The 132,625-nt window shown below is 46.1% G+C and overlaps 4 protein-coding genes across 11 annotated transcripts in view; 2 read left to right on the top strand and 2 right to left on the bottom strand.

Annotated features, from left to right (window-relative positions):
* Positions 1-13,142: 13,142 nt before the first annotated feature.
* DDI2 (DNA damage inducible 1 homolog 2) lies at positions 13,143-58,047 on the bottom strand. 4 transcript variants are annotated; one of them, XM_059376246.1, is made up of 9 exons: positions 57,689-58,047; positions 49,975-50,104; positions 46,912-47,145; positions 44,860-44,986; positions 40,154-40,281; positions 36,831-36,959; positions 29,040-29,143; positions 26,906-27,095; positions 13,143-21,668 (listed from the first exon to the last, which is right to left on the bottom strand). In XM_059376246.1, exons 1-9 carry the CDS (start codon positions 57,824-57,826, stop codon positions 19,792-19,794), a joined length of 3,057 nt encoding a protein of 1,018 aa, XP_059232229.1. In that variant the 5' UTR covers positions 57,827-58,047; the 3' UTR covers positions 13,143-19,791. The 4 variants fall into 4 exon arrangements, with proteins under 4 accessions (XP_059232229.1, XP_059232230.1, XP_059232231.1 ...); XM_059376249.1 differs by lacking the exon at positions 13,143-21,668 and adding an exon at positions 24,163-24,225; XM_059376247.1 differs by lacking the exons at positions 49,975-50,104; positions 57,689-58,047 and adding an exon at positions 48,344-49,397.
* Positions 58,048-78,037: 19,990 nt separating this feature from the next.
* On the top strand, positions 78,038-88,717 carry AGMAT (agmatinase). 2 transcript variants are annotated; one of them, XM_059376251.1, is made up of 7 exons: positions 78,038-78,418; positions 79,935-80,137; positions 83,613-83,661; positions 84,855-85,050; positions 85,751-85,930; positions 87,283-87,367; positions 88,321-88,717. In XM_059376251.1, the coding sequence occupies exons 1-7, from the start codon at positions 78,147-78,149 to the stop codon at positions 88,359-88,361; spliced, it is 1,026 nt and encodes a 341-aa protein (XP_059232234.1). In that variant the 5' UTR covers positions 78,038-78,146; the 3' UTR covers positions 88,362-88,717. The 2 variants fall into 2 exon arrangements, with proteins under 2 accessions (XP_059232234.1, XP_059232233.1); XM_059376250.1 differs by having other exon boundaries at positions 78,042-78,418; positions 88,337-88,717.
* Positions 88,718-89,344: 627 nt separating this feature from the next.
* On the bottom strand, positions 89,345-124,571 carry DNAJC16 (DnaJ heat shock protein family (Hsp40) member C16). 3 transcript variants are annotated; one of them, XM_059376236.1, is made up of 15 exons: positions 124,467-124,571; positions 122,340-122,524; positions 118,560-118,626; positions 116,996-117,335; positions 109,758-109,942; positions 107,504-107,608; positions 106,658-106,816; positions 98,518-98,648; positions 96,961-97,144; positions 95,904-96,086; positions 95,681-95,757; positions 94,225-94,305; positions 94,021-94,119; positions 93,279-93,449; positions 89,345-92,811 (listed from the first exon to the last, which is right to left on the bottom strand). In XM_059376236.1, exons 2-15 carry the CDS (start codon positions 122,504-122,506, stop codon positions 92,412-92,414), a joined length of 2,349 nt encoding a protein of 782 aa, XP_059232219.1. In that variant the 5' UTR covers positions 122,507-122,524; positions 124,467-124,571; the 3' UTR covers positions 89,345-92,411. The 3 variants fall into 3 exon arrangements, with proteins under 3 accessions (XP_059232219.1, XP_059232221.1, XP_059232220.1); XM_059376238.1 differs by lacking the exon at positions 122,340-122,524; XM_059376237.1 differs by lacking the exons at positions 89,345-92,811; positions 93,279-93,449 and having other exon boundaries at positions 94,011-94,119.
* Positions 124,572-126,567: 1,996 nt separating this feature from the next.
* CASP9 (caspase 9) overlaps positions 126,568-132,625 on the top strand; it is a 17,875-nt gene continuing 11,817 nt past the window's right edge. For both annotated transcript variants that reach the window (XM_059376233.1, XM_059376234.1), the window contains exons 1-2: positions 126,568-126,795; positions 129,985-130,378. In XM_059376233.1, the coding sequence (XP_059232216.1) occupies positions 126,664-126,795; positions 129,985-130,378 (526 nt within the window). In that variant the 5' untranslated portion in view covers positions 126,568-126,663. The remainder of the gene's footprint in view (positions 126,796-129,984; positions 130,379-132,625) is intronic.

The raw sequence follows: 132,625 nt of genomic DNA, 5'->3' as shown, positions 1-132,625 counted from the left end.
CTTCAGCTCAGGTCATGATCTCAGGGTCCTGGGATTGAGCCCCGCATTGGACTCTCTGCTCAGCGGGGAGCCTGCTTCCCCCCCCCCTTCTCTCTCTGCCTGCCTCTGCCTATTTGTGATCTCTATCAAATAAATACATTTTTTTAAAATCTTAAAAAAAAGAAAAAACACTGACTCTACAGCTTATCCTAGGTGAAGCCCACCCCACACACAAGCAAAAGGTCCTTCTCCATCCCTCAGTTCCCCAGCAGAGACCCAAGATGGTGGTAGTTATTTGTTTTGTTTGTTTACGATTTTATTTTAAGTAATCTGTACACCCAGCGTGGGGCTCGAACTTACAACCCCAAGATGAAGCGTCGCACACTCCACTGACTGAGGCAGCTGGGCGCATATTGTTTTGTTTTTATGTGACTGGATAGGTGGACAACATTGTGTGTCAATAAAAGGCAAGAGAACAACTTGAGAAACTGCATTTTATTGGCACTTCCGGATCTGGGTCAGGAGTTTTCGATGCTGATGATGATGGTGATGCTAAGTGTTGCGGACTGACCACGTGCCGGGCGCTGAACTAAGAGCTCTACGGACATTTGTCTCACGTATTGGCACCAGCAGTTCCTCTACAGACGATGGGAGCCGTTTGCATCCTGAGTCCAAGATTCCTTTACATTTCTTCACACTATTCTAGCAGGTGACCCCGTAGAGGCTTGGGCTAACCCTTGAGGACAAGAAGCAAAATCTCTAAACCGAGGGCATTTCCTACTAGTACTGAGGGCAGGAAAACAAGAGGTAATAGGCTCCGTGGCATCGGGCAAGGACAGAATGACAGGGGGGAAGAGGCTCCAGTCACTGGGCGGGGAGAGAAAAGTCTAAGAACAGAGGACGCGCTACGATGAATGAGGAAAGAAAGAGTCACATGTCCAAGGGTGTTTGTGGCGAGGAGGAGGGAAGCTGCTCCTTCTGCGCTCCCTGCCCCACGGCACCCAGGCTAGGCTGCCTACAGGCCCTGACCTGTCGGATGCTACTCGGGCTCACGAGAATCCATTCGGCCCAGAGTGGAACCAACCAGCTTTGTGATTCTTCCTTGCTGTTAAACAGTAAGACATCTCCTGGGCAGCATCTCCCCTGGGTGCCACCTTCCTATAAATGGCCACTCCTGGCCTGGGCACATGACAGCTTCAGCGGACTGGATTGCTGGGCTGCATACCTGTGCTGTAAGGTGGTGGCATTTCTGTCATGCTGTTTTCATCTTCACACACTGGGGGACGGGCACAGCCAACTTTTTACAACATTCAGGAGGGACATACAGCCTTACTGCCTACTGGATTCCTCAGGTGAACGCCAGGGTGGCTGAGTGGGTTAAGCGTCTGCCTTTGGTTCAGTTCATGATCTCGGGGCCCTGGGATCGAGCCCTGCATCGGGCTCCCTGCCCAGTGGGAAGTCTGCTTCTCCCTCTCCCACTCCCCCTGCCCCTCAGCTCATGCTCTCTCTCTCTCTCTCAAACAAATAAACCTTTTTTAAAAATCCCTAAGGGGGCGGCTGGATGGCTCAGTGGGTTAAGCCACTGCCTTCGGCTCAGGTCCTGATCTCAGGGTCCTGGGATCGAGTCCCACATCGGGCTCTTTGCTCAGCGGGGAGCCTGCTTCCCTTCCTATCTCTCTGCCTGCCTCTCTGCCTACTTGTGATCTCTCTCTGAATAAATAAATAAAATCTTTAAAATAAATAAATAAATAATCCCTAAGGTTTGCGTGGGTAAATGGTTGGGAGAAGAGAGGCGTCACGAGACTTCCTGCAGGAAACAGGAGGGGGTCACGTGTGTGTTCATGTGCAGATAACTGCCCCATGCCCAGAGCTCAAATATGGAATTCATCCTTGCCTGCCCAAAACAAGGCAATTCAGGGGGCACCTGGTGGGCTCAGCTGATAGAGCATGTGACTCTTGATCTTGAGGTTGTGAGTTTGAGCTTCAGGTTGGGTGTAGAGATCACTTAAGAAAAAAAATAAATAAATAAGGAAGGGACACCTGGGCGGCTCAGTTAAGGAGCTGCCTTTGGCTCGGGCCGTGATCCCAGGGTCATGGGGTTGAGCCCTGCATGGGGCCTCCTGCTCAGCCGAGAGCCTGCTTCTCCCTCTCCCTCCTACTGCCACTCTGCCTGGTTGTGCACGCTCTCTCTCTGTCGAATAAATAAATAAAATCTTTTTTAAAAGAGGGGGGACAAACCAGAAAAGAACAAAACTAAGATGCCCCAGAATGCCTATCAGTCCAGTTACAGGGAGTCACCAAGGCTCAACCATTCATCTGTTGCACAAGACTTTGGGTCATGTGGCAAGTGCATGAGACTTTGAGGCATCAGGAGTCAAAAGCCTCAGTTGACTCATGCTACGGCCTCAGGCAAATCCCTGTCTTAGTTTCCAAATCAGTGATACAGGAAAAATGACTTCGCTCTTCTTCTTCCTTTAAATAGTATCTCGACCTGTCTCCCACCCCTCGACGCCATCAGGTGAGGGATGAGGTTGGGGACAAACCCATCACGGAGTCCACAGACCCCACCACCTACCAGGTCTTCTCACTCTTCCTTCCAAAGACGTGTGCTGCCTCAGAGGGAAAGGGGATAGGACAAAATTCTGGCACCTTTATCCTGCCACATCCTTAAAAGATCATTGGACAGGATAATTTTTTAAAAAGAGGGAGGGATGGGGCACCTGGGTGGCTTGGTTGGTTGGGCAACTGTCTTCGGCTCCTGGGATCGGGCTCCTTGCTCAATGGAGAGCTGGCTTCTCCCTCTCCCTTTGCCTGCCTGTGCGCTCTCTCTCTCTCTCTGTGTGTGTGTGTCAAATAAATAATAAAACCTTAAAAAAAAAAGGGTAAAAGGTGGAGGGAACAAGGGAATGGGTTAAATGGGTGATGGGTTAAGGAGGGCTTGTGAGGGGCGCCTGGGTGGCTCAGTGGGTTAAGCCACTGCCTTCGGCTCAGGTCATGATCTCAGGGTCCTGGGATCGAGTCCCGCGTCGGGCTCTCTGCTCAGCAGGGATCCTGCTTCCTCCTCTCTCTCTCTGCCTGCCTCTCTGCCTACTTGTAATCTCTCTCTGTCAAATAAATAAATAAAATCTTTAAAAAAAAAAAAAAAAAAAAAAAGGAGGGCTTGTGATAAGCACTGGTGTTGAATGTAAGTGAGGATCACTAAATTCTACACCTGAAACTAATATTACAGTCTGTTTACTAACTGGAATTTACATTAAAACTTGGTGGGGGGAAGGTGGAGGATAGTTTAAGAGACTGGTTCCTCCCTTGTCCCTTCATTCAAGGAACTCGAGGTAAATGCATTTGTGTTTCTAGAGGAGGGAGGAAATACTTCCTTGAACATCAGGCTTGTGAAGCTGAACCTCATCTGAGAAGGGGAGATAGCGGGTCTGGTTGTCCATCACAGCAGTGCTCGGGCTCCTATGGCCTCCGGCACCCACAAGTGCAGACAGTCTACAGCTCTAGGACTGGGTAAATCAAAGCAAGGCAGCTGTACTACTGGGTATTTACCCCAAAGATACAAATGTAGGGATCCAAAGGGGCAACTGTACCCCAGTGTTTACAGCAGCAGTGTCCACAACAGCCAAACAGTGGAAGGAGCCCAGATGTCCATCGACAGATGAATAGATAAAGAAAGTGTGGCATGTATATTTATATATTACTCAGCTATCAAAAAAAGAAATCTTCCCATTTACAACAACGTGAGCAACGTGGATGGAACTAGAAGTATTATGCTAAGCGAAATAAGTTGATCAGAGAGAACCAATTATCATATGATTTCACTCATGTGTGGAATTTTTTTTTAAAGATTTTATTTATTTATTTGACAGAGAGAGATAACAAGCAAGGAGAGAGGCAGGCAGAGAGAGAGAGGGGGAAACAGGCTCCCTGCTGAGCAGAGAGCCCGATGTGGGGCTCGATCCCAGGACCCTGAGACTATGACCTGAGCCGAAGGCAGAGGCTTTAACCCACTGAGCCACCGGGTGCCCTCATATGTGGAATTTAAGAAACAAAACAGAGTATCAGGGGTGCCAGGGTGGCGCAGTTGTTGGGCACTGCCTTTGGCTTGGGTCATGATCCCAGGGTCCTGGGATCAAGCCCTGCATGGGGCTCCCTGCTCGGTGGGAGGCCTGCTTCTCCCTCTCGCTCTGCTGCTCCCCCTGCTTTGCTCCCATTCTTTCTCTCTCTCTGTCAAAATTAATTAATTAATCAATTAATTAAATATTTAAACAAAACAAAACAAAATGAAACAGAAGATCATTGGTGAAGAGAGAGAAAAAATTAAACAAGATGAAACCAGAGAGGGAGACAAAGCATAAGAGACTAAATCTTAGGGAAAAAACTGAGGGCTGCTGGAGGCAAGGGAGAGGGTGGGGCATGGGATAACTGGATGATGGGCGTTGAGGAGGCCACGTGATATAATGAGCACTGGGTGTTACATAAGAAGGGTGAATCACTGACCTCTACCTCTGAAACCAGTGATACATTGTATCATTGTATGTTAATTCATTCAAAACATTCAAAACAAAAAACAAGGCAGCTTTAGTCAAGGTAATTTTACTTTATTATTATTTTTTAGAGATTTTTAAGTAATCTCCAACCCCAACATTGGGCTGGAACTCACAACTCCAAGCTCAAATTTGCACCCTCCACTGACTAAGGCATCCAGGTGTGCCTAAGTGATTTTATTTAAAAAAATGTTGAACATTCAGGGGCATCTGGATGGCTCAGTAAGAAGACCACATGCCTCTTGATTTCGGAGTTGTGAGTTCAAGCCCCATATCGGGTGAAGAGATGACTTAAAAAATCATAATAAGCTATTTTTAAAAAATAGTTCCTTCCTCATGACTGTCCAGTCAGCAAGATGGGTTGGTGAAAATTGGGAAGTCGTTCAACCTTCTAGTTTAAAAGCCTCTGACATCTTTTTTTTTTTTTTTAAGATTTTATTTATTTACTTGACAGACAGAGATCACAAGTAGGCAGAGAGAGAGGAGGAGGAGGCAGGCTCCCTGCTGAGCAGAGAGCTGGATGCGGGGCTTGATCCCAGGACCCTGGAATCATGACCTAGGCTGAAGGCAGAGGCTTTAACCCACTGAGCCACCCAGGCACTCCAGCCTCTGACAGCTTTGCATCGCAGCATTTGGAATACCATCCAGACTCTTCTCTGGCCTCCAAGGCCATAGCGGATCCGATCCAACCTCTCTCTCTGACTCATCTCCTGATCAGCCCCTCCAACCTTCCGTTTCTCAGACATGTTGGTGCGTTCACGTCTTGGCTGGGGCGCTCTTCCCTAGTGTGGCAGAGGCCCCCATCTGGTCACCCAAGTCTGCTCTCTCCACACTGACAGCATGATAGCCGGTCCCTGTGCAAGCCTCTGTGGTAGGCGTGGCTGCATCAAGCGCTCTCTAAGGGAACAGGAACAGAAACAGAGTGGTCCACTTCTGGGCTGGGCTTCGGAGCGAGTGGGGACTCCTTCTCCGTGCTGTTCCTTCTCCCGCCAGGTCAGATGAAGCCAGGGGATGTCCGACGGACAAGACGCAAAGAGCGTGGGTCCCCACGTCACTGCAGGGAGCAGAGCTGCCCATCAACCAGGAACACTTGTCTTGGACTGTAACATGATCAAGATGAAAAACTTCTTTTGTAACAAATTATTGGAATTTTTGGCCTCTTTTCCCCAGTCTAGCCTAATGTCATCTATCCCCAGCCCTCCCCTGGGAGGCCCCTTCTTGCCAATTAGGTCTCAGTTTATTTTTTTAATTTATTTTTAAAATTATTTATTTATTTATTTATTTGACAGGGAGAGAGGTCACACAAGTAGGCAAAGAGGCAGGCAGAGAGAGCGGGGGAAGCAGGCTCCCCACTGAGCAGAGAGCCCGATGCAGGGCTCGACCCCAGGACCCTGGGATCATGACCTGAGCCAAAGGCAGACACTTCACAGACTAAGCCACCCAGGCGCCCCACAACTACTAAATTTGTGTTGTAGAATTTATTACTACCTGTCATGTTGTTTGTGGTCATCTTCAAAGAGATTGCTACCATGTGATCTCCCGAAAGGACATACGTTTTTCTCTGTTCATGATGTTGACGTGCTGTGTTCACAGCACCAACTCAGGGCCTGGCACATGATACTCAATGTTTGTTGAATCAATATCTTCTTCTTCTTCTTCTTCTTAAAGATTTTATTTATTTATTTGACAGAGAGAGAGAGAGAGTGAGACACAGAGCACAAGCAGGGGAGTGGCAGGCAGGCGGGAGAGGGGTAGGGAGAAGCAGGCTGTCCACTGAGCAAGGACTCGATTCCAGGACTCTGGGATCATGACCCGAGCCGAAGGCAGACGCTTCACTGACTGAGCCACCCAAGTGCTCCTGAATCAATATCTTCTGATTAATTTTTAGTTCACTAGGGATGCAGAAAATCTTTGTAGCTGACCGTGGAAATAAAAGGACCGAAGAGAACTAGGACCCAATAGAAAGCTGCCTGCCTCTTTTTTTTTTAATTTTTAAAATTTTTCTTTATTTTTTTGACAGAGAGAGAGTGTAAGCAGGGGGAGAGCAGGCAGAGGGAGAGGGAGAAGGCAGCTGCCACCGAGCCAAGAGCCCAACGTGGGGCTCAATCCCATAACCTTGGGATCATGACCTGAGTGGAAGGCAGATGCTTAAGTGACTGAACCACCCAGGCGCCCCCAAAGCTGCCTCTCTTTACACCTGATTTGGGCCTTTCCATTCCGGAAGGTAAAGATTGAGGAAGTATAGTCAAAGTCCATATGACCATTAACTGAAGGGTGATGTTTGCCAACATCCCCAATTAATTGTATATGTGGGTATAATAAAAAGTACTACCTTGCAGGGAAGGCTGCAAACTTACTAACCCCAGAATATCATCTGTCTTTTAAAATCTTGGGTCCCCTGGGTGGCTCAGCGGGTTAAGCTTCTGCCTTCGGCTCAGGTCATAATCTCAGGGTCCTGGGATCAAGCCCCGCATTGGGCTCTCCGCTCAGGAGGGAGCCTGCTTCCCCTTCTCTCTCTGCCTACTTGTGATCTCTCTCTCTCTCCATTCAATAAATAAATAAAATCTTAAAAAAAAAACAAAAACTCTTTAAACTCGGGGCCCCTGGGTGGCTCAGAGGCTTAAGCATCTGCCTTCAGTTCAGGTCATGGTTCTAGGGTGCTGGGATCAAGCCCTGCACTGGGCTCCTTGCCCAGCGGGGAGCCTGCTTCTCCCCCTCCCTCTGCCGCTCCCACTGTTTGTACTTTCTCTGTGTCAAATAAATAGATAAAACCTTTTTTTTTTTTTTTTAGATTTTTTTCTTTATTTATCTGACAGAGATCACAAGTAGGCAGAGAGGCAGGCAGAGAGAGAGGAGGAAGCAGGCTACCTGCAGAGCAGAAAGCCCGATGTGGGGCTCAATCCCAGGACCCTGGGATCATGGCCTGAGCCGAAGGCAGAGGCTTAACCCACTGAGCCACCCAGGTGCCCCTAGATAAAACCTTTTAAAAAAAATTGGGCCACCCAGGTGCCCCTAGATAAAACCTTTTAAAAAAAAATTGGGGCACCTGGGTGGCTCAGTGGGTTAAAGCCTCTGCCTTCGGCTCAGGCCATGATCCCAGGGTCCTGGGATCGAGCCCCACATCGGGCTCTCTGCTCAGCAGGGAGCCTGCTTCCTCCTCTCTCTGTCTGCTTCTCTGCCTACTTGTGATCTCTGTCTGTCAAATAAATAAATAATCTTTAAAAAAAAAACAAACCTTGGGGCGCCTGGGTGGCTCAGTGGGTTACGCCGCTGCCTTCGGCTCGGGTCATGATCTCAGGGTCCTGGGATCGAGTCCCGCATCGGGCTCTCTGCTTGGCAGGGAGCCTGCTTCCCTCTCTCTCTCTCTCTGCCTGCCTCTCCATCTACTTGTGATTTCTCTCTGTCAAATAAATAAATAAAATCTTTAAAAAAAACAAAACAAAACAAAACAACAAAAAAAAAACAAACCTTTAAAAAAAAATCTATGTTAAGCTCAAACTCAGTAGGCCTCCTGGGCTGGAATCCCTGAGTCTAGGAATCGACCTCAGGGACCTTATTGGATTTCAGACACAGTTCTGCTAGGTCATTCCACTTACAGAACAACCCCTTGGGGCCTTGGAGATGGAAACGGACGCAGCATGATAGTGTTGATGGGTTTACGGACTCCCAACAGTGACTGCTATGCACCAGGCAGAGTTCTAGGCGCTGGGGGTATAGCACTGAGAAGGACGGGCACAAATCCTACCCTCCTGGGGCTTACCTGCTGGCATGGGGAGAAAGACCGTGAACAGAAGCGAATGCCGGTGCGCTGGGTAGTGCTCGGCGCTCCGGGGAGAGAGGAAGGGGAATGACGCAGAAGGGGTCGGAGGGTTTGAATTTTAGGTGGAGTCGCCAGGGAAGGCCTTTCCGGAGCTGGTATCTGCATACAAGGGACGTGAGAGAAAAAGCCAAGAAGGCGTCTGAGGACAGGGCCCTCCAGAGTAAGGAAATACCCAGGACGGAGGCCCCGCCCGGAAGGAGCAGGTGAGCTCCCGGGGCCTCGAGGCGGTGGGAGCATTTCTGCTTTTATTCGGACTGGGCTGGGGACCCCGTTGAAGGATGTTAAGGAGAGGTGTGGCCTGCTTCCACAGAATCCTGCTGGCGGTTGTGCTACGGAAGAGCAGAATGGAGGTAGAGGCGCCTGGGTGACAGGCAGTCGGTTGAGTGACCGACTCTTGACTTTCGGCTCAGGTGGTGATCTCAGGGTCCTGGGATCGAGCCCTATGTGGGGGCCCGTGCTCAGCAGGGAGTCCGCTTGATGAGTCTCCCTCTTCCTCTGCCCCTCTCCCCTCAAATAAATAAATCTTTAAAAAAAAAACCAAAGGGACTGTAGGTAGGCAGGAGCAGGAGTTGGGAGACCCAGGGGAGAGATGATGGGCCTGGGAACAGGGCCCTAGAAATGATTGAATTTTTAAAAATTGAATTTTATTCATTTATTTGAGAGAGAGAGAGAGAGCGAGCACGAGCAAGGAAGGAGCACAGGGAGAGGGACAAGCAGACTCCGCACAAAGCATGGGGCCTGATTCCTCCGCCCCAAGATCACGACTCCAGTCCAAAGATTTGGAGGCTTAACTGACTGAGGTGCCCCCCCCGGAATGATGGGGTTTTGAATCTCTTTCAAAGTGCAGCTAGTGAGCTTTCGGATGGACGTCCCGCAGGTGGTGAAGGATGAGTCAAGGTCTTAGAGCAGCAGGAAGGATGGGGCCGCCAGCTGCCACTGATTTCTCAGGGAGGTTGGAGAGGAGCAGGTTTTGGGGGCCGGGGGAGGGGGGGCAGTTCTGTTTCAGGCTCTGCAATTTCAGACACCTGGAGTCCAACAGGGAAAATGTTGACTTTGTGTAATTTTCTAGGAGGAAACAAACCACCCTCTCATTTTTTTTAAGGACAAAATCCATGGGTAAGAATTGGTATAGTTGGTTAATCCTATTAGTAACACTAATGGCCCTGAACAAGGAAGCAGGATCTCGTGACAATTTAGCCCTTTTATGTAAGATGGCAATAAGCTCTACTTACCATGTATTTTGAAATTTAGAACTATGTTCTATTTTTTTTTTTTAAGAATTTTACTTATTTATTTGGTAGAGAGACAACGAGAGAGGGAACACAAGCAGGAGGAGTGGGAGAGGGGGAAGCAGGGTTCCCAGCAGTGCAGGGAGTCTGATGTGGGGCTCGATCCCAGGACCCTGGGATCATGACCCAAGCTGAAGGCAGATGCTTAACGATTGAGCCACCCAGGTGCCCCTAGAACTATGTTCTTTTTTAAATTCTTATTTTTCTTCTATTTCTTTGTATTTCTACTTTTAAATGAATATCCTACCCTTTTTTAACATGTTCCTCCCTCAAGCTATAGAGTACTGTCATAAACTCACAATGCATTTACTTCTCTGATACTTTTTTTTTTAAGTTTAATTTTTCTTAGTAATCTCTCCATCCAACATGGGGCTTGAACCCATAATCCCAAGATTGAGAATCACAGACTCTTCCAACTGAGCCAGGCAGACACCCCAATTCCCTGATACTTTCAAAGTTTTGCTTTGTTCTGTTTTTAATAAAAATGCAATGAATTCCCCTTTCTTTGTGTCAAGGACCCATAATTCTCTCCACTAATGATTCTCTCCACTAATGAATGTCTCACAATTTCCATCACTCTATCAAGTACTAGGATTTCATTTCAAATGAAATGATTACCAAAGGATTGAGATCTGGAAAAGGGCAACATAACTCCTGCCTCCAGCTAGACGTAGCCTCTGCTCTCATCATTCTTATTAGATAGGCAAGGGACCCTAACAGAACAAGGGGCGATATGTCTAAGGTCCTCCTATATATGCCAGCTTTTCCAGGTACACTGAAGTCTTCTCAAGTAAATCCCCTCCAATATAAACCACACACAAGGCAATGACTCCACATTGTAACGCCTAAGGTGTTTCCAACTTACTCATTAATCTCAAAATGGTTAATTTTAAGTCACTTAAAATTTTTTTAAGCTTAAGATTGAGAGAGAGAGAGAGAGCATGTGCTCAGAGGCAGAGGGAGAGGGAGGAGAGAAGCAGATGCCCTGCTGAGCTTGGAGCCCAACATGGAGCTCCATCCCATGAGATCATGACCTGACCCGAAATCAAGAGTCAGACACTCAAAAGACTGAGCCACCCAGGTGCTCCAAGTCACTTAAATTAAAAAAAAAAAAAAAAAAAAAAAAAAATTTTTTTAAATGGAACACAGTATTTCCAAGCTTTAGGATAGAAAAGAGATAGTCTTGCTACCCTCAACAAGAAACCCACTCTCAGGAGTTCAGAACGAGGGGTCTCAATTTGTGAACAGGTATGAACTGGGAGTCAACACAAGGCTCCGTCTCCACTAGACATTAGAAAACAGACATTTTGTCTCTTTCTGAGACAAAAACTGGGTTACTTGATCTCCTCTTACTGAGCACAGAGCTAGTCTACATTTCTCCGCCTCTCCTTTGGCTAGGTGTGGCCCATTGTTCTGATTTTCATTGATTTTATGTGGGAAGTGAAAGGTACTATTTCCAGGTCTGGCCTGTAAGAACCCCTTGAGTTTGATTCTCTCTTCCATTGTTTTCTAGTTGAATGTTGAAGGCCAGAGCAAGTTTGGAAGCCGGGGAAGAATGACAGGGCTGTATCCAAGCCTGTTTCCTGAATGACAGACCAAACAGGCCTCCTACCTCCACGGACTTGGACACACAGCAGGCTGTTAAGAGAAGGAGAACTAAGGTTCTGTTAAGCAAACCTCAAAGAAGGCCCTGTCTTGGTGGTCAGGAGGGGAACTGGTATGTAGAGGCTGGAAAAATGGAGGTGCCTCTCACCCAGGGGTACGAACTCTCCTGTGGCTCCTTCCATCTTTGACTACATTAACTACATAGCCTAAAACTCGGGTCTACAAGGAAAGCCTGAAAAGTCAGGTTAGTGTGTTGACTTTCACATTATGAGAAAGACCCAAGATTAGGAAGGAACTGGCTTGTTCCAAGCAGAAGTGAAAAGGAATGGGGCCAAGGAACTTGGGGCTTTGCGTTTGGGGTTGTTCAAGTAAAGTTCCTTGTTCTGGACTTCAGATAGTGAGAGCTAAGCTTGAAATAGGCTTTGAATACCAAGGCCCAGTAAGAATCAGCCCGGTAGTAAAAGCCATACTAAGTTTTTCTCATTCAAACCTATGTCGGAGAAACTGTAGATGCCCCCAGGGCAGACCGGGAGTGGGAAAGGAGCAATGAATCATGCTCGAGGACTGTGTACATGAGGGAACTCGAGAGCGGTTACTGGCAGCAAATAATCAGAAGCCCCTTAAGTGTTAAGCAAATTGTTTTGCCAGAGAAACTACAAAGCCAGAGTTCAAACGCCTTTCCACACCTTTAGACAACCCCCAGTTCTCAGACCTGTGCCAGCGACAAGTTAAGAGAGCTGCGCGACTCCCGAAGAAGGCACACGCAACACCTGCTTCAGCTGTCGACCCAGTTCTTCCACAGAAGGTGATTAGGATTTTAAGCAGAGGAACTTCCCAACCCCTTCACAATGGTGGCATTTCCCCACTCTTTTTTCTGGATGGGATTTGCTGTTGTGGCTATTTTCCCCGCGTCGACCCCGTGTATGGGACAGGAGCACAGAACTGATCTCTGTGAAGAGCCACAACCAAGACCTGAAGGACAGGGCATCCCAGGAGCTTCTGGACTGGTCAGCCGAGTGCCGGGATGGGGTATGGGGCCATCTCCTTGGGCGGGGGCGGCTGAAGCACTGCTAGGTGACACGTCACTGCACCACTCACCCCGAGCACATGGGGAGACGAGGTTTCCCAGCCTCCCTTGCACTTCGGTCTGGCCGTGTGATTGAGTGCAGCCAGGGGAACGTGGGTAGGAAAGCGACATACACCACTTCCAGGCCTGGTAGAGAAACTTCCAGGAACAGCCCTCATTCCCTTCGGGTATGTCAATGGGATGCTGGTGTCCAGGGTCATGTTGGAAGCCCCGTGTGGAAGTGAGCAGAGCCCTGGCAGCCTAGGACCCCGAATGACTGCACGGGGCAGAGTCATATCTGACGGCCGGGATTGCCCAACTTCCAGAACAACCGCATTCGGCATTCTCAAATCCTTTGCGTGTCAACGATGATACTAAAGTCTAATGAGCACTTAGCATGGTGCCAGGTACTGTGCTAAACACTTTCCATGTATTATCTTGTTAACTGACATCCCTACAACCAGCCAGACGGTCCCCATTTTGTAGGTGAGACGGAGGCCCAGAAAGGTTAGGAAACTTACCCAGTCACATAGCCAGCAAGTGGCAAAGCGGCCCACCTCCATAGGCTGGTCTAACCACAACACCCAACCACAACGTCTGTCACTGGGCACCAGCTGCCCACACGGTCACGGACGGGCATCTCTGACAGGAGCGGGTGGCCATGCCCCTGCATCGGTCGTCTGGATGTCAACTTTCATGGCTTAGAGATACCCATTTCTCGTGAGGTGCAGGCAGATGACGACAGATCACAGTGCCTGGGTACAGGTGACTTAAAGGGGCAGGAAGACAGCCAAGGACTAAAGTAACCATCTCAAAAGAAACTGATCAAACGAGAGTCTTATGATAAAAACTTTATTGTCTTAAATATCAAATGTTTTACACATCACTTTTTTCTTCAGAAAGTTCCTATTAAAAAAAGAAAAATAAAGTGTTTCGATTATTTAGGGCTGACTTAACATTTCAGTATGTGACAAAAACTCAAACCCAAATGCATCTAGTTCACTCAGCTGCAGACAGGTCCTATGTCCGGCGCCTAAACCAAGGGCACAGTGCAGCCAACAGTGGGATTCCTGAGTTTGGTTCTCTTAAGTTCTCAGAGTTTTCCCAACTCTCAAAACCAAAGCACTATGGGAGTGACTAAGCTACTGGCAAGCCTATTTTGCCAATCTGCCTAGTTTCTTAAAGATGCAGTAGTCTCAAAGCTTAAAGAAAAGTCAGAAAAGCAATACATGAGCAATTCCCAGAACAAAGGGGGGAAAAGAAAGGTTTCTATTTGCTAAGATTTGCCAAATATGGCTACAAAACTGGTAAACAAACCTTACTCGAGAGCGAAGGTCATTAGCCCAACTTGCCAGGACGACGAGATTTTGAATAAAAATGAGCAAATCAATGTTCACTGCAGGTACGCAGTGAAGAAAGCAGTATGATCGGTACGCTGAACTGCTCTGAGTGCATCACTATTTCAAAAGGATGATGGAGAGAACAGAGAACGGAATATAGGTGTTCAGAGAGACAGAGATCTCAGACAGGAGGCAGAAACTCAGAAAGCTGCGGGGCCTTCGGGGAAAAGAAAAGAAGTCCGGACAGCATCAGGTCATCTCAGGCTGAAGGAATCTGGAAACCAACGGGCTGATCTGCCTGCCTGGGGTAGGAGAGTGAGAGAGGTCTCCTCCTTTAAGCCACAGACGCATTCCCTCAAGGTTGTGTGTAAAGCAAGCCCCTGGTAAATACGATCTTTTCCCAACAGACAACGATTTTCCCAGGGGAAAAAACATCCAGCACACCCCTTCCCCAAGTCGGCTAATGAAAACCTTCGTCCGGCACACATTTAAAGAAACACGGTTCTGCAGAAGTTCTAATTTTGTGTTCTACACACACACACCCCTCGCCCCGCCTTCTGTCATCTGCCTTTTTTCGGTAAAAGAAACATTCTCTAACTCCTACACCCTTGAACCATTTTCTCCGTAGATTTCATTCCTTAAGATTGTGCCCTGAAGCTTACCAGCTAGATCCCTCTCGCCTTTTACAGCCCGCAGGGTCTCGATTACCAATCACCAATATGGAGCTGATAAACTTGTGCATTCTCTAATTGTAAGCCTCAGAAGTCACTAGTAGGCAGGCCCAGAACTTCTACCTGTATGCCTCAAGATTACGACATATGTGGTGACATTTTAAATAATGGGTTGAAGAACATCCTTTTAATGGAGCTAGCCTGTCAAAGATTTAGTCGAGCCTGGAATCCTCTTGTCAACAATCCTGCCCACCCTCAGGTCCTACCGCTCACTACATCTTCTGCTCTGGATTCCTACCGCCACACCTTGCACTCAGCTGCTTTAAAACAGCAAATCCTACAGGATCCTCTGCTAAGTTCTGTTGGTCCAGATGGTCAGCATCCCAGGGCAGCCGTGCTCAAAGGGGGAGCGGGGATTCTGCATTTCTAGCCTGCGTGGAAGGATGTCCTGACGGGAAGCAAAGCTGACTGTCAAGGTGCGTACTTGGGGATCACCTCCCATTTACTTGCACATGTCTCCTAACCCTGTCCCCCCGCAGCATTTATGCTCATCTCTTCCAATATTTCTATCAAACGTTAGAACATTTTTTGGTTGGATTCTGATATTAATAAAAAATAATAATAATAAATTTTAGAGCAGTTTTAGGATCACAGCATCTAATTCCATTTTGAGCCCGATTTTCCCAATCTCGGACTTTGAACCCAATCACTTTAATATGACTTTGAAAATAGGCAAAAACATGCTAATAGGCAAAAACAGATCTTGCTCTTAGAGCTAAAATTTGTTTCGTGTCTCCTTACTACACATAGCTTCACGAGGGCAGGCTTCCAATCGGACTCAGTCACCCCTGTATCCCCATGCTCCCCAGTACTGGGCACACAGGCACTTAATGTTTGATGAATAATCAATATACTTTTTTTTTTTTTAATGTAAACTCTACCCCCAACATGGGGCTCAAACTCACAATTCCAAGATCAAGAGTTGCATGTTCTAACGAATGAGCCAGCCAGGCACCCCATGAATCAATGAAGTCGTATTCAAAGACTGATACTGTATAGCCTTCAAGAGTACCAGCTAGATTTTCTCGAACTCTGTCTTAACCACCCCAAAACAGACAGTGCAACAAAGAACATGATAAACATCTAGAAACCATTTTTTGGTACTCCCGATGCAAAAAAGCCCTAATATCATTCTTCTATATAGGGAAGTCTGTAAAGATTTGGTGCAGGGTAATTCTGAATTAACAATGAGGGTGAATCTTAGGACCCCTCCATGCATGGCCTCTACCTCTAGGAAGGCCATCTGCAAATGTTCCCCCCAATACTTTCACTTTTACTTCCCACCAAAATGTGATGCTTCTGCTATTTGGAGAAACTAAGGCACAAGAGAAAATCAAGTACATCAAAGGCTTACCCCTAAATTGTTTATTCACTGAACTCCTAGGAACACCAAACACTGAGAGGCCTCTAATGTATAGAACTGAAGCCATGATTTTACATTTCTAGTTCTCAAGGACACACTTCGAATTTACTTTGTTGTTAAAGAGGAACTGGAGTTTTTAATTCTTTCAGGAAAAAAAGCTATTTTTATTTTATGGAACATCTAACACAAAAGGTTAACATTCCATCTTCTGGGAAGGGAAACTCCTAATAACTTGTTTCTTTCTAGTTCAGCCGCAGACTATACTAAGTCACCAAATTCAAAGGAGAAATTTGGCTTTTTGGTATTTGTGCTAAGAGAATGGAAGAATGCATAATCTAATCAGCTTTTCTTAGGGTAAGTCACCAGTGATAACAAGTTTGAAATACACTGCAGTTCAATTATCCTGCTTGCGCTCATTAAAAGTGGCAAACAGGTAGGAAAAAGAAGTCAGAATGCACTGTAACTTTCCTGGCCAGTTATTTGCAAGGCTGTTTTTATATACATGGTGGGATAAAAGCCACCGTAAGTGGAAAACAGAGCTGCAGATACAAAAATTGTTTGCTTTTCAGTCTATGTAAAATTAACTGTAGAATATTTGTCAGTCACACATGTCTATATACACATGAGCTGCTGGTTAAACCAACCAAGTTTTTATGGCTTTAACTAGAGATAGAAAGCTGTGCTAAGGAGGAACAGGCAGGTTCCATTTTAACTAGTTATCATAAAATCGGTGACACAGAGTCTCATGTACCTTTCCATTTTTACGCAACCTTCTCTTGCTGGAGACAGGCTTTGGGGGAAAAAACACATGGGTTGTGTCTTCCTTTAGTACATATGGAGACAAGGAGCTCTGGGAGGTTTCAGAGGCTCCGAGGCAGAGCCATTTTAACACCCACCCGCCCACCATCTATCCAGTTCTCTTTGCCAAGCAACTGGTTATCTTTTTACGTTAATGGCTAAGGCCCTACATGTAGGATGAAGGCAACTGGCTGATGTCAGGAGGCCTACACAGGTACAAGTTTGGAAATCATTTTCATCAGCTCCAGTGGGCAAAACCTACAAGCTAGCCATTAGCTGTCTGGTTACCAAGCACACTGCTACACGCCCGAATCGACGGAGGGTAAACCACAGAAAGTCATAAAGGACAATCATCTTCTCTCTTTGGTGAATAAACAGAGACCACCGTTGAAGGTGAGCGCTGACCACAGAAGCGTCCATGACTGGTCATGGCAAAGCAGCTGTCCAGTAAAGTGGCCCATTACTGTCTAGGGCTGACCAGTATCAGTTTTGTTGGCAACCAGAGGAGCTCACGATGATTTTATCTTATTTTAAGAGAAGTTAATCTTGAATTTATTCACTTTTTAAAATAACTCTAACTTTTTTTTTTTTTTTTTTAAAGTCATCTCTACACCCAACGTGAGGCTCTAAGTCACGACCGTGAGATCGAGAGTTGCACATTCTTCCGACCGAGCCAGCCGGGCACCCTGAATTTCTGCACTTTCAGTAAATCTGACCATGAAGGTTCACTAGTGTCATGTTCCTTAATTCCCTTTGTGTTTTAAGAACTGCAAAATTTAAAAATGATTCAAAATCCTAACAATGTCGATGACTTCACTTTCACACAAATGATGGAGCAGGAAATACGGTTTTGAAAAATCAAAAGCAATTATACGTTGAAAAATAAACGATGACAAAGGACAAGGATATTTGGCAAGTGGGTTCAGCTCATTCATTCAAAGGACTCCTAACAAGAATACGTGTACAACTATAGGCCTATTCAATTTTCTCCTAAAAATAAATATACATATGTAAAAAGCTATTATAATAAAACCTTTTCTGGGCTGATATTCTATATCCCACCCAAATCTCTGCACTGTAAAAATGGAGTGGCCTTACCTCTGAGCAGCACGCCACTGCCCAGACAGAAGACTAGGAGGCCCAGCTTCACGTAGAGGCCTTTTAGGAGTCTGTTGTCACCGAGAACTTCTCCGACCTCTCACCAATCCCACTTAAAGATTTATAAGCTTAGAGTAAATTCCCAATTTCCACCCATAAAGCAAATACAGGGGCTGTTGCATTGCTACTAGATTTTGCTTCAATCATAGCACCAACTCCTTAATTACAATCACAGCTCTAAGAGTCGGTTGACAGAAATCCTATATGCGGTTTCCTAGTGCATCTTAAGTCTTTGGTGTGGGGCAGGCAAAAGGGTCTGCAACATGTAATTGTCTACAAGAACACGTCAAGACCACCTGGCTGACCCCCTGTTCTAAGCGCCCTCTGGAAAACAGTAAAACCACAACTCCTTCTGTCAACCATCTCAACTCAGAGGGTCATGATGAATCTGCGTGACTTTCCCTCACATCACTCAAGTCTCCTCACACACACACACACACATTGCAGCAAAGGAAAAGAAGAGGGAATGGGGTAGGAGAGAAACGTCTCTAAGCGCCCCCCCCCAAATGAACATGTCAAAAACTCCTGAGATATGAGCCTCCACTCTGATTGTGCTCAATGACTCGAATTTTGAGGGAAAGAATAAACTTCCAGAGAGAGTAAGACTTTAGACAAAATCATTTAACACTGAGTTCACGAATCACCCTTTCAAAACACCTGTTTTGAACACATTACGAACTACAACTTGGAATCGGGAGTCGTTCTCAAAGTTCTTTTCAGTAAAACCAAGATTTCAGATTCCTGCTAGGTACATAAAAGAGTTTATTTTCCAGGAAAAACTACCTAAAATCTATCCAGTAGGATTATTGCACAGTGGGGCCCACAGGACAATGGTTTCCGAGGGCTAGTCCTCATATAAAAAAAGGCCACAATAAATACATCTATATACTATGCCCCACTCTACCTTGACATGGTAAACACAAATATGACACGTCTTGCTTTAAAAAAGAAACTCCTGAGGAAAGAAAGGGATGGAAATCTCTACCAAGGCCACTTCAGTCAGAAACTGCAGTTGCTATTTCCGGTGCCATGAAGGACATTAACACAGAGACTGACCATTCCAAGCACCAAGGTGAACCAGTGACAAGGTTATCCCGCTTCGCAACAGTCCATTCAGATCACAGCTCAACCTGAGCTTTAGAAGAAGTTCCTAGTTAGATGAGCTTCGAAAGGAAATCAACTGCTGGCGATCAACCCACTAGTGATCTTTAAGTTCATCATCATCACTAAGGGTTGAGGGGTGATCAGTAACATGCTAACAAACCCTCCCTCTCGTCAATTCCAGTGTTTCTCGGCCATTTTTCACTCGTGATTCTTGAAGCCTCACCAAGACATTAGCAAATGGAATTACAGACTCTTCCCTTTCCTGTCTGGGTAGCACCATGTTTCACTCCGATGCGGACTTCCCCACCCCCCGCAGAGTCCCACCCCGAACACTTGGCAATCCATGCAGCAGCCTATGATGCACAAAGCAGCCCAAGCTCCAAACCCTCCCACGTCATTCCATAAAAAGGTCAAATCCTAATCACACGAATAAAAACATACCACTCTAGGAAATATCATTCCATTATCCCTCAATTTCCTGTCGTAACTGATGAATCAATACACAGAGCACTAAGTGTAATTCCAAACACCAAACCGTGTGATCCAGTTTGGAAATGGACAACTGAGACAAGCCATACCTTACCTACAGCACAGACACAGCCAAAATGGGAAGTTGATCTGCTTTTAGCTGCACGGGTGGTGGGATTTCTCATGGCTTCTGCTTTTTAAAGCATTCACTCTCATTCTAAAATGGTATGCTATACACAAAACCATCAATTTTATTCCAGAATACATCATCTTAATGATAATAAAAAGCTTTTGTATGCACATACTGCCAATACATTTAAAAAGGCCCAAATTTTAACAAAGAGAATAGACAAATTCATCAGACAAGAGATAAGTTACTTTGGCCGAAAAAAATCTTTAAAAAAAATCTGGCTCAACATTCTGCTTGCAGGTTTCTACATATACTGTATATGTGGCGAGAGTGTACGTGTGTGTATAGCCTTTTTGAAGGGAATGGAGTACGGTCTAGCCTCCTGCTCCATGGTTATGTAGGAACTACAATGTTCTTTGCTAGCAAAACAAGAAGTGCAAGGTCTGCATTTCCACCAACTCGATGCAAAGCCCCAAGAGCTTCCTGCAAAGTGAAGCCGGAACGGAGAATGCGGTCAATGTCTGCGGCGGGAAAAGTTAATGGTGAAAGAGCGGAGGGACTTGCTGACAGCTGGCCGGGAGGTGGTTCGAATTCAAGACGTGGCTCTGCAGCTTCGGGACAGACATCTTCTCTGGTCTCTGGCCTGTCTGGCACTGGCTTCTGTGTGCCCTGACCCAAATCTTCAACCAGTATGAAACTGGTTTCATACTTCGTTTGCTCGCAAGTGTGACTGACTGCATCCTCCTCGCCTGCTACGAGTTTGGGGGTAATGTCCACACCTAAGGTGCAGCATGACTGATCAGACGTTTTAGTGGAGGCCAGAGTGGCAGAGCTGCTCTCCATTCTGGATTCCCTAGACTCGGGGTCACGTTCCTTACCGGTTACTAGGCCATCGCCCGGAACCCCAACGGTACTACTTTCAACTGCATCTACTCCAGCACCATCTGAAGCATCTGGTAACTTCTCTGCCCTCACCGATACAGATATGGTCTGATGAAAGGTGACTTGTGAACTCTCTTCATTCTGGGTAACTGTAAGATGCTCACTTTGGGTCCATCTTTCAGAAAGGTCCTTAATAACTGTTTGGCCCTCGGTTACCATTTCAGACTGACAGATAACTTCCCCAGATGTATTTTCTGAAGCTGGTTTATTACTAATGACCAGAAGTTCATGGAGTTCCTTCAAGGCTACTGTTAGAGATGAGCAGGGTCCCTCCGCGGACTCCACAGAGGGCTGACAACTGCCACAGAGACTTAAAGAGGGGGAGCAATCCCCATCTTCTTTACCTGTTCCAGACATTTCAGTGTTACTGTCTGGGAGCTGTAAATCCTGAGTGCAAATGGAATTACTCAAAATTTCAGACGAAGGGTTACATTTTGATGGTTCCACTTCCATCAAGGGATTATCTAAGCTGAGAGCAGATGCCCCGATGTCCCTGACACTGGCCTGCTGACCGTGTGCGGAATTACACAGAGCAATGAGGGATTCTTCAACCGTATCTACTTCCATAAGTGTTTCTGAATTCGAGCAGCCAAAGCACCCTGAAGGTAGAGTATTTTCTTCTGTTCTCGGAAGGTCCACATTCTGTTGTAGCCCGTCTCCTTCCACTGCTGTTTCCAAATCAACACTTCTTTGCTGATTCTGTTGCCTTTCTCCAACAAGCTCAGAGTCCTCTGTGTTACAGAGATGCTCTTGGTCATTTAGAGCATTCTGTTGTCCAGCCCCGTGCTGTTCATTCCCTGGTTCCTTGTGCCGCCGAAGGCCACTCACCTGAGGCAGGTTCTGATTTTCTGGATGCCGACCCTTCCCACCTAGAAGCCCCCGTGGTTCTTGCACCCTAGTGGTTGTGACAGGTACACTACCTTGCTGTCTTGTGTGGAGATGAGATCTCAGGCCCTGGGTGCTTCTTTCAGCAGATTTCTCTGTGTTATCAGCAACGATGGCTTCTTCGGAGGAATTCTGCAAAGGCAGGGCTGGACTGTGGTCTGCTGAAGAAGCACTATCAGGAAGATCCTGGAGAGGAAGATGTTCTTTCTTTTCAGAGGTTATCTGGAATTCAGCTGAAGCCTTCAAAGCCTTCACAGCTTTAGGTTCGATGCTGTCGGGGTCACTGGGCTTGATAGGGCAGACTGAAGCAGAGACAGAGTGAGCAAGACTCATAGGATTACCAATCTCAGGACTCTGTCCTAAAGGATGGGCTGGATGGTTGCATCCATCTGAAGTTGGTAATGATGACATTCCCAGTGAGGTAGTTTCTTTACCGCTTTTCTCTATATGGAACAAAAAGGAAAGGAGATGAATCAGCCAGTTACAAAGGCCACTGAATTATCGGATGATACAAATCTAAACAGGACAGAACAAAATCAGGTCCTTAAAGCTGGGTCTGCCTTATATTCACAGACTTATACAAAAATCATTCTCACTGCGGTAGACAATTGAACATCACAGCATCAGAGTAAGAGGTAGGTACGTTTTTAATAAAACGTGCACTTGAATTCAGTATTTTTCTTTAAGTACCATTAATAAACGTTCACATAGTAGCTGGGTTAGTGCAAGACTGAGGGATATTGATACGTCTTTATTCTTGGAGAGTTCAGAACTCTAGAACTTCTAGAGTTTTTCCAAGTGTGTTCTATCACTTGCCCTGGAATCACCTGGGCAGTCTGCTAAGTGTGCACATTCTGGGGTACCCATCCTTGCGAGTAAACCCAAGGTTTACTGCATTCTCATGAATCTGCATTTTCAATAAGCTTCTCAGGTGATTCTTAAGCATATTATGAATTTTGAGGATCTCTACACTGGGACGATTCTCATGTCAATGCACTTCCGGTGTTCCCAATATGAACAGGAAGGTTCTAAATGACAAGTCTAAGTCCAGGTGTATCTGGAACAGAGCAGGAATTGTAACGAGAAAGGAGAATATGCTTGGGAATCTCCAAAAGAAAGAGGAACATTCTATTTAATTCATTTCTATCCAAACTTCCTGAAAATCAGGTACAACTATGTCAGCGTGGAGGCAAAGAACAAAAATAAAACTAAAGTCAAACATACGAAGTCCGATCATCACCTTACCAAATAGGGCAACTTTAGAAAGGATGATCAGTTACTTTGTCAGGTTAGCAAAGTACAACTAAGTGAGAACATGTAAGTAGTTTAAGGGCATGGTAGGGGTGGGCCTGGCAGCAGAGGGAGATAGTTGGGAACAGCTTTTCACCATTTTCACCAGGCAAGGACAATTTAGACAGACTGCAACGGACCGAGTGCTCCCAGGAAGGCAGGCTCAAGCACCTCATGACACCGTTAATCATGAACTCTAACCGCCTTCGCCACCAATCCAGTTAAACATCGACCTCCACGCAATTACTGTAGGATCTTTAATTAAATGTGAGAGGTTGGTAACAAAAATTACTTCCACAATATAATCTATCAAGGCAGATGTGACTCAAATGCTTCATGCTGATTAACATCCAATGTGGGGGGGCCTGATCTTCGGAGGTCATGAAGCAATCCAGTTAGGATTCGAAAAGCTCTCAATCATGACAATGGTTCACAGCACGAGCAGATAAAACACTCACTATGTCAGAAGTTACTGACTTCTTGCAAAACAATCTTCTAGCTTAAAGGTGAATGGCGATTAGTTTTCTTTCTCAATCTCTAAGGCTGACTGAAGGAGGTTCAACTGTGAATTAATGCTGACAGAGAAGATGCGTTACTGCCCAGAGTCCGTGTGAGTGGCCTGGGGGATATGATACCAGCCTCCGGGCACCGGCATGCCACTGAGGACAACTGCACGAGGTCAGGAGAACGTGGCCTCCAGGTGTCTGGTACTCACTAGGAAAGCAGCACACGGTCCTCCTGTAGCCGAGATGGTCGGTCTCACTGGCCTAAGTCCTCTAACTGTAGGGGAGCACTGGGTCAGTACTCAAGGGCAGAAGGGGATGAGGACAATGGATATTAAGACGAATTTAAACCGTGCCTACTTTACCCCACCTTTGTAAGGAAAAAGGAAAAAAAAGAAGAAACTGAGTGCTAGGTATCTAATTACAACCAGCCTGCAAAGCCCTATGAAGTCCCAGGTTGGGAGTTTAAAGAAAGACTGTCTTTCTTCCTCTTGAGAAATCAGCCGGGGTGCCCAGGCTGCCGCCTCCCAGATTTACTCTCCAGGGAGATGGGGGGGCGCAGCGCCTCCGGGAGAGAATCTGTCAGGCTAGGGAAAGAAAGAAGAGCCAAATGTCAGCTCTTCTTTCTGGGAGAATAAAACCTCAATCCTGCCCGCATCAGTGAACTTGTGTCGCTAGACAAGTCAGCTGGTCTAGGCTTCCATTTCTTCCACAGTGGACTGGCAGTTTCTACCTGTCTCTACCTCTAGGTGGCTGTGTGCAGTGCTAGGAAAAAAGAACTTTTCAGGTTTTCCCAAGACACGGACTCACGAAACCCGATGGTGTAGTCATCCCCAATGACAATATGCTACGGTGTTGACATTCTTGATCTGATATATTCACCATGGCCAGATGGGCCCTGTTTTTCCTGGGATCTCCCTCCCCTCCCTGGGCTGTTCCAATGGCTGAGAAGACTTTGCATAGGAAATTGTGCTCAGATATGTACGTGTGCCAACACACAGATGCATATACAGGCTAGTTGTAACCAGATTAAACAAGGTGAAATGGATGGCAGAAGCTAAATTCCAAAACTGCTGCAGATACAGAGACTTTCAGACCACAGACGATAACTGGATGGAAGGCTTAACGTGGTGTCTATAAATACCTGGTCTGGGGCCCACTCCAGCTGCAGTACACACACACTACATGCATCATGGCTTCTGACGCTCTGTTTGAATTAGGAAACAGACAAGCAAACTTGGGTTAACAATGCAAACCACACAGCATGCAGGGTTTTGTCTCCATTCCTCTGCCACCTTTACAATCAGGAACTGGTAGAGTCAAGCTTGGGGAAGGTTTCCGTAGTCTGGCTGGTTTAATTCTCTCACAATACATAAAGCAATGTGTCAACTTCAACAGATTTTTCAATAGAACTTGGAAAGAAATGAACTTCACACACCCACACACATGGAATTCATGGGTAGACATGTGGGACGGGGGGAGCACACACTCCGAGACGGGATCACACGGCATGGAAACCTCCAAAGGTGAGAGAACATGTGTAACTGTCACTTCCCAAATTTTCTTCTCAGATGAGATTTTTAGAAGAAAAACAACTCAAAATGGATTATCCTGGGCTCTCTTGCAGCCAGTTTTTAGAAGATGTATTAGATACAGCTCCTATCCAGGTTTATTGCCCCATTGATAGAAAAGATAAAGACACTCTGGTGTAAGTACCCACGAAAGAAATAGTTTTTAACAAAAATACTTTCACCTACTATGTCCAGAGTTTTGATTTTGAGGATACTGGCAAGTCGGTGTTCTAAACAAACAGGATCTGATGTACAATTATTTCACTATTTAAACATTACAAAAATTAGGACGAGCCACATATCGTAACAAAAACAGCACACGGGCACAAAACCCATTTTTAAAATCCTTTTAAAAAATGTTTTTATTTTTTAATTTTGCTTTTAATATCCTTAAAGTAATCTCTAAGCCCAACATGGGTCTCAAACTCATGACCCCGAGATCAGGAATTTCACAGTCTACTGACTGAGCCAGCCAGGCGCTCCTCCTTTTAGTCTCTTCAGTTGGCACATTCCCTTCACTATGCCTGAAAATACCCATGGTTTTTATTTTAATTTCCTAAACTTTTTATTTTAAGAAGTAATTACCCAAAGAGGGTAACTGTTAGTAGGTTAGAAAGCATCGCTATCATAAGCTAGTGCTTCTCAAATAGAAACACCAAACTGTGGGGGAAAAACAGAGATTTCACAATATGATAATACACCTTCATTTTATGAATACCCAGTATTATGACTAAGCTGACAAGTTACTGGAACAGGTAAAACCTTCTAAGTGGGTATGTCAAACTCAGTCAAGCTTGCCTTGCAGGGAAGACTGAAACTATTAATTTAGTCTCTGTCTTGTTCACAATTCTCCCCTTCCTGCAAAAGTTAAGTCACAACCAGAGCTGTACTTTACATATAAAACTCAAAGGTGCCAGAAGGTGTAGTGGAGTGTATGTATTAAGAACAAGGCCAGCTTGGAAAACTGTCTGCAAGCCACACCCATTTTAAAGAGGCTCAGGTCTAGACCCCTGGGTGTTCTCTAAGTGAAAACACTGGCAAAATCTGGTTGTTTATTTTGTAAAGATCCTATCTTTGTTGTTGTTAGAGGAGAGCTATTTCCCCGACTTGTAGCTCTAATATACCAGAAAACACGGCACATGGTATTAGTCACTGATGAATGATTACAGCTCAAGACTTTAAAATAACCCCACCTTGAAAGTTAATTCTCTTCAGCTTCTAGAAAATGTATTCCAGAGTCACTGTTTTATAACAGATGGGGAACAATTATGCCATGAAGGTAGATTTCAGCAAAAATGTGTTCTTCCATTTAGCGCAGAAAACTTGACTTGGTCTTTAGATTTAAACAAGCCACGACAATTGAGACTTATGAAAACATGATTAGGTATCCCCCCCATGTCAACAGCTGACCCACTGTTCTAATTTGGCCCAAGAACGCACTATGCAATCTCATTAATGGTATAAACACTGTAGTTTGATTAGTGCTCAATTATGCGTCTTTGTCGTCAGTTCCTCTATGGTGGCAGCACTTTCAGTAGATATTAAAGAGGTCAGGACTGCTCAGTCACCACGACAATGCTACAGTTCAAAGGACATGGGCCCAAGAAAAGGAAAAATAATTTTCAGGGAAACTGTAAAACTCGAAAGGAAATGTCTGATTACTGTATTTTTTTTCTTTTTTAAAGTAGACTCCATACCCAGCATGAAGCCCAATGTGGGGCTTGAACTCACAACCCTGAGATCAAGACTTGCACTGAGATCAAGAGTCAGACATTCAACTGACTGAGCCAGCCAGGCGCCCCTGCAGTAATTTTTGTCAGGAAAAAACAAACAAGGGGCACCAGGGTGGCTCAGTTGTTAAGTGTCTGCCTTCGGCTCAGGGCACGATCCCAGGGTCCTGAGATTGAGCCCCGCATCGAGCTCCCTGCACAGGGGGAAGCCTGCTTCTCCCTCTCTTACTCCCCGCTGCTTGTGTTTCCTCTTCTGCTGTGTCTCTATCACATAAATAAAATCTTAAAAAAAAAAAAAAAAAGAAACAAGATTTTTTAGGAAGCCTACCAAAATGTGCCTAAACAAGTAACTCCCTGATGCACCTACCTAGTGACATAGCAATGGGTCTGTCTAAACACCGAGGTTTCCTTTCCTGGATTCAGAGATAGGAGGAGGTGGTGAGAGAACAAGGAACACATCCATGACAGCATGATGACACGGATTAGAAACGGGAAAGGCCCCCATCCCTCTGAAGCTCCACCCTCCCCTGCCCACAGACCAGTAGTAACAAGAAAAGCCATTCAAGAGCTTGGCCGCTGCAGATACCTGCGTCCTCTACGGACTTTTGAAGAGCTTCTGCTAGTTCCTGGTCTGCAATCTCCTCCGGCCGCACGTCCTCTCGCCCAGCCCCGTATGCCAACCGGGCACACTCCGGTAACTCTCCCTCGGGGAGGAAGGTGGTCTGAGAGCCAGTGGTGCCGATCACGAGCACATTTTTCTTGAGGTCAATGGAACACTTAGAAGGAAGAAACCAAAGACTGAGGACAGTGGATAAAATGCCATGCGGAAAAAATTTTCACGAATTTAAAAAAAATTTTTTTTTTTTTAAAGATTTTATTTATTTGACAGAGAGAAATCACAAGTAGATGGAGAGGCAGGCAGAGAGAGAGGGGGAAGCAGGCTCCCTGCTGAGCAGAGAGCCCAATGCGGGACTCGATCCCAAGACCCTGAGATCATGACCCGAGCCAAAGGCAGCGGCTTAACCCACTGAGCCACCCAGGCGCCACACGAATTTAAATATTTAAGTTTTATTTCATCTTGAAATATTTTAAGCATTTAAAAGTTTATAGCAGAATCCTCTTCATAGAACACAGTTTACTTACTCATTTAACCCGAGCTCTATTCATTTCTGAACTTAAATGTAATACATGTTCATTATAAAAATTTGGAAACATGCCAGGCATAATCAGCAGCCCCACTTCTTAGAAACACGAAAGTGATTTTCTTATAAAACTGAGACATACTATTTATACATTCACATTTACATTACTATTTACATTTTGCTTACTGCATAAAGTACAACTTATATTTAAACTCTACACCAATGGTCTCAAAAGTGGTATGACGGGCAAAGCCATCTCTACAAAAGTCTTCTTTTTATTTTTTTAAGATTATTTATTTATTTATTTGACAGACAGAGATCACAAGTAAATGGAGAGGCAGGCAGAGAGAGAGGTGGAAACAGGCCTCCTGCTGAGCAGAGACCCTGATGCGGGGCTCGATCCCAGGACCCTGAGATCATGACCTGAGCCAAAGGCAGAGGCTTTAACCCACTGAGCCACCCAAGTGCCCCAAGTGTTCTTTATTTCATACTTATGCTATCCTTTTTTTTTTTGGTCTGTATATCTGTGTATTTGACATAGCACAGTACACAATACATGTTTTATATCTATCAAGTTGGAGAATACTGGTCTATACCATGACTAACAAGCAGACAAGAACAGTGACAAGTTAAAAAACTGGGTTTTATTAATACATGCATTCACTCATCCCTTCCACTTAAAATTCTGCACCTTTATTAGACTATTAATGCAATGTTTTATAGGAATTTAGTAATAAAATTTTTTTTGAAGAGTATTAGTGACATAAAAATATTGACTAGATGGGAAATCCTGCTGTGAAAAATCTTATTACCCAGTGGACACTAACTGCCTCTTCAATCAGAAGAGGTTATGTTCAAACAAATTATTAGGCTTTAGAGTGGAAACACAAGTATCACTGCAAGCTAATGTATTTACACATCATTCTCCCTGTACTAAATAAGCATTTCCATTCCCAACATCTCACGTACACCTTCCTCAATCCCACAGCTCTTCTGCCTAGTGAGTAGGGACTAAATGTATATTTGCAGCAGAAACATCACCATCATGGTAGACTTTGTGGCTCAGTGAGTTAAGTGTCTCACTCTTGACTTTGGCTCAGGTCATGATCTCAGGGCTGTGAGATTAAGCCCTGCATCAGGCTCTGTGCTGGGCATCGGGTCGGCTTGAGTCCCTCCTCTTGTCCTTTGGCCCCTCCCCCACCGCTCAAAAAAAATTAACATCATATCTTGTCCAGATCCCTACAAACCCATCAAAAATTACCTGAGTTCCTATCAGAAACTAAAAATAACACACAAGAATAAAGTTGCCCAAATAATCTCAAACAGATGGCAAGATTAAAAAGATTCAGAGGGAAAAAAAAAAAAAGATTCAGAGAGATTTCACAAGAAGATATTCTATTTCCTCTGATACATAATTTCAAACCACGCATGATGACATCCTCCACTCAGGATCTTTCCAGGTTGGAGAAGCCATGGCTTTTCAGTTTTCCAGGATACACAACCGAGGCAGACAATGCACTGATAACCACGTAACACACGAAATGCCGACCCCAAGACAAAAGCAAAGCCCTTGATTACCTGATGCCGCTTTAGCATGTCCAGACCCAGAAGCATGTCCATGGGCTGCTCCTCAAGTATAGAGAACGAACACGCCAGGAAATCACCTTCAATCTGAACCTGAGCTAAAGCACATTAAGAAAAGAGATTATGGATTTTTATTTTAATCTTACTTATTTATTGTCACTGATTTTTGCTTCAAAAGCCTCACACAAGCTTTTGGAAATGTATCTACCATTCTGGGCCTTGTGTCCTGTAATCAGTCACAGTCAAGGCAAAGCATGAAACAGGTGAGTTAAGTATGAAGATCCAGTAAGTGCAACCATCAGTTTGAAAGCCAATGAAAGCACCAGCTTGTAAAGTGGATAGAGTGGAACCACCCGGAATATCTGGCTTGATAAAGGATACCATCAGGACACGTGTTCAGTTGGTAAGGAGAGCTGGCATTAAGGATGGTGATGGGAATCAGTTCTTCCAATACTAACCGCTTGCTTCCTACACACTTACAAAAGGCTTTCTAAAAGGGAAATAAGGGGCGCCTGGGTGGCTCAGTGGGTTAAGCCTCTGCCTTCAGTTCATGTCATGATCTCAGGGTCCTGGGATGGAGCCCCAAGTCGAGAATCCCTGCTCAGAGGGGAGTCTGTCTCCCCCTCCCTCTCTCTGCCTGCCTCTCTGCCTACTTGTGATCTCTGTCTGTCAAATAAATAAATTAAAAAAAAAAAAAAAGAATTAAAAGGGAAATAAAATCTGTACACAAGTTAACCTCCAAAAAGTAAAAGGTTTATTACTGCCTGTTATAATAAAGTCTATATTTGCAAAAGTTGAGACAAACCAATGCCTGTCTTTGCCTGGAGTCTCTTGCTTTTGCCTCTTTCCTTTATTAGTCCTCTTACTTTATATACAAATATATACAAATATATATATATATATAATTACTTTGTTATTAAGTGTATCTTTTTTTATTTTTTTTTAAAGATTTTATTTATTTATTTGACAGACAGAGATCACAAGTAGGCAGAGAGGCAGGCAGAGAGAGAGGAGGAAGCAGGCTCCCTGCTGAGCAGAGAGCCCGATGTGGGGCTCGATCCCAGGACACTGGGATCATGACCTGAGCTGAAGGCAGAGGCTTTAACCCACTGAGCCACCCAGGCGCCCCAAGTGTATCTTTTTTAAAAAGAAGGTCTATTGGGGCGCCTGGGTGGCTCAGTGGGTTGGGCCTCTGCCTTCGGCTCGGGTCGTGATCCCGGGGTGCTGGGATTGAGCCCCACCCATGTCAGGCTCTCTGCTCAGCGGGGAGCCTGCTTCCTCCTCTCTCTCTGCCTACTTGTGATCCCTCTGTCCAATAAATAAATAAAAATCTTAAAAAAAAAAAAAGAAGGTCTATTTATTTTTTGAGAGAGAGCGTGCCAGTATACATGCTGGGGGAGGGACAGAGGGAGAAGGAGGCACTCCACTGAGCAGGGAGCCAACTCAGGACTCGAACCTAGCACCTTGGGATCACCCTCGCAAACTCTCAACTGACTGAGCCATCCATGTGCCCTTGTTCTTTTTTTTTTTTTTTTTAAGATTTATTTATTTGACAGAGAGAGAGAGATCACAAGCAGGAAGAGAGGCAGGCAGAGAGAGAGAGAAGGAAGCAGGCTCCCAGCTGAGCAGAGAGCCCGATGCAGGGCTTGATCCCAGGACTCTGGGATCATGACCTGAGCCAAAGGCAGCGGCTTAACCCACTGAGCCACCCAGGCGCCCCTATGTGCCCTTGTTCTTAAGTGTATCTTACAAACAGAAGAGTATACGAAATGTGTCTAGTATAAAGCATAATAGAACAAAGATCGATGCATTTATTTCCCAGGTTAGGAAGCAGAAAGAGCAGAAGTCCCCTATATCTTCCACTGACACAACTAAGTGACTTCTCCAACCTTCACTACTATCCTGGTTTTTGTTTTCCTCATTCCCAGCTTTTTAAATAATCCTTACCAAGAAGGTATTTGCAAATGACGTATCAGATGAAGGGCTAGTATCCCAAATCTATAAAGAACTTATCAAACAAAACACCCAAAGAACAAATAATCCAATCAAGAAAAGGGCAGAGGACATGAACAGACATTTCTGCAAAGAAGACATCCAGATGGCCAACAGACACATGAAAAAATGCTCCACATCACTCAGCATCGGGGAAATACAAATCAAAACCACAATGAGATATCACCTCACACCAGTCAGAATGGCTAAAATCAACAAGTCAGGAAATGACAGATGCTGGCGAGGATGCGGAGAAAGGGGAACCCTCCTACACTGTTGGTGGGAATGCAAGCTGGTACAGCCTCTCTGGAAAAGAGCATGGAGGTTCCTCAAAAAGTTGAAAATAGAGCTATCCTACGACCCAGCAATCGCACTACTGGGTATTTAGATACAAATGTAGTGATCCGAAGGGGCACATGCACCCGAATATTTAGAGCAGCAATGTCCACAATAGCCAAACTACGGAAAGAGCCTAGATGCCCATCAACAAATGAATGGATAAAGAAGATGTGGTGTATATATACAATGGAATACTATGCAGCCATCAAAAGAAATGAAATATTGCCATTTGCAATGATACAGATCGAACTAGAATTATGCTGAGCGAAATAAGTCGATCAGAGAAAGACAATTATCATCTGATCTCCCTGATATGAGGAATCTGAGAGGCAACATAGGGGGTTTGGAGGGGTGGGGAAGGAAAAAATGAAATAAGATGGGATCGGGAGGGAGACAAACAGTAAGAGACGCTTAATCTCACAAAACAAACTGGGGGTTGATGGGTGGAGGGTAGGGAGAGGGTGGCTGGGTTATGGACATTGGGGAGGGCACGTGCTATGGTGAGTGCTGTGAAGTGTGTAAGCCTGATGATTCCCAGACCTGTACCCTAATACTACTAATAATATATTATATGTTAATAAAAAATTAAATGATAAATAAATAATCCTTACCAGTTCTGTATGATTTCTAAGCAGCATTACTGTTTAACTTTGTGTTTTTGAACTACTACTTGCTTCTTTACTCAGAAAGTATTTTGAGATCTATCCCTGTACATGTTGACTCTGTTTCTTTCTCTACAAATCACCCCTTCGAGTACTATAATGTCTAACAGACCACAACTGATTTATTGATTCTATTGCTCTGGGACTTTCTGGGTTGCTTTCAGGTTTATGCTGTGATAAGCAATGTCCCCTGAATATTCTGGTCCTTGTCTCCTGGTGTGTATTCAGTTTCTCTGCCAGTACATATACGTATCAAAGAAAATGGAATCAGAGAATTCTAGGGGACATTAGGCTCAACTTCGCTGGGTGATGCTGAATTATTTTCTACAATGTTTTTAGCAGTGTATGAAACTTCCACTGCCCCACATTCTTACCAACATTTGGTATTATCAAATTTAAAATCTTGCTAATCTGACAAGTAATTTTCTATTTCCCTGATTAATAATGAACAAATTTTCATATATTTAACCACTTGGGTTTCCTGTTCAATAGCGCCTGGGGCATCTGGGTGGCTCAGTCAGTTAAGCATCTGACTTTGACTCAGGTCATGATCCCAAGGTCCTCACATGGAGTCCCACAGCAGGCTCTGGCTTGGTGCGGAAGTCTGCTTCTCCCTCTGCCCCTCCCCTCGCTCCTGTTCACTTTCTAATTAGGAAAGAAAAAAAAAGTAGCGCCTGTTCGGTCCTTTCTGTAATTTTTTTGCAAACTTTTCTTTTTCTTTTTTCTTTTTTTTTTTTAAGTGGGCTCCATGCCTAGTGTGAAGCCCAAAGCAGGGCTTAAACTCACAACCCTGAGATAAGACCGGAGTTGAGATCAAGAGTTGGACACTTATAAATGAGCCACCCAGGCACCCCATACTGTCTTTTTCACTGAGATGAAGGACAGACAACACACACAGAATGTATATATTCTGAATCTAAATCCTTTATTAGTCCTATGTGCTATAAAAATTCTTTCCTACTTTATGTCTGTTCACTTTCTTTATGCCTTTTGATGAAAGTTCTTAATCTTAATATGGCCAAATCTGTCAATAATTTCCTTCTTAACCTTTAAGGAACCCCTTCCCCATGCAAGATATTCTCTTATATTTTCTTCTAAAAGCTCTGACTTTGCCTTTCACATCAAGGTCTTTCACCAACCCTGAACTGACATTTGTGTGTGAGAGAGACAGGGTCCAAGTTCCAATTCATTTTTTGCACATGGATACCCAGCTGTCTTAGCACCTTTCCTGAAAACTTCCCTCTGCTCTGTAAGACTGCCTCTCTCATTTATCAAGGTTCATGTAAACGTGGGTCTGTTTCTGTTCTAGTACTGTGGTCTTGACATCTAGAAGAGGAAATTACTCCAGAGTATCTCGCCTATTCCTACAATAAACAGTCCATAAAAAATTTTAAGTTAGCATCATGTCTCACAAAAAAACAAAAACACCTGCTGAGATCTTAAGGGTATTACAATGACTCTGCTCTTGACGAATGTGGGAGAATTACCACTTTGGACATCCTGAGTCCTCTTATCTGTGACATAGCCCCCCTTCACTTAGATTTCCTTTATAATTGTAGGCTTTCTTCCGATCACAGGCACAGCTTGCCCGTCCACAAGGAAGGAGGACACAAGGGACTGGTACTTACTTTACTTCCTCCTATCATCTTCCTACTTAAAACCACAGAAATTCTGAGAATTCAGACTTGGAAGCAACCATTGTGTGACAGTATAGGTCCACCGTGTGTAGGGAAGTATATGCAAGGAAGGTGTTTAAACTTTTCTTAGTCTATATAAATCAACAAAAGAAAACACAGAAACTCTAATAGACAAATACATTACAAAAGAGAGAAATGGGCAGAAACTACCACTTGCAATAAAAGAAAAGAAACTTACAATGAAAAAAAACCCAGCCTTTTTTAATCTTTACAGTAAGGGAGTAAAAACTAAGAATCCCTGATTATGTAAGCACCTCAAGATAAACACTGATTCAGCACTGGGAAAGCCACTCTGGTACGAGTTAGAAATATATCAAGGGCCTTTAAGGATTCATAACCTTTGATTCAACAGCTTCACTTACGGGAATCTTGACTAAGAAAAAATTAAAATGTGCATAAAACTACCACTGCCATATTACAATAATAAAATATTGGGGGAAAATTTTATCCTAAAAGTTGACCATTAAACCCATAGAAGAGAATGCTATGCATCTGAATGATGCTTATGAAATACACAGTAATAGTGAGAAAATGTTATTTTTTCATAAAATGGTTTAAGTTTCTATGTTATATGACCACTTTTTTTTTTTTAAAGATTTTTTTTATTTATTTGTCAGAGAGAGAGGGAGAGAGAGCGAGTATAGGCGGACAGAATGGCAGGCAGAGGCAGAGGGAGAAGCAGGCTCCCTGCTGAGCAAGGAGCCCGATGAGGGACTTGATCCCAGGATGCTGGGATCATGACCTGAGCTGAAGGCAGCTGCTTAACCAACTGAGCCACCCAGGCGTCCCGACCACTTCTTTTTTTTAAATGAACTCTTTTCTCAGCACAACTGTTATTGTAAGCTGAACTTTTTTTTTAAAGATTTTTATTTATCCATTTGACAGAGAGACAGAGATCATAAGTAGGCAGAGAGAAGGGCGGGAGGGGGAGAAGCAGGCTCCCTGTTGAACAGAGAGCCCGATGCAGGGCTCCATCCCAAGACCGAGATCATGACATGAGCCGAAAGCAGAGGCTTAAACCACTGAGCCACCCAGGTGCCCCATACGGCCACTTTTTTTTTTTTTTTTTTTTTTAAGATTTTTTATTTATTTGACATAGAGAGATTTCAAGTAGGCAAAGCAGCAGGCAGAGAGAGAGGGGGGAAGCAGGCTCCTCACTGAGCAGGGAGCCTGATGCGGGGCTGGATCCCAGGACCCTGAGATCATGACCCGAGCTGAAGGCAGAGGTTTTAAACCCACTGAGCCACCCACGTGCCCCATATATGACCACTTTTTTTGCAAGAACAAAATGCATGGAAAATAGGCCAGAAGGAGATTAAGTCCAAATGGTACCTAGTAGTTGAGTCTCACTCAAAAGGATTTAAAGTATTAAGAAAAAGAACAATTTTGGTTAGAGATGAAGGACTGAACCCATGGATTTACCTCCTTTACTCCTTAAAAATTTACAATAAAATTGTTTTTTTAAGGTATAAATCACTAAGGACAAAAATCATGGACACAAAACTGAAACATAATTTTGTAACAGAAAGCAGAGGACAGTAAGGAAAACAGGGAAGCAAGCCAGTTCGTGTCTCAGCACTCCCCAGAGGCGATGGTCCTGTGCAAACAGGGGTAGAGGTGGGTGCAGAGCAGGAAGACTGGTCAAAGTCTCTAGGGGAGGCACAGTTAGATCTCGGGGTTCTCTCTGCTCAGTCAGGCGACTTCCTTTCACCCCCACAGCAGACCAGGGGTTTATTTTCTCAAGAGGGCAATACAGAGGTGGGCACCGAACGAGACAGAGACACAGCAAGCAGGGAACTGAAACCCAGGGGGAGGAAGTATAAGTTTACTGAGCTCTACCCCTTTTCTCCCTTTCAACTTCCAGATCCCCCACAACCGCCATGACTGCCCACCCAAGTCATCTTCCAAATAGCCTTCTGGTGTCCCAGTTTCAATATGAGCAGATGCCAAGGATCACCAGACGTTTGAGAAAAGCATCTAACACAGAAGTCAAATAAATGCAAAACGTAACAGAAAGGTGGGAAGGCAAGTTTGAGGAAATCTGGCAAACAATGAACACACCCGGGACGCATGAGGAGAGAGAGAGGAAAGACAGGAAGCGAGAAGACCAGCCCCGGAGAGACGGGTCACTCCACCCGAGCAACAGGCATCCAGGAGGTGGGAGCGTGCAGGGAGTGAGAAGGACGCAGCACAGCGCGAGAGATCTACAGCTGAGCACAGCCCTGCGAAATTTCAGAACGCCGAGGTCACAGAAGAGTCTGCAAGCTTCAGAAATGGAAAGAAATCTTTCACATAAAGGATCAAGAATTGGGACAGCAGCCAGCTTCTCTACAGCAACACTGACAAAAACTGTGGAAAACAAAGATGATTTCCAACTTAGCCAGACTGGTAGAATACAAGGACAAAAAGACAAGCTCTGACATTTAAGGACTCAGTTTCCTCCCTTACTTTCTCTCGGGCAGCTACTGGATGCTGTCCTCTAATAGGCCGAGGAGCAAGAGTACAAGAGTAGAGAAGGGACGCGCGTGCTCCGATCTAACGGCAAGGGGAAAGCGGCCTTGGAGACCCAGGAAGGGAACTTCTGTGACAGCAGCTGTGGCGCAGTTCTGGACACCGTCCAGTCTCCAGAAGAACCGTCAACAGGAAGAAATGCATAAGGAAGATTTACACAACTAGGTAAGTGTTTGGGGATGGAGTAACACATAGAATCCCAAATGACTGAAACAAAAGAATTATTACAAGAAACATAATACTAGACACAAATGGAAAAACAATCCCTTTCAATTAGATGGCTCAGCTCTCTACAGTATTTACGTATCAGTAATAGCACAACACACACGTTATTTTGAAATATGGAGGCAGGCACCAAAAGAAATGAGCTCAAATAGTTGAAAAGGATTCTAAGGAGCAGGAACACGGAAGTACACAGTGACTGATCTTTTTATAACCAGCTAGAACATGTACATGTGTAATACAGACAGAACAGAGGATTTAACATTTCTGGGGATTAGGCTTGCCGGATCAGATAAACCTCTGAAGAATAAATTTTTAAGACTCTGCTACTCTGAAAAGACTCCCGCAGCGCCTCTGCTCACCGAGATGCACCCTTCCAATAATCTTCTGGGTGCCCACTCCCTTGGCGATCCCTGCCCACCGACGGTCCACCAGCCTCATTATGTTACACCTTTCTGCACAAGCTTGGCTCATAATAGTCATCTGGGCACCTGGAGGTGGAGGGAAACATCAGAGAATAAAAACAAAGCCCACACTTGTGTTAAGATTAAAACATGCAGCCTGAGAACAGGGCAGAGAGCAAATACACCCCCACGCTTTTGTCTGAGTACGATGACTCACACCGAGCTTAAGCTAGCCCTTAGCTGTTCCCACCACACTGAATTCAACTTTCAGTTCCTCGCTGGAATCTGAAACAGTGTAGAAACCTGGCAGGGAACGAAAGAATACTTTGTTGAAATGTAATAATTGGATGACATTTTAAAACGTTACAGACAGAAAGCAAAACCACCTGGAGGGGAACCCGTGTCTACAGATAGGGAACGCCAAGGTAAGCACCACTTCACACTCAGCTCCGTCTTCACCAAGTATCTCTAAACATCTTACTAGATTATTTTTACTTCAGACTCTGGGACAGTGTAATTTACCAGGTGAAACCTGCAGTCTCTCCAACAAGGAAGAGCTGAACTCCCCATCTCTGCACCAACAAGCATGCCCCAGGACAAGAGGGCAGTCAGGGTCCTTTCCTGCGTGTGTTCACCTGTACGGCCAGAGGGGCCTGGGCAGGAGACGGTCTCTGTTTCCCCTACATGTGGTCCTAGTCTCCCATGGACTCTAGTCTATCGCCGTGTGCTGGACATTTCCTTCTCGAAGCCAACAGGTATAAAGCCCTTTCTCCCCCAAGTAGTGCTCACCTCGGATTTCTCTTACCCATGAAATTACTTTCCTGCAACATAAAACTCGGCACTGTTCACGTGTGACTCCCTGTCTTTCAGCCTTCCCCCCACTCTCAGACTCTGCTCCAACCCTGTGAGTAAGTTTTATGCAATTTCTATTTCTGACCTACCTTCCTTCTAACTATAGCAACCAGTGTGGCTCACCCCCTATTCCCCTCACTAGTGGACAAGTTCTCTGGTTTCCAAACCACTCTGCAGAGGTATAATTTAAAGCAAGAGAAATAGTTCTGACTCTGACCCTGAGGGATACAGAATTTTCCAGATGTCACTGTTTTCAGTCTTAAAACATCCTCCACAGCTCCTCCTCTTTGTAAGATCAGCCTCACACCCCCTCGCCACAGCTGCACAGTCCACCTCACCCCGGCCGAAGTGCTTCCGGCTGCTACAGACCGATGTCTGTGTCCCCCCCAAAACTCCTACGTTGAAACCACCACGTTCCTAATGTGGCTGCATCAGCAGGTGGGGCGTGTGGGAGGGATCAGGTCATGGAGGTGAAACTCTTCGGAACGGGATGAGTGTTCTTGTACAAGAGACCCCAGAGAGCGCCCTCACTCTTTCTGCCATGTGAGGACACAGCGGGAAGACGAACGTCTGCGACCTTGAAGTGGGTCCTCAGAAGACACTGAACCTGCATGTACCTTGGTCCAGAACTCCCCAGCCTCCAGAACTAGGAGAAGGAAATCTGTTGTGTATGAGCCCCCCCGCCTCCGGTTGATGGTCTTCTTTTATAGCAGCCCGAACAGATGCAGCTATCAGCCTTTCACTCTGTTCTAAACCCCTCACTTCGACAGGAGCCAGTTGTTCCCTCTGCCTCTCACTCCCGCTGACCCTCCTGCAGAGAGAGTGCCCCCCCTTCTCTGAATCCTCGTGCTCAAGGCCCAGGTCAAACCGCGCCTCCTCTGCAGCTGACTGGCCTTGCCCAGGGCTCTCCCCTCTCATTCAATCCCATCACTGCCCATTCACTTTACTCACGAGGCACCTGACATTTTATGGGCACTAAAAGCTCTTGGCATTTAAGGAAGGTTAGAGTCAAGAAGGTCCAGCGAAAAGGAAGGGAAAAAAAAAAAAACCGGAGAAGGCGATCTCTCTTTTCTTCCTCTCTCCCATTTCTACTGCACAAAAGCTACTTATTGTTGTAAAGTAAGCGAGCCCAAGACAAGAAGGCCCCCTTTCAACACTCTCCCGCCTTTTCTCAAGACTCGGCTCCATGCCCCTTCCTCTGCCCGTGAAGACAGGGCAGTTCCGATGCCCGCTCTGGGGGGGAAGCCACGCCCGAGCAGCCCAGTCGGAGGAAGAATGTGGTCTCCACGGCTAGCCAACATGCATCTGATTTTTGCGGTCACTGAGCTGTGGTACCAAACAGATCTGGAGCTGAATCCGAAGTCCACGACTCATGGGCTCTGTCTACCTGAAGAGTGACATCACCTAAGTTTTCTCATCTACAAAACAGGGTTAATAGCTGAACACAGCTCCCTGGGGTAACCTGAAGGTTAAGTGAAATTAAGATGATCTATTTTAAGCACCGAGTGTGCTGCCTGGCATACAGTAAGGGCTCAGTAAACGTTGAATGTTACCCTTAGGGTCTCTTATGTACACTTCTGTCTCTCTCACTGATACGAGCCCCATGAAGCTCCAGTCGGTGAGTCTTCCTCCCAAACACTCCGCGCAAGTGCCCCGCCTAGGGCATTCAACACACACTTTTTTAAAACTGACTATCAGCAAATGTGCTTCTCTCAGGAACGTATCTCAAGACACAAACACTGAGCATGAGCTCAGATAGCTGTGGATGAACGAATGCAGGAAAGTCATACTTGAACAGGGCCTTTCACTACTCCAGGAGCTCATCCCACCATCTCACAGGCTGAGCGAGCTACCCAGGATTAAGACACACGAGACCAATGAGCCACACCCACACGGTGCTCTGTATGGTCTGACTGAAAAGCAGTTACTACTGCGAGAAAAGGTACCAGCTGGTATAGGCACTATTCACAATCTCAGGTGGGGAACTCCCTGTCTACTGACCTGGCGGTCAAGTTCTTTCAGGGCAAGAGCCCTGATTCATACATGCTTCGACTTCTCGCAGCTCCCGGCAAAGGGCTGCCATACAGACCATGATGAGGTAGTGGTCTGACCTACACCCCACACTGCTGCCTCTCATGGCTCCTTCTTCTAAACCCATGTACTCGCAAACTTTTTACAGAGGTATCCTAAAAATTCAGGCTCCCCAATCAGGGGGGTAGGAAGATAAAGGACATACTGCATGATACAAAACCAATGAAGAAACAATTAAGAAATAAACCTGTTACAAACAAAAGGTGGGCAAGTGAAGTGACTCCCAGGTTCGTTAGCAGTCCAGGCTTCTGCCCGCTTTCACGGACATCAGGCCCCCCCTTCTCCCCGTGTCAGGTCGGAATGTCCGACAGACAGAGAGACAAAGACCAAGACGTCACCTGAGTCAACGAAAGCTTTCACAGGGTGTCCGTTCACTTTGCAGTTAATATAAAGCATCACTACTTGGCCAAAACTTTCAGGAGCCTCTTCCATAGCTATCGTCATGTTTTCCTCAATGTTCTGTTGCCTGTAACACACCAAAACCAAGCACAGTAAGATCATTATTTCCAGGAAGGGGAATCTAATTCAAAGTCACAACATTCAAAACAGACTTGGCTTTCTCTTCAGCGAGCTGCTGAGTAGCAGACACAGAGATGCTGATCTTCGAGAAGACCCTGATGGGCAAGACCATCACTCTAGAGGTTGAGCCTAGTGATACCAGTGAGAGCATCAAAGCCAAAATCCAAGTCAATGGGAGCATCCCACCTGAGAGCAGGGTCTGATGTTGCGGGCAAAGCACTGACAGACGGACGCTCTGACGACAGCAGCCGCAGAGTCCAGCCTGCACCTGGTGTTCTGTCTGCGGGGAGGTGCCATCGAGCCGTCCCCCCGCCAGCTGGCCCGGACACACACCCGCGGCAAGATCATCGGCCACCAGAGCTTTGCCTGCCCACACCCCGACGCTGTCCACCGCCCCAAGAACTGTAGCCACACCAGCCCGTGTGCCCCAAGAAGGAGGTCAAATAAGGCCACTCCACCAGCTCTTCCTTTGCCTGCAGTGCAGCCTCCTGCCCGAGCCCCAAGGCCTTGGAACCTCCACAGTTTTCCTTTCACTCAACTGACTGGGGGAAAAACCAACCCAACATCTGTACACCTCTTGTGCCCCTATTACAGTAGCTGAGTCATGGAAATGGGAACGGGTGCTCTCTCCTGGAACAGGTGAGGTGGTGAGACGCAGCTGGCAGCAAATCTGCAAATCTGAAGGCCTGCACATGGCTTTCTCCCGCAAAACAGTTCTGCTTCCTTTATGAGCTCAGAAACAGGAATAAACCTCCGGAGTATAAGGGTCACGACATTTTAATTCTGTAGAATTTGAGAATTTCACGAATGCTTCAATTTTAACAGAGGATTTACTAGACATCTGGTACATTTCCTATGTCTGGTGCATTAGAAATAGTTGGCAAATATAATATATGGGTGTTAATGGTCTGCACTGTGTCTCTGCTTAATCCCCGAGACTGGGTTTTCTACCTTTAAGTGAGTGTAGCAGCTCCGATTATAGTGTGGCTAAGAGGTGGAGAGCATCTAGAACACAGTGTTGACAGAAGAGCAGATGCTCAGCAAATGCTGAGCAATGTCTCTCTAGTTACCTGCTATCGCTCAGAAAAACACACACACACACACAGTTCACTTGTCTGTCAAACCATTCCTCCAAACACCAGACATATTCTATTCCCACATATGAAAAGGATCTAAAAGGGGGTTCTACCTTTCTCCAACCTCCTGTACCTTCATTCCCAACCTCCTTTTAAAAACACCAAACACTACCAACATTAATGGGAACGAGGGCAGGGCTGGGCAACGTAATTAAAGACTGATGCACAAACAGGAGGGGGCCCCAGACTGGGGATAAGTTATACCAGTTTGGACCACCATCCGTTTGTGTGAACAAACGCCCATGGGACGGGATGCCTGGCTGGCTCAGCAGGTTAGGCCGCTGCCTTCAGCTCAGGTCAGGATCCCAGGGTCCTGGGATTGAGCCCCGCATCCAGCTCCCTGCTCAGCAGGAAGCCTGCTTCTCCCTCTCCCTCCACCTGTTGCTCTGTCTACTTGTACTCTCTCTCTGTCAAATAAATAAAAACCTTTAAAAAAAAGAAAAGAAAAGGGCGCCTGGGTGGCTCAGTGGGTTAAGCCGCTGCCTTCGGCTCAGGTCATGATCTCAGGGTCCTGGGATCGAGTCCCGCATCAGGCTCTCTGCTCAGCAGGGAGCCTGCTTCCTCCTCTCTCCCTCTGCCTGCCTCTCTGCCTACTTGTAATCTCTCTCTGTCAAATAAATAAATAAAATCTTAAAAAAAAAAAAAAGAAAGAAAGAAAAAAACAAAACACCCCCACAGGAGAGCAGCTGCACTGCCGGTCTCCAAGAGGTCGTATCAGGTAGGTCCACGCTGGCACCGCACTGGCACAAATGAGCCCTTGCGACAGAGACAGCAGGGCCTGCAAACCCTACAGTATTTACTGCCTGGCGATCCATGGGAAGCTTGCCAACCCCTGCTCTAACCTGCAGTGCCTGTCCTTTTCACAGTAATACTCCCCCTCAACTGAACTAATCATTTTATCAGCCATTCTGTAATAATACACGAAATTTTTCAGGAAATCGAAGGCACGTTTATTTAATCTAGGGAAATACGCAAGCTCGCATACCCCAGTGCAGTTGTGCCCTGGGTAATCACTGTGCAGCATACCAAAGCAAACTGCAGGAAGCGATTGACAGAATTACACGGCTCTTCTCTTATGCCACATTCTTAAATTTAGAAATGAACTAAAATTAGTTGTATACTCCTGACCTTGCATTGACTCCACCAAGTTAAGTTTCAGCAAAATCAGATTCTGAGATAATACCAGTCATTTTGGCTATTCTGGGCTCTATATGTGGAGAATCTCTTGAGAAGCACAAGGTATTCTTTAAAAGAGTGTACACGGGGCGCCTGGGTGGCTCAGTGGGCTAAGCCTCTGCCTTCAGCTCAGGTCATGATCTCAGGGTTCTGGGATTGAGTCCCGCATTGGGCTCTCTGCTCGGCAGGGAGCCTGCTTCCTCCTCTCTCTCTCTCTCTGCCTGCCTCTCTGCCTACTTGTGATCTCTCTGTCAAATAAATAAAATCTTAAAAAAAAATAAAATAAAAGACTGTACACATTGGGGCACCTGGGTGGCTCAGTGGGTTAAGGCCTCTGTCTTCAGCTCAGGTCATGATCTCAGGGTTCTGGGAACAAGCCTTACATTGGGCTCTCTGCTCAGCAGGGAGCCTGCTTCCCCACACCCCCCACCCCCACCTCTCTGCCTACTTGTGATCTCTGTCAAATAAATAAATAAAATTTTTTTAAAAAAAGAAAAAAAAGAGTGTACACATTACCCCAGTTCCTTAACCTCCCCCACCTCCCGCAAGACACACAAACATGCCCCCTCTAACTGCTACTCTGCCGACAGGGCAGTGTTAGGGTTTGGCTCTGATGCCTCCCCACTTTCCTTCCCACTGCTCCTGCTTCCTGGATTGAACATGTCTGTTCTTCAGAATTATGTCAAGTTCCCTTAGAGCTGCAATGGAGTCTAGTTCAGAGAACACAAATGTCTTTTTCTATTTCTCTGGGTAGATTTAACTAGTGAGATTTTTTTTTCAAAGATATTCATATACTAATATACTGATGCAATTAATGTGGGCACTTCATCAAAAAGAACAAGAACGGCTGGGGGCTGTCAACTGATTCGGACAAATAACTTAAATTTCCCTGATTTCAGATGTAGTCAGAGAAACAAAAAATAAAATAACCATTATTTGACTTCCAAGCTGACATTATAATGTAATGACCAAGTTGGGCTTCATTCAAGTAACAAAAGACTATGACTGCAAAGAACATAGTTCTTCCTATACGGCAAGGGATAGAGTCCATGACCCCCAGTGGACACCCGAAATCACAAAGAGTACCAAATCCTACACATATACTATATTTCTTCCTGTGTACGTATACCTAAGATAAAGCTTCATTTATCAGTGACATACAGTGAGAAGCAACAATAATAATAAAATAGAAAAACTGTAATATTCTGTAGTAAACATTCTATGAATGCGTCTCTCTCAAAATACCTTACTGTACTGTACTCACGCTTCTCACGATGATGTGGGATGATAAAATGCCTACGTGGTAAGAAGAAGTGAGATGAATGGCATAGGTTTTGCGACATGGTATGAAGCTACTACTGATCTTCTGATCTATCTGCTTGGAGACTATAGTTAGCCACAGAAAACCAAGAACACGGAAAAGACAGGGAAGACTATACTAAGGCCTTCACCATTTGCAACAAAAACGGAATGGGGGTGGGGGGGCGGCTGTCCTTCCATTCTAAGGGGCTGAAGAGCATCTAGCTCGTGACAGTAATGTGACCAAGGCTGTCATCAGCATCACTGTACCTGCTCTGGCCCTACCTCTGAAGATTCTGATCCATCAGATTTGAGGGGAGAGCACAAGCACCTACAGTTTTAAAGCCTCTTATGTGATTTTAATGTAGCCCCAGGTGAGGACCACAGCATTAGGGAAGCTAGAGCTGTCCACTGAGGCCAGTGCAAGAGCTGCAGGAGGCAAACAGCCCTAGGACCACAGAGTTCCATCTGTCCAGAGATCGCTCTCTGATCCAAGATTGCACCCAAGCCTGGGTTTAATTTAACTAGGGCTCACGCATTATGTCTACGGACGGAGACTGCAATCAGGCAGCCTGTGGAGCTGCCCGAACAGTCTCACCAAGCAGGGGCCGCTGCTCAGTCCTGTAGTCACCTACCTGCAGCTGCTCTGCTGATGCACTGTGGGCCAGTCCCGGAATCTTCACTCAACTTTTAGAAGAGAACGTCATTAAGTTAGGTACTTGTGCCACTGTCATACGTTGAATCAACGTGTGAGGAAAACGGAAGAGGAAAGAAGACCTAAAAGGCGGAACTGCTCTCTCAAATACAAAAACAAGGAGGTTGCTTCAGAGCAGATGCCCGACTGACACAGGGTCACCTGTCATTTGGGAACTCTGGATTCTCTAAAGTTCGCTCTTTAGGAAAAGGGTCATTACCTTATATCTTCTTCTATTTTTGCCTGAGCTTCAAGATCAAAAGGGTCAGCAGAAAAGAGACGAATCCTTTCTTGCTCTCTCCGGGCTCGGTCCTGCTGCTGCTCCACCAGGACCCTAGAAAATTTCTCTACAAAAATAAGGGAGAAAATCTTGAGTACCGCTCTATTTCCATTCTTCATTAGTACTCTTCCAGATCAAACAGTTTCTCAAGATACAACTGTAAAGAGATGCAGAAAGGATGCCTAAGAATTATTTTAAATGAACTTCTGGAGTGAGAAAAACGTTCTATATCTTGACTAGGGTGGTCACATTGAGTTTGCCAAAACTCAATGAAAGTATACTTACTTGCTATTTTCTGAGGCAAGACTACGTACGTCACCTAAATTTAATATGAAGAAATTAAGTCTTTGCAAAAATCATTTCTTCCTGTAAGAAGTTATCCATTGTAGTGTCTTTACCCAGAGATAACAATATTTCAATTGAAATGAATGGAAATGACTATCTGTGTGGCAGATAATGGCTGCGCTGCTTTCCTCCCTGGCCGCCCTTATGAACCTATTACCTAGAGATAAAACAGCATGACAACAGGGGATCTTATCCGTGGTATTGTAATAGTGTTTGTGTGGTGACAAGCAGTGTGTCTGCAGTGAGCACAACGTAAGGCACAGACCTGATGAATCACGGTGTTTGTTGTACACGTGAACTACGGTAACGTTGTGTGTCAACTATATTTCAATTAAAAAACAAAAAACCCACCAACGTCACCACCACCACTGAAAACCATGCACCACAACCCTGTTTTTCCTCTAGTTTCATTCCCTTTATAATAGCCTCTGCCTTAAGTCAGGTAAGTTAAGTGCAAACTACTGTTAGCCTACCTATCTGACCTGGTGAATAACAGGCAGGAAAATGAGTGAAAAGGAAATATTGCTTGCTAGAAAATGTGTTACAAGAACCACCTTAATTTTGCTATTTCTTAAATGAGGATGAATAAAAATGTATAAACTTCAACTTGCCATCCCCGTGGTCTTTGGTGACTAGATCTGCTACATAAGAAATCAAAGACACCAGAATAATGGTCATATGAACTATTAACACACACAACATGAATGAATCTGAAACACATTAAGCTGAGCAAAAGAAGTCTGCCATGAGAGAGGACACAGTGTACGATTCCATTTACATGAAGATCGAAACCACAATTATCAGAATGGCAGCAGCCCATCAGGGGAGGAAACTGACTTGCCGCAGAGAATATACTGGAACTTCTGGAGTGAGAAAAACGTTCTAGATCTTGACTAGGGTGGTCACATTGAGTTTGCCAAAACTCAATGAAAGTATACTTAAAAAAAAATCTGTGCGTTTCTGTTAGGTAAGTATTACCTCGATTTAAAAGATGGTCAACTGAAGAATGAGCTATTAAGTGTCTGTCATGTTTTAAAATTTAATCAGTACCGTTTCATAAGCCCAAGAATAAAACTAGAGAAATTTACAGAGAAAAACTTTATTCATGAAGCTAACTAAAAATAAATGTTCTATTTAATATAAGAATGGATCAAATACAGCTCCAAACAAGCTGTTGGCAACAACCCTGCTCCCATTAAACTTGGGGCGGGAGAAAATAAAAGGGTTCATTCCATTTTACCATACAGGCTGATGGCACCAGACATGTTTTCTGTAACTGAAAGCATTTCACCTGGCAGCAAGCTGGGTTACTGGTGTGCTCTCAAACTGAGGGTCTAACTGAACAGGTTAAAATAGGAGTACCCAGGTTATGCGCTGTGAAAACAATCTGAAAAAAAGGTCAATGGAGGAGGCTGGTCAAGCTGGATTTCAAAACTCCATGCAGATGTAGAATTCTCTCGCTACTGCCAGTAAACTCAGCCCTTGACACTAGCCCGGATCTACCTCTCAGAGAGCACCTGGTAGGTTCAAGCAATCGCATGATGCGGAGGCTCGAACACACCAGCTGCCTGAGTTTCTCCACACGTGCTGCGATGGAACCACTTCCCCTCGGGTCAGCTTGCCAGTCTTCCATATGAGTAAGCTTACCAAGGTCTCCACTGAGCAGAGCATCTGCCAAGGGCGGGTTGCGTTCCTTCAGCAAGGACAGCTCATGGGGGTTGGCCAGCAACATGTCTCGGAGCAAGGCCGGATTGTCCAAGCCCTGAGGAGATGAAGCTATGTCTCCAGGAGATGAGTGGGAATGCTGTGCTGGTGGCTGGCGCTGCCGGGAGCCTGACGTGCCGGGCACGGCTATACTACGGAAGTCTATGCGGGGTAAGTCTGTTGGGGAAAATCGGTTCAAAGTTTACTTCCAGTGACTCCATCAAAACAAGCATTTGAAGGGAACAGCACTTGCTGGTACATGGCATGTCGTAAATGGTTAACTGTAGACATCTGACCTTGGCCCTGCTCCCACTCTCAACTAACCGCAGTCTGGGTGAACCCACAGGCAAGAATAGAAAAGGGGGTGCCGACAGTGGTAGTAACCCTAGATTTTTGGCTTATACAGTATCCCAGGAGAGATGACAAGTTTTTACTTATTTGTGCTTTTAAAACATTAAAGCTAGTCTCAATAAATATAACCACATAATTCTGAATGTAATTCTTGAGAAAAATCCCAGTCCGCTTTGACATGTTTCAAAGAGCCTGCACACCCTGGGGAAAGAATACTATACAATCCAAGGGACCTGAATCCATTTTAGATGTAAAATTCTACAAGTTTCTGCTGAACACATTCGTCGTCGGAATTTATGCTTTCATCTGTGCATCACTGCTAACTCTTATGCCCTGGGGAGCTAGCAGGTAGAACTGTTCTACAGGAGAGACAAACAGAAGAAAAAGGAACATGTTCAGGTTCTCTCCCAGTGCTTAGGTCACCAAAAGATAGAACCGAGTTAAAGGATACAATTCCCAGGTTCTAAAATGCAGGCTGGGCTGACCCTATTAAAATGAAAGGAAAATAAAAGGGAGTCTTACACAAAGGACCCACATATTATATGATTCCATTTATATGAAATGTCCAGAATAGGAAAATACACAGAGACGGAAGGTAGACTGATGGTTGCCCGGGGCCAGGAGGCTTGGAGGCAGATGGGGAATGACTGCTAATGGGTACAGTTTATTTTTAAGGTGATGAGAATGTGCTACAGTTGATTGTAGTGACGGCTGCACAACTTGGAATATACTCAAAATCAATGAACTGTACCCTTTTTTTTTAAAGATTTTATTTATTTATTTGACAGAAATCACAAGTAGGTGGAGAGGCAGGCAGAGAGAGAGGGGGAAGCAGGCTCCCCGCTGAGCAGAGAGCCCGATGTGGGGCTCGATCCCAGGACCCCGAGATCATGACCCGAGCCAAAGGCAGAGGCTTTAACCCACTGAGCCACCCAGGCGCCCCAAACTGTACCCTTTAAATGAGTGAACTTATGGTATATGAATGGCATCTCAATATAGCTGTTACTTAAAAAGGAGTTTTTACCTTAGCAAAGAAAAAGCAGAGCAGAGCGAGAATGGGGCGCTAGAACTGAGTGGAGCTGCATCTCCTCAATCCCAAAAATGTATCTGAGGGTCACTCCTGTCCCAAGTCTGAGGCCGTCCTGAAGCGTATGGGACATCAACAGAAGGAGGGAATCCTTAAATTCCAGCGTCAGTTTCTGCCTCTTAGCACGGGTTCAACTAGACACTTTCTCCAAACAGACCTCAGCGGGCAGCTAGTAAATGTTTATGTGTGCGTGTACACGTTTGAGGGAGTTAATCTATACCAACAGGCAAAACACAGGGGCGGGCCTTCTCTGTGGGTCGAGAAATTTTATCTCTAACCCTGTTACACTTATCTTGAGAGTCCATTCACTTCAAAGTAATTCTGAGAAACCTGTTTACCTGATAGACCAAGATCCCCTCGCCACCCCCACCTACTGGCTGTCTGGTCCACATGGGACAGTGCCGGGGGGGGGGGGGGAACAAAAAACAAAAACCAGTCACTTTCTAGAACTAACCATCTCACCAAATTAACCAAAGGCAGACTTGGTTTTTGTTGACTGGCATGTTCGAATCCCAGCTCTTTCTAAAGTTTAACAGTAGCCCTGAGGGACTGCTGTAACCCCGATCCGGGAGAACAGCGCATCATGGTCACAGCCCCAGTTTCAGGCTGAATGGAAGCACTGTGTTCCGAGCTAGGGTTTGTCATCGTCACCCAGACACCCATCAGCTGTTACCACAAACCATAAAACCAGCCATCCTAATGACTAAACACTGTGGAAAGAAATCTATCCAAAGATAACAGGGAACGGAAAACACTATTACATTTCATCAAACAGTTCCCTCTCAAAACCCTGTCAACTTTCTACAGATCAGGAACCCCTCTGAGCATCTGAGGAAAGCTACAGACTCTTTCTCCATCAAATGCACACATGTGCGAAGCCACCCAATTCTGTGATTCTTTCAAGGACACAGAATCACTCTAAATCCCAATGCACAGATTCCAGATTATAAACCCCTAATCTGGACGGAACATCAAGACAGACAACAGCTGCCTTTCACAGGATTAACATGGCTGGCAGGGAAGGAACAGAATTTGGTGGTCTGGCGGCTTAATGCTCTTAAAGGTCAGTATAACGGGAAAAAATACCACATTTTGTTCCCATGTCTTCATTTATTAGCTACATAACACTGAAGACATTACTTAAAATAAGAGCTTCATCTATTAGTGATAACAAATTATAAAGAGGAATCTCTTCCCCCACAACAGTGATGAGACCACGTAACGGAGGGGCACGTGCCTGGCTGACTACCAGCAGCAGGCCAGGCACAAAGTAGCAAAAGTCAGTCAGGAATCACAGGCAGCGGTGGCCTCCTAAGTCCTTCCCAAGGATAAAGTTTAGAAGCGAACGTTTATCGCGGACACGCTGTGTGCCAGAGGTTGCGAGTGCACTATTCTCACAGCCTATCTCACAGCTGGTGATGAAACGGACGTAGGAAAGTTAACACATCCGAGGTTACACGGCAACCAACGGGCAGTCAGAGCCTGTACCCTGCACTCTGAACCCGCAGGCAGTCCACTGCTCCGGCCCACGTTACACTCTCCTGATGCTGGTGTCAGGGATGTCTTACTTGGAAACTGCACTGGAGGTCGAGGGTCGGCGTTCTCCTTCTGTCGTAAAATCACAACGTCCCCATCTTTCAAGCCGTAGGAAGCCAGCGATCTGTGGTTGTCTGTGAGAGGTCTTTCAGCATAGACAATCTATGACCAGAAAAGATTGTACAGTAGAAAGCACTGAGAAGTAACATGGCACAAAGCAGGAAGACTACGTCCAGCGTCCCTTTTCATCAGACGTCAGTCCCTGCTCAAAACCCCCCAGTGGTTTCCAATCACACCTGGAACAAAAAGCCCAAGTCCTTCCCGTTATGAAATAAGCCCAAACCATTTGGGTCCCTGGCTCTCCTTCTGACTTCATCTCATACTGTAATTGCTGTTCCCAAATAACATGATCAATTTCCCTCTGGGACTGTTTCTCTTGCTCTTCTACCTAAGGAATGTTCTTTTCCCAGTCATCTCCTTTTAGAAGTAGGCTCTATGCCCAATGTGGAAATTGAACTCACGACCCTGAGATCAAGAGTTGCATGCTCTGCCGACTGAGCCAGCCAGGTGCTCCCCAGTCATTCTCTCTTAAGGTCTCTGATCAAACATTACCTTTTCAGACCCCTTCATTCATCAGTCTATTTAAAAAGTACCCTCAGAGTGCCTGGGTGGCTCAGTGGTTAAGCCTTTGCCTTTGGCACAGGTCAAGATCTCAGGATCCTGGGACTGAGCCCCACATCAGGCTCTCCACTCGGTGGGGATCCTGCTTCCCCCCACCTCTGCCTACTTGTCATCTCTGTAAAATAAATAAATAAAATCTAAAAAAATAAAAATAAAATAAAATGTACCCTCACCTCTCATACTATAAATCTATTTCTTAAAGATTATTTATTTATTTATTTATTTGACAGAGATCCACAAGCAGGAAGAGAGGCAGGCAGAGAGAGAGGAAGGGAAGCAGGGTCCCCGCTGAGCAGAGAGCCCGATGCGGGGCTCAATCCCAAGACCCTGGAACCATGACCTGAGCCGAAGGCAGAGGCTTTAACCCAGTGAGCCACCCAGGCGCCCCTATAAATCTATTTATTGTCTTTCTGCCCCCACTAAAACGTAAGCTACTTGAGGGCAGGATTTTGTTTTGCTCGCCATATCTCAAATGCCGGGTGTGTGTGTGCATGCGCGCACGTGTGACATGAGAATTTCAAACATGGACTCTCCTAGCAGCTTTCAAGTACATGATACAGCACTGTTAATTACAGTCACCAAGCTGGACATGACACCCAGTGTGTCCACTTCTAAATGATCTTGCACACCAGCACGTCTGCGAGTTTTCCAAACACCACCTGCTCTGCATCCCTCCTACCATTCCCAAAGCTCGGTCACACTTACGACTGGAAGATGAAAGGGGAAGAAATTCAGAAAAGAACAACTAAACACAGACGGCAAAAAGGATCAGGGATGTACTACTAATAAAAACATTTTTACGAGGTGCGACCAACACTGAAGAAAACCTGAGAGCAGAAACGCAGACAAAGCACCGCGCTGCACGAAGCACGGGGTAGGAGGACACAGGGTGCTTTTACCACGAAGGCACACGAAACCTACCCCACACTGTCACATGCCCCCGAGGGGCATTCAGAGCAAACTCTGGCTTTGAAAGGCTTTCTCCCTAACGACTGGCTCTGCACCAGGCCACAGGCCAACGGAGGAGCCTGAGTCCTGTCCTGGCTCTGAGAGGGGCCACGTCCCTCAGCTGGTCCTCCCTCAGCTGGTCCAGGCTTCACAGTCCCCATTTGTCAAGCAAGCAGGTGGGGCTCGAGAATCACTACAGCTGTCCCTTCCAGGTCTTTCTGCCCCACTACCATTTTACAGCATTTCCTCTTGTGTCCTCAAAGCTTTCACAGTCAGACTGCCTGACACAGAACCTGAAAAGTACAGGATCTGTACATGGAAAAACGAGCTGTCCTATCTGCTTGCAGAATTTGCACTGACGTGAGGAACAGGACGAACAGGAAACCGAATTTCCAAAACCGAATACTTCTGAGGATGCACAAGAAACTGATTTCAGAGTTTGTAGGGATGCCGATACTTTATAAATTCTATACATGACTAGAAAAAGTAATGTTTGTTCTTACCCTCAACCTACAGAGTTCAAACATGTTACAAGAGACTGCAGGCATCATTCCATCAATCTGGTCACACTCTCTGCTTCTCCCTTATTTAAGCGCCACACGGTAAAGGTACAACAGAATCAACACAGACTGTTTGCAATACGACCTGAAAGTCCTACAGCAACGTGTGGGATTGCTGGGAAAACTACCGGAAATCGAAAGGGACAAGTGTCACAGGTCGGCGTATGCAGCAAGAAGAGGCTTGTCAAGAGAAACGCCACGCAGGCAGCTCTTACAAGGTGGCAGCAACACGGTGAAGCCACCACAAGGAAGGGACCAAGTGGTCCACAGCCCACTCCTTAATTTTCCGGGTACAAAAACTTAACTATCAGTATATTCAGAGATAGTCAGTGGACACATTCTAACTGGACTTATAAAAGAACATTTATCAACAACAGGAAATCAAACTCAGCAGCATCAGAATGCTCCGGGCCACTAGGTCACTGGCGTCTCTTCAGCCTGAGGAGCCACAATCAAACACCACTGCCATGTGCACTTCTATCAGAATGGCTTCTTGAGGTCTCCCACTTCCCAACGTCCTCTCATGAAAGTGTCAATCATTTTATGAGGTGGGCCTTGTTGTTCCCATTTTATGCACAGGGAAACGGATACAGAGTTCAGTGACCTGAGACTACACAGCTCTTAGAGAAGAGTGGAACCATGTCTGCCTGACTACAGAGCCCATAATCTTCCCTAAGGACCACATACAGCTTCCCCAAACCTAAGTCCAAAGTGGCCTGGGGCATCACCGGGTGACCTGAACAAGAGCTAGCAAGCCATCCACTAAGGGCCTATCCTCACCAAAGGGATCTAAACCCTGTCCACTGCTCACTGCATCCCCTGCCCTGGATGCAAGAAGAACGCTCGCAACTGCTCCCTCTGGTCTCCCACCTTGTAGACAGCGTACATCACTCCACAGTGTTCCTTTAACACAGTCTTTGCTCCGCAGACAATGTAATTTTTTTGCAAAGTAAGACAGCCTCATCTAACAATAAGATCCAGGTAATAACCAGCACCAAACACATATAGGAAGTGTGGAATATTGCTATCTGCCCCACTTCCTAAAAATACTCGACTGGAGAATGTGGCTGAGGAGCAAAGACCCTTCACACTGACAGAGCAGCAGGCATACTCCATTTGAGTCAAGGACACACATGAGATAAACAAAAGCTTAGCTGAAATTGTAACAAAGAACGGATTTCTTTTTGTTAAGACAGGTTTAAAAGTCTAAGAAAGACAATCTTTTTATAGCTTAAGTCCTAGAATAAGTCTGAATGATCTTCTAGCTTAACAGAATATCAGACCAATGGTTTCAAATTTCTACCAGTCAAAACAAACTGAGTGTCAGTAATGGCACTGGTGATGCTTCCTACCCAAACACTCAACTCAAAGGCCACAAAGCTAAAAATTCTAGTTTTGCCAGCGATGAGAACATCAAACAGGAAAACTGATCCTGCTGCGAGTCTCTAGCTGTGGAAGTGGCCCACCTGCGAGGACTTACTCCAGAGGGGTCACCCTCGAGATGGAATTCTCCTCTCAAAGAACATTCAACAACAGTATGATTAAAACAACTCCAGGACCTGTAAGCATGGTATCAAACATTTCCCGGTCTCTGAATGAGAGCCTTCAATCAGCAGAAATCGCAATATGTTTCTAGCAGTAAGGACCAGACACTGGCCACAAAATCTTTGGACTCACATCTGAATGGCTACATAATAGTATCTACCAGTAACAGAAAGCCCATTGTATGTCAAGTGGTCTACATGAACTATTTCATGCAACAGCTTGACTTTTACAGCCCTGCTGGAAAACAATTTGGCAACAGTTACCAAGAGCCTTTCAAAAGACCTGGCAATTCCGTATCTAAGAATATATCCTGAGAAAATAATCAGAAATGGGGACAAAGCCTTAGGTATATAGATATCCATGAAAATGATACTCATAACTGATTCCAATTTTCCCCAACTCAAATGCTCAGCAATAAGGAAATTGTTAAATAAATTGTAGTACATCGATAGGATGGTATATGATATAGCCATTAAAATGATAAATTTGAAGAATGTGATATGTAATGGGAAAATGGTGACAATGTAGTGTTGAGGGAACAAAGAAAGTTGAAACTGTTAGTGTAGTTCAGGCCATCGTGTTTAAAAGAAACATATGTAAAAGGAAGTAAGCACAGAAAAAAAAATCCACTAAAAAATAAACTGCAGGGGTGCCCAGGTGGCTCAGAGGGTAAACCCTCTGCCTTCAGCTCAGGTCATGATCCCAGGGTCCTGGGACTGAGTCCCATGTTGGGCTCTCTGCTCAGTGGACAGCTTGTTTCACCCTTTCCCCCATGTTCGTGGTCTCTCTCGCTCCCTCTCTCTCAAATAAATAAAATCTTAAGCAAACTGCAGTTATTCGGGAGTTATGAGGTAGTAACTTACTGTCCTTATCTTTTCCTGTAAGTTACATTGTTCATTCTCAACAATGAATATGTAGTATTTATGGGGGGGGGGGACATTACCTACGAACAAAAAAATTACCTGCGAAAATAAACATGTCTAAACCAGCTACAACAGAAGATTTCAGTTTCCACGGATTTAAAACAGTGCTTTACAAACCACAAGTCATGCTGTGTACAGAGCTGCTTTTCCAGGATCATACAGTCACTGCTATTATTTGGTATTTAAATATGCCTTTCATTTCAGAGTCCTTACACATTCTGCACACGTCTTTATCACATGCCACCTACAGGGGTAAATTATAATGATGTTTCAAAAATACAAAGACGTTAATTTAAAGTGAAGCTAAGTTCTGATAATTCTTTGAAGTTTGCCCAGCCAAGTCTGCATCAAAGTATCAAACAGAGCCATGACGGGCTTCCAAGCCCACACTTGTATTAAGAGATGGAACATGCCCAGCTTTAACAAGCAGAGATAGTTTCTAGTCTAAATTTGTTATCGTCACATTATAACTACTATAATCAGACCAGAGCTGTTAAAAATTAACACCTTTTCCAAGTGCATACTTAGGCACTACTGAGGCTGATGTGGAAGACTGAATTCAAAACCAGTGATCCTCAATGCAGGGAAGGCATGCAAAGCAATTCTTTAAGTATGAAGGAACAGAACAGTATTGGAATTTTCATTTCCATTTATTTGAGTTCATCCTTCCTTAAATTCTATCTTATGGTTGTTCATAATGGACACAAGGTATTCCTTCATGTGTATTACATAACTGATGTTTCCAGTTATATACATATATGTGCAAATATATATACAATGTGTATCACATTTGTTCATAATGTTCGTAACTTTTTATATATCACAAAGATGTATGTTCCCAAACATTTTACTCAGAGGGATACATAACCAAAAAAGTTTGGACATCAGTGGTGGAGATCTTGATGGGAAAGAATAGTCAGGAACATTAAAAAGAAAAAAAATCCCTTTAAAAATGGAGGAGAAGGAATGAGAATGGAGAAGGTAACTAAGAGGAGAGAGGTCAAGAGACCAAGAGAACTGTGAAAGGAAGAAAGGGAAAATGAGTAATAGGGGAGAATCTGGGAGGTAAAGGGGTGGGAGCGGGGCCTCGCGTAAGCGACATTTTTGTAGGTAAGAACTCTAACGATGCTTACTATTATGATTTGGTGAAGGGAAATGACTCAAGTGTCTGGGGTGGATCCTGTTCCTGCCCGATGGGCAAACAACTGAAAAGACAACCGACCACCAGACATCTTAAAATAGATCTGTGTTAGGTTACAATGGAGCCAACAGGAACGAACTTGAAACACAGGAGCTGTTTACCGCTCTGTAATACAAGGTTCACAGTACCAGGAGCCCAGGTTTGCATATGCTAATCTGGCTTGGGAAGGAAGTAAATGCCCAAAGGTGACCTAAGGAATAAGAAAGAAATCTGGAGTCAGCCTGACTGTTCAGTGACTGAGGTACTCCTCACACCCTGCGCTGTGCCAATCTGACACACTCTTCACTCAAAACCGGCAGGATCTGAGGCAGTGCCAACCTTCATCTTCTTCCAAGTCCTAATAACAACAAAATCAACTTACATCTTAATTTTTTATTTCCCCCACCAGCTGGTGAGTGTAACCAGCATAAGAGAAAAGCCACCTTCAAATATTTTAAGAGTTGAGTGTCCCTCCCTAATTAAGCTGTCCTTTCCTAGCTCTCCACTTGAGGGATTCACTAACAGGAACTGGTTCCTCAGTTTTTGTGGATTAGCTGTTTACAGAAAAAGGCTCAAAGAATCCCTTTTACCAAGTTCTTTGTAACTTTCATCAGTTGACCTATTTGAGTGACACTTTGCACCTTGAAACAAAATCTTTGATATTCAGCTTTATGCCAAGGTTCCAAAGTTCACATACTGTAAAGGAATCATACTCGCTTCTGAACAAAATATTGACGCATCTGTTTACTATAACACAGGGCAGAACACGCTGTAGTTAGGCAATAGTTTTTGGAACTATTTCATAACTGCAGTAGGAAATCAAGATTTATATTCTGGGGCCTTGCAGGACTTCTATAATTTTCTTAATGTTCAGACCATGTCCTCCAAGGTCCACTTATCAAGTTAAGATTTAAATGTTTTAGCGTGAAGGCCAGAGTTATCGTCACCAATTCTGTTTGGGGGCAGCCTCAAGGCATTTTGAGAATAAATTACTTTGCTTATTTGAAATGTTAGAGCAGATGAACTTCCTTCCAGCTGGGTAGGGAAATGAAACAGGTGAATCACACCCAGAATATACTAGGCCGTTTTCACAAAAATATCCTCATAAAGCAACGAACTTTGAACCCAGCCAAACTGAATTATGGCCTGAAATAAAGAGAGATTCTGGCCTGCTCCCAGCGAAGAAACCAGAGCAACAAACAACTTGAATTGAACTAATAACTGCCCTCCCTTTGGTGGGGGGAAGGGGGGAAATTGCCCTTTCTTTCTTTTTTTTTTTTTTAAAGAATTTAACCAGAAATGCCATGTGGTAGGGCAAAAAGAACAGGGAATTTCCAAATGCCTCAAAACAAGGTAATGGAAGTCTCAAAACTTTTTCCATCACTTAGAGTGCAAACCTCTACATTTAAAGGTAAATTACGTTTGCTTAAGCAGGAGCCCGCTCCAAAAAAGCAGATGCACAACAACCTACCACAGTGATCCAAACTGGTATTTCTGGTTGGGGAAGCAGGATGTACGAATTCCTGCAAACCTCGAGCTGCTGCTTCTATTCTACGGCTGCTCATAATGTACGTAGGTCCACACCACCCCAAACGAGGGATTATTAGGGGAGAAAGGGCCAGAGAGCCAGAAGGTGGGGCGGGCCGCCCAACTGTCCACGCGCCCCTCCCGCTGCAGTGGGTGCGTCTGCGGTCAGGTTCTCCGCTCCCTCCCATGGCACCCCACCCCACGCTCGGCGTGTGTGGGGGCAGCCAGCGTTTCCAGCTCCTTCCCGGACGCGGGGGCGGGCTGGGAGAGGCCATCCTGCTCCCGCCACCCCCAAATTCTCACCCATAGCAAAGGGAGGGCGTGAGACCCGGAGGCAGGAGGGTTAGCCCCGGAGGGAGACTCCGCTCGCTGCCCGGCATACCTGGCTCTCCGCGGCGGGGATGCCGGACTCGAGCTCGCACAGCGCGCGGAAGTTGTGCAGCTCGAAGTCTGCGTCGACCTGGAGGGAAAAGGTCACCTCGGAGAGGTCCCTCCGCACACAGTACACGGTGAGCAGCATGGCCCGGGCCCGACCCAGCTCGGCTCGGCCCGGCCTCGGCGCTGGGCTGCGGGGCGGCGGCGGGGCCTGGCTGGTGCTGCGGGCGAACGGCGCGAGCTGCTCGCTCGCCCGCTTGCTCCTTCCCTCCCTCACACACGCTCAGTGACTCACTCCCTCCCGCCCTCACTACCAAGCACGGCCTGCGACTCCGTCTGCCTGCTTGCCGGCCTGCCTCCCACCGCTGCCGCCAAGCGCGCCAGCCGCCGGCGCCCCGCCCCGCCGCAACGCGGCTGCCGTAAAGCCCGCCTCGCCCTCTCTGCCTTCGCGACGCAGAGAAGGGGCGGGCCGGGAAGAGGAAGCGGGAAGCTAGGAGAGGATTGGAGGGGAGGGAAGGCTTGGGAAACCAGCGAAAGGAAGGGCGAGAAAAGGGGCGGGAAGGAAGGGCAGGAGGGAAACCGGAGAGAGACTGAAGAGCTGAGGTCGGTGGTGGGGTCCGCGATCTCATTCACCCACATGAGACATTTATTTTTTTTTTTAAGATTTTTTATTTATTTATCAGAGAGAGAGAGGGGGAGAGAGCAAGCACAGATGAACCTCCATCTGTGGAGGTTCATCTGTGGCAGACAGAATGGCAGGCAGAGGCAGAGGGAGAAGCAGGCTCCCTGCCGAGCAAGGAGCCCGATGTGGGACTCGATCCCAGGACGCTGGGATCATGACCTGAGCCGAAGGCAGCTGCTTAACCAACTGAGCCACCCAGGTGTCCCACCACATGAGACATTTATTAAGCGCCGACCAGGTGGATACAAAAATGGGTAAAAACACCGGTGTTTCTTTGCCCTTGTGGAACTCTCACGCCACTAAGCAGAGTTCTAAAATGTATTTGTCCAAGTAGACATTGAGGCTTAGAAAGATTAATTTACTTCCTGTCCCAATGATTTAGAGTTAAAACCGAAATCATGACCCTGTCTAGTGTACACACCCGAGCTTACTCTGGCCCCTGCCTTCTTCTCCAGACCTGCCTCCTGAGTCCTTCCTGCACTCAGCCACACGGGGACCCTTGGTTCCTCCAAGGCTCCATTCCCCTATCTTGCAAAGTTTTCTCTCTACTCGGGACTGTCTCCTTCCTACACCTAGCACACACCACCCCACCCCACCCCAGCGCCAACTGCAGAGCCTTTATTGGGCACAGGTCAGAATCTACTTGATAAAGTATTTGCTACTTTACTGGCCTGTTCATGGCCACATGGCTGATGACTGGGTAGAGGCCCAGAACATGAGGATAAGGTCACAAACACCGATCCAACAGTGGCATCTCCCTACGTAACACCGCCCAATTCCCTATCTGTGAAGTAGGGACCCCTCTTCTGTTGTAACAGGAGGGAAGATGGAAACAGGATGGCTGTGGATGCAGGTTAAGTAGGTAGGTTTGGTGGCAAGAAAGTCAATGACCATTGGAAGACTTCCCTCTGTGAAGGATGGAGGTTCATCTGTGGAGAATAAAGAGAAAAACTGGAGGGGCAGGAGGTGAAGAGTGGTTGTATCAGCCGCAGAAAGCCTATCAGTGATTTAAGCAAATCAAGGTTTATTTTTCTCACAGGATAGGAAGCCAGGAGGTAGAAAACAGCATCTGTTCAGTGACACAATAATATTGGGGCCTCTATTTCTGTAAATATTTTGGCCTTTCCTGGAGCGTCATGATATGGCTGGCTGCCTCCACTCCATGCAGCATTTTCTTGTTTAAGGCAAGAACTTGGCCAGAAGTCCTGCAGCAAGTTTCTGCTTACACCTCACTGGCCACCATTATGCCACATAGATGCAAGCAAGGGTAGGAAAGTAGGTGTTTAGCTTCTCTCACCTCTTTAAAGGACATGGACAGGAGAAAAAAGTTTTCGGAACATGTGTTAGGTGACACCTACATAGTCTACTACTATCTATATAGACCTATGGCAGAGGATATTTGAAATATCCATTGCAAATTGGAGCAAGTTGAACAGAGAAATGATGTAGGATTGTCAGGTGGTATCAAGGATCCAACTGATGTTTTATTAATTTTTCCGTGTTACATCTTTTTTCTAGTGGTGCTCAGGTGCCTGGGTGTGACAGATTTTATTTTCCAAAGATGGCAACGATAATATCTCCCATCTTACATGTTCTTCTTACAATGTGACCATAACATTCCTCCTATTAAGAGATGGGGGGTATGTTCCTCCATTTGAATCATGGCTGACTGACTCTGGTATAAATGTCATCGTGTGCCTTCTGAGGCTAGGTTATAAATGGCAATATAGCTCCTGCCTGGTTCTCTGGGAACACTTGGTCTTAGAAACCAACAACCATGCTGTGAGGAAACCCAAACCACATGGAGAGAACATGTGTGGATGTTCCAGGCAACAACCCAGCTGAGATCAAAATCAATTCCTAGGAAAACCACCAAAGACACTTGCAGCTGGTTTCAACCAGACATTGAGCCATCTCCAGCATGTGGGTCTTTCCAGCAGAGGTCTCAGATGCCATGGGGCCATCTCCACTGTACTCTTTTTGAATCCCTGACCCACAAATCTGTGAGCATAATACAATGATTATTTTGCTTGACTAAGTTTGAGGTGGTTTGTTACAAAGCAACAATAAATGGTACACTGAATACACCTCTCTTTATATATATATATAAACATATATGTATACACACAAGTATATGTACACACACACACACATACCTGCCACATCTTCTTTATCCATTCATCTATCAATGGACACGTGGACTGCTTCCATAGTTTGGTTGTTATTTTTTTTAAAGATTTTATTTATGAGAAAGAGAGAGAGCATAAGCAGGAGGGGCAGGGGAAGAGGGAGAGCATCTCAAACAGATTCCCACTGAGTGTGGAGTCCACCATGGGGCTTGATCCCAGGAGATCATGACCTGCGATCATGACCTAAGCTAAAACCAAGAGTTAGTTGCTTAAGCGACTGTGCCACCCAAGTGCCCTCATTGTTTGGCTATTGTAAATAATGCTGCAACAAACACAGGGGTGTGTGTAGCCCTTTGAACTAGTGTTTTCGTATTTTGGGGGTAAACACCCAAGTGTGTGATTACTGGATTGTAGGGTTGTTCTTATTTTTCTTTTTGAGGAACCTTCTCACCATGTTCCACAGTGGCTGCACTGGTTTGCATTCCCACCAACAGTGCAAGGAGGTTCCTTTTTCTTCACATCCTTACTAACCCTTGTTTCTTGGGTTTTTGTTTCTAGCCATTCTGACAAGTATGAGGTTGTATCTCATTGTAGCTTTGACTTGTAATTCCTCAATGATGAACGACGTTGAGCCTCTTTTCATGTGTCTTATTGGCCATGTGTATGTCTTCTTTGGAGACTTGCTTTCTGCTCATTTTTTAACTGGGTTATTTGTTTTTTGAGTGTTGAGCTGTATCAGTCCTTTATATATTTTGGATACTAACCCTTTATCAGATATGTCATTTGCAGACATTACTTACATAAATTAAAAAAAAAAAAAGTGGTAAGAGAGAGGGGTGCCTGGGTGGCTCAGTTGGTTAAGTGTCTGCCTTCGGCTCAGGTTATAGTCTCCAGGTCCTGGGATCGGGGCCCGAGTCAGGCTCCCTGCTCAGCAAGGATCCTGCTTCTCGCTCTCCCTCCACATGCATTCTCTCAAATAAATAAATACATTACAAAAAAAGATTTCATTTATTTATTGGACACACAGAGAGAGAGAGAGATCATAAGTAGGCAGAGAGGCAGGTGGGGGGCAGGGGAAGCAGGCTCCCTGCTGAGCAGAGAGCCCAATGCTGGGCTCGATCCCAGGACCCTGGGATCATGACCTGAGCCAAAGGCAGAGGCTTAACGCACTAAGCCACCCAGGCGCCCCTAAATAAATAAAATCTTAAGGAAAAAAAGTGGTGAGAGTGGACATCCTTGTTTCGTTACTGACCTTAGGGGGAAAGCTCTTGGCTTTTCACCACTGAGTATGATGTTTGCTATAGGTTTTTCATATACAACTCTTATTATGTCAAGGTATGGGCCTTACCCCTCTTGGACTCTGCTCAAATGCTTCTTGAGATCTGGTTCAGAGTGTGGACTCTCACTTCTCTCATCACTCTATGAGGTAGACTTTGCATCTCCAACATGCAAGTAGTAAATGGCCGTTCTAGGATTCAAACCAGGCAATCTGACTTGAGTCCCCACTTTTTTTAAGTTTACTTATTTATTTAAGTAATCTGTACACCCATCATGGGGCTCAAACTCATGACCCAGAGATGGAAGGTTGCATGCTCTTCTCACTAAGCCAGCCAGGGACCCCACAAGTCCACAATCTTAACCACTACTTTACATGGCTACATGTAAGACCTCATTTCATGCTTCTAAAAGCCCACAGAGATAGGAACTTCAGGTTTCCCTTGCTATCTGAAAGTAGATGGCTCCTATGAAACCTTTTGTAAATTGAAATGGTGCAAAACAAAGAAGTGACTACCACTTTCAAATCAAATATCCTCTTTAGATTTCTTTTGGTTAGTGAAAACAAGTACTAATGAAGGTCTTTCATGAAACTGAAGTTTCATGAGCCAAACTTTTGGATGGCAGGGGAATCCTGTATTGTATTCATACCCATTTCATGCAAAAGGAAATTGAGGTGTGGGAATTTTAACCAACTTGCCCAGGTTCACACAGCTAATGAATAGAAGGTTCTCCAAGTTGTAAAAAAAAACAAAAACAAAAAAACACAAAACCACCAAAAAACCAAAAACCAAAAACAAAACAAAACAAAACAAAACAAAAAAACAAAAAACCCCAAACCTTTAAGAACAAAAAACATCTATTTTCAACCTTTAACTAGAGCACCAGCATTCTGCTGGCACAGTACACTTGAAGACACCTGGCTGTGTTCCAAAACCCTTTCAACACCATATGGTCACCACCAGCAAAGTTTCTGCCTACTTCTAGGTTCTTGCCTAATTCTTCTCTACTAGGAAGAACAGATTGGTTAAAGGCATTTACCCTATTTGATTTTTAAAACTCCTACAGTTGGTGGGTGCCTGGGTGTTTCAGTTAGTTAGGTGTCTGCCTTTGGCTTGGGTCGTGATCCCAGGGTCCTGGAATTGAGTCCCACGTTGGGCTCCCTGCTCAGCAGGGAATCTGCTTCTTCCTCTGCTCCTCCCTGCCCTTCTCATGCTCACTCTCTCTCTCACGCATGCAAAAATGAATAAATAAAACCTTAAAAAAAACCAACTTCTATAATAGGGACTAAATCCCCAAACACTCTAAGTACTCATTTTTCTTTTCTTTCCTTTTTTTAAGCAGGTGGATATTGTTCTTTGAATTTTTCCCTTATCATCAGTTCGCGGTTGCTCAAAGAAGTCTCTCTTACCTTGCTGTTCCTGGCATGTCAACTGATAGCAGACAGTGCTCCATTTTACTCATTTTACCTTAACACAAAAACGTTGGTTTCCTATTTCTTAGGCCAGGATCATGTGCAGATATATAATGCAATGCCTCTTCCCTTTCCTGCTTATCATTCCTAAAGTCTGGTAGCATTTCAGTTCCACTAAATTCTAGGTCAATTCCTCCTCTTCATTTCCAGTGTACCATGTACTCATTGGGTTATCAAAATATTGCAGGTAATTACGGTTGTAATTTCAAGCACCATAATTTGCCTACTCAGAAGTCTGTAGCTAGAGATCAAAATGTACCTTGATTACCAGAGTCAGCCTGGGCAAAAGTGCAAAACAGGCCAAAGTTTGTCCTTGGCAAACTCAATGTGATGCTCCTTCTTTGGCTCCCTTTCTCTCCACCTGTTCCTCTTCATTCTCATGGGTCCTACTCTCTTCACTTGCCTTTTTAAAACCTGCTCTCAAGAAAGGAGCTGGACCAACTCACACTAAGGTACTAATGACTGCTGAAACTCTGTCTGGTCTCTCTTTAGGTAGTTGCATGTTAATAGGGATAAAGGTATCAATCATCAGCTACAGATTTCTAGGCTTCAGCAGAGAATTTGGTAGGGAAGGCAAATTTTCCCAAGAACCTCTGGATTGACACAAGTCTAGTTCACTCTTCTGTTGACATCTCACCAGGATTTGATTGATCTACCCCGGATATACCTGGTTTAATACCCAACTTGATAGTTAAATTGCTTTCCTATTTTTTCCCTTCAGGAAGCTCCTGTTGTTTTTTGTTTTTTTGTTTTTTTCCATGAAAAACGTGTGTCTTTCTTCTTGAAACACCACATCATAGTTGTGGAGAAATCTCAGGTATCATGGCTGAGAGTACAGAGCCAGCTTTTAAAATATAAAGTGGAAACAAAACATTCTCATTGGGCACTGCCAATGTGAGAATCATTACAATAGCAGGGATATGTTCAAAGTCTTTTAACCTCTTGGAACAACTTTGGTCCACCCGCCATAATCAGAAATAGAACCATATTGGACATAGACCATTCATTAATTTCTTCAACCATTCTTTTTTTTTTTTTAAGATTTTATTTATTTATTTGACAGAGAGAGATCACAGGTAGGTAGAGAGACTGGCAGAGAGAGAGAGAGCGGGAAGCAGGCTCCCTGCCGAGCAGAGAGCCTGATGTGGGTCTCGATCCCAGGACCCTGAGATCATGACCTGAGCCGAAGGCAGCGGCTTAACCCACTGAGCCACCCAGGCGCCCCTCTTCAACCATTCTTAACATCTACTGAATGCCAGACATTGTTCTAGGCACAGCAGGGAACAAGACAAAAAGACTATCCACACTTGGCTTACATTCTAGTAAGAGCTTACATTCTAGTCAGAGGTCACAGAGAACATACAAAATTTGTCAGGGGGTGATAAATGCTTGACAGGGGAAAAGAGCAAGCAGATGACAGGGAGTGTTGGGAGAAGGGTGAGGAATTTGGGCATGCAGTGGTTGTTACTTCGCAGAGGGTGGTCAGGAAAAGTCTGTCTTACAAGGTGACATCTGAGCAGGATGAAGCAGAACAAAGGAGTAAATCATGCGGACATCCATGAATACTCAGCACAGGTAACAGCAGGTCCATAGACCTAAATATGGAACTATACCTGCCTTGTTCCAGAAACACAATGAAGAACAGCATTTCCAGAAATCAGTGAATGAGGAGGACAGTAGTTAGGAACCCATGGGACAAGTGATCCTAAGGACTTGGCTTTCACTGACTGAAATAGGAAGCCACTGGAGAATTTTGAGCAGAGAAGTGACATGATGTAACCTGTGTGTCAATAGATCACTTTGGCTGGGGCACCTGGCTGGCAGGGCCGGCGGAGCATGTGACAGTTAATCTCGGTGTTTTGAGTTCCAGACCCAGGTTGGGTGCAGAACTTACTGAAAAGAAAAACAAAATCACTTTGGCTGACTTGCAGAGGAAGGCGTTGGTGGGCTAGTTAGAACCAGCAACAGAACAAGCAATAACCCACGGTGACAGACCTTGGGGAATCTGACCAGGGTGCAGGTAGTGAGAAGCTGTCAGATTCTGAATTCATTTTGAAGACAGAATTTACATGACTTGCTGACGCACTGAACACAAGGTGTGGAAAGAAAGAGGAATCAAGGATGGCCACGGGTGTGTATGTGTCAATATTCCAGAGTATACATAATATTTTTTTTAGATCTTTTTTTTAAATTTATTTGACAGAGAGAGATCACAAGTAGGCAGAGAGGCAGGCAGAGAGAGAGAGAGAGGAGGAAGCAGGCTCCCCGCTGAGCAGAGAGCCCGATGTGGGGCTCGATCCCAGGACCCTGGGACCATGACCCGAGCTGAAGGCAGAAGCTTTAACCCACTGAGCCACCCAGGAGCCCCTCAAATCCCTTTCATCTGGGACATTTTTTCGGTCAGGGCTCACAGGCTTGTCGCGGGATCCCCCGAACCCTGGCCTGCATGCGGGGACCTAGGATTTAAGAACTGACAGGGGGGTAACCAGGCTCTGAGAACCTGCTCAATTCTCTGAACTCACGGTGAGGTTGTACCTTTCCAATAACTACCTCGGAGAGACACTACCCCCGACCCCCCGAAGTGATGCCTCTTACCCGAGACGCTGGATCTCTCTTCTAGCCAGTGCTCAGCATGACAGCCTTAAATAATAAATAGTGAATATAATAACCTTAATATCCCTAAATCTCACCCCTTATTACATATCTCAACTTTTTCTGTGCCCACAGGAGGCAGACCTCAGCATCTGACGAGTGTTATGCTCAGGAAAGGCTCCTGCACGACCAGCAAAGCCTCAGGACCGCCTCTGGAACCGTTTTATCACTTCACTGTCACTAGTGCGGAAAAGCCCCAGCTGCCCCTTTGGTCACCCTCTGACCACCCCATCTGAGGCCGCGGCCGAAACCCCAGGTACACAGCGCTCTGGCCGCGCCACCTCCGCGGTCCCACAGCCGGGCGGAAACGCGCCTGCGCCGTATCACGTGACGGTAGCGTCACCCTCTAGGGAGCGGGGGCGTCTAGCCACGTGACGCAGCCAGGCCAATGCCTGGCGTCCGCTCTCTGGGCTCCTGGTTGCTAGGCGACCCCTGCCCAGCTCCCGCGACCTGGATTTATCGCGGCGGGAACGTCGGACGCCGCGGGCGGGTCCGGGCGTTCGGGAGTGCTGCAGGCTGCGGGGGCGTTTCGCGGCTTCCGCCTTCTCTGGGGCGGAAGGCTGGCCGGCGGTGTCCACTCCCGTGCGCCGTTCGGGGCTCCAGCCCGAGTGTCCCCGCGTCCGCGGTCCTCTGGGCCGGAGCCGGCAGCCGAGGGGCCGCAGGGCCGCGCGGACTAAGCCCGGTCCACTCGCAGGCTCCCCGCCTCGGCCTGCTCCGCCCCGGAGAACCGGCTCAGCCTCCAGCTGGGGCGGAGGTGTGCTTGAGGCAGTGGCGTTGGGAGAAACCGGTGCCTGGTGGAAGTCCCAGGCGTGGGTGGCCTCTGAGGCTTGTCCTGGACCAGAGAAAGGAAATGGGCGGTGGACTCTGTGCACTACTGATGCGTCTTGACCGAAAAGATGGTGCCTTGAATAGTGGTAGACCGGAGGATAACAGATTTCCATTAAAAAGAAAAAAAAAAAATCGCAAAAGAGCCAAATACTTATTTAAGAAAAGTTTGTGGGGCCCCTGCCTGGCTCGGTCGGGGGAGCAAGCAACTCTTGATCTTGGGTGGGTCCTGACTTCCAGCCGCACACTGGGTGTAGAAATTACTTTTTATAAAAAGAAAAGTTTATACATTTGCCTCTCTTTTAAAGGCTTTGTCTTTGAGATTTCTAAGAACAGTGGCAGTCTTTCGCTGTTGAGCATTTTCAGTCCAGAGATAACTTGTGGTGGGCTTGGAAATTGTATGTGGCTCGGTTCTAAAAGTTTTAAGTGTAATCTTTTCTGTATTGCCCATGACGCTACTCAATATTTTAAAGATAGAGAATACAGTTATAATAATCGTTTTAATGTCTTTGCTAATTCTCCCATCTGTGTCACTTCTGGGTCTGTTTGTACTGGTTGGTGTGTGTCCTCCTGGGTCCCATTTACCTGTCTCTCTACTCGCCTGGTAATTTTATTTTATTTTTTAAAGGAAGAGTATTTTATTTGTTTATTTATTTACTTAGATTTTATTTATTTATTTCACACACAGAGATCACAAGGAGGCAGAGAGAGAGGAAGGGAAGCAGGCTCCCTGCTGAGCAAAGAGCCTGATTCGGGGCTTGATCCTAGGACCCTGAGACCATGACCCCAGCGGAAGGCAGAATTGCCTGGTAATTTTATGATGGGATGCCAGATATTATGACTTTTACCTTGTTTTAGTGCTGGATATTTTTGTGCTTCTGTAAATCTGGAACTTGGTTCTGGGGTGCAATAAGTTACTTGGAAATAGTTTGGGTCTTTGGGGTCTTGCTTTTAAGATTTGATAGGGCCACAGCTGTGCCAGCTATAGGGCTCATTATTCCCCCTGAGGCAAGACCTTTATGAACTTTATTCCCAATGCCCCATAAATTATGAGCTTTTCTAATCTGGCTAGTGAAACTAGGCACTATGCCCAGCCTGGCGGGGTGCATGAAGCACCTTTCCCTCTAATGCTTTCAAGTGGTTCTTTTTCCCAGGCTCAGGTAGTTTTCTTACTTGAATGCCCTATCCAGGACTTGGTAAATAGCAGAATAGGGCCCTCTACAGGTCTCTGGGGTTTTCTCTCTCCGTGTGTGTGTGTGTGTGTGTGTTCGTGTGTTCGTTCGTGTGTTCTCTCTGATACTCTGGCCTGTAAACTCTAGCCGCCTTGGTGACTCTGGACTCTCTTCACGACTCAAGGACTCTGCTGAGCTCTGCCTCAGCTTTCCTTCCCTGCACTGTAGCCTGTAAGCTCAAGGTAGTAAACCAGGACAAGTATTAGGGCTCACCCTGTTTATTGTCCTTTATTGGGGATTATTATCCATTGTGGCTTTATGTCCAGTGTATTGAAAGCCATTGTTTCATATTTTTTGTCCTTTTTTGGCTGTTTAAGGTGGGAAAGGAAATCTGGTTGCTGTTTCTTTATCATGATTTCTGGAAGTTGAAGTCCAAATATCACACCCATCTGGAAAACGTTTGTGTCTCAAAACCATTGAATCTTGGGGTGCCTGGGTGGCTCAGTGGGTTAAGCCTCTGCCTTCGGCTCAGGTCATGATCTCAGGGCCCTGGGATCAAGCCCCGAGTTGGGCTCTCTCCTCAGCGGGAGCCTGCTTCCCACCCCCTCCTCTGCCTGCCTCTCTGCCTACTTGTGATCTTTGTCTGTCAAATAAATAAATAAATTCTTTAAAACAAAACAAAAAAACTATTGAATCTTGAAACTCTTAGGTTGCATACTGTTGGGCTCACAATCAATTTATTCCAGAAGACCGCTATTATCTATCTTGCTATCCCTACAGACTTAACCAATAGCCTCTACTTGGCTGACACTCAGTAGAAGCTGGAGTGCTTGAATAAACTATTTTGAGCAAACAGCTGTCGGTCAGCTTATGGTATTTTCTTCCAACATTTGTTGATGGGCTTTTGCAATTTTCTTCTTGCCTGCCAGCAGCAAGTGAAAGCTAGGCAGGATGGAAATTTCTGGGACTTGTTATTCATGACTGTAATTACCCACAAAAATGCACCTTTTAAAAAAGTTAATTTGCAGGCATGAGGAAACTTTTAGGTATGAGGAATATGTTCTAAAACGGTTGTGGTGATGGTTTCACAAGTTGACAAAAAGTCATTGGTTTCACAAGTGGACAAAAAGTACACTTAAAAATAGGTGAATTTTATGGTAAATAAATTACACCTAAACAAGGCAGTTTTTAAAAAACACTATTTTTATTTTTTTAAAGATTATTTTAGAGAAAGAGAGAGTGTGAGCGTGCACGTTTGCAAGCAGGGGGAGGGGCAGGAGAGGGAAAAGGAAAGAAGCAGACTTCCCCTGAGGGCAGAGCCAGACTCAGGGCTCAATCTCATGATCCTGAGATCATGACCTGAGCTGAAATCAAGAGTCACATGCTAAACTCACTGAGCCACCCAGGTACCCCTAAATCAGTTTTTATTTTTTTATTTTTTTTTAAAGATTTTATTTATTTATCAGAGAGAGGGGGGGGGAGAGAGCAAGCACAGGCAGACAGAATGGCAGGCAGAGGCAGAGGCCGAGCAAGGAGCCCGATGCGGGACTCGATCCCAGGACGCCCGGGATCATGACCTGAGCCGAAGGCAGCTGCTTAACCAACTGAGCCACCCAGGCGTCCCTCTAAATCAGTTTTTAAAAAAGCTTATCTTGGGCGCCTGGGTGGCTCAGTGGGTTAAGCCACTACCTTCAGCTCAGGTCATGATCTCAGGGTCCTGGGGTCGAGTCCCACATCAGGCTCTCTGCTCAGCAGGGGGCCTGCTTCCCTTCCTCTCTCTCTGCCTGCCTCTCTGCCTGCTTGTGATCTCTCTCTGTCAAATAAATAAATAAAATCTTTAAAAAAAAAAAAAAAAGCTTATCTTGAAGATTTCCAAGGCATTTTTAATTGTTTAATTTTTATTTATTTATTTAAGATTCTATTTATTTATTTGACAGAGAGAGAAATCACAAGTAGGTAGAGGCGGGGGCGGGGGTGGGGAAGCAGGCTCCCCGCTGAGCAGAGACCCCCCCCCCAATGCGGGGCTTGATTCCAGGACCCTGAGATCATGACCCGAGCTGAAGGCAGAGACTTATTTGATAGAAAGAGACACAGCAAGAGAGGGAACACAAGCAGAGGGAGTGGGAAAGGGAGAAGCAAGCTTCCTGCTGAGCAGGGAGCCCGATGCGGGGCTCGATCCCAGAACCCTGGGATCATGACCTGAGCCGAAGGCGGACGCTTAACGACTGAGCCACCCAGGCGCCCCAAAGGCAGAGACTTAAACCACTGAGTGATCCAGGTGCCCCAAGGCATTTTTTAAATATATATTTTTTATTTTTAAATAAACATATAATGTATTATTAGCCCCAGGGGTACAGGTCTGTGAATCGCCAGGTTTACACACTTCGCAGCACTCACCATAGCACATACCCTCCCCCAATGTCCATAACCTCCCCTGCCCCCCCACCGCAACCCTCAGTTTGTGAGATTAAGAGTTTCCTATGGTTTGTCTATTTCCAAGGCATTTTAAGGTGAAAAAGAAAGTTGCCAACCACTTTATATAAGCTAAACTGAGTTTTGATTTTTTTCAAAAGCCTTCTATGCATTGAAATACAACCTTGATTAGGTGGGGTTATACAAAGATGGACTGTCACTTTGTACAATACACATGTATCACTTTTGTAATCAGAAAAAAACTAAAGATTTTAAAAAGAAGATCAAAATTTAAAAGAGAAAATCAAGTCAAGGGTGACTCCAAGAGAAAAAAGGTCGATTTGACCCATCCACAAGGCAGTGAACAGGATATTCAATTAGAAATCAGAAGGTCTGAATTCTGTTCTCGTTCTGGTCTTTGAACTCTGAGCGAAGACAAATTATATAGCTGCTAGCTATCTTTCCAGAAACCATGTTCGAGTAATGAAGTGAATATTTGAAATGTGGATCATAAGTGTCAAGAGTGGAAGTCTGAAACCATTTTGATAGCAGCTATAGGAAGGATGTCAATTCGGGAGGATTTTAAAAAAATTCTCTTTACTGTCCAATAAATGATGAGACTCACTCTCTTCCTACCACTCTGACTGAAACCTTTAACAGGTAAGACCATCTCTCATCCTGGATCCTGGGGAGGAAGTGGCCTTGCAATATACATTGACATTACTGGCTTAACACTCCAGTTTCCTTATCAAATATAAATGTTTTATTTAAAGGATAATTGAAAAGACAAATGAAGTAAAATACATCAAGTGTTGAATATAGGAAAAAATTGGGATGGAAAAGTAAGTCATAACGAAACAGAACAAATACTTCATCATCCCATTGACTTCATGATACTGCAGGAAACATTGTATCATACCTGCTTTATTGTATGAGAACTTTCTCTGTACTTCAAGCATTGGTCCTTACCCTCCAAGCATGTATAACGATGTTCTCTTGGTTTGAATTGCCTAGGGTGAGTTGGCTTGCAGATGGCTTTGTCTAAACAGCATTTCCCCACATGTCCCTGAGCTTTGTGTCAGTCTGGAACCTTGGTTTTTGGCTAGTTGCTTCGGTCCTCAATTACTGAGTATTCAGTCTCACTCATAATGAGTCAGATCTATTACCCAGAGTATATAGTTTACAGTTAATAATTGGACCCCGCATTTATCTAATGCCGTTCCCACCAAGGACCGGGTTGACCATGTGCTTTTAGCTCTGCGTCATCACCAGGAAGTCAGGAGAGGTTAGCTCCTCCAGCCTCTGCTCTGCAGGTGAAGGAGAGCTACTCAGAAGCACCTGACTTCCTGAGGGAGGCAAAGAGGACTGCCATCTAAAAGAAACACAGGGCAAAACTGGCTCGGGCTTGAAGAAGTCTCATCATTTTCTTCAAGAAAGAATTAAATGGTGCAAAGATCACATGAAGCTAGCCTACTGTATAATAAAATTGTGGCTTTGGACGCCTAGGTGGCTCAATTGGTTGAGCGTCCAACTCTTGATTTCAGCTCAGGTCATGGTCTTGAGATTGTGAGATCCAGCCCCGAGACCAGCTGTGTGCTCACTGCAGAGTCTGCTGGAGGTTCTCTCTCCCTCTGCCTCTGCCCCTCCCCTACGCTTGTGCTCTCTCTAAATTAAAAAAAAAAAAAATTGTTGTGGTCTGATTGAAATCAGGCCGACTAAATGACTGTGCCTGTCATCTGATGGAAGAGTGGAGTGCTCTGTCCATTTCCTGAAGTTCCTCTTATTAGACAATCAGGCAGAAGTTTTCTGAGCCCTCTCCTGGCTTGACTTGGAAACTGCATGATGGTGATCTTTAAACTTCATTGGGTGGGTCTTTCCTTACATAAATTCATGCTCTCCCCTCCCTTTCTCTTGCCCCAGGAGGCTTATTCGAACCAGGGAGAGGCCCAGCCGGCCACTTATTTGGCATCCAGATAAGGCTCCAGATGTCCATCCAAAAGGCAAATAAACCACCAAACAACCAATCTCATCATGTTCAAATAGTACATATTATTTTCGAGGTTCAAAAAATGATGCCATGGGGTGTCTGGGTAGCTCAGTCGGTTAAGCATCTGCCTTTGGCTTGGGTTATGATCCCAGGGTCCTGAGATCTTGTCCTGCATCAGGTTCCCTGCTAGGTGGGGAGCCTTCTTCTCCCTCTTCCTCTGCCTGCTGCTCCCCCTGCTTGTGCTCTCTCTCTCTCTCTCTCTGTGTCAAATAAATAAATACATAAACAATTTCAAAAGGAAATGATACCATTAATGGAAGTAACTCCATGTGAGTGTGTGAAGTATTCTCAGAACCATTGTTGAGTGTGTAACTTTGTAGGTAAAATAAAGAGTGGGGAGTCTGACAAACTTGGGAGAAAGTATTCTGAACCTGCTAAAAAATATCTATTTTTCTTTAAGGCCAGGGGACAAGGAAGTGTAACAGTGTAACTGTGTGACAGTGAGTAGAGTGTCCCCGAAAGCCCCTGGCCAGGTGTCTCAGGGAGGCTGGAGTTGAGGCAGGATCATTTCTAAGCGTCTGCAAGCACAAACCAGTTTGTTGACTCCTTCTGTGGAACCCTTTTACCGTTCTTTAGGCCAAAGGGAATCCATGCAGACAGCCGAAACGTACACAATGTCTTCCCCCTGTTCTCTGGCTGTCGCAGTTTTTGGCTGAAACAGCAATCAGCCTAGAGCTGCCCTCTACAGCTTCCAGAAGATCCACTCACTCACCCACCAAACATTCATTCTGCTACTTGTTTTCTGAGGCACAGCGATTAGAGGCTGGCCAAAAGGACAAAGCACATGTTGGAACTTAGAGTTTACTAGAATGGTGTTTTGGAATCCTTTTCCTGTCAGGGCCCACACAGAGAAATCGTACAATTTGTATGCCGCATTGAGGTAAACGTTGATGGTGGGGAGTGGATTTAGGGATCTGTATGGGATTTGGTAAAAAAAAAAATATATATATATATATATATATATATATATATATATATATATATATAATGTAATTATGATTTGGAAAATAAAATGAAAGTATTAGCATTAAATATTGAATTTACATAAAATTTCCAAATAAAATATTTTCACATTTTAGCTTTCTCTGTGAATGTGACTTTTTATTATCAGGTTTTATGTTTGAATTGGCTTGATGCAATAACTACCAAGACTTTTCAAGAAGGATCCCTTCAGGGGCACCTGGGTGACTCAGCAGGTTAAAGCCTCTGCCTTCAGCTCAGGTCATGATTGAACCCCTGCATCAAGCTCTCTGCTCCGCGGGGAGCCTGCTTCCTCCTCTCTCTGCCTGCCTCTCTGCCTACTTGTGATCTCTGTCTGTCAAATAAATAAATAAAATCTTTGAAAAAAAAAAAAAAAGGATTCCTTCAAGGGGCACCTGCGGGGCTCAGTCAGTAAAACATGCAACTCTTGATTTCTGCTTGGGTCATGATCTTCGGGTCATGAGATTGAGCCCTGGCGGACCTGTCGCTGGCAGGGAGTTTCCTTGAGAGTCTCTCCGTCTCCTTCTGCCCCTCCCCTCACTCGTGTGCTCTCTCTCTCTAAAAGTAAATAAATCTTTATTTTTTATTTTTAAAGATTTTATTTATTTATTTGAGTGAGAGAGAGCACGAGCTGGGGGACAGAGGGAGGGGGAGAAGCAGACTCCCCACTGAGCAGGGAGCTTGACACAGGGCTCGATCCCAGGACCCCGGGATCATGACCGGAGCCGCAGGCAGACACTTAACTGACTGAGCCACCCAGCCGCCCCAATAAATAAATTAAAAAAAAAAAAAAAAAAGGATCTCTTCAAGTTCTTGATAGCTATGAACAATTGGAAGCTCAAGTAAGTAATACAAATTTAAAATTTTAATATTAAACATTTATAAAATTTAGATTTATAGAAGCATCTTATTTTTCTCTCATTAACAGTTGTACAATTGAAATTTATTGCAATAACAACCAGTTTTTAATCCGATCAAATGCTTTCCAGGCAAGCATTTCAAACGAATGACAGCTCTGATTTAAAGCACATTCCTTCAGAATAAATACTTAAAATACCCACCTGGTATGAGCTGGCATGTGTTATTTGTGGCTAGCTGGCCTCTGTTCTGATTGGTCGATGCCTGTGCCATCTCAGAGGTTAAATATTTTTTTTTTTTTAAGATTTTATTTATTTATTTGTCAGAGATAGAGCGCGAGCGAAAGCGAGCACAGGCAGACAGAGTGGAGGGCAGAGTCAGAGGGAGAAGCAGGCTCCCCGTGGAGCAAGGAGCCCGATGTGGGACTCGATCCCAGGACGCTGGGATCATGACCTGAGCCGAAGGCAGCTGCTTAACCAACTGAGCCACCCAGGCGTCCCGTCAGAGGTTAAATATTTTTAATACCACGCCGCCATCAGCAGTGTTCAAGCAGTTGCTCCGAAGTTAGCTTGGACCCTGTTTGGACAACAGCCAAAACTGGACAGAGATCTAATGTTAGGTAAAGACGGATCTGGGTCAGTTGTCTGGGGCTGCTCTGGCCCAAAGCTCCCAGCATTGCTGCTCGTCCTCTTCGGGTCCCTCACACCCACCTCCTCTAGCAGGGCTGTGAGCCCTCCTCCGCAAGGGACAGCAGTGCACTCTGCAGCTGGCCTCAGAGGTCGATGCCCAGGTAATGCCCGGCAAGCGGCAAATGCTGCTGATCCTGCTGTCTCCTTGCGGGGGTCACAGAGCAGGACGCCAGACTCCAAGGGGCTCTGCTGTGGCCTGCATGTACCCAGAGGTGACTGGCCTTGCTGGTGGGCCCAAGGACCATGGGATCTTTATGTTATGTACACCTCCCCCCCACCTGCCCATGACCCCTACGAACATTAGTGCCCTATGGCCACTAGTTAGGAAACTCAGCAGTAGAAAAAAATCAAACATACAATGATGAACACGACCTGGTATTTACCAACTGTTGGTTTCACAGAGCTCTTCACAGTGGACCTCGTTCAGTCCTGATCAGAACAATCAGAAAGGTTTATCATTCCATTTGGCAGAATAGGAAATGGGTTCAGAAGGGTGAACTGCTCAGGTTGACATGCTAACTTCATGCTTCCCTGACCGGATACCTCAGGGATTGTACACATGGGTGTGCCGGTTTCAATAATGTCAGTTATTGGAGTGACAGCTTCACTTAAAAATGTGGGGGGAGCAGGGACACCTGGGGGGCTCAGAGCCTCTGCCTTCGGCTCAGGTCATGATCCCAGGGTCCTGGGATTGAGGTCTGCATGGGGGGTAGGGTTCAATGCTCAGCAGGGAGCCTGCTTCCCCCCGCCCCACCTGCCTCTCTGCCTACTTGTGATCTCTGTCTGTCAAATACATAAATAAATAAAAATCGTAAAAAAAAAAAATTGGAGAAGGGAGTAAACTGGTAAACAAGATCAAATGTTTTTATACTAATATAAATGTGTGTTATGAAACAGAACGAAATGTCACAAATTTGTAAGTCAGGCATGAAACATCAAAGTGGCTGGGTGCGGAGCCACTTTGAGCCGTTGCCCCAAACCCACAGCGGTTTTCTCCTGTTATATGTCATTGAGATACACGGAGGGTGGAGCTCGGGTTTAACTTTTTTTTCTGATCCCAATTCCTCTACTTGTTCCCCAATGAAAACAGTGAGAATTTTAAGTTTTAAGAGTTCCAGAGAGAGCAGTTTGAACCTGGGCTTCAGCAGAACATGGGGAAGGTGGAGGTGGGGGTTGTGGGAGAGAGAACATTCCAGGCAAGGAGACAGTAGAAGCAAAGGACAGGAGGCAAGAAAGGGAGGGTTGTGTAAGGTGAATGATGGCTCAAGGGACAATCACACGCAAAGGTATGATGGGAAGCCGGATTAGAAACATGGATTGGCTTCAGGAAGCATTATCGGTCTGATGGGAGAGTGGAAAAACCAGGTGGAAAGCTAGAGGTGGGAGACTGGGACCACAGCAACAGTAGAGAGAGCGAGCGGGGGGCTTGCCTGCAGGAAACCACGGGGACTCACAGAGAGCAGGATCAACAGAAGGAGGTGGAACTTCGCCTGCTGAGCCACAGGCCACCTGAGCTGCTGTCAGAGTATCTGGGTGGGGAGTTAGAAAATGGGCACCTGGGGAGGGGGTGCCTGGGTGGCTCAGTCGTTAAGTGGCTGCCTTCAGCTCAGGTCATGATCCCAGGGTCCTGGGATTGAGCCCCGCATTGGGCTCCCTGCTCAGTGGGAAACCTGCTTCTCCCTCTCCCTCTGCCTGCGCTTATGTTTCCTCTCTCGCTGTCAAATAAATAAATAAAATCTTAAAAAAAAAAAAAAAGACAAAAAGAAGGCAACTGGAGTCTGTGGCTGGGATTTGGTCTGTGAATTACCTGTGTCCAGGTCAAAAATGTCACCTTGATATTGAAAGAGACTGACGTCAGAGACGGAGCCGTCCAGAGAGCAGGAGGGCACACCTGATGGGAGGTTTAACGGAAGGACGAGTTCAGCCGTAGGGAAAGATGGCACCGGGTTGGTGTTATTATCACACAGTCCGGCTCGCAGAAGACACTCAAATATTTGTGAAAAGAATGAAAGAATAAACCAGGAGCGAGAAAATGATACATCCAGGACAAACCATATGAAAGAAATGGTGATAGAATCTGCCCCTAGGGCTGTTAAGGGATTGTTGCTTCTTTTTTTTCCGGGAAAATACTCTTCGGGCTCTTTCAACACTGGCTTTTAGAAAACTTTGCCCCCAGCCTAGGTGGTGCGGGGTTTAAGGTGCGACTTTGGTATGAAGTTGGCAATTTAAAGCCAACTCAGGCCTTTTTCCATTCAATCTCAGCTTCCAGAGACTGAAAATGTGTAGTTCCACAGCCTGGCTCACGCGACTTCATTATAAATCATTATTTCCTTTCCCTGGTGGTTTCTTCCCCTTTCCCCTTAGAAATAAAGAGGATTGCAGATTAGGGACTTCCTGGTAGTGTGACCTTCACTAGCGGGGTTGGGGGGGTGGGGGTGGGTGGGGGGGTGTCTCTAAGTCCAAGAAGATTTTTTTTTTAAAGATTTTATTTATTTGTTTTACAGACAGAGATCACAAGTAGGCAGAGAGGCAGGCAGAGAGAGAGAGAGAGAGGAGGACAAAGAGCCAAAGGTGGGGCTGGATCCCAGGACCCCTGGGATCATGACCTGTGCTGAAGGCAGAGGCTTTAACCCACTGAGCCACCCAGGCGCCCCACTCCAAGAAGATTATTTAGAAAGACTCCACTTCCTAAGAATCTTACCCAACATTCCTTAATAAATTATTTTAAAAAAATGCATTTCCAGGGGTGCCTGGTGTCAGTCCCTTAATTCTCCTACTCTTGATTTCAGCTCAGGTCCTGTTACGTTCTCAGGGTCGTGAGATCGATCCCCGCTATGGGCTCCGGGCTCAACGCAGAGGCCGCTTCTCTCTCCTTCTGTCCCTCCTCCCTCGTTGGCGCCCTCGCTCTTTCTAAAATAAATAAATCTTTTAAAAAGTGCATCGCCTATTTCTCTTCTTTAGAAAAAACGTCCCCCCGCCTTTAAATCTTTTCACTTTTTAAAAACATTACTCTGATAGGGAGAAGCAGGGACCAAAGGCCAGTTTTGGGGTGAGGGGCACAGACACCGGGGCGGTGCCGTGGCCGGGAGTGGGGAGGCGGGGGCCTGGCTTTGTTTACCGAGCGAGCCAGAGGCCAGAGTCCAGAGACGGGGTGGGGACAGAGCGGCCCCTCGCCCGCCCAGTTCCCCAGGCCGCAGGCTCATTGAGCGCGCGCAGCTCGGCGCCGGCACAGCCCGCGGGCCTGGGGCTGCGCGGACCGGGCGGGAGGCATGCTTCGGTGGATTGCCTCCCGGGGCGCCCGGGGTCTGGGGGTCGGCGGGGGCGCGCATCCTGCCGTGGGGCTCTGCCGCCCGGGCCGCAGCTCCAGCAGCCGGTCCTCCGATGCGCCCCGGAACCAGCCCCCCAGCTCCGAGTTCGTGGCCCGGACGGTGGGCGTCTGCTCCATGATGCGGCTGCCAGTGCAGGCCTCTCCCGAGGGGCTGGACGCCGCCTTCGTCGGGGTGCCGCTGGACATTGGGACCTCCAACCGGCCCGGGGCGAGGTGAGGTCCGAAGGATTGGGGGACAGGTGGCTGGACCGTCCGATGGCCACTGGGCGCGCAAGACAAAGGGACGGGCTCCTCCGCTCACCCAGGGTGGGGTTGGAAGCTGGTGCTGCCTCCGGAGGCTCCCAATCTCGTTGTTGGAAAGACCTTTGATTTCCCTCCTCCCGCATCGAGCAATGGTGAGGGCTGGTCACGGGTGTCATCTGTTGGTGACCCGAGCCTTCTCCACACACTGATTCCTGAGCCTTGCTGGGTGGCTGTGGGGCTGGGGGTTCGGGTGTGTGTGGGGGGGAAGCAGGCGACATTATTTCTGAGAAGAGGGAAAACTGGATGCCCCTTCCCCAAATCTCTAGATGTCACCTGATCAAGAATTGCTCAAATACAAGGATTAAAAAAAAAAAAATACATTTGACTATTTAAAATTTTTTTCCATTTTATTATTTTAAAAGATTTTATTTATTTGACAGTGATCACAAGTAAGCAGAGAGACAGGCAGAGAGAGAAGGGGGGAAGCAGGCTCTCTCCTGAGCAGGTAGCCGGATGCGGGGCTCCATCCCAGGACCCTGAGATCATGACCTGAGCTGAAGGCAGAGGCTTAACCCACTGAGCCACCCAGGCGCCCCTCATTTTATTATTTTTAATCTGTATACACAGTGTGTGGCTGGAATTTGAAACCCCGAGATCAAGAGTCCCACCCTACCTCCATCAGTTGAGCCAGTCAGGGACCCCAAGGCATTTTTTCTAAGATGGAGGCAGTGGAAGTAAAATCTGTTTTCCTAGTGACTGAGCATCAGCTAATTTCTGCTCAGCTCGCCCGCTTACCGCGAACATGGATCCTGCCATTTATTAAATGTCTCCCAAATGCAAGGCCCTTTGCAGAGATGACCTTGCTCCATTTCTCGAACAACACAGTACATGATTTTACAGATTAGGAAATTGAGGCTCATGGAGATTAAGAAATTATTTAATGTCATTTAGTAAATTGTTGATGGGTGGGTCCCTAAATTTGTGCCTTTGATGTCTTCAAGTATGCAGCCTGGGGGGCGCCTGAGTGACTCAGTCCTTAAGCATTTATCTTAGGCTCAGGTCATGATCCCAGGGTCCTGAGATTGAGTCCCTCATCGGGCTCCCTGCTCGGCGGGAAGCCTGCTTTTCTCTCTCCCACTCCCTCTGCTTGTGTTCCTTCTCTTGGTTCTTCTCTCTGTCAAATAAATAAAATCTTAAAAAAAAAAAAAAGAGTATATAGCCTGGATCAGTGGTTCTCAACCAGGGGTGATTTTGCCCCCAGAGGACATTTGGTAGTGTCTGGAGGCCTTTTTGGTTATCCCACTTGCTCCTGGCATCTAGTGGGTTACAGATCAGAGGAGACATCCTACAAGGATTGGTTGCCCCCACTCACACCAAAGACTCATGCAGCCCCAAATGTCAGCAGTGTAGAGGTTAAGAAATCCTGGTGGAGGCAGGACCTCTGACCTTTCTGGGGTGGTTCACAGGGTGATTTTTCCTTCTCCAGATTTGGACCCCGGCGGATCCGGGAAGAATCAGTGATGCTTCGGACAGTCAACCCTAGCACGGGGGCCCTCCCCTTCCAGTCCCTCATGGTTGCAGACCTAGGCGATGTGAACGTCAATCTTTACAACCTTCAGGATAGCTGCCGTTTAATTCGAGAGGCCTATCAGAAAATTGTAACAGCTGGCTGTATTCCCCTGACCTTGGGTAATGGCGTTTGTGGGGACAAGTGCAGCTCTCTGGGCTGGAGTTCATTTATCTCAGGCTTGGGTGTAGCTACTCCTTCAGGGGAAGCCACTGTGAATATGGAGACAGCTGGAAGGGAATTTTTTTTTGTTTTTTAATTTTCTTTTTTTAAAAGATTTTATTTATTTATTTGACAGACAGAGATCAGAAGTAGGCAGAGAGGCAGGCAGAGAGAGAGGAGGAAGCAGGCTTGCCGCCGAGCAGAGAGCCCGATGCGGGGCTCGATTCCAGGACCCTGGGATCATGACCTGAGCTGAAGGCAGAGGCTTTAACCCACTGAGCCACCCAGGTGCCCCAGAAAGAGAATATTTTTGATTCATGTGTTTTAACCCCTGGGGAGAGGCCGTTTACATTTTTGGACTCATGGCCGACAGGGATGGACTAGGGTGAGGCAAGTGAGGCATTCACCTTGGGGTGTTGGCAAAAAGTCAACAATAGATATGATTGGCTTCGCCCTTTTGAGGCTCCAGTATGGTTCAGAATAGCACTGTTACTGATCCTGTCTTCTAAAAAAATTATTTTATTTTATTTTATTTTATTTTATTTTATTTATTTATTTATTTATTTTTTTTAAAGATTTTATTTATTTATTTGACAGAGAGAAATCACAAGTAGGCAGAGAGGCAGGCAGAGAGAGAGAGAGGAGGAAGCAGGCTCCCCGCTGAGCAGAGAGCCCGATGCGGGACTCGATCCCAGGACCCTGAGATCATGACCTGAGCCGAAGGCAGCGGCTTAACCACTGAGCCACCCAGGCGCCCTATTTTATTTTTTTTGAGATTTTCTTTTTTTTAAAGAAAAGAGAGAGATCACAAGTAGGCAGAGAGGGAGGCAGAGAGAGGGGTGGGGAGCCTGATGTGGGGCTCGATCTTAGGACCCTGAGACCATGACCTGAGCCAAAGGCAGAGGCCTTCACCCACTGAGCCACTCAGGCGCCCCTTAAACATTTAACATGGAGGGGCACCTGGGGGGCTCGGTCGGTTGGGCGTCCGACTCTCGGTTTCTGTTCAGGTCATGATCTCAGGGTCCTGGGACTGAGCCCCGTGTCTGGCTCTGGGCTCAGTGCAAAGTCTGCTTGTCCCTCTTCCTCTGCTCCTTCCCCTCTCCATCTGTGCTCTCTCTCAAATAAATAAATAAATCTAAAAAAAAATTCTTATCCTAGATTTTTTTTTGGCCTTGACCTTGATTTATAAAAATCAAAATAGCTACATCAAAAAATTACATCAAAATAGCATTTATCTTAATGACTCAGTTTTTTGGTGTCCCTTAAATTTTGCATTCCAGCAAGTTCCTCTCCCCACCTCAGCTTTGTCCTATCCATGATTCCAGGCCTCGGGAAGGCTCACAACAGAACCTCACTCAGCTGTGGCTTTTTTAACCATTTCAAGGGCATGCTTTTCTTTTTCCTTTCTTTTTCTTTCTTCCTTTCTCTCTCTCTCTCTCTCTCTCTTTCCTTCTTTCTTTGAAAGAGAGAGGAGAGCACGATAGAGTGCGCACGCCCCTGCGCAGGGGTAGGGGTGGAAGGAGCAGAGGGGAACAAGAGAGACTCTTTGGTGGGCTCTACACTGAGCACAGACCCCACTCAGGGCTGATCTCACAGCCCTGAGATCGCAACCTGAGCTGAAATCAAGAGCGGGCGCCGACCCAACGGAGCCACCCCAGGCCCCTCTCAGGGACATACTTTTTTTTTTTAAGATTTAATTTATTTATTTGACAGAGAGAGAGAGAGACAGTGAGAGAGGGACCACAAGCAGGGGGAGTGGGAGAGGAAGAAGCAGGCATCCCGCTGAGCAGGGAGCCTGATGCGGGGCTCGATCCCAGGACGCTGGGATCGCGACCTGAGCCAAAGGCAGCCGCTTAACGACTGGCCACCCTGGCACCCCTCAGGGACATACTTTTAATGACTTTATTTGAGAGAATGCTGCTAGGGGGTATTTCTTTCTCATCAGGGTCTCTGTCCGCCTATAAAGCATCTTTCCCTCTGCTCCCACTTACGTTTCTTTCTCCTCCAGTTCACAAGTCGTTAAATGACACAGACCTTTTTCTAAATCTCCAAATGTATTTTTGCCCAACAAGAGGGCTGAGCCTGCAGAACCTGGTGGTGCGGAGTGCGGTTTCTGGATGGCTCGGTTTGAAAATCTCAGCTCACCTCTCACGGGCTATTTATGCTTCATTTCCTCACTTGTAAAACGGGAATATAACATTACCAGCATCTCCTCATTGTTTAGCACGAGGGGCATATACTGAAAGTGGCTACAACGTGTCCAGCATCGTGACTGGCGTATTTTAAGCTTCAATAAATGTTAGCTATTGTTATTAGTGGTGGTCCATGGTGATGCTTTTCTAGGCCTGAGCTGTCCTGTACAGCAGCCACTAGCCACAGATGGTTATTCAACTTACAGTTGATTATAATGAGATAAAATAGGAAATGCGGATCCTTCCAGCATGAGCTGTATTCCAGGAGGCCTGTGTGGTTAGTGACCGTCCTGTCCAGTGTCCAGTGCAGACAGAGAACATGGCCGTCACTTCAGAGTTCTATCGGACAGACCTGTTCTAGGCATTGTACCTGTATGCTTTCATCTGTTCCCTCTTTTATTCTATTTATTTATTTAAAAGATTTTATTTATTTGCCAGAGACACAGCGAGACAGGGAACACACGCAGGGGGAGTGGGAGAGGGAGAAGCAGGCTTTCCACCAAGTAGGGAGCCCGATACGGGGCTCGATCCCAGACGCTGGCATCACGACCTGAGCCGAAGGCAGATACTTAATAACTGAACTTCCCAGGTGCCCCTTATTTTATTTTTTAATTAATTAATTAAATTTTAAAGATTTTGCTTGTTTATTTGACACAGAGAGAGAGAGAGAGAGAGCGCATAAGTAAGCAGAGTGACAGGCAGAGGGAGAGGGGGAAGCAGGCTCCCCGCTGAAAATGGAGCCCGGCATGGGGCTCGATCCCAGGACCCTGGGATCATGAATGGAGCAGAAGGCAGACATCTAACGGACTGAGCCACCCAGGCTCTCCGTTTCCTCCTTTTTTTTTTTTTTTATTGAAGATTTTATTTATTTGACAGACAGAGAACACAAGTAGACAGAGGCAGGCAGATAGAGAGGAAGGGAAGCAGGCTCCCTGCTGAGCAGAGAGCCCGATGCGGGACTCGATCCCAGGACCCTGAGATCATGACCTGAGCCGAAGGCAGCGGCTTAACCCACTGAGCCACCCAGGCGCCCTCTCCGTTTCCTCTTTGAAAGGACTATGTAATCCCAAACATCCAGTGGCCATCTTCCCACCACTGAATAAGATCTCATGTTAGCTGAGGTTATAGCTCTTTGGCCTAATCAAAAGAGTGGCACAACCGGACAGTCGGGAGACTGCCGTCAGTGATGCATGGTCCTCTCCTCTTACCCACATTCCAGATGCTTTCTTCTTCCTCTTTGCAGGTGGAGATCACACAATCACATATCCGATTCTGCAAGCGATGGCAAAAAAGTAAGTCCCGTGCATCTGGGCGTGCACAAGGGTTTCGAGATTCAGGAGCTGGGGAATGAGTGGTTTGCCGTTAGACGGTATCACGTGACCTCTGCTGGCTCAGGTTATTTGGGGTGATGGGAAATTCCCGACTGAGTTGCTTCTGTGGATCAAAATGAAGGTCGAGCTCCCGGTGTCTCTGTCAGTCACCAGCTGGGAGCCAGTAATAATAAATAATAATTTATTATTATTTATAATAATATTATTATTTATTTATAATGATATATAATTATATAATACAATAATATTTATTTATAATAATATTATTATTTATAATTTATTTATTATTATTATAAATAATAATTTATTATAATAATACATAACAATTTATTATTAACACTTGTGGCTACCCTTGCTCGCCCTAGATCTGCTCTGGTGCACGTGCTCAGTGTGTGTCTCTGTCTTTGGAAGATGGGCCCCTTGTGAAATACACAAACCCTGTTAACTTCACTTTCTGTTTGGCTTTAAGGCCCAATACACAGGGGTATTGCTTTTTGAGGAGAGGCCCTTCCCCAGAGAATGAGAAAATGGATTTTCCGGTCCTGCAGGTCTACCAGGGACGAACTAACTTGGGTTAATTAGTTTGAAAAAGAGGCAGAAGGGCCAAAGCGGCACAGCTCCAGAATTCATACACGGGAAGGATACGTGGGTAGCATCTTCATCGGTGGTAGGCGGGTGCAAGTCTTTTCTGGAAGCTCTGCTTGTTTGGCATTGATTTAGGTTGTATGTTGCTTTCCGGTGGCTGGCGGGGCTGTTGGAGATGATGGAGAGAGGGTTGGGTTGAAGCTGCTTCTTGGTGCCAAGGTTGGAGAAAGGGTGGCTCTGAGGAGCTCTGCCAAGCTCCCCTGAGCCTCCATCCTTCATTCTTATCCTTCTGGGCCTCTGTGGCTCTAAGGGAAGAACGTTCTGGGTGATAGGTAGGTAGTTGGTTGCAGCTGAAGCAGTGTACGTGTCTGTCTTCTGCCGGACTTCTCTGAGCTGATCATTCTGAGCCGCTAAGTGATTTAAGGACAGGAACCAGCTGCAAGGCTGGTCATTGATGCCAGGTCGCCCGTGGCTAAGAAAGGCCAAGTGTGGAAGTGTGGGGAGCCTGGAGGGGGCGGTGCTCAGGCCCCAGAAGGAGGCCTGGCCTCTGAGCTGCCCGTTGTCAGCAGGCATGGCCCCGTGGGGCTGCTGCACGTGGACGCTCACATGGACACGGCTGACACGGCCCTCGGAGAGAAGCTCTACCACGGGTCGCCCTTCCGCCGCTGCGTGGACGAGGGGCTCCTGGACTGTAAGCGCGTGGTGCAGATCGGCATCCGGGGCTCCGCCATGACCTTGGATCCTTTCAGATACAGCCGGAGCCAGGTGACAAACCAAATGCCCCTGCCTCTGCCCCCAGCCTGCAGAGCACATTGCTCTGTGGTGCCCATTTGGTGGTGGCTCTGGACGGCACAGGGGTTTTAATAACCCCAGTTCAGAAAAGCAGGAAGGAAGGCCGAGTTTGCGCCAAGAGGGGCGCGTGGGACAGAGGGGAGAGAGGATGTGAGTGCACGAGGCACAGGGCGCCTCTCATCGCCCGGCTGGTGAGGGAACAGACACACCAACCTCGGTGCTGTGGCTGGCTTCAGAGAGAGCGGAGGAGGTCTGAACCCAAGGCCAGGGGCCATCTTTCTAGTTCTATCCTCTCCCGGCCCCTGGCCAGAGGTAAACACGAATGACAAAAGGCCAACAGGAAAGACCCTAGTCGCCTGCTTTTAGAGCGCGAAAGGGCCCTTTTCCTGGACAGAGCCCTTCGGGGGTGCTAAGTTCCTCCCTCACTGAAGCTCGAGCCCAGCCTCTCTGTGATCCCATCTCCCCAGGTCCGCTGTGACTTCCTTCCTGCTTCTTCAGGGCCGTCGCTCTTCCCTTCCTCACCAGGGAAGTGGGGATGGCAGTTCCCTCTTCGTGAAGACTGGGGGTCCCATGTCGTGTGTGCAGAAGCGCTTAGTGTGGGGCTGGCGACTACGAAATGCTCAATAAACGACGCCCTGCGGGAGGCTTGACGTCCTGCTCTTGACTTCCTCAGGGCTTCCGGGTGGTCCCCGCCGAAGACTGTTGGATGAAGTCCCTGGTTCCTCTGATGGGGGAGGTGAGGCAGCAGATGGGAGGCAAACCCATCTATATCAGCTTTGACATTGACAGTTTGGACCCCGCCTATGCCCCGGGGACAGGCACCCCTGAGATTGCTGGTCTCACCCCGAGTCAGGTAAGCAGCTTCCACCAGGGACAGTGTCTGGGGGGCAGGGTTCTTAACTCCCCACTTCCCTGGGACTTGCGGGGGGTGAGTCTTCAGGGTCAGGACAGGATTTTAAAAGCTGAGGGGTTAGACCTTTGTTCTCAGGGCTGCTTGAAGGTTGGACCCTCTTACTGAGTGAGGAGTGGACCGACTTTGGGATTGGATAGTCTGTCCCTTGAGCCTTCTGCCTCTGATCCATGTATGGTTGGCTCAGGGGGACATATGCCAGTATCCCCGCTTAAAAATGCTAAGTTTCTCTTTCTGGGGTTCCATTTAAAAAGTGCTCACGGTGGGATTAACCGCCAATCGTCGATGTTCAGACGTTTTAGAAACACTCAAATAAAGCTCTGACCGTGGGCTGAGTGTCAGGAAATGGAGGCAGAATCGGAGTGTGGTTTTAATTAGGAGGTGAGCTCCAGGAGGATTGGGCTCTTGCCACATGTGCTCCCCTGTCCTTGGAGTCTAGAACGGTGCCTGACATAAAGAGGAGGCACTCATAGATATCTGGGCACCGGAGGGAAGACCGCTCACACCTGAGCCGTGACCTTATCTCCTCTAAGAAAGGGGGCCTGTGGGCAACTACCTCTCAAAGCCATTCTCCATCAGTTCCCCACAGAGATTTCTAAAACACAACCCTCATTCCTCAGCTTCTCATTCTGGGCTTTTCACCGGCAGAATGGAAACTCTTTTAGACAAAGTGACCTCTTCCCACCATTGCCCTCACTTATCCTGTCTGCTGGCCATATCTAACTACTGGTATTTCTTTCCATCTCCGTGTCTTTGCATGTGTCTTTCAGTCTGGGCCGCACTGCTCCTACCTAGCTGCTTGGCCAATTCCTTGCGCTAAGTGCTTCCACTGCTGGGGATGCCTTACCCCAGCTCTTGGGGCGGTTTCGTGTGACACTTTCCTATGCTTGCTTTTTTTTTTAATGATTTAATTTTTTAAAGTAATCTCTATGCCTAATATGGGGCTCGAACTCTCAACCCCAAGATCAAGGGTTGCATGCTCTACTGACTCAGCCTGCCACGGGTCCCTACGCCTGGCTTTTCTTGAAGCCTTTAATGCATGACATTGAAGTGATTGGTCTGCTTGTGTGTATTCTGTCCCACAGTGGACCCCTTGGGAGTGGGGGATGTGTCTTGGCCATTTGTGTCTCTGTGATGCCCACCAGTGTGCCTGGCCGTCGATAGATGCTTATTGTGAGAGATAGTTCCAAGTCAAAGGGTGGGCGTGCGTTGGGAGAGAGGCACTGGGGCCTCTGTGGTTGCTTTTCGTTGTGAGCGGTTACTGCTGTGAACAACTCAGGCTTGGTCTTGGACAGGCGCTGGAGATCATCCGGGGTTGTCAAGGCCTGAACGTGGTGGGTTGTGATCTTGTGGAAGTTTCGCCGCCCTATGATCCTTTTGGTGAGTAAGCGAGAATACTGTGATCTGTAGGCAGCTGCTGCTTTACATGATATTAATGTACTTGATAAGTAGAAGATGGACGGGCCCTTTTGTGTAATTCGGGAACCTGCTGAGTATGTTTTGCAGCGAAGAAAATAAACCTATTTCTTTTTTTTTTTTTTTTTTTTTTTTTTTGAGAGAGAGAGATCACAAGTAGGCAGAGAGAGAGCGAGAGAGAGGAGGAAGCAGGCTCCCTGCTGAGCAGAGAGCCCGATGCGGGACTCGATCCCAGGACCCTGAGATCATGACCTGAGCTGAAGGCAGTGGCTCAACCCACTGAGCCACCCAGGCGCCCCGAAAATAAACCTATTTCTGCACACCTTACAAACAGGAGCTAATTAACAAAACCCCTGTGAGGTGGCTATTACTGGCCAGGACAGCAGAAGAGAAAGCAGCTAGCTGGTGGTTTATTAATAGGGTGGCACCGTTCTACCTTTCTTTGATAGTTCATTGAGAAGCGAATTGTCAAGGCCTAAGTAATATTTATTAATATTAAAGAAGTGGGAGGTTGGGTGGCTTAGGAGAGAAATTCAAAGCAGATGCCATCCCAATAATTTCGACTTAGAGAAGCTTCCAGACTTAGGCCTGTTAGCCTCAGAGGGTAGGTGATAAATACAATAGACACCATTATTGCAGGTTTTCCTTTGGCGGCCCGGTGGGGTTGGGGGCTGGAGGGAGGCAGTGGCGGGATTCTGTTCTCAGGGTAAAGGACGAACCGTGTGAATTTCAGAAGGCTCTTTCTGAATGATGCTTGATGGAGCCGAGTACCAGGGGAAGCGTGTCCACAGGGTGGCTGGGCAGCCCGGAGAAGAGCGTGGAAGAGGGGGCGAATCCGGAAAGGCAGCGCAAAGGGAAAAGGGTTGAGTACCGAGAGGCTCGGCCGCGGGAGTGGCCTGCCTCGTGTTCACCTTCAGTTCTGTCTCTTTGTAGGCAACACGGCCCTGGTGGCGGCTAACCTGCTCTTTGAGATGCTGTGTGCTCTCCCCAAAGTGACGGTCGCCTGAACCTTGTGCTCCTCAAGATACAACGGTTGTGCTGATGACCGTTCTTAAGAATTTATGCGCAAGGGATCTGAGTACTGGAGAGTCCATACCACTAGAACTTTGTCCCTGGGGCGCCTGGGCGGCTCAGTGGGTTAAAGCCGCTGCCTTTGGCTGGAGTCATGGTCTCAGGGTCCTGGGATCAAGTCCCACATCGGGCTCCTGCTCAGTGGGGAGCCTGTTTCCCCACCCCCTTCCTGTCTCTCTGCCTACTTGTGATCTTTGTCTGTCAAATAAATAAATAAAAATCTTAAAACAAACAAACAAACAACTTTGTCCCTGGAGGCTATAAAATCAGGACATTCAGTAGAGGCTTCATCCAACAGCTACTATTTCTGTGGAGTTTGAACAACTAAAACTAGAGAAGCACTGTACTGTTTTGATGAAAGATGTTGGAGGATTAAGGGGAAAAGGGAGCCAAAGAGCCTCTGGTTCAAGATGATCTAAAAATTGCATAAATGAAATAAAAAATGCCCTAGGACAGAATACTGTACACAACCCTGTATTTCTCCAGTTTCTTCCCTTACATGGTGGCTCCTCCTCAGGGACTCAGGGCTGTATCTGGGTTTTAGGACCACCGTGAACATAAACAAGAAGTTTGAATGAAAGTAACATGCAGATCCTAATAAAGAAACTTCCTGCTCAAAAGCCCACAGGATGCATGGGATGTCTTTTCAGCCAGACATCGGGTGGCTTCCAGAGAGCCCTTGGGAGCATTTCCTTAATTCTCTCCCTGCCTCAGTTTTGCGTTATCTACTCTTGGAGCTGATGCGCCGTGACAGTAACTCCCGAAATTGGCCACGAAGATTCATGTGTGGGTTGAGTTACGCGTAAATTCGGTTTGCATCGCTAATGTGTCCGCGAGCAGATCATCGTCTCCCAGTGCAAGAGCAGCAAGTAATCATCACACGTTAAAATAGTTTATTTCTGTTTTCCAGTCTGTAATATTCTCAAAACAAAAATAACATCAGCTTCAGTGCCTGTTCACAATACAAAACAAAAACAACATAAAAAAAGACACCATTTGCCAAATAAGTTATTTGTTCCTAAGAGTATCAAAAGTGCAAAATATTCACCTTGTTTTCAGATCGGTCTCTAAAGTTCCATCCTTCTCCTTGACAAACGGAACAGACAGATTCAGCAGCTGCCACACTGCATTTGTTTTCAAGGGGTAGGGGCAGGCATTTGGATGGGAGCGATATTTCATCTGCAAAGATACTCTGCATCAGCTTTTAAAGAATTTTGCTTAGGAAAAACGTTTGACTGTTTTGCTTCTAATCTCTTTTTCCCAAACAGAGTAAATCACTTAAAAAAATTCATATTTCATTTCTTTTTAAATCAGGAAAGCGTTCATGTACGGACTGAGGAGGAAATCAACCTACTGATTTGAAAACTACGACCAAATTTTCATGGTCGGTAGGTGATGGCAAAGAGAGAGAGAGAAACCATGGTGCCCAGCAGAAGTCAGGGCAGTCCTGTTCACTGAAATGCTGCTGACTCCGAGCTGACAATCTCTTACACAAATTATACCACCTGCACCTGAATGATTAAAAAAAAATTGTTAAGTAGGTGTACATTCTACAAAGACTTGTTTTAGGTCAGTTTCACCTCCAGCTGCCAAACATGATACATAGGTTATATCAACCAGAAAAGCCGACTTCTAAAAATAAAACAATGTTGTCAGTCTCAAGATATTCAAAGACCAAGAAATGAACTTAAAACCAAAATTACGTCTGTGTGATTACACACGAGAAGGAGAAATGGTGGCATTGGCGGAGCGTGACAATGGCTCATACATTTGACACAGAAGTGAACAAATTCATGGAAACGTTCGTGAGGAAAGGCTTGGGTGGTCAAGGGCAGAGTTCACTTTAAAGTAGAACCTTCCTAGCATCCTCTGGGGGGGACGTTATCTTCCAACCCCAAACAGACCTGTGAGATGATTTTTGGACTGAAAAATTCACCGGGAATGTTTTGAATCCTCTCTGTTCTCACTTTCCTTTCTTCATACAAATGGAGGGTGCAGCTTTCTGTCTAAAGGTGCTTTTTATTTTAATGAGAAACATTTTTAAAAGGAACAAATCTGGGGAGGTTTTGGTTTTCAGAAATTAAGGTCACGGATTCCTCCCATTGGTACCAGAAATTAAAAACCCACCACTGAACCAGAACACAACTCACACCAGCCACTTGGCCATAAAAGACCCAGAAAATAAATTTTGAGGCTGGTGCATCAAGGAACCAAATGAATCCCTTAATCACGCCTGCCTGGGCCAGGTGCCAGGAGACACAGCGACCAGAGTAAGCATCTGATTTTTAGAGGATCATGTTGGGGGGGAAAAAAAAAAGCCTGGCAGTGATTTTTTTTTCTTTTTCTTTTTTTTAAATAAAGCTATAGACTCCATGGAAACGACAGGAATTCCTGGGCTTCAGTAATTTATTACTTGCTACTGTAGCTCAGTGTTCGAATTATTCAGGATCCAAATGGCTTAGTTTAAATTAGCACTGATGATTAAAGAAATACTAACCGAGTCAACGTCCCATCACTGATTCTGATACTTCGCTTTACAAAAGGGCAATTTGCTTTGACATCTGAACTGGTCGCTCTCTAAGGCTGTTCAAACTCCACTGGCGGTTTTGGCACCCTACCCGCCCCCCCCCCAAATGCAAACTCTCTAACTGGCGGGTGTGGTCCACTGCACACTGGGGCTCTGGAAGCCGGGGTGCTGGCAGGAGGGCGCACCCTGTTACTGGTGAAGCAGTTGTGAGTTAAGGGTGAAAGCAACTGAGAAACCACAATATAGGCCAGAAGCTCAAAGGAAGCCTTTTGCCAAAAAGGATTCTAGAACAAGTCTTTGTTCACTTGTCACAAAAGAGAGCTCAAAGTTACAGGACTTTTGGGGGTAACAGTGTTCAAAATACATTGTTGAGAAATCTTTAAGTTCCTTGATACAAAGACATGTCTGGTATTTTACTAAAGAGACACCCCGGAGGGAAGAGGTTTCTGGAGCCTGACGCCTGTCAGGCGGGCATAAGGTAGGTGTCTTGAGTTTAACATCTACTGGCTTATAGCAGCTTATCTCTACGTCCAGAGAACGAGACTAAAAATTATGGCTCCTAAGATTCATACCCTAAAACTGACAGAGGCAGAAAGGCTTGTGAGACAGACACGGAAATGGCTCAAAGTCATTACAGTACTTCTTGCCGTGCGGATCCCTCCCTGGCTAGGCTGAGCGCCGGGGAGGCGGCCGATGGGGACACCCCAAGGGGTCACTTCTGTCACTGCTCAGCCCTCCCTTCTCCTGTCTCGGGAAGAAAACCAAACTCACATGCAGGACCCCCAATTGCCCCTAGCCTTGTAAAACCATGGCTGACAAGCTGCTGCAGGGGGATACCCCCCAAATACACTTTTAGCCACTGACTACCGGAAAAAGGACCAAATGTGAGATTGCTTGGAATCAGGCCTCTTTCAGGATGCAGGGCCTAGAAGCTGCTGTGTGGGCTGTCGGTCCCACCGACACCAGCATGCGCCGGGGCAGAAGCACAGCGGGGGTGGGGGAGTAGGGGACCCGACCAGCGCTGCAGGCTCGAGGGGTTCCATCAGGCCCTGCTGCTGTCTGGAGCCCTGTGTTTCTCCCCCAGCACAGAGACAGGACAGGGGAGGGCGGTGTGAGCATAGGACAGGGATGACAAAGGAAGAGGAGATGAGCAGTCTACTTTAAATAGTGCGGCATTCAAATGAAGGGGAAAAAAACCCAAAGCAAAATATTTTGATCTAGGGGATTCAACTTGAGGTGTTTTTCACTCCTAGGTTAGAACAGGACAAAGGAAAGATTCTTCTAGCCATTGTTCCGGAAGAATAATCTAGAATCTATTCTCTGTCCGTGGTGGTAGGTGGAGTCCTGAAAAGACCTGTTCCCAAGGGCCTATTAAAAAGCCCGAAGAGTTAAAGTCTCTCTTGAGCTCCCTCAGTCTAGCTCAGGCCATGATGGGATATAAAACCTCTGTAAGGAGCCTTCAAGCAGGCGCTCCATCCATAAGGACAACTTGCTCAATTTCCCTTTGATGGGCCTGGGTCCAAGGCCACAGGAAGATTTCCCTCGAGATTCGCCCAGGTGGAGGGAAGAGTCAAGGTCGCTGCAGGACCCCATGGCCTCCTCCTCTTCCACTGCTTTCTGGGGCTTGAAGAGGCAGAAGTACTTCTTGTGGCCGTTCAGAGCCAGCACGTAACCCGTGTAGTCGCGCTCCATGAAATGCTTGTCGTACTGGTTGGGGATCGGGGCTGCGTCCTGTGCAAACTCGAGCAAGTACTCCAGCCACTCTCTGTGTTTATCCAGACTCAGGAAGGAGAAGTGCAGGCAGCTGCTCCTGGTGGAAGGACACAGCACGTTGAGTGCACAGCCCGGCACCCTGAACCGCGGGGAACACGAAGATCTTTTCAGATCTCAAATACTAGGAGGGACGCTGTGTGTCGGACGGAGCCCCAATTCGGGAAGAATGGAGGACTCCTGTGGGACGTGAGGGGGTCTGCGACGGCTGTCAGAGTCCGCTCCGGGCCCCGTGCTGGTTGCCACCGCAGGACTCTCAGTGCCTGGCTTCAGGAAAACACACGAGAGCTAGAGGACAGAGTTCCCTGAAATGCTCAGGGAAGAAGGCAACCTCCTTTGTTCGGAAGCATCAGGACAGAAGTCGAGGGAAGAAGACCCCTCGCGATGGCTTAGGTTTCTGGGCTCGAAAGGTCACGGCTGACATCTCATCGCATGCACGAAGCCCCTCATGGTCAAAGAGGAAAGGGCGACCGTGTCCTCGGTCCCCTCCTTCCCACAAGCGCTTACCCAGTGAACGTGTAGACCTCCAAAGCGAATTTCTGCAGGAGGCTGGTCTTGGTGGAATTGGACAGGATGAGGACCACGTTCATGTGGCCTGGCCTCAGGCGGACCAGGTTACTGGTGTAGGTTACATCCGTGAGCTCAGTTACCTCCACGAAGCCTTTTTTAGGAATCTTGCTGTGGAGAAATAGCAAGGAATTAAGACGGTCTCAGGATAGGGGAATGCCATTACTTTGAAAAGAAACAAGAGGAAGAAAATGCTACGTTCCCACCAGACTAGGGATGTCATTTAATGTTCTGGAGCCTGACACATCGGCAGGATGGGGACGGTCCCTGCTTGGTGGTGCTGGGCCTACAGAGGGCCGTTCAGATGCTGCGGTGCAGCTGGCGGAGAAGTGGCTTTAGGACAGGGCGAAGGGGAGCTGCATGGTTACGGTGACACAGGCTTCCCTGCTTCTGGGTCATCTAGCAACTCGGACCTGCTTTGCTTCCTGTCCCCATTATCATGTTTGAGACTGAGGGCCTGGAGGCATGGAGTAGCATCAAAGTAGGTCCTGTGTCTAAAGGCCTCGGGGGTTTCAGTAAACACTACCCAGCAGCTGATTCTTCCCGAAATTCCCATCTCACACACGAGTGGGGGGACCCAGAGAGCCGACAGACACTAGGTACTCGAACACCGCGCTCTCGGACTGCGGCCTGTGGCTCTCCTGCCTGGCAGGGGTGGGTTTGGTGTCCTGTTCAGAGAAACCTGCTGTTTTCTTTGGTGAAGCTTGGCTCGGTCTTCCCGGCCTTCTCGTGGGCCTCCTCTTTGTCTGGAGGGTTGGATTCTCGCTCATCGTTTGAGTCACTAAAGTAAGAAACAAGGAGTTTTAGGAAAGAAACAGTACACACAACCCCGAGGTTTGGGGCTCACCCTTGAGAAATCGGGCTGGGAAGCCACGGAGCCATTTACCTGAAAGCCTGAACGATGACAGTGCCGAAGAGGATGAAGAGGGCAGAGAAGACCAGGGACAGGAGAGGCATCATTTCCCGCCTGAAATGGAGTTAACAAACTCTGCTCTGCCCATGAATGATACTGGGTTTCTTTTCCGTGGCTCAGGAAAAAAAAACCCCAAACCAAAAGGCTTTCATATCAATAAACACGTTATGGTTTCGTACAAGTGAGGTTTTTTTTTGGGGGGGGGGGGGGTGAGCATGGGGGTGGGGAAAACGAGATTTTCCCTCACCGTTTTAGTTCAGATTGCTTTTTCTAAGAGTCTGATTATCTTGTCTCAATAGAATAAGGTGTGTGCTTGGTAAGTTCCGCAGAAGGAAGTGACAGGATTTATGCTGTGAACGTGGAAGAACATTCTGATATCGAGGGTGGTGACTAAAAAGTCTGTGGAAATGTTTCCCTTACTTTGATTATTATTATTTTTTTCCCCCGGCTGGAATAATTCAGCCGTGGCCCAGAGGGGTGGAGGAGGAAGAAAATGTTGACCTTTCACGACGTTCCCTAGGACGTGCTCTAAAATTTTATGCACCCACAAACACTCCTCAAAGGCCTGCCATTTTTCACGAGCTGTGCCAGGTGCCAGGAATCACAAACATGAATGAGATGCGGTTCTGCCCTTCAGGGGCTCACGGTATTATTGGGGGTGGGAGAGCCCTTCCTTCTCTGGTTAACTCACTGACTGGCTTGTACATCTCTACACAGGCCTCCATGTGTGTTGGGCCCTGGGCTGGGCACCAGGGGTGCACCGATGTAGAGGACAGGCCCAGTGGTTAAGGGGCAATCAGCAAACACACACAAAAAATAAGAGGGGGCAATCAGCAAATACGTATCCCTCTGCTTGCTGCTCTCTGTCAAATGAATAAATGAAATCTTTATTTATCTTTTTTTTTTTTTAAGATTTTATTTATTTAACAGACAGAGATCACAAATAAGCAGAGGGAGACAGAGAGAGGGGGGAAGCAGGCTCCCTGCTGAGCAGAGAGCCCGATGTGGGGCTTGATCCCAGGACTCTGGGATCATGACCTGAGCCAAAGGCAGAGGCTTTAGCCCACTGAGCCACCCAGGAGCCCCAAAATCTTTATTTATCTTTAAAAAGACTTTATTTTAGTTTGACAGAGAGAGAGCACACTATCAAGGGGAGTGGGAGCCAGATATGGGACTCAATCCCAGGACTCTGGGATCATGATGAGAGCCGAAGGCAGAGGCTTAATAACTGAGCCCCCCAGGTGCCCCGATAAATAAAATCTTAAAAAAAAAAAAAAAGATAAAGGGAACAGTCGTTGAAAACATGTAAAGATTCTTCCACTTGCCTGTATTGAGTATACACTGGAATCAAAGAAAGACAGATTCAAGAGAAAAACAGTGGTTCTGCTATCGATGGAGAAAAAGAACTTTCATCTAGCAATACTCCTACCAGTTGTTGTGAAATATGCTGTCCCAGCAGTCTGAGATGTAGTCAGAAGCAGAGTAGACCCACCGGAGGAGAAAGATCTAAGGACAGAGAAAATGTGGGATGGTAAGGACTGAGCCCCCGAGCCTGGGGCAGAGAGGTCCTCACCCAACACAGCGTGCAGCCTGCCTCTGCTCTGGCTCTGGGAGCCCTGCCCGGTGCCCCCTCTCCTGGGCTACATGCTTACAGGCGCAAGTTCGTCCGTCAGGTCCGGGAGTACAGCTTCGGAGGACAGCAGAGCCGGGTCTCTGCGCAGCTGGTCGAGGTAGCCCAAGAGTGTGAACTTATCGCTCTCACTCCCTGTCCAGGGAGCCTCCAGCGTTTTATACACCACCCTTCCTCCCGTGGTGCGTCTCTCCAAGATAGACACCTAGGGGAAAAGGCCGGAAACCATTACAAGTCTTCAAGTTTGTTAGCTTTTTTTTTTCTCAAGGAGGACGGTAAAAAGGATCCAGTGAAGGCAGCGGTAAGCTTGAACAGGAATATGGATGGGTATAAAGTATGTGCACAAGATTTAAGTTCTTTCTGACAAAGGACACCATGTTTATGGTGACTTTCCAAAGTTTCTGCTGAAAGTTAAAGCTCTTTCTTATGAGTAGACTTTTTCCTGTAACTTCTGACTTAAAAGTGTAATAAGGAACTTTGAGTTTTTTAGAACGATTTTCCATTATTACCAAAACGATGACAAAGACAGGGAAGAATTTACTGCTTCTGTAGAGTGATGACAAAGGAGGGGAAGGGAAGAGAGATCAATTAAAATGAAGTGAGAGAGGCAGAAGGAGGGAGATTTTACTGCCTAAGGAAGCCTAAGGAAGATTTTACAAACTAGGTATTCTATTTTTTTTTTCCCAAGTAGTGGACGTGGACCCCAACACAGGGCTTGAACTCAAGACCCCGAGATCAAGAGTTGGACACTTAACCAACTGAGATTCCCAGGTGTCCCTTACAAACTAGGTATTCTAAGACTACACCTGTCATGGGGAAAAAAAAAATTATTGAAAAGAACTGATTGCTCTTGAACCTTTACTCATAAGAAAGACGTTTTCTGGGAAGATCTAATGCTGAAAATCTAGGAGGTGAAATCACTAGGGTAAAAGATTGTTTCAAGAGTAGGCTTTCAAAACAGGTTCAGAGGTTTCTGGATTTCTTGCAATCTGTATTCAAAACTGTCAAAGAAGGGAGAAAGAGGTCAGGTGCCACAAGTGTGTCAAGAGCTCAGACTACGAAGAGAATCCATGACTCACCGCTGATTTTCCTTGAAACATATCACTGTCTGGTAGTAAGGTGTTGGCAAACTCCTGCTGCCGATTGCTGTAGACGTGCACGAATCTCACTGTGTCTTGTGTGTTTGCCAAGGCAAAGGACAGGAAAGCCTCAAAGGGTTTACTCAGCTTGGTAGCCTCGGGGGTCAGTAAAACCACACAGTACCTGCACAACGACAGAAGAGAAGACTTTATAATCCATCTCCAAGGCTGAGGCTAGAACAAGAGAAGGTGAAGAAGAGGCTCGCTCGTTTTACAGAAGCGAATACATTTTACTAATGGACGCTGTACGTCAGAAGTCTCTAATGAGAGACGATTTCCAAGTCATCAGTGACCTGCTTCTCTTCTAGACTGGTGACAGCTTCCCCAAACCAAACGTTATCACACTTGGGAATTTGTTTTGTGGCAAAGGCCTCTGAATCCTTCCAGAAGCTGGCCGTTCAAGTGTCTCCACAACAGGCAGAGCTGGTCAGATCTGTCTTGGGCCATTAGCCGGATTGCACAGGAACACGTCACCTCTCAGAGGTGAGCAAAGACCCGAACGGGCTGAGCCATATGGTGAAAAAGGGGTCAGGGCATTCCAGGCAGAGAGAACCTCAAGTGCAAAGACCCCTGGATGGGGAGAGACTGGACCCAGCACACAGTTCCAGGAAGACCACTGGCTGCTGTGTGGAGAACCGCCTGGACGGCACAAGAGGGGAAGAGAACGGAACGGAAGCAGAGCCTGGCTGGGAGGCTAGCATGGGGGTCTCCAGAGGTGGCGGTGGTAAAAAAGGTGAGAAGTGAACGGATCTGGGATCGTTTCTGAAAGCCGCGTACACAATCTTTGAGTCCATGAAATTCTTCTTTCTATCGAATTCAAGTCTTTCTTCTCCCTTAGTCTTATAAAGGAATCAGAAATATCTGGAAACATAGGGAAGTTCTCCCATTTTAAACAATATTGGCATTGTATTTTCAAACACGATGATTAGAATGTTTTCCTTCCTTCCATACCTAGACACGTTGCATGATGAAAAAGTCCTACATTTAAAGCCACTAACTGATTAATCTGAAAGGGGTCTAATAAATATTTCCTTTGTGTTTCTAGACTTTTTAGATACTCTGTATGAATAAGTATGCCTCAGCCTTCCCATTCCCAGCTAATTCTCTCAACATTTCCTCAGTGTCCTTCACTTTCCGAAAGTTAAGTGTTTTCCCAGCCCCCTACCCTAGGCCTCCCAAGGCGCACTCTGCATGGAACCTTCTATTGGAAACAGCGACATGTTCATATCCAGACTTCTTCAGAGGGACCCAGGCTCTCCCTGACAGCTGGCTAAAGTCTACTCACCCTTCTGGCCTTAGCTAAAGGGTTATGAATGAGGGAGATCTTCTCTGACGCCCCCTGGGGCCTGGCTGGCACCCTGGATACTTGTATACCCCACTACTAACATAAAGAGTTAAGTTCTGACATCACAGGCAGAGGTTTAACTGCCCGGTAGAGAAGTGTGACATGTCCCCTCTCCTGCGGCGACAAGCAGAGGCAGAGCCTGGCATCCTTACTTCCTCTGTCGGTGAGACCGCTTCACGGGGCAGAGCTCATGGAAGAACTTCTGGCTGGTGAGCCTGGCTGCCAGCAGATACTTGTTTTGGGTGATGAAGTCGTCGATGACCTGTTTCTTCATACCTCGGGCCTGCAGAAAAACCAAGAAACAGTTGATTTTTATACCCCTTTCGCACTGCAAATGGGCTTTACTCAAAGCTTAAATAAAATGTGGCTGACCCATGATACTTTAACAGCGGTGTATGGTGACAGATGGTAGCCACACTCGTGGTGAGCACAGCATACAGAGAAGCTGAATCACTTTCTTGTATACGTGAAACTAATGTCACACTGTATGTAAACTATACTCAAGGAAAAAAATTATTAAAAAAAGAAAAAGACCTGGAAAAAGAACTGACCCGGGCTAAATTATACATCAAACAAGACAGAGCTGTGTGAATAAAAACCCTGGTGATCTATTTCAACAGCTCAGGGCTGCAAACAACAACAGAGCTATTTCAGGTCAAGGGAAAATCAATGAAGTATTTTTGTATATGGTTATATGCTGGCAGATTTAAAGAGCCCCCCCCCCTTTTGTTTAATTTGACAGAGAACACAAGTAGGCAGAGAGGCAGGCAGAGAGAGAGAGAGAAGGAAGCAGGCTCCCCGCTGAGCAGAGAGCCGGATGTGGGGCTCGATCCCAGGACCCTGGGATCATGACCTGAGCTGAAGGCAGAGGCTTTAACCCACTGAGCCACCCAGGCGCCCCTTTTAAAAAGATTTTTAAATAGGCTCCACACTCAATGTTTGGACTCATAGCCCTGAGACTCAGAGTCACACACTCTACCAACTCAGCCAGCCACGTGCCCCTAACAGGTCATTTTGAATTCCAGGCAAACTGATTTTGCTTTAAGATGGAGAACAAACTGAACAATTAAAAATAAACTCCAAAGTGACAAAGTATAAAAGGCAGACTATAAAACTATATCATGGTCACTTTGTTATCACTAATTTTTGTGCATTTTGGAGGACTGAAATGATACATCCAGCAGGTTGTCTGACCACAACCTAGAAATCCATATAAAATGTCAACAAGAATATCTATCTCTACATGTTAAGGAACGTACTCAAATCACCTACTTATCTAAGAAGAGCCTACCAGATATTAGGAAAATACTCTGAATTTTTTAAATAAGTATTTATTTATTTGAGAGAGAGAGGGAGAGAAACAGAATGAGTGGGAGGGGCAGAAAGAGAGGGAGAGAGACTCTCAAGCAGATTCCCCACTGAGCGTGGAGCCCGATGCAGGCCTCAATCTCATGACCCTGAGATCATGAGCTGAGCCAAAATCAAGAGTCGGACACTTAACCAACTGTGCCACCCAGATGCCCCGTGAATCTGAATGACTCAGGAAAGTACTGTTTATAAACCCTGGGGTGCAGATAAAGCCATACTTAGAGGGTAATGTTACAACGAATAAAACAGAAAAGAAATTAATGACCTAGATGCCCAATCAAGAAGTTTAAAAAAAAAAAAAAAAAAGGAATAGCAAAAAATATGAAAGGGAAAAGAAGGACATAATAAAGATAAAAACAGAGATCCACGGGGTGCCTGGATGGCTCAGTGGGTTAAAGCCTCTGCCTTCAGCTCGGGTCATGATCCCGGGGTCCTGGAACTGAGACCCGCATTAGGCTCTCTGCTCAGCAGGAAGCCTGCTTCCTCCTCTCCCTCTGCCTGCCTCTCTGCCTACTTGGGATCTGTCAAATAAATAAATAAAATCTTAAAAAAAAAAAATAGAGATCCACAAAGCAAAACAAACATAGAAAAAGGAAAAGAAGTAAAGAATTAACAAAGCCAAAGCTGGTTCTTTGGAAGAGCTAATAAAATGGACAAACCTCTGGTAAAACCCATCACGCAAATGAGGAAGCACAAAAAACCACTACTAAGGGTGACAAGGAGGAATCACCAGCTATGTTGTAAAAGTTAAAAGAAAAAGTCACTTAAATTCAAAAATTTAGAGGAGATAGATATTTTTCTAGAAAAATACAGCAGTATCTGAAAAAATAGAAAGCTTAAACAGTTGCGTAACCGTTAAAGAAGGTGAACCGGCGGCAGTCAGAGATCCTTCCTTAAACACCAACTCAAGGCCCAGATGGTGTCACAGATGGCTTTGATGAAACTTTCAAGAGGACAATCCAATCTTACATAAAGTCTTCCTGAGAATAGAAAAAGGGACAACGCTCCCACCTCACTTCAGGAAGCAAAGCCTCACACAGGCATCAGGAGAAAGAAAAGTCAGAAGTCAACCTCATTTCTGAACACAAAGGCAAAAATCCTCAACAAGATATTAGCAAACTGAACCCAGCAATACGTTGAAAGCATAATACAAATCGTGATCTTGTTGGACTTATCTTGATGAACTCAGGTTTAACTTTAGAAAATGAATTAATGTATTTAGCACATTTTAGAAGAGGAAAGAATAAAGAAAGAAGAAAAATCAGGATAATCTCAATGGCTGGAAATGGAAATGGGGGCGCCTGGGTGGCTCAGTGGGTTAAGCCGCTGCCTTCGGCTCAGGTCGTGATCTCAGGGTCCTGGGATCGAGTCCCGCGTTGGGCTCTCTGCTCAGCAGGGAGCCTGTTTCCCTCTCTCTCTCTGCCTGCCTCTCTATCTACTTGTGATTTCTCTCTGTCAAATAAATAAATAAAATCTTAAAAAAAAAAAAAAAGAAAAAATGGAAATGGAAAAATCCATCTGATAAGCACTAATACCGTTCAGGTCAGCAGTAAATAGAAGGGAACTTCCGTGACCTGATGAGGGTGGCTACAGAAAGCCTTCTGCAAGCACCATACTGGGGACATGGAGATCAAGAACAGGGATGCCCTCATCACTACATTTCCCTTTTTTTTTTTTTTAAGATTCTATTTGTTGGTTGGTTGGTTGATTGGTTGGTTGATTTATTTATTCGGGTGAGGGGAGAGAACGTGCATGCTCGCACATGATGGGGAAGGGGAGTAAAAGGAGAGGGAGAGAGAGACTCTCCAGCACACTCCCTGCCGAGCGTGGAGCCTGACACGGGGCTGGATCCCAGGACCCTGGGATCATGACCTGAGCCAAAATCAAGAGTCAGATGCTCAACCGACTGAGCTACCCAGGCCCTCCCTCCATCACTACATTTCTTTCCTCCTTTTCTTTCTTTCTCTCTCTCTTTCATTTTTTCTTTCTTTCAAGATTTTACTTATTTGAGAGAGAGAACGAGAGAGAGCACAGAGGGAGAGGCAGAGGGAGAGGCAGAGCGAGAAGCAGACTCCCCCTGAGCACAGAGACTGATGCGGGGCTGGATCCCAGGCACCGGGGATGATGACCTGAGCCTAAGGCAGGCACCTTTTTTTTTTTTTTTAAGAGATTTTATTTATTTATTTGACATACAGAGATCACAAGCAGGCAGAAAGAGAGGAGAAAGCAGGCTTTCAGAGGAGCAGAGAGCCGGATGTGGGGCTCGATCCCAGGACCCTGGGATCATGACCTGAGCTGAAGGCAGAGGCTTTAACCCACTGAGCCACCCAGGCGCCCCCGAAGGCAGACGCTTAACTGACTGAGCCACCCAGGCGTCCCTTTCTGTTTGTTTTTATGGTGAGTGCTTAGGAGTGAAAAACAGCTGCTTACTGGTGGTCTGGGTCCCATGCCTGGGTTTACGCACTGGGCTGTGACTTGGCTGGTGCACTGGGCTGCACACAAGGCCGCACATGGGGCCGCGCTCTGGCAGTTTCACCCACTATGGCTCTCGTACCATCAGCGTAAGTGTCAACACAGAGCAAAAGGACAAATTACGTCTTTATGTTATTATGAAGACTGTTCTGATCTCACAGACTTCTCACCCTCACCCCAAGGGCTGTGAACCTGTGCAAACTGCTGTCCTAGAGAAACCCAGATAGACTGAGATACACATGTTCATGGAAACATGTCTCCTAAAGCCCCCAAATGCCCATCGAGGGAAGAAAGAATCAAGAAATTAGCACGTGGCCATAAATCCTGCAGACCCAACACAACACATTTGGCAGTGCGCCACAAAACAAGCGGGACCACCAGCGTCACCTACTATGTGACCTGCCATGGGGTGGCGCCAATTTCAGACCCACAGGAGCAAACTGGAAAAGCATCCATTGTGCCAGTAATTTTTTTTTTAAGAGAGCAAGAGAGCGAGCCTGTGTGTATGCACAGGAGGACGGAGGCACAGAGGGCTACGGAGAATCTTCAACAGGCTCTACCCACAGCACCGAGATGGGTGCGGGGCTCGATCTCACAACCCTGAGATCATGACCTGAGGCGAAATCAAGAGTGGGATGCTTAACCGACTGAGCCCCCCAGGCGCCCCGTGCCAGTAATTCTGTAAATGTATCTGAGTTACAACTTCCCCCAAGGGACCAATGAATCATTCTCAAGAGGAAAAGCTATTCCTGAAAAGCAATTTCGGAAGTCTTCATAGATAAATCCTGAATTGAGAAGTTCTTTTCCTTTCTTCATTGCCGGCATGTTTTCTTCCTGACTCAGCTCCTCGGCCACGGGGCAGGGCAACGCCTTTTTAACTGCCTGAGGTTGCCCAGAAATCTGTTCTTGGCCCCCTCCTCCTCTCACCGACTACCAATGCCTGGCAGGTGGCTTCCCACTGGGGACTTCTGCCTCTCACCACTCGCTGAGGAGCTACAGACCTCCCTCCCCAGCCCACTAAGACCTGGATCCCTACACCCCACTGTCCGGGGGACACCATCCCTCAGACTTCCTGTAGGCTGCTCGCGTTCTGTACCTCCACAGCTGAATCCATTACCTTCTAAACCTGCCCTTCTCTCCTCACTGGCCCCCTACCCCATCTGGTTCTGCCTCACGCCAGGTCCTTCCCGGAGTCCCAGCCTCAAGGGCCCTTGCCCTATGTTCACATCAGAGTGAGTCACCCAGGCTGGTGGATGGAAATTGCCTCCAGGCCTCTCTCCTCCGATGGAGTCGTGAGGACAGAGACTAACTCTGGATGTCAGAGCTCCTCTGTATTCCCTCCACAACAGGCAGGCAACAAAATGTTTAAGGAGTGAATGAAATAAGCGATTTTTTAGAACTTCTCATTCTAGCTTCCTTTAAGAGAGGATGAGTCAGAGGCTTCCTACTGCTTTAAAAAAAAATTATATGCATATATATATATATATATATATATATATATATATATTTGGCTGGCTCAGTTGGTAGAGTATGCTGACTCCTGATCTGAGGGTAGCAGGTTCAAGCCCCATGTTTGGTGTAGAGATTATGTGGAAAAAAAATTTTAGGAAAAAAAAAAATTAAAAATAACATTAAAGAAATAAAGTAATACATGTCCACAAAAGGGATTTTTGAAAACCCAAGTATTAGGATAATATGTAATTTTGCCATCAAGAGATGCATTTATTTCCAGCTTTTTCCTACGTGCACGCACGCGCACGCACACGCACACACAGGTCACAAAATCGAGATCAGTGTTTAGGCGTGTCTAGAATTGACATCTACTGAGATCCTTCAGTCTGTGCTAGGTCTACTTCAAGTTTCATTCTCTTACAGACCTCATCTAAGTGATTCTGTCTGCGTTATTAGTTCACTACTGTGGAACTCGGGTCTGAGATGACCAGGGAGAGGGTTCAGACCTGCTACAGACTTGTGCCTCAATTTTGTCTCCTGTTTGCCCCTTTCAACCTTATGTGATGAAAACTGTCCCCATCAGTAAGTGTTCTAGAACTGCCTTTTTTTTTTTTTTAAAGATTTTTTATTTATTTATCTGACAGACAGAGATCACAAGTAGACAGAGAGGCAGGCCGAGAGAGAGGAAGAAGCAGGCTCCCCACTGAGCAGAGAGCCCGATACGAGGCTCGATCCCAGGACCCCGGGATCATGACCTGAGCCGAAAGCAGAGGCTTTAACCCACTGAGCCACCCAGGCGCCCCTAGAACTGCCGTTTTAATGGCTCAACGGCTATATAGTAGTCCGTTTGGTGTATACCAATAATTAGCCTACTGTTGGATACTTCTATTTTTCCCCCCAGTGAAACTGGTTACAAATGATAATGTCTCTATAATTTTGGCCTGAATTCCTTTTCCCTGAGGACAGATTCCTAAAAAGTAATCTCATCTCTCTTAGGTCTTTACGGAAGCCGCCTCTTAGTGAGGCCTTTCTCAGTCATTCTGCTTTAAAATATGGGAACCTGCTCTCCCAACTCCCCACTCCCTTCTCCTGCTTTGTTTTTCCTCTTGGTGCTTCTCCCCTTACGACAGGCCACCATGGAGTAATGTTATGCCCATTTTCTGTCGTACAGCTAGAACAGGGGGTAGACCTTGGAACAAGGAATTGAGGTGACTTTGTTCAGGGCTTTGTCCCCAGCGCAGGGCAGTATTTGGCCCATATGAGGTACTCAGGAGTACTCTTTTGGTGAATGAATCCAGGCAATTGGCCTATTATCACCTAATTGCTTTTCTGAAAACTTCTGAAGCTTCCTCCAGCTCCGCAAAAGGCTGCCTGTTCAACTATCTTCTCTTTGAAAATCTTTAACATGTTGGGAGAAGAAAATGTTAAACTGGCTTTTATTAGTCAGATTTAATTTTTAAAAGTGATTATTAGTCACCTGAGTCTCTTCTCAGAATTTTATTCATATTCTCAGCCTACCCTGCTTGGGAAATTTTATTAAAATTTTTTAAAATTGAGGTGAAATTCACATAACATAAAATTAACTATTTAAAATATCACTCCGTGGCATTTTGTACATTCACAGTGTTGTGTAACAATCACCTCTCTCTAGTCCCAAACATTTCCATCACCCCGAAAGAAAACTCTATACCCATTAAGCAATCACTTTTGGGAAGTATTGTGTTGATCTCTTTGATTAGAAGAAGCTCATGAGAAATTAAAGATAATCTTTTGTAGATCGGTTGTAAGTATTTCCCTTAGCTTATTGTTTAACTTAAAATTTTTGAAGTATTTACATATAAATTTTAAACTTACACACAAATTAAGATTTTCCAACAAGATTTTCAGCCCTTATCTTTTTTATTTTTAAAGATTTCATTTATTTATTTGACAGAGAGACAGCGACAGAGGGAACACAAGCAGGGGGCGTGGGAGGGGGAGAAGCAGGCTCCCCGCTGAGCAGGGAGCCCGATGTGAGGCTCCACTCCAGGACCCTGGGACCACGGCCCGAGCCTAAGGACTGAGACACCCAGGTGCCCTGAACCCTTCCTTACCTTAAGATCAGATATTCACTTATATGTTCTCTGAGTTAGTTTACTATGGTTTTCTTTCATTCCTTTTTGTTGTTTTATATTTAATTTTTAAATTTATTTTTGTAATTTATTTTAGAATAAGATTATTGATTCTCTGACAGGATCACTTTAGAGATAAAAGGTGATGACTGTTTCTTATTTTATTGAAAAAAGTTTTTTAAAGATTTTATTTATTCCTTTGACAGAGTGAGACGAAGCGAGAGAGGGAGCACAGCAGGGGGAGCGGGAGAGGGAGAAGCAGGCTCTGCACGGAGCAGGGAGCCCGACGTGGGGCTCGATCTCAGGACTCCAGAATCATGACCTGAGCCAAAGGCAGACGTTTAACGACGGAGCCACCCAGCCACCCCTAAAGATTTAACTAATCTTTATACCTAATGTGGGTCTTGAACCTACAACCCCGAGACAGAGGAGAGTCACATGCTCTATGTCTAAGTCAACTGGGTGCCCCTCTTATTATTTTACTTTTGTGGCAAAATATATAATAAGAATGGACCATTTTAACCCTTTCCAAGTGCGTAATTCTGTGGCATTTAGTACATTCACACTGTTGCGAGCTGTCACAGCCATCCACCTTCCGAATCTTTTTATCTTCCCAAGTGGAAACTGTCTTCATGAAACACTAACTCCCCTATCTTCCCTCAGCCTGGGGCACCAACACCGTCTTATTTTCTGCCCAGAGATTATTTTTTGAGTAAAACAGACCCAAATTGGATAAAAACCAAATTTGTTTTTAAATTTCATGCCTCTGAAGGAAGAAATGAAAAACGAATTTCTCCTTCTCACTGGTTCTGTTCAGTGTTGCTGTTTATTTCTAAAGGCCCAAGACACAATGTGAGTGCGGCCGCAAGCCAGGGCGACTTCCACGTACCTGGATAACGTCTGCAGGCTTGTTTATGTGTTCTTTAAAGATCAAGATGGTGGGGGCATAGACGTTGACATTGTACTGTCTTGTCATCTCTTCGGCCCCTCTCAGACCGACGTGTACATATCCAAATGACAAATAATCTTTGTATGCAAAAGCAGTCAACTGTTTGGGTGTAAGAGAGAGGAAGAAACTAAATTGGTGGCAGGATCACACAAACCAAGACAGACCCGTTCACACCACAGGTGGAGACGATTCCTAACTTGTACAGCCCCACTCGGGCTGCTAGTGCCCTTGAAGGAATTCTAGAGCATTTCACGCCTGAAAACTGTACCCAGAAAGCTAAACACAGTGAATTTTATTTTTTTTTCACCGATGGAGAAAAATATTCAGTTTCCTGAGATAGACACTGGGTTGGAGGAGGCATGGAGTGTTTGAGGAATTACCTCAATTATGGAAGATGGCGGGGAGGGTGAGAACAGTTAGGCGGGACACTTTGCTCTCCCATCTCATGTCACAGGGCTAACGGGGGCGGGGGGAGGGGCCAGAAGTGCTGTGGAGGGTCACCGTGGGCACAGGTTATACAACCTCTCAGAGCTTCGGTATCTTGGGTCTATAAAACAGGGATGCTGTCTATACCCCTGGGCTCTTCCGAAGATCCTGGGCTAGTTTGTGTGTGGAACGCACTCGCACGGTAATGGCATCAGGACATGCTCAGTGCACGGTGGTTAAGGCAAATTTCTGGTCTTCACACATTTCTCTTTGGGTAAGCTCTTCCTCACAAAAAGGAAAAGCAGCCCACAAGTCCTTCCACCAAAAAAAGGGCAAACCTTCCCCCAGCACCTAATATACCTTGTACAGCAGCGGTACGCCGGGCATCTGGTCAAACAGAAGCACGTGAGGCTTATTCTCTTGCTGCCAGCCAGAGAGGAATCGGACGTAATTTTTATTGGTAACCTTAAATGGAAGAGAGGAAGTTGGTTTCAGTAGTCAGTTCCCAACAAGTGCATTATATAGTCAAGAGGTAATGAAACAAAATCAATTAAGTGTAAGACCCTGTTTCATAAGAAATAAAAAATGCAGGGGCGCCTGGGTGGCTCAGTGGGTTAAAGCCTCTGCCTCAGCTCAGGTTATAGTCTCAGAGTCCTAGGATCGAGCCCTGCACCGGGCTCTCTGCTCAGCGGGGAGCCTGCTTCCCCCCCACCTGCCTGCCTCTCTGTTTACTTGTGATCTCTATCAAATAAATAAATAAAATCTTTAAAAAAAAAGAAATAGAAAATGCAGACTACTATCTTTTTGTCTTTGACTAAAATGGTTTAAAAAGAATAGTTACTGATTTCATCTTTTCTTTTTTTTTAAAATTATTTATTTATTTATTTGACAGAGAGAGAGAGAGAGATCACAAGTAGGCAGACAGGCAGGCAGAGAGAGAGGAGGAAGCAGGCTCCCCGCCGAGCAGAGAGCCCGATGCGGTACTCGATCCCAGGACCCTGAGATTACGACCCAAGCCGAAGGCAGCGGCCCAACCCACTGAGCCACCCAGGCGCCCAGATTTCATCTTTTCATGTTCCCAGTCCTACAGACTGAAATCAACAATCTTTTCTGGAATAATTACTGGGTATGTTATTAAAAAAATCAAACTTCTGAATTATAGACATGTTTCTTAATCTGTTACAGACTGTCTTTATTCATCTGTTAACCTGTGGAAGAGAATGCCGTTGATTCCTCTTTTAAAACGACTTAAAAGAATAAGGGGACCCACTCAGTCTATACGTTACACGATTTCATCTATTACCCCGTGAATTGGTACTGTTGTGCTTCCTTGTTTATGGCTGAAATAATCCTACTGAGAATATAAAAAACATGGATAAATAAAAATTTTTCCTAGAAATTTTTCCAAGTTAAAGAAGGTTTATCTTTCCATTCCGCTTCCACAATGATCTCCAGTAAACCTCAATCTGGTCGTTTCACTCTCAGCTCAGCCCCCTCCAGTGGTGCCAGCACCTGCAAATGACGCCCGAGTTCCTGACCAGGGCGGCTGGGCTCTCAGAGGCCCTGGCAGGGAGATGCCAGTAAACCCGCTCCTGCTCACTGGTGACTACCTCACACAGAGCTGTTTCACGTCCTGGACCTCTGTCTGCCTGCAACTCATTCCCTTTCTCTGCTCACCTGGCGAACTTCGTGCCGGGACTGTTTCTGCCAAGAAGCCTTTCCCAGCTCTCTTGGGCAGCCTCTCAGCAGATCAGATGGAAATAATCACCAACTAGACTGGGAGCTCCTTGAAGAGTCCTCAACATTAGAGCGACTGGCAGAGAACAGGTATTTCATAAATGTTTGAGGACCCATTCAGACAACCTGTGATGGTTCTGGGAGCCTCCAACAAGTATTTCTTCTGTGGATAATAATCCTGGCGGGACAGTCTATGCATAGTGCATGTGGAAATAAGATGGAATTATTGATATGTTCGCTCTCTCTGGTATAGTTAAAGGAATGAATTGCTAAAACAAACAAGAATTCTGTTCTAGCTCCTTTGATCCCTAATCTAAGATCCTGGAGGAAAAATGCTTCTTAAGTATAAAGATAAACTAGTGTGTGCTCTTTGTGCCTGGTTTCTTTAGTGCAATTCTTGTTTGTGAAATTGACTCATCCTTGCCTTACGCTAAGTTCTGAAAAGTTGCAAAAATGTTTGACTTTGTGAAATCTTGTGTTTTCCACAGATGTGACTGTTAAATATACAATCAAATGTAACCTAATTCGAATCCTTTCATAAGACAAATACCTTCAAATGAAAAAACACACGAGTCAGAAAGAAATCTTTCATCCCATGTTGCTGATCTAATTTTTGGTTTAGAAAATGAGAGTCGCTGTCACTTCAGCTCAGATCCCCACCACTGTCAAAGTGTGTCCAGTGGTTATTAACAGGAATGGAGTCTCTCTGTCTTTCACCCTATTTCAATTTTCAGTCTCCTACAGATTTTGTTGAGATGATTTCGGCTGAGTGATTAACACAGGACCTTGCCCTCGGGTCTGAGATGACCACAGACAGAGGTCAGGGCCACCAGCGGTCCCAGGCACCTGGTAATCTACTGTTCTGCCAGGTACTTACTTTCTCCACCAAGTTCCCTGGAAGAAGATTCTCTACAAACTGTCGCAGGTTCTCGCGGACGACCGCGTTATGGAAGAAGGAGATTTTCCCATTTATGATTCCCAGGATGGAGGGAGTGCTGTGTGCTCCCAGGTGATGGGCCAGGCGTCTCTCGTACCCAGCATGGACCACGCCGATTCCTACACCTGCAAAGTGTGGAAGACCTACATGAGGCTTGTTTATGCCCCCGTGGTAGATGAAGGAATGCTGCTAAGTGATGTTTTTGGTGTGCAGTTGAAATCTTGACCTAGGAGGGGAGGATATCTTTCCCAGTAGACCGATGAGCATTTTTTTTTTCATTGCTGATATTCTAAATCGGTTCAGTTGTATTACTGCAGAATAATCTGGCAATATTTAAGAGCTACAAATCTTTGTATCCTTCAGTCCTGTTATTTCAAATTTTTGGAGATTGTGAGAAAATACTTCAAAAGAAGAGAAAGCAGTCTGCTCACAGTGCTTCTATTCACAAGGAAAAAGACCTGTAAACAATCCAAGGGTTCAACAACTTGGCAATGGTTGGAAAAATAACTATGATTTATCAAGAGAAGTCAGTCTTCTCACTCTTCAGATAAATTTTCCATTTTATATAAATTAATTTGTAGAGACAGATATTAGAAAGTATACATTCTCAAAAAGAGAAAGAAATTAAGTTAAAATCACTCAGAAGTCAAATCCCATATAATACTGTTAATAATCTGGTATCTATCTGTACCTTTTCTTACATAAACACGTGTGTGGACACACAACTTATATAAAAAACAAAACAGGGGCATCTGATACTCATTTCACTTAATGCTCGAGTAACTTCCTGTTCCTTCCTCCAACCATGGTATCTGGCAAGCCAGGTCCTCTGCCAGACACCAAGGTATATGAAATATTCTTAGCCAGCAAAGGACGAGTCCTCTCTTGGATGCCCAACAGACTTCTCAAGCTTAACATTTCCCAAACCCCACTCCGGCTCTCCTCCCCCAGGCCCATCCCACGCAGGCCTCCCCTGGTCACCCACAGGGCTCCTTCCCTCCTATCCCTTGCACGGAAGACCCGAGTCATCTTCTACCTCTCGCAGCTCACACCCCACGTCCCATCTGTCAGCAAGTGCTGTTGGCTTCGTTTCCAAAACGCGCCAGGATGTCTCCACTTCCTTTAGGTTCTTCTCTGAGTCACCAGCTCTCTTCCCTGGTTGTGCAACACCCACCCAACGTTACTGTCTCTCCTGGTCTCCCCGTGGCCTGTTCTCAACATATTAAGCACACTGTCTCCTCTAACACATAAACACAGATCATGGCACGCCTCTGTCCAAACCCTGCAAAGACTTCCCGTTTCACTCAGAGTAAAGGCTGATCTACATGAAGGGCAACAGGCCCTTTATTATTTGGTCCCTGGTCCCCTTCTGACCTTGCTTTCCTCCTCCTCCTCCTCATTTACACTGCTTCAGCACCCAGCATCCTTCTCTTCCGTAAACATGCTGCCATGTTCCTGCCTCAGGGCCCTGGCACTGGCTGTTCCTTCCGCCTGGACTGCGTGCCTCCCCGACATCTCTTGAACTGGGTCCCTCCTTTGCTAACTCCAAGCCCTTCTCCATGAGGCCCACGGGGCTACCATGTCTGAAGCTCCCCCCACCACACGGGGTCGCCCTCAACCCGACCACTTTCCTTTTCCACAGCACTTCCCATCTTCTAACAACTCACACACTTTGCTTTTTTCTGTCATGTGCTTGTTGTCTGTCTGCCCCTGCTAGGACATAAGGCAGGGAGCCTGGTTCGGTTCACGGATGTATCCCAAGCACCAGGCCAGAGTGTGGCACGCAGCGGGAGCTCACGGAAACCGCGCCATCAGTCTGTCTGAATACTGAAGTTGCTTTTGGCTTTCACTATTACAAGGAATATTTTAATGGGTATCCTTGAATACCTTTGTGTACAAATCTTTGTGCACATTATCTTTGTGCACATGTGTGACTTCCTAATTAAATTCCAAACATAGGGGTGCCTGGGTGGCTCAGTGGGTTAAAGCCTCTGCCTTCGGCTCAGGGTCGTGAGATTGAGCTCCGTATTGGGATCCACGCTCAGTGAGGCGTCTGCGTGAGGCTCTCTCTCCCTCTTCCCCTGTTCACACTCACACTCTCTCTCTCTCTAAAATAAATAAATAAATCTTTACAAAAAAATCAGTGAGAGGCGCGCCTGCGTGGCTCAGTGGCTTAAGCCTCTGCCTTCGGCTCAGGTCATGATCTCAGGGTCCTGGGATCAAGCCCCGAATCGGACTCTCTGCTCAACAGGAAGCCTACTTCCCCTTCTTTCTCTGCCTGCCTCTCTGCCTGCCTCTCTGCCTACTTGTGATCTCTCTCTCTCTGTAAAATAAATAAATAAAATCTTAAAAAAAAAAAAATCAATGAGAAGTCATGGTGAATGAGCTGCAGGGTTCTTCAAACTGGGTTGCCCTAAAATGGTATTTGATTTTTTTAAGACTTGCAACCTCCTTGACACCCAGGTCGCTGTCTGCACCCTCCCAGTGAGCACACAGAGCACTGCGATGATTCGCCTGTGTCTCCCACCGGAGTCTGCTGGTGCAAGGGCCACATTTTACGGATTTCTGAAGCCGTGCAGGCATGGTGGTTAACCGTGACCCCTAGAGTTGTGCTCTTGGGACTGTATCCCAGCACGCCTACTTGTGGATAGTGTGGCCTTGATTAGTTCCTTAACCTTCCTGGGCCTCGGTTTGCTCATCTGGAAAACAGGGATAGTAACAGTCTCTCCTGCACTGAGTTGCTCTGGGGATATAGACAATCCTCACGATGCACCTAGCACAATGCCAAACAACTGAAGCTCAATAAAAACTACATAAGTTATACATTAACGGCCAACACTGTACTTGGTCCATCAGGAAGAGAGTGTACAATGAGAACATGCATTCTTTCTCATCCCCCACTCACTCCGGCAGCACTCCATTGTTCTGTAATTGCAAATGTGATTCTGTACTCGCAAAAGCCAAGTGTGCATTCTCTGGGGACAGATTTTCTCTTCAGCTAGACAGTAAACTCCTCGAGGTGGAAGGCAGCACTGACTACTCTGGTCCTCCTCCCCAGGATGGCTGTCCAGACACGTGGGCTATGTCTGCAGACTAGCCTTTACCACGCTGTGTGGCCGTGGATTCCCCCTAACTAGCTGCCACGTTTCCCCCGGGGTAGAACTGTTCTATTTCATCCATCCATGGCAATCCAGGCACTTTATGTTGTTCTGGGAGAAGGTCCGAGCTTCCCCAGACCCCTCCGCTGATATTTAAGATGGTCTGTTTTCTCTCTCTCTCTCTCTCTTTTTTTTTTTTTTTTGAAAGATTTTATTTTAAAGTCATCTCTAAACAAAACATGGGACTCCAACTCATATCCTGGAGATCAAGAGTCACCCACTCTACCGACTGGGCCCATCAGGTGCCCTAGTCTGCTCTTCCTATTAACTCAGAGTAGGAATATTTTTGGCAGGGGATGGCTCAGTTGGCGAAGCATTGGACTCTCGGTTTTGGCTCAGGTCATGATCTCAGGGTCGTGAGAATGAGCCCCGCGTCGGGCTCTGGGCTCAGCGTGGAGTCTGTTTGAGATTCTCTCTCCCTCTGACCCTTCCCCTGCTCACTCTCTCAAATAAATAAATCTTAAAAAAGAAAGAAAGAAAGAAAGAAAGAAAGAAAGAAAGAAAGAAAAATATTTTGGGCAGTATTTGTCTGAAAGGGTAGTGCTGCCTCACCGGGACAGGGGAATGGCCACAGGGGCCATTAAGAATCTCATCGCGCTGGCACCCAGCCGTAACCAAGTGGACTTTGGCTGTTGGGAATCTTCACTAATTCAAATGTTTCAAGGAGGAAAGTGGTTTATAAACCAAATTTATCTAATACATTTGGTCAAAACCAGCCTTCCAGGGAACTTTGGGGATGAGTGGGGGAATGGACTGAACCCTCCGTAAATGTCACTTCTGTGAATCTAAATTCAGCTTCTTCCATCCTTGTCACTTGAGACCTGACCTACTACAATCAAACAGCACGACAACCCAAAAGAATAGCAAGATCTTCCATCATCAAAGATTTAAGGTCATTAAAAGACGGTACAGGTACAGCATGGCACACGATGCGCGGACTTACAGTCAGACTACTGGGGCTCAAAGCCCAGATTTGCCGAACACCAACTGTGGGACCCTGACAAAGTGCCCCAAATGAGCTACATGTCTGTAAAAGAGGGATGACAATAGCACCTGCCTTAAACGGCTCTTGTTTCTCAGGAGTTGATACTTATAATTGTGCTTGGTGTACATCAAATTCTCCGTAAATGTGAGCTAACATTATTTTCATGTCATCACGCACAGTCCCACCGGAGTTACTATTTAGCACAATTTCTCAAATCCAGCTCTCCCTGCATTGTCTGCCGTCCACTGGCTCAAGTCAGAATGCAGCGCCCTTCCTGACCCCTCTCTCCCTTTTTCTTCATTTCTCACGCTCAGATGGTCTCCAGGAGCCAGGTCCTTCGACTCCCACGACCCTACCTCTGCAATATCTTACACCTGTCCACCTCTCTATTGCCTCTGCTCCTGCTCTAGGCCAGCGGTTGCTGTCCTGCCAGGGCCAGTGACCTCCCTGGCTCCTCTTCCGACCTTCTTCAATCCGTCCTTCAAGTGGCTCCATCAGCTTCCTAAACCATGGATGTGATTAAATCATGCCGCCGTGACATAATTTTTCTTGGCTTATTACATACTGTAAAATAAAGTCCAGCTTCTCGAGCCTGGACTTTAAGGCTCCTTACTCCCTGGTCTCAGCGAGCTCTTCCTGCTTCCTCCCCCTCAGCTACACCCGAGTCGTATCCTGCAACTGCCTTTCCCGTGGACACTTTCTTTGGCTGCCCTGTTCCCTCTGCTTCCCATCCAGCTTCGAAGTACCTTCTGCGACTTCGCTAAACTTAAGTCAGAAGTCAGTGCCTGCTGGACAGTGAGTTGAAGAAAGCAGACTCATGTACTTGAAAATGATTTTAAAAAATTTATAAAGTAGGTGTTTAAAAAAATTTTACTTTGGTAAACCAGAAAGCCTAGTTTGTCAGCCATTCCCTAAGCTTACTTTATATTTGTGTTTAACATATATTAGAAATTAATAGATTTTTTCTTATTTAATCTTTGTTATCAAATCTGATTTGATATTATTACATTATTATATCCGTTTTAGAGATGAGGAAATGTGTGTCAAGTAATTTGTCCAAGGACACAAAGACAGTAAATGACAGAGCTCGGACATGAACACAGCTGGGGGCCTGCTGGAGCAGGACGTATGCTGATGCTGGTCTATGTGGATCCGAAGCCCACGGATGGGACACAGGTAACCGCTGTGCTTTGCTCTCTCACACTGTTCACCAGGCACGTTTAAAATAGAACGCTGGGTGGGCGCCTGGGTGGCTCAGTGGGTTAAGCCACTGCCTTCGGCTCAGGTCATGATCTCAGGGTCCTGGGATCGAGTCCCGCATCGGGCTCTCTGCTCAGCAGGGAGCCTGCTTTCTCCTATCTCTCTCTCTGCCTGCCTCTCTGCCTACTTATGATCTCTCTCTGTCAAATAAAAAAAAAAAAAAAAAAAAAAAATCTTTAATAAAATAGAACGCTGGGGACGCCCGGGTGGCTCAGTGGGTTAAGCCTCCACCTTCAGCTCAGGTCATGATCTCAGGGTCCTGGGATCGAGTCCTACATCGGAGGCTCTGCTCAGCGGGGAGCCTGCTTCCCCCTCTCTCTCTATGGCTGCCTTTCTGCCTACTTGTGATCTCCGTCTGTCAAATAAATGAATAAAATCTTAGGAAAAAAAAAAAAAAAAGAACATTGGCTCTGACCTGAGTTTGGTGTAGGCACACTGCCGTCCTAACTTACGCACTGGTTTAACGTTTCTATTCTGCTCCTGGGTCTGAATGTCGGCGCCTAGACGAACGAGGCTAAAGAGGTTTCAGTATACCACCTAGTGTGGCATAAAACACCATTACACTGTTCAACCCAGGGGCTTCCAGCTCATCTCAGCCTCTTGTTCTCTCATTACGCACCAGCAGCAGCATCTGCTGACTGCCCCCCATGTGCGTGACACTGTGCTAAACTTATTTCCTCATCTGCTTCCAAGAACCTCTTTACTCAATCTCATGAAAGCATTTTGGCAAACTGGAGTGCTTCTGAACCACAGGCTGAAAATTTCTGTTTTAGGATAAACGAACTGATGGTTTTCATGGGTACATTCTCTCCAGAGACATCCGGGCCCTTGGTCCCTATGATTGAGTTTGGCCTTTCTTAGCTCCTCAAGAAGAGGTCTCCTAATGCCTGTAACACACACACACACACACACACACACACACACACACACACTCTTCCATAATTCCAACTTTTAAGAGTCGTTAAAATAAATACCTGGCCTGGATCGCTGGCATTTTCCTGGCCCAAGCGGTAACTATGAACACAGGAAGGGCTAATCTGTGATCCCGACTGGTAACGCATGACCATTACTGTCATGGATGGAACTGTGACTCTTTGCCCAAATCCATCTGTTGAAGTCCTAACCCCCAGTACTGTGTTTATGTGACTGTATTTAGAGATAGGGCCTTTAAGGAAGTAATTAAGTGAAAATGAGTTAGTCAGCTTGGGCCCTGATCCAGTATGACTGGTGTCTTTGTAAGAAGAGATGAGGACACAGGAAGAGAGAGAGAGACACCGGAGACGTGCACAGAGAGACATGAGCCCACGAGCAGGCAGGGAGAAGGTGGCCGCCCACAAGCCACGGAGAGAGGCCTCAGAAAGAACCAAACCTGCCAACTCCTTGATCTTGGACTTCTAACCTTGAGGACTGTGAGAAAATACATTTCTGTTGGTTCGTGGTATTTTGTTATGACAGCTCTAGCAACTCCGAGCATCAATGAGGGCTGCTTTGTTCAACCAATAATTTCTAAACTTCTCCTATATATTAGGCTCCCCCAACTAGATATTAGGAAATTGTACAGAGGCTTCAAGGCTAGGTCAAGGCTTCAAATTAGTAGTGCAAAATGAGAATGGCGGACACATTTCTTTCTCTGAAAATGTGTCCTTGGAAAAACCCCCAGTCATGTGAACTTCTGAAGAGAAATCTCACTGTTCCTTCTTCCCAGGAGCCCATACAATTCAAGATATGTTACCTTCTTCTGTACAGACACCTTCCAGCCAATAAAATGATCTTACCCAATCCTTCCAATTCTTGAACTACCTCTTTCCAAACAGGCTCGATGTGGATACAGCTGAAGCACCAGTCTGAGGTGATCTTGATGAGGTAAGGTTTCCTGAAGCTGTCTGGAACCACTTCATTCACGTAGTGCGAGAAGTGCAATAAATACTTCTCGTCGATGGAGTCCCGCCGCTCAGAATTAAAAGGGAAATGAAAAAAGGATTCATCGAAGTAAAAATTCTCATGGAAATGGCGGAAGCGATACTCTCGCTGGTGCTGCTGCTTCTGGTAGCCCTGGTTCTCTCCGGCATCTCCATAGTGATCATAGTTGGACCTCTTTTCTTCATTGGAAAGAATCTATAAGGAAAGGAAAAAAAAAAAAGGAAATCTATGAAACGGAAAAATTTTCACCCAAAGGACTGTCCTGTGAGCAGCACGGAAGACACGGGAAGAAAAGAAACGTAAAGCTATAGCACGGTTAGACTTTCCGAGAGCAGTCGCCAACATACCAGGAAACTTTTCTCTCAGTAGAAACATCCAGTTATTTCAAGACCAGAAGACTTCAGTCCTTGTGTTCGTCTTGGCTTTAGAGATTTTGTGTTATCACAGTACTCGGCACGTAAGTAAAGCAAATAAAACTTAACATAATGTTGACCATAAAAAAATGGGACTAGGTCATGCCACTAAAGTTGGAGTAACTCAAACCAGGACAGGACAAGCTGCGAACACCAAAATGTTGCCACAGCACCGAGTGCAGGGTCTGGCACGTGAGCTTTGTTTTACTTAGAAACAACTCCGAAGTCTAAAATTCAAGAAGCTGTTTCAGGATGAGGTTCTATTCTATGAGCCAAGCGCTGTATCTCGAAGAGTATCACCCGACACAAATCACGGGAGCCGCGGACTTCTCTTTTGTGCACATTCCAGACCAAGCTACTTAAGCGGATGGGTTGGAAAATTGTTGAAAATCTTGTGTTTCCATGTACTTGTAAGCTTGTGCCACTTTAATAAATACGGGCCCATCCATCTTTCTTTAATATAAACTCTAGTACATATGCTGCTGAGATGAGCATGTGATAAAAAAGTTTCGGGGTGCCTGTGTTGCTCAGTGGGTTAAAGCCTCTGCCTTCGGCTCAGGTCATGATCTCAGGGTCCTCAGATTGAGTCCCCATATCAGGCTCTCTGCTCAGCAGGGAGCCTGCTTCCTCCTCTCTCTGCCTGCTGCTCTGCCTACTTGTGATCTCTGTCTGTCAAATAAATAAAACCTAAAAAATAAAAAAAAGTTTCGACAAAGGAAGTAGAGACCTACATTGAGGAATTCTGAGAATTCTGCAATTCCAATTAAAGCCTTTAAAATAGGCCACTTTTTTTTTTTTTTTTTTTTTTTTTTTAAGAGCTGAAAAAGTATTCAGGCACCGATTTCAACATATTGGATGTGTCTAAATAGGCTTTCTTTACCATCATCTAGAAACTAGGTCAAGGACACTGGGGGTGTATGCCCTCTCTGAGAGGTCGTTACAAAACTGGCCAGTTAAAGAGTATTTTATCAAAGCTAATGGATGCATCACAAGTTTGACACGATACCTCATAAGCCTTGCTAATTTGGATGAACTTGTCTTCTGCTCCAGGATTTTTGTTTTTGTCAGGATGCCTGAAACAAAAACGGGCAGGCAGTGAGCGTGGATTCAGTGTTTTACATACAATTAATATCCTGTACACACAGTTCACTACATCAGAGGCGAATGCAAGGCCATTTTGTTAGGACAGTTTCTTAAAAATAAATGGTAGAAGCAATCAGTTGCTTCCCATGACCATCATGATTAAGTGAAAATTTGAAACCGGCTGTTTCTACCCAAAATGCTTCAGCAGGGCACAATTTCAAAGCGCCAGGGAGTTCGGCAGCGTCCCTCGGAGGAAAGGTGTGCTGTGGGCATGTCTTTACCTGGTTCCTACACACTGCTGAAGCTGGCTCCAGGCTAATGTCACTGAGCCCTAAGAGCTGACTTCTCTTCCTAGGATGGGGGCAGTTCATCCCAACGTTAGAATGTCATCTAAAGGGATTTCTTCGGCTCAGTCAGGGAGACATAGGAAACAGCTTTTCTGACACACCGTGAACTTGCTTAGTGACAACCATGTTCCAAATAACATTTGGCTCCTGATGTTCAAATGAGAGTGTTTCAGTTTGATTATTGCCCTGCTTGTCCCTTTTTGCCTAAGGTGGCCTTTTGCCTATAAATGGATAATCATTTCCAGGCCCCATGTTTTAAGAGGTGAGAAAAATCTGCAGTTTATGCAAAGTGATTTAAATTTCTGTTAGAAATAATGTTTGCTATTTTCCATAGCCGGCAATCAACTGTATCCATTTGCAGTCATTGATTATTCTGTTATTCTGTAATATACTCGTGTTTATGCCAATTTCAGTTTTAGAGATTTCTAAAGTCCTGAAACTAGGGGCTAGGTTTTACTTCCTTAGGATCCCCCAAGACCTAAGTCAGCGTTTTATACCAACTGATTTTTCAATGTTCTTTTTGTTAAGAGACTTTAATACAGAGTGTATTCTTTATGTAATCACTCTGGCTAACTTTTAGTAAATTTCCTCTAGCAAAGGTTCAGGAAAGAGAAACCATCCACCGGGAAGCAAATGACTACTAAAAACAGCACCAAGTACATTGGAATAAAGAAAACTTATAACTTGATCAACTTATTCTGGCAGGAACATATTTGAATGAATTAAACCACATATTCTGATTTCTCTAAAAAATAAACTGCAAATGGCTGGCTGTTGAATTTAGAGATCATTCCTCTCTTAACTATCTAGTTCTTATTATGGATATTAGTGGGAAAAAAAGGTCAGCTGGGTATAATGAAAATAGTATGACTTAAAGAAACAAGATGGTGGTTCCAAAGCATGTTTCTGGATGATAAAAAAAAAAAATGTTTTAGATATTCAGACTTAGGCTGAAGGCTGAAAAGAGAAAAATGATGCAATCACACAAACGAAGATTGAACATACAGAATGTGGTAGGGGAAGAAGGATTGGAAGGGGCTTTTGAGGAGACCGAACCAAGGAGAGGGCTGTGAGGGCGGCTGGGTTAGAATCACAGATCCTGACGCAGACAAAACCAAGGCCAGAGAACAGGGAGGAAACCACAAGACAGTTTCAGGTTATAAGGAATATTTTCCTAATTGCAGGACACTAACACAAGGTGGCAAACATGTAGGGAAGGATAAATCCGGCTCTAGCAAAGAACTGCCCAATACTATTTTCAGTATGTAGGAAACATGTCACCAACCGCAATATGATACCCGTTCCTTAAACCTGGGAGTGAAGAAAATACTGTAGTTGGTATCTACTGGCTGTAGAAAAAGTAATACAGAAAAGTCGTAGACAAATCGTTTTACTGTTCCAGTGACTGACCACGTTAATACTCATTTGCTTCCGATCAAACTTTAGGACGCCTTTTTCCTGGGGTGTGAGGGGCCAGTGTAGATGATAAGAGGGAAAGCATCTATGTGAAAGCTTAATTATTAGGAGAGAAGCATAGTTCTTCTGAGAGGAAAAAGTGACTTGAAATGATTTCACCAAGGAAGGGGAAATGGTTCATTTCAGTGCCCATGAAGCCGTCATGAAATGAAACCAATGGTTATAGGGATAAAACGTGCCGTTGCCAAAACAGCAACAAGGAGTAACACAGTGAAAATACAAGGTGAAGTAAAATTCTAGACTTTCCCTGGATGATACTCCCTACACTTCTGAGGTGACGAATGACTCCTAGAGAGAATGTAATTAAGGAAGAGAAGCATATGACTCCTTTAATTAATAGCATAACACCCTTTTCAGCTCTGGAAGACAGAAAAGTCAAAGTTGTACATTTTAATAAATCCCACATCCTCAAGCGATCATTTCTGCTTTTAAAATGTTGCCAAAGGCCCGTACCCTGTCCAAAAGAATGTGGCTACCTTTCGAACTCATTGCAGATTTAGGTATTTTGCTTTAAATATAAAGAGGCGAGAGTCTGAAACAATGTGGAAAGCAATTTTGTTGTAAAGAGAATCCTTGGAAAGAGGCCACACATAATCAGACTGTGTTTTTAGTACTGAATTCTGGATTCTCTGTGATTGGAGTTTGGTTTAAAATATTTACGTATTCAAAACACTGTATTTTAAACTACATTTTACCTTTATCGCAACCCGTTTAAAACTAAGCTCCTTCTTTCACTGAAGAATAATGGTGTCAGGCAGAGGCACACACAGAATGCAATGTCATCTGCACGTGGCCGCTTTGCTCCCGCATAACTTCCTGCCCGCCCCAACACTAACCCACTCACTCTTCCGTCTACTCAGATGGGTAAGGGATTAAAAAGTTGAAAAAGCAATCAAAAAGTAAAAAAAAAGCAATTAAAAAGTAAAAAAAACCTATTGGCGCAGAGGTCAAGCTATAGGGCCCAGAGGTAATAAAGCCTAGATTTACCCCCAGGTAAGAGGGACAGCATACCTCTCTCATAGGGTAATTATAAGGTATAAATAAGATAAATAACATAGAACCGGGAGCCTAGCATGCAGTAGGTACGCGATGATCGTTCCCATCCCAAACCTGCTTTTATATCTGTGACTGGCGCCCCAGCTTCTAGTCACCTGTGCCCTTCCCAACCTCTCCCCTCCTGCTGTTCCCCTCCAGCTACACAATCCAGATGCTTCTACTCCTTTGGCACATCCAAAGCATTGGTGGAAAAAACTGCTGACATCTGTCTGTAGGTTTTAAATTTATTGCTATCCTGCTAATTCACATATACTCTTTAGCAACTACAAAAACTATCTAGGCAAAATGATGATTTTTCTACATTTCTACAAAATGATGATTTTTAAGAGTAACGTATTCAGTTCTTGAACATTGTAAAACTGAGGGCAAAAAGCTCTTACTCTAAATTTTCTTGAAAGCTTAAAATAAATAGTTTAGACAACAGGATTGGAGGATGTTCCCTTCAGCAATGACACTTACAAAGAGTTACTTTGTGAATAACACAGCGTGGGGATGGTTACCTGACCTATGGTTGATTACATATATATTTTAAAACTAAAGCTCTCTTTTACATTAACATTCAATATGCTAGCAGCATCTAGGGTAATCTTTTACACCAAAGAATTTTTAAAAAGGGGTTTCTCAGCAACACAAGCTTTGGATCTCATCACTAAAAATTATAGAATAACATGAACATTAGTTCTCCCCAGTAAAATATTTTAGACAGATGTATATTTACTGAACATAGAAACAGAGACAAATAAAAGCTAACCATAATTTAGGCTTCATTCCCCTGCTAAAACTGCTTAGTTTATATTAAACTGCTATTTCTTTGTTTCACCTACCATTCCCGGGCGAGCTTCTTATAAGCCTTTTTAATATCAGCCTGACTGGCTGTTCGGCTGACCCCTAGGACTCTGTATGGGTCAAAATCCAACGCAGACAGAATTTGCAGGATCAGAACCAGAACTATCAAGAACTGCCAGGAAATGCTCAACTTTTTCACTTCCATTTCTCTTCCTTTCCAGAGCTGAAATGATTGAAGAGGCAATAAGTTTCAGTGGTAGAAACCTGGACAGTCTTACTTTTTTAGGTAAAAGGATAAGATATATAGATGAAAAACAAAACAAACAAAAGCTCTTCGGCAGGAAAAGTGTCAATCTGTTTGACCAGGGCTTTTAATATCAACCATCTTGCTGCTATTTTTGAATATACCACACATAAGAACTATTATAGATGAAAAGATGAGCAGTAAGAATTAACAGCAACTTTCCAGACTCCTTGGGTTAGAAAAGCTTTAGAAATGACTGGAAATGAATGAGATGAAGAAATGATAAGCCCATGTGGGAAAACATACATAGGAAAATCAAGGCAACTACATCTCAAACACACTGTTTCACTTAGTCTGACAATAATACTTTAAATTTAAAAAATAAGCGGCTTAAGAACACTTCGCTGAGTACATGCTATATAAATTCATGAGACTGTAAGATCTGCCAGGTGCAAAACTATGAAACTCAATAGCTGTGACATTCTTGGGGTTAAATAAGTACAAGTAGGAAAGAGAGATACTCTTAAAAAAAAAAAAAAAAGATGGTTATGACATTGTGTACCCCAAATCTATTCTTTCTCACCACACCCACTGGACCAAAAAAACAAAACAAAACAAAAAACCCAGGGAGGATACTCTTTAAGTATATAAGGATACTTAAGTATCTTTATATCCTTTAAGGATATTCTTTAAGTATAAGCAATACAGTTGTCATAAATAGAGACCAAAGATGAGGAAAAGCTGGTGAGAAAAAATTTAGTTTTCCATGTGAAGGGAGGTTAATGCAAAAGCTGTAGACCAGGCAGGGTCTTCAAATGTTAAAGATCCATGTCTGGGGAGTGCCATAACTGAATTCACTGTGGGTTCAGAAAGAATCCTGGTTGGTTAATGAACAAGGTAGTGCTGTGTTGCACAGACATTTACAGTCCAGAAGTATGATCTTTGTTCTATCATACGTTGAGTTTTCAAGGGTCATATTTATCTTGACTTCTCATGAATTACTCAAGTTTTATGGTTCAAGTGTCTAATGTGACACCTGACATAAGGAAGGCAAAGCTGTTAACAGCGGTGCATTTTGACAAGCGGAAGTCTCAATAGTGCCTGGGAGTGCTCACAAAATTGACCCATTTGATGGCCAATTTTTAGGACTGCATGCGTAACTGAGCAAAAATCCTAAACCAAATCAGTCTCTTTCTTCTTAAGGCAACCTATAACCGATTCTGTCCTATAAAACCCCGCACAGAGCGCTGAAACTCGGGAAGGTGAGGTAGCTGTTGGTTAAGCACACAGGCTCTGGAACAGACTCATATTGGGATCTATCCTCCACCACTTTATGACCTTGGGCAATTTCCTTAAACTTGCAAAGCCTCAGTGTCACTAATAAATGGAGGTGAATTAGTACCACCAGTACCACCTTGAAAGGATCAACAAGGGAGTTAAATGTATGTAAAGGATTTACTGAACATAGGGTCAACAGTCAGAAAGTGATACTTATTATTTTTCCTATCACGCAGTGCAATCGCTGCCTTATTCCACCGTGTCAGTCGCCTCCAGTGAGCAGCCCCAGAGGCGGGGGGCTGTGAAGTTCTTTGGCTGGCAGTCTCGAGCTCGACTGTGCCCGCCTCGGGGCAGGAAACCACCTGCCCAACAGGTAGGCTACCGCCCGAGGCAGTATCCCCCGCTCCAGGTAGCGGCTCCAGGAGGCACGCTCCAGGTCTGAGCTCCCGCCGGAGGTCGCAACCCTCCAGGAGACGGCCGCCTCCCCCGCCGCCCACCGAGAGCCCTGGGCAGGGCCCTGTCGGCTCCCAGTTTCCCCCGGGCCCGGGGGAACCGGGAACGAGGAGGAACTGACGGGAGATCCCCGAGCCTGCCCGGCCCCGCCGCGTCCGCGGCTCCGCGCGTCACGCCGGGAAGGAGTTACCGGGAAAGGGCACCGGCCCAACCGGCTGCGGCGTCGGTGCTCCAGTTAGTCCGCCGGGCCGGGAGCCTCCGGTCCGCACCAGCGCTGGCCGGGACCTGGGGAGGGGAGGGGGGCGGGAACGAGCGGGAGGGGTCACGTGACACTTAAAGGCTCGGCTCACCGAAGGCGCGGACTGAACGGGTCGACGACTTCTACTTTGCGAATGTGTTTTGACCCTTGCTACCCGCCGTCTGCGCGTGGACCTGGCGCGGTTGCCATAGGAACGAGGCGCGCTCTTTGGCTGGATCCAAAGGGATGATCGTGACCAAAGAGGCCAAAACGTGCCTCCTAGAGAGGCGAAGTCGCGATGCATGATGGGATGCCCCCAAAGACCTCCCCGATTCAGGGAGGAGTTTCCCCTTCTACCAGGAGATGGCCCTCGTCTGGCAACAGTTGCCAGGGTGGGGAAGCAATAGCTGGTCCCTGTTCTCTTTAACCCTATTCATAGAATCCTAGAGCGTCAGAGTTGGTCGGGACCTTGGGGAGCCCTTCTAGTCCGACTCCTCCTTATACTTGATGGGGAGACTGAGGCCCAGAGAGAGGCAGGGACTTGCCCAACGCCTAGAACCCAAAGTTACCTACCAAAGCGAGCTCCGCCTTAGAATGTGCCAGGGACTGGCCTCAGCACGGGAAAGGGATGTGTGTGTGTGGGGGGGGGGGGGGAACTCACAGGTGAATTAAGTACACTTTCATTGAGCCAATGATATAGGTTCCTGGGGGATATAAAGATAGAGATTTCATATCCCCCCCGCCCCGTTTCTGTTATTTAAAAACATTTTTCTTGGGACGCCTGGGTGGCTCAGTTGGTTGAGCAGCTGCCTTCGGCTCAGGTCATGATCCCGGCGTCCTGGGATCGAGTCCCACATCGGGCTCCTTGCTCGGCAGGGAGCCTGCTTCTCCCTCTGCCTCTGCTGCCATTCCGTCTGCCTGTGCTCGCTCTCTCCCTCTCTCTCTCTGACAAATAAATAAAATCTTTAAAAAAATAAAAATAAAAAAACATTTTTCTTTGCGTTTATCACAATACACTATTTTTTATTTCTTTATATTATCTTTTTCTATTTCTTATATTTGTTCATATTATCATCGTCTGTCTCCTCCCACTGGAATGTAAGCTTCTAAGGGTAGGGCCCTTTATTGTGTTCACCTAGATCTTCTCGGTGCCTGCGTAGACCTCAGCACAGGCAGGATCTTCACAAATATTTGTGGAATAAACGAATGAATGGGGCTGGGGTTTCGAGACTCAGAGAATGGATTCTAAGGTGGACTTGAGTCGGGTTCAGGTCTAAATTTTGACTGCCTGTGCCTCTTACTACCTCTGGGATCTTGGACGGAGACCACTTCCCTGAGCCCCGTCTGTAAGATGGGTGAAAGGAACACTTTTTGGTATATTCCTTTGGTAGGACTGTAGTCAAGGGAGATAACGCAACGTCAAGTGACTACCACAGTGGTTGAGACTTAGCAAATGCTCAATAAACAGGAGCAATTATTTTTGAAATGTGGACGTGAGCTGTACAAACTGCGAGTTCAGAGAGTAGATTTCTGCCAGTTTTGGATGTTTTCTCTCTCTCTCTCTCTTTTTTTTTTTTTTCTTTGTAGGCGGTACTAGGGTGGGAGGGAGGGCAGAGGGGGAATTTAAGACCTTGGCTGGATGAGACAGGCGAGTTTGGAACAGTAAACGACGACATCTGGGCACGGGCCTGGGGCAGGAAAATTAGTTTTATCACGAGTGGGGAGGGGGCTAGAGGACACCGTACCCGCTAGGGGCTTGAATGGGGCGGGACAGACCGTGGCTCCAGGTATGGGTGTCCCACTTACCAGCAGTGTGACCGCAGCCCGAGTTTTTGTAAAAGCCTTCTGGCTGGGGGTGGGCGGCGCGGACTGCAGAAGGGCTGGGGGGGGGCGGGGCAGAGAAGCGGGGTACGCCCTCGGGGCGGGGCGGCGGCACGGGGGTGTGTCCTGTGGGCGGGGCGCGGAGGCTGGGGCGGAGGTGGTGCGGTGGCGGGGCCTGGGGGCGGGACCCACGGGGCCCAGGGGGAATGCGGGGGCGGGGCTCAACGCGGGGGCCGGTCCCAAGGCGGGTCCTGGGTGGTGGGCGGAGCGCAGCGGCCGAGGCCCGGAAGCGGACCGAGGCCGCCCGGGTTCCCGCTATCTGGCTGCCATGGACGAGGCGGACCGGCAGATCCTGCGGCGGTGCCGGGTGCAGCTGGTCAACGAGCTGCAGGTGGCCCCGCTTTGGGACGTTCTGCTGACCCGCCAGCTCTTTACGCCCGCCATGATCGAGGACATTCAGGTGCGCCCAGTTTCCCGCTCCGCGCGCAGACTTCACGTCCCAGCTGGGGTCAGGGGGGCCGCGCGGAGAGGGTTGCTGAAGCCTCAGGATGACTTTAAGGCCGAGCTCCCGCTCTTTCCTTCCGATCTGTGCCCCCAGTACCCATCCCCTTCGGGGAATCATCCTGTGGGAACCCCCTTTTACCTCGCGGCGTTGAGCCCACTGGTTCGTCCAGCGGAACCGTGCCATCCCAAACGCCTTTTCCAGGGTTGGAGAGAGTGATTCCCCGCCCCGCCCCGCCAGCAGGCCCTGTTGGCTGCAGCAGCAGTGTGTTTATGCCCGGGAAGGAGGCCTGTGTTGTTCCTTTTAGCGTGGAGATTCAGGGCACTCATCTGGAGGGGATGGGTCACACTCCCTGGGACTGTGTCCCTGGCTAAGCCACTGATCGTCTTTGAACATTAATTTCCTGGACTCTGAACTGGGTTACAACGGTAGTAGCGTGCGAACCAAATGAGCTAATGGATGTGGAACTCTAAGGGCAGGTGCAGAGCCAGGGCCTACCTGCCTGTGCCCTGCCCACTTTGGCCATCCTCTCCTGTGCTAAGTTTATGTTTCCTAAGGGGTTTTGGAGGTGATGGGCCTGATGCAGGGAATGGAGAAAATAAATATGCGAGGTTCTTTTTAAAAGCAGGGGGTGTCCAGGAGGTATTTCCTACCACGAGGTGTGAGTGGCTTTCCGGAGGCCCCTGCCCTGGGGGCTGCTTGCAGACCGAGTGTCTGTTTCCTCCATCATCCAGGAGCTTGACCTGACCTAGTGAGGAAGTCTTTAATAGGATAAGGTCATATGAAAAATTATCAGTGAATAATAATAAATTTAAAGAAGTCTAATGGGCATCTGCTCTGTGGCCTGTACTAAAGAGTGGAAATGGTTGAAGGCCATCTCTGTGCCTTCAGATACAAATGCAGATGCCCAGAGAGGCCCAATGGGTGGACATTGCAGTGGGCAGCCCCCCAGCTCCGGCTCAGTATGGTCATTCCAGAATGCTGGCCCTGTGTTGCCAGGTGTTTTTTTTTTTTTTTTAAAGATTTTATTTATTTATTTGACAGACAGAGATCACAAGTAGGCAGAGAGGCAGGCAGAGAGAGAGGAGGAAGCAGGCTCCCCGCTGGGCAGAGAGCCTGATGCGGGGCTCCATCCCAGGACCCTGGGACCATGACCTGAGCTGAAGGCAGAGGTTTTAACCCACTGAGCCATCCAGGCGCCCCTGTTGCCAGGTTTTTAAAGAGAAGCTGAAAATTCTGATTTTGATGTTAAATTCCCTGATTTTAAATGTTAGTGACAAATTCAGCTTTTTATTTTATTTTTTTACTTATTTTTAAAAGATTTTATTTATTTGACAGAGAGAGAAATCACAAGTAGGCAGAGAAGCAGGCAGAGAGAGAGGGAAGCAGACTCCCTGCTGAGCAGAGAGCCTGATGCAGGCCTCGATCCCAGGATCCTGAGATCATGACCTGAGCCGAAGGCAGAGGCTTAACCCACTGAGCCACCTAGGTGCCCTAAATTCAGATTTTTAAAAGAACATCACGTGAATGACAAGGCCACCATTTTGCCATACCTGGTTTGGCTGAGCCACATGGATCTAGGTCCTCATCCTGGCTTTGTTACATATTAGCAAGTTGCAGTGCCTTTCTGGGACTCAGTTTCCCTCATCCTTAAAGTGGGGATAATTGTAATTTTACCCCTTAAGGTTGTTGAGGGAGACTAGATGAAATGATGCATTTAACGCAGCATCTGTCTTACTGTGAGTGTTCTGTAAATGTTGAGAGAAAGGCCCGTAGCTATCTGTTTTGTTAGTGAGGATTATCTTTTCAGTGACATTATCGGTCTGTGCTGTTCAGTATAGTAGCCGTTAGCCACTATGTGGCTATTTAAGTGTAAGTCTGAAGTAATTAATACTAAATAGAATAGAAAATTCTGTTCCTCAGTTGTTGGACCCCAGTGCTCAGGAGCCATGTTGGTTAATGCCGGCCATCTTGGTCAGCACAGGTGAAGAATATTTCCATCATCATAGAAAGTTCCCTTGGACAGTGCTGCTGTAGGACATTGGAGCCCAGGGTGGGTCTCATTCCTGTAGATCCTGAGGAACTTGGCCAGAGCTGGGTCTCAAAGACAATGAGCAGACAAGCTTGTTCCTTCTTTTCCGTGTCAGTGACCAGCCCCCGCATCCTGACACCCATTAACCTCAACCCTTCCTGCGCCTTACGATCCACCTGGTGAGTGCCCACATCCTGTGCTTTCTCCTTCTTGATTTTTCTGTTCTGTCCACTCACTTCCCCATTCCTGCGGCACCATCTTTTCCACTACCTGACCTGGCTGTGGCTCATTCCCTTCAGTTGTCCACCCTGCCCCTGGAGTAATTTTTCTAAAAGGCAGATCTGACTCTGTCACTTTCTTTCTCTCTCTCTCTCTTTTTTAAAAAATATTTTATTTATTTATTTATTTGACAGAGAGAGCGAGATCACAAGTAGGCAGAGAGGCAGGCAGAGAGAGAGGGGAAAACAGACTCCCTGCGAGCAGAGAGCCCAATGCGGGGCTTGATCCCAAGACCCTGACATCATGACCTGAGCCGAAGGTAGAGGCTCAACCTACTGAGCCACCAGAAGCTCCTCACAGCTGTCTTGGTGTGCGCACACAAAGGCCTCACCCCACACCACTGTCTCCCATTCCAGCTTACATTTCTCATTTCTCTGAATTCACTCTTCACTTCCTAATGTTCTCTGGGGTCTCAGCAAAGCTTTACATCCCCTACTGGAGGCCTCCCTGGCTTCCCAAATCTGAGTTGGATTCCCCTGGACCCTCTTAGGCTCATGTGCTTTCCTACCTGACACTTCTCTCTTTGCTGTGTCACTGTTGATTCATGTGTTTGCAACCCCCGCTAGATAACTGCTTCTTGAGGATTGATACTGGCCACTGCTGTATTTTCAGCACTTAGCACAATGTTGGACTCATCAGAGATGCCTCCAAAATACTGAATGAATAGATAAGCAAAGGCTGGCATGTGGCACACACTCAGTGTAACTGCATGCAGAAGTTTTGTGCACATGCCAGATTGTTTAGACTTATGCTAGATGGGAAATGGGGGGGGGGGACAAAGTGAGAGTCACAGGACATTGTGTGGATAATAGTGCCATGTCTTTCTTTCCAAACAGCATGCAGGCTCAGGGTCTCGGAGCGATCAGGCCAGGCAGCTCGTCATAGATCTAGAGACCCGAGGGAGTCAGGCCCTTCCTTTGTTCATCTCCTGCTTAGAGGACACAGACCAGAACAAACTGGCTTCAGTCCTGAGAGCGCTTCGGCAAGCGGAAAAGCAGAATCCAGAGGTCATCAGACCACAGGACCCCATGCCTGTGGTGGTTAGAGCATTGGGCCTCACACCAGAGGATCTCAGAGGGAAGCAAGGTCCATCAAAGGCGACTCCCGGAAAACTTGCTCCAGTGGTGCTGGGGCCTGAGCAGCTCTGGCCAGCCAAGCTCAGGCCAGAGGTTCTCAGACCAGAGATGCCCAGGCCAGTGGACAGTGGCTCTGGACGATTCAGTGATGTATGTGAGTACCAAGAGAGTGGTTGGTGGGTAGTTGGACCTATGAGGTTAGTGAGCTTGGATATCCAGATCTCTCCCCAGGTGTGGGAAGTTCTCAGCCATTATTTTTCTAAATAAGCTTGCTGCCCCTTTCTCCCTCTCTTCCTTCTTCTGGGACCCCGATACTGCATAGACGTTTCTTTTCAAGATAACCCAGAGTTCATGTAGGCTTTCTTCATCTTTTTTGTTCTTTTCTCTTTGTTCTCTGATGACAATTTCAAAAGACTTGTCTTCTACATCGCAGATTCTTTCTTCTGCAGGATCGAGTCTGATACTGATGCTCTGTTGCATTTTTAATTTGATTCATGGCATCCTTCGGCTCTAGAATTTCTGTTCGGTTCTTTTTTTTTTTTTTTTTTTTAAGATTTTTTATTTATTTATTTGACAGAGAGAAATCACAAGTAGATGGAGAGGCAGGCAGAGAGAGAGAGGGAAACAGGCTCCCTGCTGAGCAGAGAGCCCGATGCGGGACTCGATCCCAGGACCCTGAGATCATGACCTGAGCCGAAGGCAGCGGCTTAACCCACTGAGCCACCCAGGCGCCCCTGTTTGGTTCTTTTTTAATGATTTCTATCTCTTTTGTTCATGTGTTATTTTCCTGATGATGTTGAATTGTCTTTGTGTGTACTCTTGTAGCTTACTGAGCTTCCTCAAGACTGTGATTTTGAATTCTTTGTCAGGCACATTGCAGGTTTCTATTCTCAGGGGACAGTTTCTGGAAAATTATTGTACTCCTTTGGTGGTGTCCTATTTCCTTGATTTCTCATGTTTCTTGAAGTCATGTGTTGGCTTTGCATTTGAAGGAGGAATCATTTGAAGGAGTCGCAGCCTCCGGGCAACCTGGTTGAAGACGGGTCCTCCCCTGTGTCTCCTGGACTTTAGCTTCCTCGTCCAGACAGCAGGAAGGGGATCCCCTCCTCGGGTCACTGTGAGGAGTGAATGAGCCGTGCCCGAGCCCAGCACCTTATTGCCAGGAACGGTGGCTCTTGTGACTGTCAGGGTGGTCCTTATGGCAGTGTTGGCCACGGGATCAGGGGAAGTGCTCTGCCCAGGTGGACGTGAATGCTTTTCTGGCATGGCTTTAAAACTCTTGAGAGAATAGTTCCCAGCGAGGGGCCCCAGCCGTCTGTGAGCAATGAATGGCACAACTGTGGGATCACGCGAATAGGCTCCAGGACCTCTCACCTTGCACAGCAACTCAGAGATAGCCACCAAGTTCTCTTTGTTTAAGAAGAAGAAAAATCTGGGGCACCTGGGTGGCTCAGTAGGTTAAAGCCTCTGCCTTCGGCTCAGGTCATGATCCCAGGATCCTTAGAAAAAAAGAAGAAGAAGAAGAAGTAGAAAAACCCTACTACCTTACAGGCTGGTGGTCAGTGCTCTTCTTGCTAATCAAAATGAAAACTCATTTGACACTGAAGGAAAAATCATCACCTTTACTCATATATTCATTCTGTAAATACTTGCTGAGGACTTTCTGGGTGCTGGGCTCCATGGGTTCTACAGAAGGAAGTGTCCACTCTCCTAGAGCTTTCCCTATGCCTTTCTGTTTTAGAATCTCATGTGAATGGAATCACGTCATGTGTACTCGTCTGTCTCCTTTCCTTGGCTTAACAACACAGCGTTGTACGTGTCTGTACCTTGTTCCTTTTAGGCTGTGGAGCATTCCCATGTATGGCTTTTTTCCTAAATTGTTTATCCATCAACTTGTTGAGGAACATTTGTATTGTTTCTAGTTCTGGGCATTAAGACTACAGGGCTTTAGGGGCGCCTGGGTGGCTCACTTGGTTAAACATCTGCCTTCAGCTCAGGTCATGATTCCAGAGTCCTGGGATCAAATTTTGCACTGGGCTCTCTCCTCAGTGGGGAGCCTGCGTCTCCCTCTCCCTCTGCTTGCCTCTCTGCCTACTTGTGATCCCTCTCTCTCTCTCTGTCAAATAAATAAAATCTTAAAAAAAAAAAAAAGTAATGCTTCAGTGGGGTTGCCTGGGTGGCTCCGTCGGTTAAGCATCTTACTTCAGCTTCGATCATGATCTTGGGGTTCTGGGATTGAGCCCTGCATTGGGCTCTGCACTCGGCGGGGAGTCTGCTCCTCGCTTTCCCTCTCCCACTGTTCCTCCTCCCCGCTGTGCACGCGCGTGCCCTCTGTCTCTCCAATAAATAAATAGAATGTTTAAGGAAAAAAAGGAATGAGGCTTCAGTGATCATCCACAGC

This window comes from Mustela nigripes, chromosome 14, assembly GCF_022355385.1.
Source record: "Mustela nigripes isolate SB6536 chromosome 14, MUSNIG.SB6536, whole genome shotgun sequence".
NCBI lineage: Eukaryota > Metazoa > Chordata > Mammalia > Carnivora > Mustelidae > Mustela > Mustela nigripes.
This window is presented reverse-complemented; position numbering and strand designations above follow the sequence as displayed.

What these genes read in the sequence shown, in the direction of transcription:
- DDI2 (XM_059376246.1), bottom strand. Translation starts at nt 57,826, where the DNA reads ATGCTGCTCACCGTGTACTGTGTGCGGAGGGACCTCTCCGAGGTGACC. An exon ending in TCCCCGCCGCGGAGAGCCAG is followed by an intron (nt 50,105 to 57,688) that starts GTATGCCGGGCA and finishes TTCTGGTCATAG; the next exon opens with ATTGTCTATGCTGAAAGACC. An exon ending in AAAGTCCGTAGAGGACGCAG is followed by an intron (nt 21,669 to 26,905) that starts GTATCTGCAGCG and finishes TGTTCCATATAG; the next exon opens with AGAAAAGCGGTAAAGAAACT.
- AGMAT (XM_059376250.1), top strand. Translation starts at nt 78,147, where the DNA reads ATGCTTCGGTGGATTGCCTCCCGGGGCGCCCGGGGTCTGGGGGTCGGC. An exon ending in CTGTATTCCCCTGACCTTGG is followed by an intron (nt 80,138 to 83,612) that starts GTAATGGCGTTT and finishes TCCTCTTTGCAG; the next exon opens with GTGGAGATCACACAATCACA. An exon ending in TCAGATACAGCCGGAGCCAG is followed by an intron (nt 85,051 to 85,750) that starts GTGACAAACCAA and finishes TGACTTCCTCAG; the next exon opens with GGCTTCCGGGTGGTCCCCGC.
- DNAJC16 (XM_059376236.1), bottom strand. Translation starts at nt 122,506, where the DNA reads ATGGAAGTGAAAAAGTTGAGCATTTCCTGGCAGTTCTTGATAGTTCTG. An exon ending in AAGAAGCTCGCCCGGGAATG is followed by an intron (nt 118,627 to 122,339) that starts GTAGGTGAAACA and finishes TTTTTGTTTCAG; the next exon opens with GCATCCTGACAAAAACAAAA. An exon ending in TTCACCAAAGAAAACAGCAG is followed by an intron (nt 93,450 to 94,020) that starts GTTTCTCTGAAC and finishes ATTTCTCCACAG; the next exon opens with CAAGATTCCTAAAAAAGGCT.